Source organism: Bacillus rossius, chromosome 1 (genome assembly GCF_032445375.1).
Source record: "Bacillus rossius redtenbacheri isolate Brsri chromosome 1, Brsri_v3, whole genome shotgun sequence".
NCBI lineage: Eukaryota > Metazoa > Arthropoda > Insecta > Phasmatodea > Bacillidae > Bacillus > Bacillus rossius.
This window is the reverse complement of record NC_086330.1, coordinates 370,135,904-370,250,740: the sequence shown is the minus strand read 5'-3', so window position 1 is coordinate 370,250,740 and position 114,837 is coordinate 370,135,904. Positions and strand designations below refer to the sequence as shown.

The following is a 114,837-nucleotide window of genomic DNA, read 5'->3' as shown; positions in this document are numbered from 1 at the left end:
ATTACTGTTAGTGAACTTATACTCACACGAAGAATAACGCAGACCAACTGACAAACAATATTATACACATAATACACTATTAAATTCGAAGATTCATTACATCTGTGTGGGTGGCATTTCACTTCACCTCACTACAGGCAATAATAAGCGGGAATTGCACTTCCGCATCGACGCGACGATAATGTACCAAGCGGATATCACACTTCCGCTACACATTAGGTACCTGTCAGTGGTTGCAATACGCCTCACATGGCGTAACAAATTACACAGTAACCATTTAATACCTTTCACATTCATACTGGTCAGGTCCTGGCTCTGACCTAGACATTCCGATTGCGCTCAGCTGTTATAGTACCTATACTCGTACTATACAGGTGTTTCACTAGCTTGTGTCGAACTTGTTCACTGGGACACAGGTTTCTTGTAGGCTCTCAACTGCGAAATATTATACCGGCCTACTGGTCGGCCTGTAGATGGGTCTTCCAGAGCATAACAGTTCTCTTGAACTATGTCAGTTATGACATATGGTCCGTCGAAAAGCAAAAATAATTTCCTGGTGACATTCTCCCATGCCTTGCTGACAGGAGATGTTTTCTTGAGCACAAGGTCGCCGATATTAAATTTAGACAATTTGGATGCTGGTTTCCTTCTTCTTCGTACATCAGCTTCTGCTGTGAGCTTCATTCTTACGAATGCTTCCACTTCTTCTCCTGTGGGTAGTCTTGTCCTTTCGGGCTCCTTGTCACAATGGGGTATAAATTCAGGGTTGATCGTACAGAGATCCTTAATAGTTTAACGTGCCAGTGTTGGCACGTCCACCTGGAGCTGGTGATCTGGCTCCTTCTTGACGATTCCACTGTCGGTTCCCTGCTGCTTCAGACACAGCAGCTTTGAATTCTGCTGCCAACTGATTTGCTGGTCCCTGGTTGTAGTACGTCGTCTGCTGAGATGTAGACGGTGCAGCAAATGGTGGTGGGAATGTTGTCATCTGTGTGTTCCGGTTGTACGAGAGGTGGCTGTTCTGGGCATGGCCGCCACTCGTCTCGTGAGTCCTGGGGGCATAGTGGTATGGCGGGCGGTAGTCCTCAGGTTTGCCGTTGTAGCGGGGCTCGTCGGTACGGCGGTACTTCTTGCAGTACTCCAGCTCGTCTTCTGACGTTGCTCTCCGGCGGCGGTCTGCTGACTCCCTGGGTGGCCGTGACTCTGGCGAGAAGGATCTTCGCTTGCTGTCTCGGTAGTCCCCCTGCCTCCGGCGGTGGTTTGCTTCGTCATCGCTGTGGTAATTCCTGGAGTTGGACCACCACGTCTTCCTCTTGTAATAGGGGGTCTTCCTGTAGCCTGTCTGGTATTGATCGTTCCGGCTAGGTCCTCCTCCTCTTGGCTGCCAGTTCATTGTGTTTACCGCTGCCTGTCTGAGCTCCTTGGGTTTTCCCTCGCGATTCTGCCAGTAGTTGTGGACGGGCTGTTGTCGGTGGGGCTGTGGTACCCTCTCACTCTCCTCCTTGGTATTGGGTGCTCTGTCCATTTTCTCAAGTTTATCATAATTGAGAAGGCGCTCGCGGAACTCTGTCACATCACGGTACGGCAGGCCTGACAACTGCTTCTGATACTTGAGTGGAAGCTGCGTGAGGATGGCCGCGATGAATTCATCATCCGTCATGGGCTGATCCAAGTAGCGTGTCTTCTCAAACATTGCTGATAGATGTGCTTCCAAGGACGCGCACTTCCTTGGGTCATACTTCTCCGTGTGAAGCTGTGCACGGAGATGACTCTGTATTCGGATGTTCCAATACTGGTTGTGGAACAGGGACTGGAACTGGGCGTAACTATGCGTTGATGCACTCAGCATCTCCCACCAGTAAAATGCCGGTCCTTTCAGGGCGCTGTTGAGACACTTCAGTATCTCTGTATCCCTCAAATGAAAGGTTGAGGTGTATTCCTCAAATCTTTTCAGAAAACGGATGGGGTTCTCTGTAGCTCTGCCAGCAAACGTGGGCATAGCTTCTGCCCAATGCTTAGCTGGATGATGCATGAGCGTGGCCGCATCAATGTTGGATGGGCTCAATACAGGGGTTTCTCTGGGCAGATCCATTTGAACGGTAGGATGATTGTGGATGGGTAGCAGTGGAATTGTGTACATCTCACTGGGGCATGGTTGCCTGTCTACTGGGGCAGTCGGTACAGTTGACACAGGGGCTGTGTGTGACGGTACATGAGCTTGGCGGTCAGCTGACTCACTCCTGGGACTGGGGTGTAAACTAAGGTGCTCGATTCTATCTCGTAGTGTGGCAGTAGCCACCTCCATGTCCTCTAGTCTATGTTCGAGATGCTGGAGATGTACTCGCACCTCCTCCCTAGCGCTAGCTTGTCCCTGGTGTTCATTTGAGATCATGTTTTGTATGGATGTTACATGAGTCTCCAGACTGTCCACACGACTACTGTTCTGTGATACCTGCTCAGATATCTGCTGGACCTGTTCGTGTTGCTGGGCCAGCCTAACCTCAATGCTGTGTTCCAAGCTCTTTAATCCTGAGTTGGTCTGATCCCTCAGCGCTCCCAACTCAGCCGTAAGCCGCCCCATTTGAGTATTGTTCTGTTCTAATTTCGCATTTAGGAATGCATTATGCTGCTCCATTTGAGTATTACTCTGTTCAAGTTTCGCATTTAGGGATGCATTATGCTGCTCCATTTGAGTATTATTCTGCCGTAATAACTGCATGAGTGCTTCCAGTGTCACAGGTGATGTAGCAGTATTATCTGGCAATGGTGTTATGTTAGGGACAGTGGCCTCCCTTTCCTCCTGCTCCCCTGTTGCTGGTGACATGGGCCGCCCTAACCTCTCAGTCACGGTGGTAGAGTGATCACTAGGTCCCTCCACACAAGTGTTCCCTGGTGAACCCCTTGCTGATGATGTCGCCGTGTCACTTCCTGAATTCCCTGTGTTATCGCCGTCTTCACACATACTGTCACGCCTACTCCTGAGCGAGTATGTGGGGTGATTGTGTGCCATGTTATTATAATGGATTAGATACACTATGCAGGATCAAATAACAACTTGAAATAAGATGTGACAACTCAGTGTCAACACACTCGGGCCCCACGTTTATGTGCGCCACTTTCTCTACTGTACTGCTGCTAAACTTGTTGGTGTATGCTTACTGCTGGCGCCAGTACCATTAATAGTACTCGTTGATTTATAAATAGACCCTTTTGTTGTGTGTGTGTTGTCGGGACGATATACACTGGCTGTCACTATTTTTTTAAAAAAAAATATATATATATACATATATATATGTCAATGGTACTGTTATACTCTTGTACTCTGACCCTTAGAAACATGCATAAAATGTTATATATCATAAAACATTCACTCTAGGACACAGGTAGCTAGGTAACTTATATCAATACATAGGGATAGAATCCAGATTTTTATTAATAATAAAATTGCTATTCATCAGGGACAACTAACATAGGTGTAGAGATAAAAATCAATATTAATATAATTAGATAAAAATCACAGAAAAACAATCCTAACGATACTGAACATGACTCGTGGATATGCGCTTATGTAAATTAAACATCAGGAAAATACGTAGCACACATGAATCGTTCACAAAAGTTCGTTAGTGTAAGTTCAGAAAATAAATCAAATGATGTTTTTACGGACGCATTCTTACATAACAGAAAATGTTTGAAATCATAGCACAATTAATAATTAGTATGATTACTATTTATGTTTATATTTGGGTTCGTATTTGCCTTGGCTTAACTCAGTTTATATGGTAGAGACACGAAACTTGTACTCCCATTTCACCTCTGGGTATCACAAAATAAAATAAAAATTTAAATCTTGGAAATAACAATTCATGACGTAGTTCAGGATAATTGACACCTTTTACGTGAAAACAAATCAGTTTGTCGTCAAATCGGAGTTATTTACGACGAAATTACATACAGCTGGGTATGTCTATGGGCGATACAAAATGCAAGATCTTTACTTACAGATTTTCACTCCTAATAACATATCCGTCAGAATATGCCCTTATAATCTTACACATTATTTATTTATACGTCGTTTAAGCTCATCCTGAGTGTCGGATGGCATAATCTAGCTAGCTATATTTCAAATTTAAAATAGGCCTCGCGCCTTTGCGTCGGCATCAGACGCCTTCATACAACCATTCTTTTTAATTAAGACGTTCTAGACGCCTCACATCTAAAACACGGCCTCTCATTGGCCGAAACCAAAATCGGTTAGCGTAATTTACAATATAAATACCGTAAATAACACTCATTAATACAATTGAAAACACAGAAATGCGGTAAATTTAAAACGAAAATTTCCAACAATGAAAATTTCTTTAAGTAATACCCCGAATAAAATCATCGTTTATTCGTTAAGTTCATTAGTCCTTAGAGGGGTATACTCAATTGACTGTCCATATAAGTCCATTTCAGGTCATAGAGCATAGCTCTCGTAGATATACATAATTAATAAAAATATATTTAAATAACTTTTGCGGGAGAACAATACACAAATTAAATAATAAAATTTCATAATAATAACAATCAAAATAATAAGATTTTATAAATAATAATATCATTAAAATAAGTCATATCTTTCTGTGCATTATGAAAATAGTAACAGCACAATATGGTAATGACATAAATGTGCCATGTTAATGTCATCATTAATGTGATAATGATATTGTGATACATACTTGTCCCGATTGTGAAATTGGTAAAAGTTCCGTATAACATATTCAAATTCATCCCTTGATCCAGAAGTCATGATCTTGTATACATTGTTCCTGTGGTACATTTTGCTTGATGTTTTGATTTGGTACATTGAAAGAACATGGGCATACTAACTTGTGTTATTACAATTTATATATGAATGTAAAACAGTTACAAAAGAAATTATTTCACAACACCTGAGATAATTTGTTTGTCTTGTGATGTTCTAGTATTTGTTATGTCCATACTCTTTCGACGTAACAAATTAAAACAGCAAGCATCTTGTACCACAAAACCAAGGGATCAATTTGGGCACGTGATACGAAAAAAATTACGTCAACCTAGGCTAAACTTTAAAACCTGTAGAGAGAAAATATGAACTAAATGATGATGCATATCTCTTAATTTACACGCAAATCTGAAAGTTAGTTAAAGTTCAGTATCGCATATCCAAGTTTTTCACTTGATCCCGAGGTACATGATGCTTGCTGTTTTAATTTAGTGCGTTGAAAGATCCTGAACATAACGAATACTTGTAATATAACAGTGAATAATAATCTTAAGATTATTACTAAATATGCACTTTCTTTCTATGAATTAAACACTTAACGTCACAATTATTATTAATAAGTGTTTTTGATATCCACCAACATGGCCGTGCTGTTATGAAAATAAAAACAAAGTCACGAAGTTGGCCGAAGGTGAAGTCTTCGGGCATGTTCGGGTTGGTCCTCAACCCTTTGTGAAACGTAGGCTTCATAGAAAAGAGAGGGAGGTAGGCTTCCCTCCCGTTGCATTAGCACCACTAAGGTTAATTCTACTACAGGTTGGGAAGATCAATGTTATAAGTTTGGCACACTATTTGGTTTCTCCGCCAGGTAGCAGTAGTGTTCCATGAGGTGGTCACTTTCATCTATTTCAATGTATTTAAATGGGCCGTTTGCATTTTTCAAAGTGAAATAACAATATGTGTAAAACTTGTCAGTTCGTTTTGAATTTAAAATTAGGATAGCTTAACTTTCATCTCTAAGTAGTTTTTAATTTAGTTTTTCAATATGCCTAAGTGTTGTTTTGTGCCCGGTTGCAAAACTGGATGTTGTAGAAAGTACGACGCAAGCATTAAAAAGTATTTAAGGCTCCTGCAGACGAAAAAATAAGAGAATTATGGAACAGAAAGATCCCAGTGAGTGATAAGGACTTGAGGAAAGCTGATTATGTTTGTGAAATTAAATTCGAGGTTCGTGAAAATAAATAGTATATCCTAACCAATTCCATCCCGACTTCCAGCTTGATAGTCACGTTAGGCTCTGTAGTAGAGTAGGATGAGTTCGTTGGTATCAAACCAGATATAAAAATGGTATTACAACATGCATTTGTTATTTTTGTTTATGTTAAGGTTCGTGTTCGTTTCTGTATCATTATTAAAAAAAACTTCAGGTTATATCTTTTGTATGCCAATAACCCCAAAATTAAAAAAAAAAAAAAAAAAATTGGCATTCATATTTTCAGTACGTTTTGGGCTGTTGATAATTGTAATAGGTACTTTAAATATCAACATTTATTCACCTATTAATTAATTAAAAAATTTTCAAATAGCCTTCTAGTTTGCTATAATACTACTTACCATAAGTAATATTTCTTTTGTTTCAATTTTCATTCAGGTTATCATTTTGCTCAAGGATTCCAATCTGTTGACTATATTTAACACATTTTTTTAGATAACCAATTAGATCAAAATATTCCAATTGAAAAAGTTTTCACCAGAACTGCATGTGTTAATTTAAATTTAAATGCAATTGCACTTACTAGAGAAAGTTAACAGCACTTTGAAACTTTGTTGGCATTAATAACAATTCAGTCTAATGAACAAAAAGCACAGTTGATTTACAGAAAAAACACACACACACACACATATATATATATATATATATATGAATGAAGTGATTTGAATAGTTCCAAACTTACAATACAAAATGAGATAACTGTTTAATTTTTGTTAGGGTGACTGTAATGTTACTCAACATTTTTAGTTTTACTTATATTTTAACACAAATGAGGGCTTATTATTGTGGATTGTGTTGAAAACGAGAAAATCCATTAAACACCACTTAGCTCGAACAATAATGTGCTCAAATTCAAAGATGCAGTTTTTAAAGAGCACAAAGTGTTACAGGACATGAAGTGGCATGTGGCATACATGTTGAACACAGCTGTTATTACAGCTGCAATGTCAAGTAATTAGCAACTATGTATACACATTTCAGGAACAAATGATATTAAGAAATTATGTTCACGAAGTTAAAGGTGATACCATCAAGATACCAAGAGGTAAAATAACTTTAACATAATCTGCAGTGCCAACTATTTTTCCAAACTTGCCTCCATACTTGACACAGCGCAAGACATACAGAAGAAAACTAGAGATGAGTGCAAGTTCATTTTTGAATCAAACACAATACTTGCTGCAGTTATGACCATTTAAATTTAAAATTTCAAAGTAACCAAAATCTCATTTAAAACCATTTACAGTTGATGGCATTTTTACTTTTAATGAAATTTTTTTTACCACACAGTACTCAGTGGTTTTCAAGATACCTAATTACTTGATTTTATGCTATAGCATAGCTGTGAATTTTGTGTGTGTGTGTTATGATAGTTTTATTGCATTAAGTCCTACAAAATATTTTTTTCTCTTCATGGCAGGGGAAATTAACTTACCTTTTTTTTATTTCTCCACAATTTTTTGGCTCTTCAGGAACATTGGATCTGCTGTAAAACAATTATGGCAGCAAAGTGCTCTTTCATATCTTTTAAGTAAAACATAAAATTGAAATACATTTAAGTTTTATTATTAAAGGTATAGAATTGAGAATCGTAACATGAAATTCAGTTGTTCACTTAAAGACTTGACTATAATTGTCTGTTTAAAATTACCTTATTGCAGTATAATTTGCAATGTTTATTAAAACTTGGGCACCAGCACAATTCAGAAGCAAAAAAAAAATGATGAAATTCTTTAAAGATTTTGAGTGCATTACAATAGGAATAATAATAATTTTCAAAGTATTTGCTTTTCTATAAAACAAAACCTATTTGAGTTAATTTAATCACTGTTAAGTAAAACTTTAAGGGAATTTTAATTTCAATCTGAAAAATTAATTTACACTGGGCTTAGAAAATCCTATTTTATCACACAATGGTTTACACATACATACACACATCTTTAAAGAATACGCAAATGTAAATGAAGTCAAAACAATCTTCATTGGAATCTGTAATAGATCCAGTAGTTCGTAAAAGAAGGGATCATATTAAAAACTGTAGGTAAGTGTGATTAAAAAAAATCATGTGTTTTTATTAACTACGTACTCAATTACCACCTCTGATTTGTTACTAATTGGAATACATTAGTTTTTAGCAATAATTTAAGTTATATCAGAAGCATAAAACAATGTATGAAACTAGGTACACAGTGTACTATTATATTATTTTTTATTTATTTATTTATTTATTTGTATTCCATTGAGCCTTCTTTTTGGTAGAAACCATAAGGCTATGGAGCATGTCATTTACATATTTACATATTTACAGTTTACATATACATACAGTTTTACATGTACACAGTTTTAAATACACATACATACTTAGTTTTACATACATATAACTTTGAAGTAAAACAAATAGTTATAAAAATTTTTCAGAATATTTATTGTTAGAAATATATAGCAAAATAATAATCATGTTTGAAAATTCTTGTTTACAGAACATTGATAACAAAAATTCTGTCAATATAGCTCGCTTAGAGCCACAAAGTGCCAGCTCCCCAAGCACCACAAAAAACGAAAATGTGTGGCAGTGGCTAATATCAAGGTCTCTTGATAATGGTTGGGGCAGAAAAACAGAAAACGATGCTTCACTGACATATTTCTACTACCGAAAATCTGAGCAGAACAATGCAGATTTGTTAATTAAAGTTGTTTGGGAACGTGACAGTGCTCAGCCAAGTTTGTACATTTGCAATTGTAAAATAAATATGAGGAGGTTAAATTTTAACTATGTCCATACTACAGACAGCATTTTGTTACTTCTCAGAAAGTTGGAAATAATAGAGTTTTGCAAAGGGGTACATATCAAAGAAATAACCAGCATGAACTCACCTCAAGTGTCATTAAAAATATTAAGTAATGCAACAATATGCAATGGAATTTTGTTTAGTCCAAAATGTTGCTTTGTTTCAAATGAAGTTTTCCTACACTGCAAATGCTTCAAAACACGACTAATAAGTAAATCTAAAGTTCCACGAAGATGCTTTCTAACTAGAAATGTGAAGCGTTCGGTACTAAAAGAAAGATCTGCCATTACAATGATAAAACACTTACAAGGAAAAAACAAACAGCTTTCTACTACTGCTTTACAAGAGGCCATAAACAATTTGCCAGAAAAACAGCAAGAAGCTGTAAAACAGTGCTTTCATTCCTGTACGTTGCAGAAAAATTCTTTTAGTAAGAAATGGATACTGGAATGTATTCTTATGCGATGTAAGAGCCCTTCTTTGTACAAGCATATTCAAGAACAAAAAATTCTTTTTGTTCCCACAGTACGCACTATCAACACACACATCCGAGGTATAAAGGCAGAATGTGGCATTTCAGATTATATTCTGCAGTGCATTAAATGTAAACTGTAATCCTTGCTTATAAGAAAAGACACTATTGAACATCATGGTGTACTGCCGTTTGACGAAATAAGTTTAACACAACATTTGGATTTAAATTCAGTGTCTGGTACAATCACAGGGTTAGTGGATGTAGGTTCTAATACAACAGACACACAGTTCTCTCATAATGCTGACCATGGTTTGGTCCTATTCTTTCGGCCATTTATTTGTAACTGGGGCCAGGTTGTTGGTCTGTATCTCACCAAAAATGCAGCCCCTGGCAATGTCCTTACAAATTTGGTTCTGGATGCTATTGCGAAACTAGATGCAGCTGGTCTGTTTGTAGACTGCGTAGTGTGTGATGGAGCAACAACAAACCGTTCAATGTGGAAAAAGTTTGGTATTGGCATAAAATATGAGAAGAACGTTTGTAATTCAGTTACCCACCCATGTAGTGACACAGGCGACAGAAAGTTATATTTCATTTCTGATGGTCCACACTTGTTTAAGTGCATAAGAAACAGATGGCTTAAATTACGTGTATTTAAGGTTAGTTTTCAAATGTAAAAAAAAAATTGCTGACATTTCAATATGATTATTTGATTGTTAAAATCTGTTACGGAATTTGTTTCATTTAAGATCGGGATGGAAGCAGCATGCATGAACCACTTGGAACTTCTATTGAAGTATGACAGTAAAGCGGCAGGCCCAAGAATGGCCCCAAATTTAACATATAAACATGTGCAGCCAAAAAATTTCCAGAAAATGAGTGTTACTCTCATGAAGCAGGTAACTAAAAATTGCTGTACAAATTATGTAATTTCCATAATGCAGTTATTCATAATAAAATTTCCACACATCAAAATTTAAGCGATAATGGTACTTGTCATTGTTTTCTTTACCGACTAACTACCAGAGGCACTAATGAATTTATGAACACAATTTTCTTTTGCTTCCAAGAGCATTTTTGGGAATGAAATGGGAAATATGGGCTCGGCCAATTTATTCACATCCTGTGCACACAACACATTAAAAATTATTTTGTAAATTAAATATATATACTTGTTTTATTAAATAAGTACACAAAAATAATTTTATAGACAGCTTCTATTCATAAACTGCACTTAACAAAAATAAAGATTTTCCTGTATTGAAACATTAAAAATACTTAATGATTCTTTATTTCTTATGTAGACACTTCTTGGTTTCTTGGAGTATATTGACACGTGGGAATAATCCACCAAATATCAGCCAGAATTGTTTCTTTCACCATCAACAGCCTGTGGAATAAGAGTAATGATAACATCAATCATTGAGTTGTCACATACACTTAATTCTATTGGCTTTCGTTACCTTCTCACATCAAAGGTCAACCAAAACATATTGGAGGTATGTATTATTTAAAAAAAACATTCATTGCTGATTTTTTAAAGCAAATAATAGCTAATTAACTAATCCTTATGTGATGTCTATAGGAAAAGTTCAATATTGCAATTGGAATTTAATTTTTTTGCCTTATAAAATTTTCAATAACTATTTTTGAGACCTCAGAAAAAAATGTTATGAAATGCAGGAAAGTAATCAGTGTTGAAAATGAAAAATAGGGACAAATTTATGGACATATCAATTGTGGCATTCCCTGCCTCTGAGCACCTGGTGACGACAGAGAGGGCAGGAGCAAGAGACACTACATGCCAAGGGACAAATTAATTCTAGTGCAGGCTTAGTAATACAAATACACATATTATTTCACTGATTTTTCCAGCACAATTTGATATATTTAAAAACAATCAGCTAGTAATTTTAAAACGTGATAGTTACAATTGCTTATATTACTTCTCTAAAACATGTGTTTTGACTTCAGTGAAATTCCATTGAAACATAAAAAATACAGCTTTGGTACTTCATTATAAAAGTTCACAATTTTAAAACATATTACATGGATATAGAATTATATGTTTCAATTAAGTGTGGTACTTTGCAATGAGATTTCAATTTAATAAACAAATAATTAAATTGAGGCCATCACTTACAGCATAATAAATAAGTAAATTAAATATAAAAAATCCAACTTAAAACCTTTACACATATCTACATGGTGTATTCTCCACTCTTATGAAGGCAACCATGTGGTTGAAAATTTGAATTATTTTGTTTGTCCCGTTTCCATTTTAATAACTAATAGTTCTGCAACATACACATAAAACTAACCTAACCAATCATTCACTCCATTTCACAGTAATTTTAATGTAGCTAACCTAACGTTTCTACATGTTAAAACAGTATACTACAATAACATAATTTTTAAAAAATATGTCAAGAATTTTGATACTGTGAAAATGGTTGGTTAGGTTATATTTAGTAAGCTGCGTTTAAAATACTTAAATAGTGGGTGTGGACAGTTGGTTAGGTTGGTTACATTACCAAAAAAAATATATAGTAAAATCGTTTAGTTAAGAACCGCCCCTTTAAACTACACATCCAATGGCATTGATCTAATTATTTAATTTTTTTAATTGAATATATTTTCCATCCTGCTTCACATAGTGCTTGAAGATTAAGCACAAAAGGAACAACCATTTACCTACCACATTTTATCCCTATTTCAAATTTCTAAACAAGCACAAATGCTGCAAGTAGATGGGTGCACCATACAAGCTCACTACACTCATAGTTTTGAAAACCAAATTTCACAGTGAAGCGATGAAAAGTTGAAAAAACAATTATTTTTCTCTTAAATATCATAGTAAATCACCAACGTTTTGTGTCCGTAAATTTTAAATTCGGACTTGCTGTAACTGATAATGGAATATGGTATGTAAATTGTATTAGTGGCATGAATCAAAATTACGTTAAGCTTGGAAAGACTGTCGCATATCCCGAGAAATCAGTCGAATAATAACTAAGTGAAAGGTTGTTTATGTTATGCTTGCTATATTAACAAGTAAATCTGTAATTGAAGTACAAAGCTTACCTGCAGGTAAACTGAAGTAAGGTAAAGTGAGGTCATGACCTCAACTTCACTTTAGTTATTATTCGCCTAATTTCCATTAATCCGAGAATCAACAACGTTCACAAACTAAATAGTATAGATACTGTGATATCAAACCGATAAAAACACAAACAAGCACATCTTTTTTCATCCAGACATAACTTACCTCAAATATTTGCTTACCTTCATATGCAGATTGCTCGCGGCGAAACATAAACGCAGTATAGCTTTTATTTACGTACCCAAAAGGCACAAAGTTGTGAAATTTACACGTTCTTAACGGAAGACTTGTTCAATATAATTCTTGCAAACAAAAAGCACATAACTAAATACCATACAGACTATTTTATTTGACTTCAATGCGGTTTTCTCACGTTCACCCTCATGGCAGTGTGTAAAATGTTACCCTTTCGCTACGCCAGCGCACCTAGCGGCAGAATTTTTCCCTGTGCCAAACTCGCCCATAAGAAAACCCGTTTTCTTCCTAACCTGTAGTAGAATTAACCTTAGCACCACCAATCTGTAAACCATAGAGAAAACAGCACGTGGGTTTGTTTGGCAACTGTAATTTTTGTGTAAATGTAAAAAGGTGGGTTACGAATGGAACTTGAGAATTATAGTGACTAGTTTTTTATTTAATTAGTAGTCGTCCTTTCCATCCAAGAAAACAGGCGAGCTAAATTCTATATTACTATACCGCTTAAAGTATTTAAATCATTTGGTATATTTCCAAGAAGAAACACAATTTCCAGATACATTAACGTTATCAGCAACTGTATCTGTTTTTTTATTTAAAACAAATATATTTTTCGTTTTTTCATTCTGTAATGTCATATGGGATCATTTTTTGGGCATCATCACCCTATGCTAATGATGTTTTTTTTACTACAAAAAAAAATTATTAGAATAATGTCTAATGTTAATCACTATGATTCTTGTAGACCATTGTTTAAGAATCTAAGGATACTTACTATGATGTGTCAGTATATATACTCATTAATTAATTTTGTAGTTAAAAATAATGATAGTTTTGATAATAACAGTGCAATACACACTTATGACACCAGAAATAAATCCGACTTGCATGTGCCAAGTAATAATACATCAAGGTATCAAAAAGGTGCACTGTACTCTGGCATAAAACTTTTCAATGCACTCCCTCATAAATTAAAAGCAATCTCCCATTGCAACCCAAGACTATTTAAAGTTCTACTCAAAAACTATTTATTAGAAAATTCATTTTATACATTAAATGAATATTATAATAATGTTTAGAATAACTTATGATGATTTGTTTGCATATTGATGTATTTATATTTTTGTTTTAATTAGTACTAATTTGATGTGATATTATGATTTAATTAATTTGATTGTTTGTATTGTTCATTTTTGTTGACTTTATTGACATGTTCTATATTCTTTTAAGAATCTGTTGAACGAATTTTGAAATAAATAAATAAATAAATAAATAAATTTAGAATCAAGGAAACAGTAGGGCGGCGACAATACAATGAGGGTAATGTATTAACACACAACACAAACTTAAGTCATGTTGAAAAGACGAAGGTGGTTAGGTTCACGAGGATGAGGAAGATAACTACGAAAGTGTATATGTCGAAGGGGTAGGAGATAAAGGAGGCCGAAGAGTATAAGTACAACATGGGAAGGACAAAACAGGTTCAACGGGTGGTAAGGGTAGGAAGGTGCTGGGGCTGCTTGGCAGGACCCTGCAGGGGGCAGGCAGGAGGGTTAGGGAGAAGGCATACTCCACGTTGGTCAGGCCAGTGTTGGAGTATGGAGCTGTGATTTGGGACCCTTACCTATAGCTGGAGAAGGTGCAGCGTAGAGCAGCGAGGTGGGTGAAGGGTATGTGGTGGAAAAGGGAAGGGAAAGAGGGGGAAATGCATAGTCCGACAAATGATTAAGGCGTTATGGTAGGAAGCATTACAAGGGAGGAGAAGGGTGGAAAGGTTAGTCAGACTGTGTCGATAAATGGAGAGGGGGGCTGAGAGCAGCTGGGGACTATGATACACAGAGGTGGGTACAAAGGGCAGAGAGATCAGGGATGGAAGCTCCAGAGGGACTGGAGGCGAACGGAAAGGGGTAGGAACGCTTTTCTTGGCAGGACAGGAAGGGAATGGAATGGGTTGGATGAAGAGATGGTTGGGGGTGAAAATTGCAGAGGATCTGATTAAAATGCTAAGGGGGGGGGGGGGGAGAGTGAGTGAAAAGGGAGGACTCCTTGCCACCAGGTAAAAATCCAATTGCAAGCATAATAGTCAATTGAATTTACAGTAATTTTACACTAAATGTTAACTCTAAAATACCATTTTCACATTTTTTCTCAGTATCAAAATTTTGCGATGGGAAACCACCAGTTGATGAAATGCTCTTTTAAAAAATGATTAGAAAACACATTAATAACTTTGTAAACATTTAGCTACTTTTTTTGGAAAATTAAATACAGGATTCTTGTTTAGTAATCCTCGTTTGTTAATGTTAGGTGACATATCTGAATACATAATTCTTTGTCAAAAATACTAATTTAACCAGTGTTTTATAATAAAGTGACTAATTGACACCAGCAGTTGAGCTTGTGTTTGGTAGCAAGAAATCCTTTCAGCTGCTGAAATGCCCTTCATTCTTTACAAACACTCTCACCTCGTTAGTTATTCCACGCCACTGTTCTTGCTAGGCACGTGTATTCCTTCTTTATTTTCACTCATCATTTTCCTACTTCTAAATATGTGTCCAACATGGCATCAAATTGACTACAAATTTCAGGATTTATTTTACCGTAAAAGGGGCGAAAAGAAACTGTATGTTCAGAGAATTATAAAAACCCAATTCTTCAATAAAATTCACAATTAATAATGTTGGGAAATAACTTGCTAAATATAAAAATTTTAAATTAATTATTTTATTCATAAAGATATTTTGAGTAGACTGTTTCTATTCACTCCGGTGCATCCTTTAACCCTGTTTTATGGTTCCTTTCAATTCCTGTATAAAATATAAAACAAAAAAAAAAACTAGCCAGTCATGGGGACTTTCAACAGAAGTGAAAACTTAAAACTTTGTTTTTAAATGTGTAATATGACATCATTTATACATCAAATGTACGTAAGAAATGATTTTGGTATTAGTACAATGTCAGCATGATATCATTTATCCTTACATCATTTTTTAGTCACAACAGATGTCAGTGGTATGTAAAAATTACGTAAAAATTCATTACTTAGCTATGACTTGCCAGTGATGTCCGACCTAGGTCATGTATTCACGTGGTCAAATTAACTTCACTTACTGCTACTACAGCATGTCGGTGATGCAAACTCACTTTTACCCATCCAAAAAAAGAGTCCAACACGCACATGATACAGTCGAGTATATACAATGTATTAGTGTATATATGCGTATACATGTACACAGGCCACAACACGTCATTAGTGTGGGTGACGCGAAACCATAAGTTTTGCCCCTACCAAAAATTGCTCAATGCGGCTAAAGAAGTTTTCACTTGAAAAATGTTCAAACGAAGGTTTATAATATAGGGTTACTGTATTTAGTGTGTTAACAACCAGCATGAAGCCGGGCGTTGGTCGGATGACGAGAGACGAGTACGTGAAGCTGAAGAAGCGGAAGGAAGAGAAGAAGAGACTGAAGCAAGAGAGGCTCGCCAAGAGGGCGAAGGCGGAGGGGGAGAGAGAAGCAGAGGAGGACGGGGGCAGCTCTGCGACGACCTCGGAGACACGCACCCTCAGCATCGCAGTGCCGGGATCGATCCTGGAGAACGCCCAGTCCGCCGAACTGCGCACGTACCTCGCCGGGCAGATCGCTAGGGCCGCGTGCATCTTCGAAGTGGACGAGGTAACTCGCCAGTGTCCACCGCTTTCTTTTACGCTCTTATAGTGCAGCATTACTACTTATAGTACATACCACACTCAGTAGTACTTTGTAAATTACGGAACAAACAATTTTGAGTTTCACCTGGTATTTTTTACCAATTAGAAAGTGATTATTTTTCTTTCTAATTCATGTTAGGAATTAATCTTGTCATTTCATACAAATTATATCATTAATAGCTTAAAATAAAGTGCCTACTTGGTTTTTTTTTATTTTATTTTATTTAAAAAGAACTAGGCTACACAAACATTTTCCAGTACCTTTTTATCATGAACAATGGAAGAATATTCAGCTACGTAGCTAAAAAGTTGATAACATTAGTGTCATAAATGTGCCCTCATTCATTGCAGATTGTTGGTTCCTGAACAGTGATTGGGTTTCTTATGACTACGAACAGGATTATACGGTTTATTGCCATAAGCATGAGCATGTCAGTGTAACATACAACAAAATGAGAGTTGATACTCCACAGCACCAAAACCAACATTTTTAATCAAAACTTAACCCAAATAAAAAAATATATATTTTTTTAATATATTAATTTCAGGGAATTAATGTTATTATTGTGAAGTTTAGTACTAAATTTATATGTTATATATATATGAGGAGAAATATAAATAATTTTTACATTATTACATTTGTACTTTTTTTTGAAACAAAAAGATGTTTGCAGATTTACTTATTTATATTGTTCCAAGTAGCTTATTAAAAATCATTTTATTGTAAAATGGCAGCATTTACAAGACAAAATGAAATTTTGCTAAATAAGTATCATAAAACCTTTGACTGTCATACTTATTGTCTTTTTAGAAAACAGAATTCATAAAATAAATAAATAAAAGGGGACAACTAAATATGTAATTGTCCTGAAAGTGAAACCTTTGAATATATATATATACTGTATAGAAGTCACGAGTGGATAGGATTTACTCTACGTTTTTCAGGAGCGTATGAGCAGCAGCTTGGGAACTTCACCGCTGCAGGGCGCTGCTGTAACGCCCTGTATCTTCTTAGGTTGTTATTTACACGTTAAGAGCATAGCACTGTCGCCCGCTGTCATTCCCTCGCATACCCCCCACCCATCATTCACTGCAGCACAAGGTCGTTCAACACGAGGGGGAAGGGGTGTTTGAAGAGTTCCGACATTCCGACACTTGTCCGCCAGGGACCGCCACAAGTCGATGCCCTAGAGACGGTGGCGATTGCGGAGGCGAATTAACCAACTACCTCAAAACCGTGTTAGAAATTTTAACCTGGGCTGGCGACTTCTATACAGTATATATATTCAAAGCTACAGTTTAAGGTCGTTCAACGGGAGGGGGAAGGGGTGTTTGAAGAGTTCGACACTTGTCCGCTAGGGACCACCACAAGTCGATGCCCTAGAGATGGTGGCGATTGCGGCGGCGAATTAACCAACTACCTCAAAACCGTGTTAGAAATTTTAACCTGGGCTGGCGACTTCTATACAGTATATATATTCAAAGCTACAGTTTAAGGTCGTTCAACGGGAGGGGGAAGGGGTGTTTGAAGAGTTCGACACTTGTCCGCTAGGGACCACCACAAGTCGATGCCCTAGAGACGGTGGCGATTGCGGCGGCGAATTAACCAACTACCTCAAAACCGTGTTAGAAATTTTAACCTGGGCTGGCGACTTCTATACAGTATATATATTCAAAGCTACAGTTTAAGGTCGTTCAACGGGAGGGGGAAGGGGTGTTTGAAGAGTTCGACACTCGTCCGCCAGGGACCACTGCAAGTCGATGCCCTAGAGACGGTGGCGATTGCGGCGGTGAACTAACCAACCACCTCAAAACTGTGTTATAAATTTTAACCTGGGCTGGCGACTCCTATACGGTGTGTGTGTATTGAAAGGTGGAACGGCGTGCAGGTGATCGTGTACGACGACCTGCCCGACACGGACGCCGGCCGGAGGGTGGGGGTGGACGAGCAGGTGTACGGCGTGCGGACCGTGAGACGGTGCTGCGCGCAGCTGGCGCGGGTGCTGCAGTACCTCGAGTGCCCGCAGTACCTCAGGAGGAGCTTCTTCCCCGTGCACAAGGACCTGGAGTACGCGGGGCTCCTCAACCCTCTGGACGCGCCCCACCACCTGCGACAGGCCGACGACTTCGCCTACAGGTACACCGCGTGCTCGCCGCGTACTCGCCTCGGCACATGGCGGTGTCGTGGTACCGTAAAACGGGGTGGATAGAAACAGCGGGGTGAATAGAAACAGTCTGCTAAGAAGGTATTTCTGTAAAAAAAAAAACATCAATTTTTAATTCTTATATTTTTAAAGTAATTTGCCAACATTGTTAAGAATTATTTTTCATTGAAGATTTAGATTTTTCTGAATCTCTAAATGGACCGTCTCTATTCACCCTGTTTTACGGTACCAATTGAGCACATCTCACGTGGTTAGCTTCTATAGTTTCACTTGCGGTTGTTGAAAGCACTCCAGACTTCACATTTTTTTTTTTTTTTTTTCAGTATTACATTCCGACATCATAAAAAAAATTCTGAATATGATTCAATGTTGCAGAAGACGTGGCCTCTAACAAAAAATTCCAACATCGGCTGTCTTGTCCGAGTGCCTCGTAGAAAAAACTTTTAAAATTTCTCGCAACTATTATATTATATTTTTGTGATGAAGATACTGTTGAGTGATTCACTTCAGTGCCAGACTCATTTGAAACTTTACTGCAAAGAGGTAGCTCAGGCTTACCACAACAAAAATTTATTTGTAAATTTTAACTGAATGTAATCATGATTTAATCTCTCTCTCTCCTCACTTCCCCCCCCCCCCCCCCCCCAACTTTTATGGTAAACAAAACCAATTAGAGTCATCCATAAATTTTAATACTTTTAATTTAACATTTGAGATACCATATCAAATGTGTACATATTAGAGGTGGGACGATACCACACTTTCGATACTCGATTCTGTATTGTTTTTTTCAGTTCGATACTTTCGATACTCCAGGGAAAAATATTTTCCCATTAAGTAACAATTATTACAAATAACATAAATTAGTTTTAAACTATATAAATTCAATCTAGCATACCAGCACTATGTCAGATTAAACTTAAATATATGTGTAAATAATTGCATTATATTAATGAGAGATATGAATTCATCATTATATATACATATAATAAAACCACCAGAAATGTAAAATCAGTCCATAATCAAGAAAAGCTGACGTTAGAAACAGTGGCCTTACAAAATGTTATGAAGTCCTTTCTTGGAGGGGGGAAAAGTCACCAAGCCTAAATTAGAAATAAAAAAATTAGGCTATTATAAAAAGAAAATCAGAAATTTTTGCCTGTTTCATTTTACAAACAACTTTATGCAACAGAACAATTTTCAATAAAATCTTAACTTGAGAAACGTAAAATACAAAACAATCCTATCGTAAGAATTAAAACGTAGTTTATCAGGAGGAATATAACAAAAAAATTTTTGTGAATTTTAGGACTTTTCCGCTTCGTAAAAACGTGTGAAAAGGGAAATTAATGATTTTATGTGTATGTACCGGGAAAGTAAACCATTGTAAATATAGTACTTTCTGCGGGACCAAAATTAATCGGCGTATGACACGGAAAATGTATGAAACGGGAACGTATCATCGAGGTCCTACTGTAGTTGTATTTTGTACAATGGTGACTTAAAACTTAATTCAATACAAATGAACTAGCATTCCGGTATCGAACTTACAGTTTCGATACTCGATACTTTGCAATACCGTCAAGTATCGAAGGTATCGAGGTATCGAAAATCCCATCACTAGTACATATTAATTATATAGTTATTCAAGCCTATCCCTCAAAAGTATGAACACAAGGGTGTAGCTTGACCAGTATATGACCAATGCTCTCACACATGTATATGCTTGTTAGGGATGGGCCGAGAATAAAAACCTTGAGCCAAGTCGAGTGAGTAACTAAGACTAGAGTAGACTCAACTCGAAAGTTGAGTTTTTTTTCCATGCTCAACAGGACGAGATTTGATCTTTTTTTATAACTCATATATTTGACATGTGCAATGAGCATAAAATCAATTACCATTTTTTTGCAAACACCCACGTTATCTTAGGTAAGAGTTCCGTATCACGTATCCAAGTTTATCCCATGATCCTGATGGCATGAGCCTGTACATTTTGATCCTGTTGTATATGATGCTTGATGTTTTCATTTAGTACATAACAATATCCTGCACCCAACAAAAACTTGAAGTTCCATAAAAAGGAAAAAAATATCTGAAGAAAAGCAATTATAAAATCAAAAATATATTTTTTTTTTAATTTCGTGACATGTTTTCAAGTCCTCTAAGAGGATGTTTTGATATATTAATTAGTTTATCAGTAGTTTACCATTTCAGTGAGTGGTTTTGTAAGGTACATAAAAAATACATAGTGTAAAATTGTGGGAACACAGGTTAGGTATGAGATGCCTCCATTAAGAATATTGTGACAAATGAATTTATAAGGTAGCTATTTTAACCTCACCTGTTACCATTTTATGTGATTTTAATATAGCTAACCATTCAAACATTTGTAGAATAAACTTTTAGTTTGTTCCATTTTAGAATATTTTGAGTGTGCTTTCGACTATCATCTTAAATCAGGTGTGATAAGCGCGTCTTCAATAATTGAAAGCAGAAATATTGTTGATAGTACTAATTAAACAAAGAATTATTATTTATACAATTGGCTTGAATATTGATTTTATACAATTATTGTGCAGCTGGATGTCGTGAAGTGAAAGATTCTTATCAAAGTGATGCGCAGTGGGATCCTAAATATGAAATGATTTTCAATTGACCAACGGACTTGAACTGGTTTCTATTGTGATATTCATTAGTACCTTGGATACATATATAAATCATTACAAATTAATTTATGTTTTTCTTTGTATCCAATACACAATGAGCAAAGAGTGAGTCAACTTATTCTATGGACTTATAAATGTTTATTATTAATCTCAAACTGTTGTTAATCTTAGTTAAACAGTTTTAGAATTATTATTATTTTAAAACTTTTTGTAAAACAATTGCTGTAAGAACACTAGAAAAGTTTTTGCTTACAAACTTTTTTTGTTTAGAAGTTTTGATGAACAGAACTAGCTGGTCGTGAATATGTGATTGTCGTTCTGTGTAAGTGATTGATTCGTCGTATCAGTTCAGAAAGACTTGGACTGACAGTATTCCTAGGAAAGTGAAAATTAAACTGATAATATTCTTTATATTGTACTGCCAAGTAAAGTATTTTTTGTTTCCAATTATCGTCTGGATCTTTACTGTTAGAACAGACTGTTAAGTCTGTATACTTACACAACCGAGCAGCAATCAGAAGTAAAGAAGAATTTGGTTTTCGAGTGCATAGTACGAGACATTCAGTGATATTATCACAAGAAATTAAAATAATAATAATAAAAACCTATGTATGATTTACCCAGACTGTGTCGTAATAACAAGAAATGTAGTCAACTAAACCTGGACTATGGTTATTTGGATAGCGCTAAGCTGTTCAAGAGATGCTATGGTGATTTCTCAAGACTAGAAACCATCTTTTCATTGTAAGAAAACTGCGTTTTTTTCCCCCGCAAGCTCCCAGAAAACTACGGCACCAGCTGACCCTGTTTGAAGGATTCACCTTTAGCAGTTCAAAAATGACTCAAGAAATTCTTCAAGACCATACGCGCGATCCATGTTGTCAAAGGTTTAATTCAAAGTTAAAGAATACTCTCGGGTATTGTAAAAAGTGTCTTCCAGGGTGTGTAATGTGTATTTTAGATGTAAGAGTGCTCAATGTTATTTTATTCTTAGTATCCAAAAATGATACATGTGCCTAAAGAGTGGACCTGCCCATTATCTAATGTTTGATTTACTCTCCTTACATGAAAATGTTTTGCTTTACTTAGTTTTTTTTTTTTTTTTGTTTTGCACTAACTTTAGTTTCTTCCAGTGGTCCTGTTAACGATTCTTTGCCCGATCATAATGCTTTTAAATGAGATTTCCCACACTTTCAACTGAACATAACGGTGACAAAACTGCCGCCATCGCTGGTGTTTATTAAGTGCACCTTTTATATTCCTCCAGCCTTGCATTAATATGTGTGCTGGTTTTTATAGACTTGAAACTAATGATTCACTTATTGAACATAAAATTAATCTCTAAAATTTCTGTAATTATTAGAGCTTGGCTCAGTTTTCAAGAACTCACCTAAAAAATTGTGAAGTGTTGACTCAATGGTATTATTACTGAACTCAGCTAGACTTGCTAGCAAACTCTTCCATCTCTAATATTTGTCCGTAAAGCTTTCAAGTGTATATGCCTATGTATGCTGTGTGTTCTAAAGAAAATTGTATTCTTAAATGTGATATGTTACAAAGTAAGTAAGAACATAGTTGAATGTAAAATGAGCTGTGCTGTTCCAGGGAGGGCATAGTCACCAACCACGCAGGCAAAGCCGGCCACAGCTACGTGAACGTGGGGCTGCTCAAAGAAGTGTCGGTCAAGAAGGAACTCGCCCCCGGTCTGCGAGTGACGGTGAAGCTCCTGCCCGACAAGAGCTCCAAGAAGCTGCGTGGGGAGGTGGTGGCACCCTCGGAGCCGCGCGCGGCCACGGGCGTGTACTGGGGCTACACGGTGCGCATCGCGCAGGCGCTGAGCGACGTGTTCTGCCGGGCGCCCTACCCCGGGGGCTACGACGTGACGTTGGGCACCTCGGACCGGGGCGTGAGCGTGCACGGACTGGCCGAGGGGAGCTTGTCGCAGCACCGGCACGCCCTGGTCGTGTTCGGGGGCCTGCAGGGGCTGGAGGCGGCCTTGGAGAGCGACGACAAGCTGACCGTGGACGACCCGGCGCTGCTGTTCGACCACTACCTCAACACGTGTCCCGGCCAGGGCTCCCGGACCATACGCACCGAGGAGGCTGTCCTCGTAAGCCTCGCCGTCCTCAGACCCAAGTTCTCTCTCTGCGAGCAGAGGGACAACTTCAAACATACTGCAAAAAACTGAGCATTAAGACTTACTTGTGCATTTTTATTGCATCTGGTGCATCATCATCAGGCTGGTATTAAACAAAATACAAAACGATTTAATTGTTGTAAGAATCACAAATTTAAAATTTTTATTTTTAAAAAATGTAGTGTGATCCAAATTAAAGTTTATTCATTTTTGGTTAAAAAAAAAAATATATATATTTTTTTTTATTATTAACCTTGAATGTGTGGTTGAATAAGTCAGTAAATAAATAGCCTATGTTGGTTTTTAATAAATATAACTCCACAAGTAAGTATAATTTGTTCAGCTAAAATATTTTGGTAGAGGTGCGAAGCTAAGTGAGCAGCAGTTATTATAGCATCTGTCGTTCGCTGGGTTGGTGACAGCAAGTGACGTGACGGCTGCCTTGCGCAGGCGTGGCAAGGAAGGAAAAATAAAAAAAATCAACCAGAGAGAGAGCACGTGTGGCAGTGTTGATCGTTCTCCCTCCCTCTCATCATCGTAATGTCCTGTGAACTGGCACTTACACAATTAACATGTTTATGACGTAACTTTGCCCAAACATTATTTTGGTATTTTGGTGTGAGATTTCTCACGCTTTCAACTGAACATTCTGTGATATAAGTGCAGACATTGTTTGTGTTTTGAAGTGCGGCTTTTATATTCCTCCTGCCCCGCACAAGTTAGCTGGTACGTGCTGATTTTCATAGAAGAAACTGACAGAAGAGTAGCCTGCTACCTCTTCTCTCCCCGTGGCAAAGCGATGGGTAAAAAATAAAATACAATAGATGGAAAAGAAACATGGGTTATAAAAATTGCAGTCTTTTCCTTTATTTTTGTTAAGTGCGGTAGGGAATCGAAGGGGTCGTTTATGTGAGGGGAAGGGGGATGTGGGTGCAGGACAAAGGACAGAGGGTCACACTAGTGCTGTATTTCTTACGCCCAATAAGTTGAGATGCGGAACACAAACACTTCACTTATGTCCAGGTGCTACCCTTGTTCAAGGGCAATCTTTATGGAAAATGTTAGACTTTTATGCCCAAAATTATTGGTGCATCCTTTCTGCGAGTAAATACGGTATCTTTGTCCTGGGAGAACTAAGTCGGTACCCGAGTGGTCCAAATACCACTAAGTATAATCTTGGAGACAGCCTTTGTGCACAACCACACTGTGTCGAACACCATCAAACCTAATGTACCAACCAGCTAATACATGAAAGATGCCATATCGTTTCAATGCTGTTTGTGCAGTAACAGTTTATTTTGCTGTTATTTGAAATTTCATCTTTGCTTTAAGCAGAGATCACATGTGAAAACTTTTGAAGCAGCCGGTCACTATGACCTTTAGGAATTCCATTTAAATATACAGTAAACTCTCGATTATCCGGGCCTGGATTATCCGGTTTTCGGGTTATCCGTGCTTGATTTTTTTATGAAGTTGTAAAAAAAAAAAGACCGGGTGTGGCTACGCCGCGCTTTTTTTTTTTTTTTTTTTTTTTTTTTACTGCTGTGTCAGAAAGCCTTTTACCTGACCCTTCAGACCCTCGTTCCCCCGCCACCTTCACTCGTCAATTTGTCACACTTTAAACCAAAAAGGAATGCCGTGACTGCTGCTTCCGGCTCAACTCCCTCCCCCACCCACCCTTTTAAATTTTATTTTCACAGCGCCCCGTCACGCTAAAAAAAAAAAAGGTCCCTCTACCTCTTTTACTTTTCCACACTCCTTACGGCTGGAAGAGGCATTTTTCACGCAGTTATTAACATCAGTTCTCCCAGGAACATTTGTTTTTGTAATGATGTCTGGTAAAAGGAAACGTAAAGTGCTGACAATAGCAGAGAAGTTAAAAGTTGTGGACAGGTTAAAAAAAAGGAGAAACTGCCGCAAAATTAGCACAGGAATATGAAATTGGAATCCAAACCGTGCGAGACATTAATAAAAGTGAAGAAAAACTTTTGCAGTTTGCTAGTAGATCAGACAGTGTGGCAGGGCCTTCTAAACATAAAAGCATGAAAACATCTACCCACGCAGATGTTGACAATGCTTTGTATGTTTGGTTTAGGTCAAGGGTGGAGGGAGATGCTGAGTTGGGACTGCCGCCGCTCTCCCTCCCGAAGCAATAAAGGGGACAGGAGAAGGGTGGCGGCAACACAGTGCCAGTATTGTTTACGGTCCAATAAGCTGGGACGCGGTATACAAAGCCTTTGCTTGTACTCATAATTCTACTGAAGAGACCCTCTTTTGCCAGTAAATACACAATTTTTAAGTGGTGAAACGGATTATCCGGGTTTTTTTATGGGCATTCAATTATCCGGGCATCGGAAGGTCCCAATTAACACGGATAATCGAGAGTTTACTGTACTAAGCTTTACTGAAGACATCATGTATGGCCTAATATTTCTTGGAACTAAGATGGTGTCTTTAGGTTCCTATCGCACCAAAAATTTATTATAGACTGTACTCTATGACATACAATTTTTGTGTGTTATTTAATTTTGAAACGTTGGTCACATTGTAAAAATGTTTACCTTAATTGCATGTCAAATGTTAGGCGGGATAACAGAAATATACAAAAAAAAAAAAACCGGAACCAAAGTACCGGGGAACCACACTGGCCTAGTAATTAATTTTCGGACAGAAACTCGGTACAACTCCTTTTAATTTTTGGGAAGGTCCATCACTTGTCGAAAAAAATTTGTGTTCTGTATTACAGAGACTGTACACGGAGTGGTTATTGTCTATAGGTTCTGTCTGTGAGGCAACATGGTCGCACTGCTGCAGGTGGCAACGGTGTTAGGGCAAAGTGTGTCGAGAGTGCACCTGCCCCCAGCACGGTGCTGGCAATGGTGCCTTGTCCGGGGCGCAGGCTCTTCTCCAACTGCACGCTCGGATCAAGGCACTCTGTGGCGTGTGTTCGGGCAAAGCAAGGAGAGAGCACATAGTCAAGTCCGGCGCACCTCAGCACGGGGTCTGCGGAGCAGTTGGTGTTAGGAAACTAAAGGGCTTTACACGAGCAACCACCAGTACTCTGCTAACTGTAACAATGCTTTACTTCATTGGATAATACCAGATATAACAGATATAACCATGATTATCATTTACTTCCAGAGCCACATAACATTTTGACCACTGATATTTAACTACATTTGCACTAATAACAAGTACAAAAACTTCCTGCAAATTTACGTCAGTATGTTGAAGGAAGTTCTGCATTAGTCACTAGATTCATACTAAGATAAAACAAAGTTGAATAAATGCACTACACCTCTCGAAATTCATTACACCAATAACACTTTAATAAAAAAAAATAAGTATGAAATGTTAAAATAACCCATAAATGCACCAAAATGCAATGTCTTGTTATCGTGGCAAAACGGTTCTGCACACGCAGATGCTCTGCTACCTGTCCCCGTCACCTCGGGTGATGTGGCCCTCGACAACTCTTCTCATGGTCGCTATGACCTTGCTGGGGTCCTCTGCCCCGATCACCGCCGTCCCCGACACTATCATGTTGGCCCCAGCCTGCGAGAACACACACACACTTTCCTAGAGTCTGGAGCAGAGAACTTCAATGCATCAAGCAACAGAGAAAGTTACAATCGGAGAATGGCAAGAGCAAGGATGCCAAAGAGGACAACTCAAAGAATGTATCCACAAGAAGCAGGTAGTTGTTATATGTTACATTACTCACAATAACATATTATACCATGTGCAACTTGGCAAAGCAGAATCTCAATCAGCACTGTTTTTTTACCATCCCCTGCAGTAAAGAATGGCAGTATAAAAATATTTGACTTTTTTTAACTGTAACAAATAATATAAAATTATTAGTAATGCAATTCATACCCCAAAGGTGGAAAGAGGAGGAAGTTGACAAAATAATTGATAACTTTAATAAGGTACATATGTCAAAAAAATATTCAAAGTCCTCTTCAAAAAAAAATCAAAACATACCACTTCGGTTAAGCTATCTCCTCAGAGGGGAAGAGGAAGGACGGTGGTTATGCTCAAAGCTTCGACATTAACACAGGTCCTGCCATTTTGTTTTGACAGCCCTTGAAAGCTTGGTTTTTTATGTATGTAGCAAACTGCCATTTTTTATCTCTGAGACAAATAGGACAAATGACACCAAAGTTTCAAGAACTTGTTAAATACAATTACGTATAATTTAACAAAGTTTTACCCTAAAAAATAATAATAATAAATTGTGTTTTAATTCAACATGTAATAATATCTGGCATGGACTTCAGTATTGCTCAATTCAATGTTTACTCGACTATGCCTTAGTCACACGGCGAGGGCACGCACGTCGGCAGGCGCGACACCCACCTCGGCGCACGCGTCGATGGTGGCGAGCCCCACGCCCCCGTCCACCTCGATGTCCAGCCCCGGGTGGTGGCGACGCAGCCACCGCACCTTCCCCATCATGTCGGCCATGAACTTCTGGCCTCCGAACCCCGGCTCCACCGTCATCACCAGCACCATGTCCGCCAGGTCCACGTAACCCGACACCGCGGTTACGTCCGTCCCTGGTTTCAAAGCAATGCCCACCTACAACAGTAACTGCACACTTGTACACTTGCGCATGAACTGTGCTTGATGTTGATTACATACATTAACATCGCCTTGATGACAAGTTGTTATGGTTTTATTTTTAGTCCAGTTTGATTTATAAAACAGAAGATTTCTGTGTTATTGTTTTTATTCATATAAATGCAGTTTTATAATACTTCACTAAAATAGTGTATTTGCTGCATTTTTATTATAAAATAATTTGTAATAAATTGGTCTAAAACAAATACATTCAGGACAACGGAAAAAAAAAAAAATTGGCGAGCGTTTGTGGTTTCAAAGTGATTCAATAAGAATTGCAAAATAAAACAAATCAAATCAATTTTTCTGATCGATGCACTTTGGTACAATTTTAGACAGGAAATAACAACATTCCTTAAATTTCTAACATTAAAAGATTTTTTTTTTTGTGATTTGAGTTAAGTTTTGGTAAAATGCTGCTTAATTCCATGATATTACTTGCATTTTTGTGCTATTGTGTGAATAAACTTTATGGTAATAATTAATACTGAATATTTATTAAAAAAATTTAATTTTATTGAATTTATACTTTACCAGCCGTATTAATAATATATAACTCCAGTCCTTTTATTATTTCATTTCTTTAAAAGTTAGTTTTCTATTACGTCAGGTAGGTATAACTTACTTATAACGTGCGTACTTAAGTATACAAATATTATACATATATATACTGTATATGGGGTGTGGAAAGTTATAGAATTGACTACAGGAAGCGGCCAGACAGAACTACTTGCCCCTTGGCCCTTTGTTTCTCCCAATGGCCTGCCCTCATAAGGAATCACACTGTTTAACAGAGGCTTGAGGTGGATGTGCATTATGTTGGGGTGTCCATTCGAACCCATAACCCTCCCACAGCACGACTTGTTAGCAGCCATAGTGACAGAAGAGGAAAGAACCACTTTTAAGCTTCCTCATTAATTTAATGACAGAGTTCCACTGTTAGGATAAAAATACTGACAAAATTTTCTCTTTATATTTAATTGACAAAGCAATATTATAGGGTGAATTAAAAAAAACTGAAATAACACCGAAGAGAAAGCTAATACACAGCATAACAACAACTAGCAAGTTTTTTGTTTACATGTATTGAAATTAATTATTTAATTTAGTAAAATAATTTAGATAAATTTTAATTATTTATTAAATAATAATGTAATAATTTATAATACAAATCAATTATACATACGGGAACATAACCACAATTATACACATACACTCAGAAATATTGGTCATCAACTTTGTTATCACTAAAATTCACAATGAATAAATGTTTTTAATGATTTGGACCAGAATTCAATACCAATTACTAAAGTACATGATTTAAAAGCACACAAACGTGCACACACAAACACAAATTAATGTTAAAAAATTGTACGAAAATACATTGTATCAGTACATTTGTAAGTATGTGTTTTGTGTTGGTAAAATATACTTTAGTTAAACTAATAGTTGTGTAATATCTTTGGATGTATTTACATACCTAAGCTTAAGATAATCATAGTCACTTACAAAGGTAGTAATATAAAAAAAGGATAAGGAAGGTGACACGATATGCAAAATCAATCAATGAAGTATAAGATTTAAAAGCACATAAATAATTTTTATTGTATATAGCTTCTTTTTTTTTCATCCTGTGAAAATTTTGTTGCATAGTGTGCACACTGCACAAATACACTTTCATCATTTTTTTTCAAACGTGCCTAAAGAAGCATAACTTCAAAAAAAAAAAGATTGTAAATATTAATGTAGCCATAACTCTAAATGTGAATTGTGCATATTGCAGGTTTTACAAGGATTCTTTTAACTGTGGATTTAAAACTTTCACCTATCGCTCTGTAGGAAGGTATAGAAACTGACCAATCTCAAGTCAACTCACCTTCATGCCGCTTTCCCTAACTTTCCTGCACACTCTCGCCACGTCGCTCGTAGCCTCCACGTGGAACGTGTACTGGTCCACGCCCGCATCTGCCGATGGCTCGATCCACTACGGGAGGAGAGGTACAGTTCACGGCCTTCACACCGGCAGCTTTTGTCGAGCGTTCTACGCACAAGCACTGGGCACAGAGACAAACACTCACAGACCAACCTTGTCATGTTACCCTGCGAACACTTGAATGTCGCTGAAAGTTTCAAACATCATAGGACTCAAATGCTACGCTTATTTGAAGAGTCGCCAGGTGTGGAGAGCAGTTCTAGACCTGTCAGCTATATGTTGCTGAGAAAAAAGAAGGGTGGAGTAGCTGTTCAAGAAAGCTATGTTCTAGGTCTACAAAGTAAAAAAAAAAAAAATTGTGAAGTGAAACTTCTTGATTATGTTATTAGGTATAGGAAACAAAATTCACTTTGGCTAAGGTCGTAATCAAAAAAAAAAAAAATACATGCAAGTATGTGGGCGGTAAATTATGCTATTGCGCAAGTATGCAAGTGTGCAACGATGCAATTATGCGAGTGTGTAAGTATGCAAGTATGTGAGTTTATAAGTGTGTGTGTAAGTATACATTGGTATTAGTGTGCAATCATACAAGTATGCTGCTTCATTTATACCTCTCTCCTGCTGTGTCTTACTCTACCGGTTCCCCCACCACGTACCTAACTATTTCCCCTCATGCAATCGGAATTTTCAGAATGCTTAAAAATTGTAGCCCCCTCAGCAAAGAAGTTGCACTTCAAAAAATGCACAAAAATTGATTTCAGTGCATTCAAGAAGTCTTAAGTAGCTGATTAGAGGCATTCATCCAAATCATAATAGTTTCTCAAAGGCAAATATTCAAGAGGGTGTTGAACAAATTTGTTTTTGTCCAGAATAATAAACTATTTTAACCAGTATAATATAATAATTTATTTTTTCTTCTCAGATCTAATGTAGTTAAACTTTAATCGTAAATTACAAATTTATACTGCTCTGCTTCCAGGGTCATAGACACATTGATTGCAAGGAGTAAACCATTTGCTATTCCTAATCATCAAATTGAATAGGCAGCGAGCATACTATCAAACCAACCCTGCATTAATTATTTTATAAGCTTCAAATTTGTACCAAAGTGATTAGCCCACTAAAAACTTGGAGGTACCATTCAAACAGTAAGTTAATCCTCTCAAACAGTGAAAAAGAAAACCATCTTAGGAGTAGTGAAAAAGGCAGGCACTGATACTACAACCTTCCACAATGAATCAAGTAGACAAATACATAATAACTAACCTTTAAAAACCAAAAACAATATCGCACGTAACCTGACATAAAAAAGGAATTTTCATTACACGTATCAAATGTAATAATTCTTTTTTTACATCACGTTATGTGCTATCACACGTAACAAGACAGCACTCAGCACCTCCATACTGCTAAAAATATCAGTCAAGGGTTGATACTTGTGTTTGGATGCACAGTAGGGACTCGCTTTATTTTTTATTTCACCTTCATATGCATCACAAAATCTAAATACATACAAGATGTACACCTCATATATGGGAAACCAAAGGATCGAAAACGCAATTAAAGCGCGTAATTGCAGCAGCCGCGTCAATGCACATGCTTTGTATTGTAAACGATAAATGGTAAACCAGCAGGAATTTAAGAATGTTGGGTAAATATGTATTGTACGGATTAGCACCAAAAAAAATCGTACAAATATGAAATAACTTTCATTATATGCTATCTTACGTCCTCTTTTCAGAACCGCCTGCGGAGATAAAAAATTCCAATTACTTTTGGAGATATCGAATTTTTTAATATTCATTTTTTGGCGATTTTTTTTAAAAAAAATTTTAAAAATCCGAAAATACCTTTATTCTGTGCTCTTTAACTTCCTCTTTTCATTAAATCCGGCGGAGATCAGAAATTCCAAATACTTTAGGAGATATGGAATTTTTTAATTTTCATGTTGTGCACTGATGCGGCGTTTAGCGGGAAGCCTACGATTCACACATCCTTCTGGACATAACCGAATACTCACGTTGGCAAGCCTTCTTTTCTTAAAATTAGCAAGAAGTAATTAAAAATACTTTAAAACACTGTGGATGGTTGGTTATATTAGGTAAGTATAGCTACATTAAAAAAACTAAAATCATTTTATGGTTGCTTAGCAAATAACTTTTTAATATGTAGCTATCCAGCGCTAGGAAACCGTTTACATGATTTCACAGTATTTTTAATGTAGCTATCCTAACCAAATCAACCATCCACAATGTTTTGAAGTATTTATAATATAGCTAACATAACCTAATTGACCATTAGTTTTCATGAGTTGCATATTTATTTACAATAAAAAAAATAAAAATTAAAAAACAGAAGATGCACGATCGGGCGTTTGCCTCTCGTTTGTTGAAAGAAGGCTTGCCAACGTGAGTATTCGGGTATGTCCATAAAGATGAGTGAATCGTAGGTTTCCCGCGTTGACCATTGTTTCTTGTTTACAAGTATGATTTTTTTTTTTTTCGCGACGTAGTTGAACGACTACATCACGTAATTAGAAAATTACGTGAGTTCCTACTGTTCATCCTTTTTCCCGGTTTGTTAGGTCAGGTCAGCTACATTATAAATACTTTAAAACTAAACAACCATTAAAATTAATTTTTATTATTTTTAATGTCCGTTCAGTTTCAAAGTATTTATACTGTAGCTGACCTGACCTAATCTACCTTTGTCCCGTTTTGTTAGGTCAGGTCAGTTACATTATAAATACTTAAAACTATACAAGTAAAATTAATTATTATTTTTAATTTCCGTTTATTTTGGAGTGTTTATCATGTAACTAACCTTACCTAATGGAAAATTTCTGTTATTTAGGCATTCACGCACACACGGCAAAATATAAAATGGCGTCTGTTGAATGATTACATAGGGCTTGTATTGCAAAATAAGAACGGCGATATCTCCAAAAGTAATTGGAATTTTTAATCTCCGCAGGCGGTTTTGAAAAGAGGACGTAAAAGAGCATATAATGAAAGTTATTTCATATTTGTACGATTTTTTTTGGCGCTAATCCGTACAATACATATTTACCGAATGTTGTTTCCAGGGTAAATAGGGAAACATCATTTGCATCAAAAAAATTTTTTTTTTGGAATTTGATTTTATTTACAGAAAAGCCACGATGTAAGAAAATTACTTCCGCCGCTACTAGCGCTCCGAAACTCAGGGCGCTAATTTGTCTTTTGCTGTTACCAAAACTACATGATTACATACTATATTTGCCTATGCTCCTCCAGTCAAGTTTGTTATCACTGGCCAAATTCTATTTCACCTTTCCAATCAGTATGAAGTACGGTATCGTGAAATGAGCATGACCCCGTATGTCAAAGCGATTCTATTAAATACTTACTTGCTCTGGGTTCGAGACCATCATGTGCGTTTCTAAAAATATACCCGGAAGTTTGGGCCGCAAACATTTTACCACTGGATGACCAAATGTTATGTTCGGAACAAAATGCCCATCCATTACATCTAGATGAAGATAATCAGCACCACATTTTAATAACCTTTCAGACTCTGAGTAAAGTTTGGATAGATCTGAATTCAGGACAGAAGGTCCAATTTTACATAACAACTCGTGCTTCGCCATTTAAAACGACTCACGACTGTTTTGTGGTGCACTGTACCAAATTTTACTACACCAAATACACCAAGTATTAGTGATTACTTGACTAGTGTATTTGGGACTAGGATTAAACAATTGAAGGCTCTGCGTCAAAAAATAAACATCATGCCGCCTAGATCACGGTCATATTATTAGGTCTGGCAACTTCATTCTCCGTCAGCTTAATAAAGCTCGCGGTGGCATGCGAACTAACAGCGCTAGTAGTAGGTTAACACTATATTAAATTGCAGTTTCATTTTTTTTAAATTCTGTTAAAAATAATCAAACAGTTAAAAACGTGTTATTTTATTGGAAAATGAAAAAATGTAATGTACCATCTGATAATAAATAAAAAGCAAAGGTGATAATTACTTGATAGAATTATCGTAAATGTTTATTTCATTCAGAATCTCATCTGATTATGTAATTTAACCGTTTACGCATATTTAATTTCTGTAATTAATAGTTAATTTTTGCGAGGAATATTAAAATGTAACAGTAAAAAACCTAGTGGAGAATCAAACCTGAGATCACAGATAATCAGCCCATACATTATACCACTACACCACCCCGCTAACATAACAATTGGAGAAATAATATCGCTTAAATAGTATATTTGTTAAATTAAAACATTAACTGACAATTGCGGCAAAGTTGCGAGTTGTTGCTATATATTCAAAAACTACAAAGCTTCAAAATGAATTTAAAAACCCTAAACTCTACCCGACATTTAATGCGAATTTTTTTTAATATACCAACTTTTATATGAAATTACTATTTAACATTATTTTTAATAAAGGGAATACCCACCACTGACAGTTCGCAGGCCGCTGCAAGCTTCACTAAGCCGACGAGACATGCCGAGGCAAATGATAAGAAGTTGCCAGGCCTATATATATATATATATATATATATATATATATATATATATATATATATAACCGCAATCTAGATATAAATTTTTTTATTGTTTCCTGTGTAAAAAAAAATCACTATGGTATGTAAAGCGTGACATCTATCTCACAGTAGGTACGTGATTCCTTTATAACTAGAATTTTACACATTTCCAACTAATATATATGATTTTTTTTCCTGCTTGCCAAATCATTTCACAATAAATCTAAAATGGATATAGATCCATTTTGATGCAAACCCTTCAAACATAAACATAAGATTCACATAACCCCGACTAGACCCGAACATACCCGAAGCCCGTTGTTCGCTTGTTCTTCCGGTCAAAATAAAACATTTGGTGGGATTTCAATGGCATAATGTACAGTATTTTAATACAATTCCTAACTATATAATTTTAAATGACTATGATCTGATCCAGCTAACCTTTATTTTCATTTGTGATTACCTAGATGTCAGAACCTACCCTCCTCTCCTGGTAAAAAAAAAAAAAAAAAAAAAAAATTCAAAACAAGTCTTGCGACAATTTGAACAACGATTTTATACATTATTTATGTAACCAAACTAACATTTCGTTTCAATTACGATCACCTGTGTGAAAAACTAACCTCTTAGAAAAAAGATATGGAAGGATTTTTGAGAGATTATTATTTATGTAACAGACATGACCTAACTCACAGCCTAAAAAATAACCCGAAGTTACACGAACCCGAACGTTGATAGTAAGGAAAGGGCGTCTGATGCGGAGACAATGAATCTTAGTTTTATTATCTCAGAATGAGTGGCGAGTGCTTTAATTTACAAGAGACTTTTGGAAACGAACACCAATTATAAACTGAATTTTATATGAACATTTAATAGGAATTGGGTTTCTAGTTGTTTAATATATCTGTCTATAACTGTTTAAAACATTTCTATAAATTAAAACAATGAATGGTAAGTTGTTTGCTGTCAGGGTTAAGATATTTTATGATTTACGCTAAAGTAGTAAATATTTTGTTTTCTAACTTTATTTGTAACTTTTTGTAAGGTTATATCCACTTGTGCCACCCGGTGGCAAGGAGTCCTCCCCACCACTTTACTCTCCCTCACCTCAAAGCTTTCTCCGTAGGTCACTTCACACCTCTCACCTTCGACACCTTTTCCTCCAGCACATTCCACTCCCACCATGTCCACCGGGAACGAGTGCCTTCCTCTGCCTGTTTCTATCACTCCCTCGGTATCTTCCACGCATGGTCTCTCCTCCCTCTGCACCCTCCTAGAAACAAGATATACTCCATCTTTCCCCAGCCCCCCTCCCCCTTCATCACCGTCCTTTCCACCTGCCTCCTCCCCAGCAACGGTTCCCATCTCTGCTCCTGATCTTCTCTGATGGCCTGTGCATCTTCCCTTTGTGCCCATCCCTTCTCCACACACCCATGATTCATTACCCTGTTCTGCACTGCACCTTCTCCAGTCTGTTCACCTGGATCACCACACCACACCGCCGCAGCATACACCTTCCTTCCCGTACCCTTGAGTGTCCTGCCGAGCAGATGCAGCGCCCTCCTCCCGTTCCTGACCACTTTCTGAACCTTCCCCCGTCCCAGGTTACCTCCCTTATCTCTTCAATACAAGATATAAATATTAAGGAAATGAATGTTTGCGAGTTAACACTGAATGGTGCCTGAGCACAGAGAAGGACACTCTCTCGTGGTGATGTTGGAGGGGAAGGTGGTAGAGGCGGGAGTGCTGGTGGTTGGTTACCTTATTTAATTTTTTTTCTTTTCTTTTTTTCTTTGTTGATTTGACTATACAAATTTTTTCGCACAGTGGTATAGGACCGGTCAAAATATAAGTTGAATATACAAAAGAACAGACAGGAAACTGAAAGGAAAAAAAAAAACAGCATTTTTACTTTTATCTAAAGATAAAAGTAGGTACACGTATACACAGATTTTTATAATGTAGTATTACAAGTACAAATATACCCTATAGATAAAAAATTAATATAAATATAATTATATACAGGTAAAATTTAAACAGTAATACAGTGACAAGTATATTTATGTTGGCTACATTTGATTTAATAAGATAACTGCCATAGATGCGGCTTCATGCAGTGGCCTGTGGTTATGAGTTATTTATTGTTAATGTGATGTTGATGGTGATAAATAGAAATAGGAGGATTGGGGATTCTTCTACTCCAACCTTTGACTTTAAATTTTTAAACTTTATCTGCAAAACAAAACTTCCCTAAATAACTGTAGAAATCTCCATCAATGGGGATTATACTCACAATGCAAAACTAGAATTGAAAACGGAATCTTCTCAGGAAGTTTATTGTTGAGTTTCTAAGTGAAGTTTTTCAAATAAAATTACCATCCTGCAGGACAAATTTTTATTACTTACACAACTTATGTTATTTTTACATTAACAATTCATTCTTCTCTCATTGATTTACATTATTTGAATTTTGGTAAAAAAATTATCTTAATAAAAACTTGACTTGTTTTAGCCATGTCCAACTTCTAAACAATTGTATCAACACTTGACTTTATCTTCAAGAGAATAATACAAATCTTTAAACTAAATAAACTTGATTCTTCACGGTACAACCTTAGTTCCCCGTCTGAGGCAGGGTCTGCATGGATGGAATGGGGCTGACACTCTCAGGCCTACCCGAGGCCTGCCAGCCTGAAGAGTGAGGGAGTACCCTGAGAAAACCCCCCAGGCCATGGCAACGTCCGCCACATTCCCCACTTGCACGCAGTCCAGATTCAATACTGCCGGATCGCCCAGTGGGAGGCGACTGTTCTAACCATTCAACCACCACACCTCTTGTTATTTATGTTACTCATAAAAGACTTAGGTAAATGAATTTGCAACTTGTAGATTTTAATTATATTCTTAAATAATAATTGGACATCCAGTTTGTTATGTTGTAACATTACTTAGCCAACTTGTCATTAAATTAAAAAGACTTAGGGCCCCACCATGGCCCATCATCCTCTTGTAGTCTGTTCAGAGAGTTACGTCTGCCTCCATGAAAAGCCTGATTGCCAAGAAAGAAGTCCAGCGAGCAGTTACTCCAGACTATGCAAGTTCACAACCTCCTCGGCCTCACTCATCACCTAGTCGTGCTGTTCAGTAGAACACACACACACTCTCTCTCTCTCTCCCTCTCTCTCTAGGGCCTAACTGCATCACTGACTGGCTGTAGCAGTTCCCGTTGCCAACAGCCCAGCCGGAACCATCAAACCCAGTGATGGTACCTTATCTGAACTTCTGTGCTGTCCAGACTAATCTAAAACTAAATACTTTCAAAATGAGTACTATAAATCTCAAGGAAAAAAAAAGTGTCTCAGATAAAATTTAAACAGCATACATGAGTTGAATGACGCAAGTACGTTCTGACCTGGAAAACTGTGTGGAAGGAGACTGCATATCTCGTCTTTTGCAACCACTCTCCTCACGAGCTAAGTGCATGTCGGCTAAACCTGTCAGTATTTCCATGCTCATTTTTCGTGTATCAGCTGTGCGATAGTCAGCTGCAAGACAACATCTGTGAGCAAAGTTTCCAACCACTAGTGAATGCTCTTTGCAGTATGTTTCATTAAACTGCGAGTGACGATGTCGGAGTGTGAGCTGTGGCCTACCTGTGAAGAGTCTCAATGGCCATCCTTTGACACCTGTCATCTCATTATCTGTAATTTTCGACCTGAAGATCTAGCCTGTACCATCACACAAACTTTTTCTTGTATATTTCTTTACTTCTTGTATTGAAAACTTAATTCAACGTATGAATAAAACTCGATTTCATAACTACATTTCAACCAGATCTCCGTTCATTAATGTTTTGGTAAGGGATGATACACTGTAATTTGGGTATACAATTTTAATTTTATTTTTTTTGAATTTATGAAAAGTAAATTAAGCCTGTTTTGTTATGATATTTCCATTTACAGCGAAAGTTCTGTAACCTGACAGGGTTAGAACCACAGTCATACCGGATTAGTGATTTTGTCGGATGTTCAAGTGTCAATGTAGTTTTAATGGGAGTACCGAGTGTGAAAATAAGAAATGTGAAATGTAAAAGTTTGCAAAAGGAGAGCAGCACAGCATTGCGAATATGTGTGCCGATATTCTGCGGCTCTTCCTTGCAATGCACAGCTGGGATAAGGTACCACCAGACACCAGAGAGAACCACTTAGCAGCTCCCCTGAGGACCACTGTGTTCTCTGTGGATGTCCTTGAGAGCTGGCCTGGTCACTGCAGCCCTTGGAACAACCAAGCAGTGATCCAGCTCTCAAAACTGCCTTTTTTCTTGATGTAATCTATACGTTAAAAACATTTTAATCATTGTTTATAATTTGTACTTTACAGATTTTTTAGCAGTGTAGCAGTGGAAGTACGTCTACTTACAAGCATTCTGGAAAATCTTAAGCGAAGGTAACCATAAATATGAAATATTTAAAGCTGTAAATGTTACTGCAACTGATTAATGTACCAAATGATAAGTAATTTAAACAATAAAAAAATAAACTAGCTTGGTGTAAAATCAATTATGCATGTAATTGGCAGAAAATATTTAAGGTGAGAATTTCTCCAGTATATTTGTTTTGTAACTACAATTAAGTGTATCATTTCAGTGCTACTCCCTCAAGCACTTTGCTGTTTGCCTGTTCATCCATTTCAGTCAAATTTATTTTATGAGCCGACGGCCCATTGGTTGACGCTTGTTGCAAGCAGGCCAGCGATGAAGCAGAGGTTGAAGACGGTGATGGGCGATGCCAAGATTTGGTCGAGAATATGCGGATTCTTCGTGCCGGCCGTGTTCCCGCCGGTCCACATAGGCATCCTGTACTACTTCTGGCACAAGTACTCTCGGCACGTGGATCGACACTATTGCTCCTGCTCCTGCTGGGATACTGTCTTCAAAGGTAACAGCTCGCACGAAGGTGTGTTCGGAAGGGATTACGTCCGCTGGCATGGCGTGTGTAAGAGCAGAACTTCCTCTGCTCTCTTTTCAGGAATGCTTGGTGTGCCAATAGCTCACACTGATAACCATAATACTGTCACTTAAGGGCTCCGCCTACGGTCACACACACGGTGCGCAGAGCTTCAGGAAAAACAACGCAATTTCAAAACTACTCAAGATATCCGAGTGGGGCATGTTTACGAAAAGCATTTAAGAGTTCGCTGAGGCCCGAAAAGTACTTTTAATTTTGGATCATGTTTTTAAACTGTATTTCTAGAAGAGTTAAAATGGCTAAAACGCATGTTTTCAGAGTAATTTTTAGGCGTAAAACAACCAGTACAGATTATTAAAAGCACTGAAGGGACTTGCATTACACCTTTATCTTCATTTATCGACCATATAATGTTGCGGTCACCGCTCAAATTTCACAGTTATCCTGTGACGACGATAAGACTACGCTCCAATTAAGAGCCTTGGGCTTAGAGGCGACACCGCGCTAGAAACACCAGCGAGCGTCGCACTAACACACATACACCCCTGACGAGGCCCCTTAATGGCCGAGGTGCAACACGTGTGGTCGCGGGAGGCCTGGTGCGCTGCTGACGGGGGCCGCGGGCGGTGTGTTGCGTGGCGCAGGCACCTACGAGACGGGCATCGCCTCCTACAAGCACGTGTACTTCAACGCCACCAGCAACTCCCTGAAGATGTGGGTGCTGACTGTGCTGTGCGTGCTGGTGCTGTACGAGTGCGTGCGCCACCTGGTGTCGCTGGCGCTCGCTCGCAGCCTCCGCCCCTCCATGCTGCTGCTCTTCGCGTCGTCGCTCTTCGCGCACTACTACTCGTGGTGGGCCTACTTCAACTACTGGAACGACGACTTCTACTCGCAGTGGGACCACCAGCTGTTCTTCTCGCTGACGGAGGCGTGCTCCACGGCGCTGGTGGTGGACCTGGCGGACAGCCGGACCCGCGTCACGCCCAGGAAGGCGCTGGGCATCACGGGCATCGCTCTGCTGCACGTGCTGGCCGCCGGCTGGGACCAGTTCGTGGAGAACGTCGTGCAGGGCCGCGGCTTCTCGCACCAGGTGCTGCCGAGTGCCTCGTGTCGCCCGTTCTCTCTACAGGACACAGCTGAGTGCGGTGGAGGGGCTGGGTCGGTGGCCCTGGCCTCTGGTCGGCTCCGAAGCTCCAATACCCGCCCAATCAACAAGTAGGGAGCGATCCCTTGCAGTTCTGTATATCTAAAAAAAGCTCTGGAATGTTTTAAAGAAAAGAACTGGAAGTTACTCCCATACTACCCATCGAGGGCGCACATTGGGAGGGGATACGTGAGCAACGCCGGCCGAATGGTTGGAGTATATCTGTACAACGTCAGCAGTACCACTGCATGGAAGCTCATTAAGCTGTTTAAAATGTTTTCTTTTTATTTAAAGATAATTTTTTTAATCAACCTTCATGAGGTGGGCTTGATCGGCAATAGTTGGCAGACTTAACTGACTAAACGTAACGTAATCAACCTGGAAGCAGGTAATGAAAAGTCTTGCTCTCACAGGGTGCAAAACCAGGTCCCTTTGGCCCAGAGCACAGTCCACCCTTGTTAGCACATTGCCCTCGTTCTCGCTAAACTAACAGATTTGTCACTGGTTGTTTGTGTGCAGTCACGGGAAATGTGTTCAGTTGACGTGTGTTTGGGAATGTCTAGGCCACGTTCCCCCTGATGCTGGTATGAAGCATCGTAGTCCTAAGCACGTGATGACGTGGCCGCCGGTGTTCCAGGTGATTCGCGACGTGTGCTTCATGGTCCCGGACGTGCTGCATGTGTGCGTGCCACTGGTGTTGTTGCTGCGCAGCCGCCAGGACGCCGCGGGCTGCCTCTTTGACGCAGACGTGAGGCGCGAGCTGACTGCCGTCGCTGCGTTGGTCGTCATCGGACTGTACGTCTCTTCCTTCTTGTAGCCGCACCCGCGCAGTGTAGCCACGTGGGTACGGAGCACTCTTTCATTCACAGCATTCACTCAGTTGCTCTGCACACTAACATAATGTTAATAGTAAAAGTTTTTTTTTTTTTTTGGAATGTTTGGTTCAAGGGTTTTTGGGTGAAATATAGAGAATTGATAAGGAAAACATTTTTTAATAAACTTTCAAACATCAATTATTTGGTTAGTATAAATGCCGCAAGTTCAAACAACAATGGTCTTTTTATATTTTTTAATTCCTGATGTTTTGCTGTAAATGTCACGTCTTGATCCAAAGAATGGTTTTGTATGTGTTTTGAGCTCGTTCATATCGACAAATTGTGTTGCCCTTTTGCCGTCTGCGTGTTGGTTTCCGATGTTGGTATGTTCACATTGTGAGTGTGCTTGATGCACTTCCATGACCTGTAGTTGTTATAGACTTGATATTTTGTTGCAGTGTTGTGATGTGTAGGTAACTGTTGTACGGTTGACTGAGAGAGTGTCGCGCACGGCTGGTTGCGGCGTGCAGTGGGTCAAAGGGGTGGCCAGCTCTGCGCTGTCTGCCTGTTAATGCAGAACAGAGGGTGGGAGAAGACAGCCCACTTTTCCATACGTAATAGTGTTTGTCTTGCTTGTGGGTAAAGTATTTTTCCAACATATATGTATTCTGAATTTGGGCTGTGCAGGAATGGATTTTTCGTTTGTAAAAATTTACCCCTGGAAAGAACTATTTGCTGCGGAAATTCGAACAGGATGGAGAAATAATTGCCTGAAATAAACAGTTCTTACTTATTCTGTAGAATCAAGATTATTCCTGAAATGTCCTTCGTTGTGGGCTGTTTTACAAACTTGTGTTTGACTGTTTAACCTTGTTAGTGTGCTGAGAGTTTGAATCTATTTTTGTCTTGACTCGTTCTTTTCCTGGTAAAATGGAATTAGCTGATATCGTAGGTGTTAGTTTTTTGTCTGAAAAATCACATTATATTGGGCTTTTTCTGTAACAGTATTCTCTACAATGTAGTGGAAGATAAAAACCCTCAATATAAATAACCCTAAAAAATATATATTAAAAATCTTTAGAAGTTTTTTTGCCTGGCAAGATTTCTAAACTTTTCCTGAATTTTGAGATCCTGCACAGCCCAATTTTGAAACCTCTTTGATGTACCTTCATTTAGTTTTCTGTACTTGAATAGTAGGAAAATTATTTATTATGTAAAATAAACTTAAATTTAAGTTTTATAGATTTTTTTATTATTTTAATTTTAATGATTAGTCTTTATAGAGGTTGAATTATGAACTGTTGTACCCAAGGTATGGTTCACATTGCAGCCTCTGATTTTTTTTATTGTTTTTATATCATTGTACAGCTAGAAGGAGCGTTAGGCATCATCAGCAGTAGGTACAGTCTGTGAGAATGGAAGCTACCCAATTTCTTTATTTAAAGCACTTATTTTCCATATTTGCGTCCACGTCATGCCAGTATGACAATAGTTATGAGTTCAATTCCAATTCTCTAAATTAATCTAATTATGGGCACGAGTCGTACCTCCTGGTGGTTGGCAACCTGCTATAATCTCCGAGTTCCCAATTGCTTAAAGCGCGTGTGCATAACTTAGTGACAGAAATATTACCTTTACCTATTTATCATAATTTTCTACATGTAAGATGTTAATTTTAAGCAATTTGAAGAACTTAAAGATACTTTTTGTTTTTTTATGACATGTTATCTTGTGTGATGGTAGTACGTACTTATGTCACTGTTGCATGGAGTCAGCGCACAGCAGCACTTGTGCAGCTGTTGCACCAAGTCGAGAGCAGAAGGAAAATATCGGAGGATGGAGTGAAGCTATGAGTTGACGAGTTTGAGCCTGCCCCACAACCTACACCAGTTTTTCCATATCTGTCGCACTCTTACTTTGTGCAGAATGTGAAAGTGAGGCAGTTGAGCATGGTCTCTCCCTGTTGTTTATGAAACAGCTGGTCGACAAGATCCGGGCAGCGACTCTTGCGGCGGTCACGGCTGTTCTGCTAGGTTCTTACTGAGAGACTAAACAAGAGCGCAGGCTTCTCTGCACTCACATCATCCCCTCGTAAAATGCCACAGACAGATGTTTAGATCACATGTGGCTGAGTTCCTTCATGCCCAACATCTCATCCTACGTGCAGAAACTAATTATTACAGTAATTAATTCCACATCACATCTTTGCACCTTGGTACAATTCTTTTGTTGTAATTTTTAATGATCTTACACTCCGCTTGTGCTCTCATCGCTGTACATTGATAATATTTTGTTATTCTATCTGATGTATCTTCATATATGTGTATGTATCAGCACGGCATAGTTTGACAATGATTAAGTTACTAAGTTAAACTGTTTTTTTTTTCTTCAGATCAGGAACTTGTGCAATATTTGTAAAGTTGTATAAAATGACGATATTGGCTGTGATATCATGTGTGTGTTGGCCGAGTTTATAATTGTTCATTGGCATTGTACAAATTTAATGACATAAATGTTATTTTATATACATATTTATAAACATGTTTACAGGAAATAAACAAGTAACTTGTCGCTGGGGACTGTTGTGTACGTGCGTGGGCACGATACTGTACTGTGAGTGGCTCGGGGCTCAGGAGGGGAGGCTGAGCCAAGCGGTTACATGCTGTGCTCAGCTGTGGAGTGCGGGCTCAGTACCACGGAGGGGAGATAGTTCAGAATATCTCTGACCTAGATTCTGGGAGGGGAGATAGTCGGAACAGCTCTGACCCAGATTCTCTTTGTTTCAAATTTATTAAGAATGGCTCCCTCATTCCACATGTTTGATAATTGAAGAGCTTACTCAACTAGTAGGCTATTCTGTAATGTTGTGGTGCCTGCTTGGAAACCTTTACTGTATGTGTATTTTTGTTGCATTTGCCGGGTTTTATCGCATAATCATCACACTCGCATAATCATCATACTGGTATTTTAGGGCATCAAAATTTGGAAAAGAATAAAAAAATAAAAATTCTCTGATAAAAGTTGCATGATGGTTTTTGGTTCCGCTGTTAGATTCTGAGCGCTTTGTGTATGTAGTTGCCAAAGATCACAGGACAAAGCACCGTGTAACAGCAATCGGTTTTCAAGTTGCTGTCGGGCAGTGCGGTAGTTATAATGGGAAAATAAAGTAAGTAAAAGCCTGGTTTCAGATGTATCCGAAAAATATAATTTATCATTCAATATGGTCACATGTTTCGGTCCTGCCAATTTCTCCACAAGTTGTATGTAATTTTTGGTCATGTAAGATGTTGCCCATAATTTTTTTCCCATGTAAAATTATGTCTTTTAAAGTTTAAATCCATTTGTTGTTAGGATATTATCGCTTAATTATTTAACAGTAAAACGATTGTCGCCACTGTGCAGTGCATATAAAAAGTAGCTTCACTAGTTGGCACCATTCATGTTTGGTTACATTAATGCCTGTATAGAGTATGCGCACCTAGTCGAATATCGATATTGATACTTCGGTAGCTTGTCGATTGGATGCAATGCGCGCGCTTTGTCTCATGCAGAGTAAATTATTTTTGATAGTGTGCACCCGTTCATGGTTAGTGTTTACTACTGCGATAGGTCTGGGTATGGTACACTACGTTAGTTCTGGCTCATGGGACGCAGTTTTTGGTTTTCTATTTTAAGTTAAATGAAATGTGTTTTTGTTGCATGACTAATTAACACTAATTGTTGGGCATACTTTAGACCACCTATTGCCTAAAGTTGTAAAAACAAATTATTAAATAATATAGTCATTCAAATTCCTGTTACCTAGCATTGGGGGTATAAATTTCTATACGATAAAATACTACCTTTTTATACCAAGCAGCAGTACCTCGCAGTAGGGCTTCCTCTTAGCTCCTTTGGGGTCAGTAGACATGAGTCCAGTTGATTATGATGTGCTATAGAATATGTACATACTTACTTGCTCGAAGAAAAGGGGTGCTTTGAAGTTATAATTATAATTATGTGTAATGTTGGTAAAAACATATTATGTACCAGTTTTTACACTGCTGAGCAGCATTCTGGTACAAGATGCTGGCATAAATGTTTCCATTCCTGTTTATACACAGAAGTTGCGATGAATGTGTGTTAGATATACTGAATCATTATTCAGTAATTTTTTTTAAGGGGCAGTGAACTTTTACTACAAATACCACACTTTAAAGTACATATCTTTATATCCCTATGAGATGTCTTATATTTACAAGGAGTAAAAATATAAAGTTACTTAAGTGTTAATTAACAAAACTGTGGGTGTTTTGAGTTATGTGGTAATACAATTTCACTGTGCATATTAAATGCACTAACCTTTTAAATAAACTGTTTTAATTAAAATATGTAGATTTTTATCGTCATCCAAATTGTATATGTTTTTGTTAGAAAATTAGAAAAGATTGTTAAATTTTTAGTGTCTATAATTGTTTAATTTTTTATAGTGTCTTTATTATGACCACAATTATGAAATTTTGAATTAGATATACATATATTGTTTGAAAACGTTTGTACGTAGTTTTTAATACAATGTAAGTAGTTTTGGTTATAGGGTTTGTTATCTGTGAAGTGTTGTGTGCAGGGTTGTTCCGATATTTAAACTATAATCCTTTTCAGACATCAGCTGAATCATTATCGTGTGATCAGGTAAACGGGTAGCTTTTCAAGCAAGATTCTTAAATTAATTTAGTTGAATTATTTTTTACTCTTGTGACACTTGAAACAGGAGTCCTGTTTGCTGGCCATAAGTCCGCCATGTCCGAAAAGAATTGTCAAACACGGTTGCAAGTGACCTCAGACACTGTTTGCTCCCTGATCAAGGCAAGCAGATGCATGTGTGTTTCATTCAGTAGGAAACACCTCGGTTAGTTGTGCGGTGATGAGGTGAATACAAACATACTTGAATTCAGTGACGAACAAAATAGTCTTAAGATAGCTTTCAGCTTATAGTAAACTGATTTATTAGTATAGAGTTTAAACATCGTGTTTAGCATAGCATTTGTGTTATAAGTATAAGCTGTTAGTGCTACATTTGCCATGAACCGGATCTGTAATGTTGTTGTTTGTAGAGCTGGTTCTCTTGAATCAATATTGAAGTGTGTCATCGGAACAACCCTAGTTCCTTGCCTGTTTTTAATTTTGTTTGTGTGTGATTTATACTACAAGTATCTGCCAATTTATTCCAGAAAGTATTTGCTGAAATCCTGTTTTTTTTCAAAATGCCATTAGTTCCTCTTAGTCACTGACTGTTTCTACATTCCTGACAAAAACTTTCCACATTTCTGTATTCCACACCATCGTCCATGCATGTAACTTTGTTTACGAGTAGAATGTAAACTTTGTGTCTTTGAAATTTTGATATTTTGTTGTTTTCCTCAATCAAATATTTTTTTTTTTTTTTTTTCCATATCAAGTGTCTCTCTTAATGTATAGTATACTTGCATAAAGAAAAGTTTTTGTTTAATTAGATGCACAAACTATGCGAGCAAATATTATACGATAATAATTTCAAATTTGTGTTTGATAAATATGAGGGATATTCCAAGCCCAGTGTGATTAAATAAATAGCAATTTTTTTATACACTAGGTATATATTTTTAAAACTTGTAATATTTTAAAATGTTTGTAGTATTATAATTTTATTAGTATACTGTTGAGTGTAATGCTGTATCGTTGTCAAAAAGACATTTTTTACTTTAGTTTGAAGGAATTGTTCTTTAAAGCCACAAAATGAAATAAAAATTTGGCCTTTGCAAGTATTCTAATATCAGATTGAATGATTTTTTATTCTTATTCTATTCAGTTCCAGATATTTATGCTTTGAAATAATGAATATTCAATTGCATTCAAAGCATAGCTTAGCTTTTTTATGTCACCACGTGTAACTGTTAACATTGAGGTTAAAAGTTATTTTTGTACAATATAAACGTGAATGCACACATTTTCAATAGAGGGCTTGATGTAAACTACTCATATAGCTTAAGCCAACAAGTGCACATTGCAAAATAAGAATGTATTAAATTCAGACTGAAAAATCTAGCCTTTTTGATAAGTTGAAAATAAGTGAACAATAAACAGTGAACAGTTTGCAGCCACTGCAAAACATAAGCATACTGTATTTCAGTACATATCTGTAACCATTAGTATTAATAATACATTGTCATAGCACAAACCCATGTACAAGTATTTATTATAATATGACTATTAAACTATTATAAGGAATGTTAAATGAAAACTGTTTTCTCCCCACTCTTGATATTTGAATTCAATACATATTCGTTTTCAAGGATATTTTGATATTAGTATTCAAACTCCATTCGAACCAAAAAAAAAAAATTCACATAGGTTTGTTATCAATACATGTAAAACAATAGAAGAGCCTGTAGAGTTTTAATAAATTTTTAGTGCTTCTCTAGTCTCCTTCAGAGTTGATGTTATCATAGTTGTATGTACTTAGAAACGTCTTTGTTGTGTAGGTGGATCGGCACTATGCCAGAAAGTTGTACTGTGCCTTCAATTTCGTAAAGAATAGTGGTTATTACTTATTGTGTGTGTGAAGTGGTTCAGAATACATCTTTCACCTGTGTAAGATATTTACCCTAATTCACATAAACAGCATGATGGTTTAAGTAAATTAGTAGGAAATTCACAAAAAATGTGTTGTACCAGAGACAGAGCACTGTCTGTAGTTTGGTGTCATCCTGGTGTGTGTGAGGTGGCTAGTGGCGAGTTGTAGACAAAGGATGAGCTATAATTCGCTATTTTTATCACAAATTTAATTAAATAGTAGGCATATGCTGATCAGAGATCATGAGTTTGAATAAAATGTATTTACTAAGAAACTTAAATAATTTATAATGAGTATGTCCTGTAATGTTGTTTTGGCATGCACAACTTGTTTTTTTTTTTTGGAAAGTTTCGGTATTCATTTTTAGTTGAAATGGTGCGTAGTTTCAGCAAAAAAAAATATTGTAGGAAATAATCTAAAGATTATAAATAAATTCCTGGTTATTAACAAAGCGTCATCCGGAGATCTCGTTCTCTGTGGTAGGCCGATGCGTGTTGTGCACATCGATGCTGGCAGACGTCATTTTGTTTCCACGGCCGCGGCATAGCGTGTCGAGGTGTTGCTGTGGTGTCCCCTTTTGCTTTCTCGTCACTCAGTTGACACTCGGGCAGCTGTCAGTGGACCAAGGGGCCCATTTTCGGCTGTTGTGTTCTTTACGGCCATGCACCGGTTGTTGTCCAAGCTCGTCATTTACCGACTTTCAACCTCGTGCGTGCTCTGGCGAAAACCCCTGCCTCATTGAGACCCTTCCTTGAACATTCCCGGAAGCAGGTGAAATTTTTTTTTTTTTTGAAATCTTTGCCTGCAGCGACTCGGAGGCATTGGTGGCGTCAAGCGTTTCAACCCCCCGTCGCCCGCTTCCTGGGATAGGGATCTCCCGAGTATAGCAGGCAGGCACCAAGTTGCTGATTCCACTTAGCTTTCTTAAATGAATCTTTCTTGAAACGAAGCGGCTCCAAAGTAATGCACTGAAATTATAAGGAAAAGTAATTTTTTTGTGTTTAACTGAATTAGTTATCCCCAAATTTATTTGCATGCCTATCGGAACCGTAAAATCTCCGCAACAGCTCGACCCGATTTTTGTCATAAACCATAAGGTGGTGGATTGTGTGCTGAAGTGTGGTCCCACGGACCGTATGTTCACGGCAGTCTGAGGAGAGAACGGTGTCACGCCACGCCTGCTACCCATCTCTGCACACTCCCGCCCAAACCTTTCAGGCAGTGCTCGTTCTTAGCTTATCAGAAGCTCACACTTTGTTGTCGGCGAGTTAGCCCTTATGTTTGTAGTCTGGTCATCAGCTGTTTGATGTAGTTTATTTACTTTCCATTCGTAACTTTACTTGGCTGACTAATGTTTATGTATGCTGCCGGGTATGTAGTGATGTTTTGTTTGATATGTATAAGTGCCTGTAATTCACGATAATACTGTATTTACCTGAATATAATGCTATGATTTTTTACCAAAACTGTGAATATTGAAAAGTTGGGGGGGGGGGGGGGTGGGGAATTGCATTTTAATCGCAAACTTATTTCGTGCCTTTGGAAATAGCTTATTTGAAAAACTGCATGCAGCATGTAAACTGCGTCACTTATGCCACTTTAGTCCGGGGCTTCCTGAACCTCTGCAGAGGTGTGACAGATGCAGGATGAATGAAAGGGTGCAAATAAGAGTTGTCACTGTGTTCTTTCTGCTTATCTTCTCTGTAGCTACTAGCGAAGGCACCCCTCCGCCTCTATCACCCTCGCAGATGACCACCGACCACTGTATGTCACCACATTCTTTGCTTTTTGAACTGATTTGAACTAAGGTCATGAAACACCATTTTTTTTTTGTAACTCCGGCTTGGTGTTTCAAAAGAGACCACGCACATCACTCTAATGATGAAAGTGGTACTAGAAAGAGTCTAGTAAATATGAATCAATTTGAATATTTTAATAATTTTCAAGTGCTATGTACTTGAATTGTAATTTCCAATACCTAAAGTTGTCTTTTTCATAAACTCATAACCAAAAAGTTTGGAGTCGCATTATATTCAGAGTTGCATTATTTTCTGGGAAATACGGTAGGTATGCAAATTGATGTACCTCCCATGAAACTAGGAAATAGGTGTTGTATGTGTTGATAATTTAAATATATTGATTAATAGTTGCAGTATTTATTGGGCCTATTTCATTGTATTTTGATGTTGCATTGGGTTACAACATGTAACTTAACAGTTGTCTAAAATATACCGTCCATTTTTTTTAACTTAATGAAGATAAAATAGTTGCAATTACTGTACAGAAAGAAGTATTATCACAAAAGACTTAGTCTGTAAAAGTGACATCATGAATGTTTAAGAAAGCAGTTGATTCTGAAAATAAAATATTTATGTAAACTGTGTTTTGTTTTTACATAGTGTGTTGTTTGAAGATTTAAACTGTTTGGGATGAATCCTTGTCCATATTCTTGTATGCATATTGGATGTACAGCTGTAGCCCAGTTTCAATTGGCTAGCTGTGACATGCCAGCGACTAGCATGTCACATTGTCTCTGTCCACGAGGCCGGCTGCAAGTAACAATTCAGCCATTCATTGGCTTTTAGCAGAAATTGCCCTGAGTGATAAGGTAGTAAGGATGTAGATGATTAATGTTTGCATCAGGTTTTTGATGTGTGTCGTTTTAAGAGTTTAAGAAAAGTAGCATCGTGCACTGATGATGAGAATATAAAAAACAATTAATAGAATTTAAACCACTTGACAGAATTTGATAATTTGATGGGGTTGGTTTCCTCGACTAGATATTTTCAATATGGATACCTGAATGAATAGAAATATTCAATGCAGTGAATAGGATTTGTTTTTTTAAATTTGCAAATTAACGTAAAATAAGGGCTTGAAACAAATAAACAAATCTGAAAATATTGGTTGTAAAATTATTTAAATCACATAGTAAAAACCTCTATAGTAACCAAATCGTTGGACGAAAAATATTTCAACGATTTTCTCTTACAATTGCAAAATAGAACGTTTAAATAAGTTAAAATTATCTTAAAATTTTAATATATATTTTTTTTCTCTAAGATTGGGTTACCATAGAGGTTTTTTGTTTGTGATTTTAATAATTTTACAGCCAAATTTTTTTCATATTTGTGTATTTTTGGGTTTCAAACTCTTTATTTTATATAAAAAAAAGTTTTTTTTTTTTTTAAATATAAACTGTGTTATCTCTCCTGTAGCAGCTCGTCAAGAGATGCCAAAGGAGAAATGGGTTAGGTTTACTTGCGAACAAACTTAAATAGTTTGGTGTAATACACTTTTTTATTAGAACAAGATTTACAGATGACGCAAATGTAAACTTGGCACTTTAGGTAGCCGTGATAAGCCGTCGCGAAGTATCGCTTAACAGGATACGGCTTGCAAGACTCTGTAAACAAAAGGAGTATTTATAAATACTAAACAAACTATAAATACACAAACCCTCTTCCCGATTATATTCTGAAAATTGACCTATAATTAATAAACAGCTCTCCTTACTCATAACACACAACATAAACACGCAAGTTAAATGAATTTACATTAGGCTTTATCACACTCACACTGGAATATTAATTTGTCCAGTCGACATTTAGACACACCATTTACTTTCAAGTTGTGATTAGACCAGAGCTGTAACTACTTATTTTGCGCACTCACACAATATACGTCCCTAGTGGCGAAACGCCTACAATCTACAAAGTGTGTCTTCACAAGTCCGATCAACAAAACACATACAACAGCCCTTGTTATTTGAAGTTTATCTAGTATTTAATATATATCTAGTATAATATTTATCTAGGTTTATCTGTATTGACTATTTCTGTACATTCAAGGTTTCGGTAAAAAAATATCTAACAGACAAAACCAACACCATTACATTCTGTCAAGTCGTTCAGATTCTATTGTTTTAATATTCTTGTCATTGGTGTACGATGCAAGCTTTCCTATGCTCTTAATAATTCTCCAACATGAGCACCAGCCTCGTGGTACAATGGTGGGATGTGTACTCATTGCTCTTCTTTTTGGAGGGGAGTGTACAAGACTTTTGAAATAACAGCTGTTGAAATAAAGACATCTGAAGAAGACAATCACGTTTCATAATTTTTGTGTTACTCCTTACCCATAGTGGTCTCTGCTCCGGTGTTGAGTTGGGTGATGCTGTTTTCATCAAACAACTGTGAGCAGGATGGAACCTTGTCATTACAAACTGACGCCTTCTGCCTTCTGCCGAGGTGATGTTAAGGGTGTGGAGTTGCTTTTGGACACCAACTAGCAATATTAAACTACGTGCTAGTGCGTAGCCGAGACTCTTGACTCAGGGCGTGACGTCGCCACGTGGCCGGCAGGCAGTAAGGGTCGTTCCGTCAGAGTTACCCCCGGCTGTTTTAGCCACCAGGGACGCTATACTACGGGCGTTGTAACAAATACGCGGAGGCTCGATTCAAAGTGGTTTATTGTCAGGCACGCTATACATGCGCTGCGTCGTGCATGACCCGCTTACTGGGAGCCGTGCTCTACAGGACACGTTTCTGATGTGCTGAAAACTCACGCAATTCCGGTAGAGATGGCAAGGGCGGAGGTCGAGAGGCTCCGCGGGCGACTCGCGACTAGTCTCCTTGGAGGGCGGTGATTTACTGGCGATGGCTGTGACGTCCGCACGACTCCCCAGCCTCGCTCCCGCGAAAACGTGTCGTGTGCAAAAGTAATCCCGGGCCATGCACCCCGCCTGATCGCGCTAAAGTCCTGAATTACAAATAATATTTAAGCATAGTCATTACTTAATTAATATTGTTTTTTAGAGTGCTGAATGTTAATTTCAAAGTCCAGGTAATCATCAGGTCACCTAACAGTACCCCCGTGGTCGACTTTCGCGCGGGCGACAGTCGATTAGGCAGGGCAGCTTATGTTCGAGGCGTTGCACCGCCCTGCACCCAGGTGCGTTCACGTCGCACACGCTCGGGGCGAGGCGGCGATGCGCCATAGCGGTCTGTGCGGATTCGAGGAGCACTAATGGTTGGCGTCAAAACCTTGTAAATAAAATATTTTATCCCAGGTCCAAGGAATCAAATAAGAGTTTCAGTGCTAAGTGTTGTTATAAAGTACTATCTGAAGTGCCCAGGCTGAACTTAGAATGGAGTTTTTTTTTTTAAATCATGTGTAGACATGTAAAATGTGCAAAATTTCACCATGAGTTGCCCAAATTCTGATTCAACGGGTAGAAAAGGACGAATGGGGAATTTTGGGGGAGGGGAGGGGGGAAGCCGGAAGAAAGTAGTCTACCAAAATCGTATGTATTCAATGAATCTTTTTTTAAAAAATCAGATGTAGATAGCATTGTTCTTATTTTCAATGTCAATTGAGCAAAATTTCTTCTAAGAGGGCCAAAATAATGCTTTAAGAGGTGCGAAAGGGATATGGAGGTTTTTTTCTGTAATCTCATGTTTTCAGTGACATCCTTTTCTTCAATTGGATGTTGACAATAAATTCCCCTTCTTTTTACGTGAAATGTTCAAAATTTTATTAAGGAGAGCCAAAAATCTGCTTTAAGGGGTAAAAAAGTGGAATTATAAACTTCATGAAAGGGAGTAGTTTTAAAAGTAACTAATTTTATTTTTATCTTAACTTTAATATCAAGTTTTGAAAAAATTTCATCAAGAAGTACGATAATATTGTTTTAGGGGTAATAAGGGGAAATTAGGGGTTGTGTTTCAAAATCTCATGTAGACAGAAATTTTTTCTAATCGGACATTGACAATATTATCTTCCTGTTAATTTTAATACCAAGCGTGCACATTTTCATCAAAAAGTACAAAAATTCTATTTTAGGTGGGAAAGGGGGATGGGTTTTTTTTTAATTTTTTTTTAATCATGTGAACAGTGACCTGCGTCTCCTTTAGAAATCGATTACACACAGTAATTTGGAATGCAAAGTGAACAAAATTGCATCAGGTAGTGTCGAAGTTCTGCTTTAAGGGGTGGGATTGGGGAATCTCACCGTGAAGGCGACCTCCCTCGTGTTTGAAAGGCGTTGCTGGGGGACTCGGGGACTCGACAGTTCCTGGGCGCCACCGCGTCACCCGAAGTGACGTCACCCGAGCCTAGCCACGCTGCGCTGATACGTGGTCTGGCGATCGGGAAAGAACACGAGATGTGCGAAGCTGGTAGTCACACGTGACACGTTCCTCATACAACAATTACGATGACCAAAGCATAGCTGTGAAACGCTCGCTGGTGCTTCTAGCGCGGTATAGCTCTGAACTGACGTGCATTCTTCTCGTCGTCATAGGAAAACTGTGAAATATGAGCGGTGACCGTAACATTATATGACCGAGAAATGAAGATACAGGTGTAATACAAGTCCCTTAAGTGCTTTCAAGAATCTTTAGTAGTTGTTTTACGCCTAAAAAATTACTCTGAAAACATGCGTTTTAGCCATTTTAACTCTTCTAAAAATACAGTTTAAGAACTTAATCCGAAATCAAAAGTACTTTTCAGCCCTCAGCGAACTCTTTATGTTTTGTAAGCAGGCCCCTCGGATATCTTAAAGTAGTTTTGAAATCGCGTTGTTTTTCCTGAAGCTCTGCGCACCGTGTGTGTGCCCGGGTAGACGGGACTATGTGTTCGCGTTAGTGACGAATGAAACAGAACAGCTGCGCCCCGGGGGTAAACTAACAAGCTCTCTGAAGTGGATGCAGACAGAAGCACGGTCAGTTGAGAGGCGGCGAAGTGGCGATGCGAAGCGCCTGGGGAGAGACTCGGCCGCCGAGGTGGTTCATCGGCGCAATGGCGGCGAGCTGCAGGAACCTCTGGGCGATTCAGAGTCGTGTCGCTGCCGCGCGTCAGTTAAAAATTAACAACGTAGCCCTTTACAAAAAGTACATCTAGTGTATAAGTTCGAATGAATGTTCTGAACGGCCTTCGGGCAAGTCCCGAGTCCATTGCGGCGAAGTGGTAAAGTTCAGGTGACGCTATTGCAGCCAGTGGCGGATACAGATTTCTCCAATAAATAATAAAGGCATATTTCTATTGCTTCGTTCCTATATGTAATCCCTGTTAGGGTATAATAGGAGATTTATCAATCTAGTAATAGTTTTATCTTCAAATCATATAATCTTTATATTAACTTATTTTCAAAAGGTTTATCGGGGTTAGTGAGAGATTATATTGACTTGTCCCCATAGTTAATGTTATATGCATATTATATATCTTCATGTAAGATTAATTTCCTCTATCCAAATAAATGTTAAAGTAAACAAAATAAATAATATTAAACACAAGTTTTCTTCTTTCTTCAGAATCTTCTGAATATATGCCATCACCAAAAATTATAATAATTATTTTCTTCACCTAAAAAGGGGTTTTAGACTATTATATTTATCACATCATGAAAGTGAACAAATTTTCCTTCTTTCTTCAAAAACCTTAAATATATTACATAACCAGAACTAAATTTTCTTAATCTATATTTAGAGTTTATCTTCATAATGTTTATCACATAAATCAACTGGAGAGAAATTCTTCTAAAATTTTCTTACAGTCAATCTTCATCGCTGTCCGTTTCCACAGATGCATACCACCGGTCAAATTCTTCTAACCGTTTCCCCATTTCTGTTACTAGGTTTCTCCAAATTTCAAAAGAATTCTTATTATGGATAAGACTTCGAAGATCTTGATAGTCATATCCTAGTGTCAGTAATTCTTGAGTATATTTTTCTCTGATATCTTCTGTCTTCTTACATTGATTTAAAACATGCAGTACTGTATCTTCTACTTCACAAATCTGACAAAGAGGTGACTGTACTAATCCGAGTGAATAGAGTTTTGCTTTAAAATTTCCGTGGCCACTGAGAAATTGTGATACATAATAGTCCGGTGTGATCCACCGACATTTAAGTCTTGCGTTAATGTCAGGTATAATATTGTATGTATGTCTTCCTGTTGTTGAGGAGTCCCAAGTTTCCTGCCATCTTGATATAACATTCCGCCGAAGTTCCTTCTTCTCTGCCACAGAGATCTTCCTATCCCTATTTAACTGGGATACTTGCCCACGTTCATATATAACTAGGTCAATGGGTATGAGTCCGGCTATAACTAGGAGTGCATCTGTTGAAATTGTTCTATAAGATTTAGTTATAGCAATAAGTACAGTTCGTTGGCTGGATAATAAAGTTCTTCGAGGATGAACTTGACAAGCAATGCGACTCCAAGCACCAGCTGCATATGTTAAAATACTCACATAAACTCCTTTATAAATAATCTCTAGGGTCTTATAGTTTAAGCCCCAATTAGCAGGTGTAGTAGATCGTAATCGGTGGAATAATATTGCAGATTTCTTCGTTATGTACTTGATATGCTCGTGGAATCGGAATCCAGTCCCAATCTGTACTCCCAAATATTTAACAAGTTGTTTAATTCTTACAACACGTCCCTCATAGCGAACTGTGGGAGGTCTATTAACACTAAGTTTACCCTTGAGTAAAATACCTTCCATTTTTTCTGGAGCAATCTTTAGTTTAGAAGCAGTTGCCCATTGGTGAACAATACCTAAAGCCTCTTCAGACTTCTTTTCTAGCATGAATCTTGAATTAGAAGGGATTAATAAAAATCCATCATCAGCGTATCCATATATGACACAATCTTCTGGTAACTCTTCTCTAAGAAGTGTATCAAATAGCACATTCCAAAGAAGTGGACCAAGGACTGAGCCTTGAGGACAGCCTTTGGTTAATGTCTTATTATATACTACGTGTCCCTGTTGACATGTACATTCTCTATCACATAAGAAATCAAGTATCACTTTATAAATGTTTGAGGGACACCTCAGTTGCTTCAATCGAAACATAATCTGGGGCCACCAAGCATTATCGAAGGCCCCAGATATGTCGATACAGAAAAATCTCAAGGGGGGGAGGGGAGGCGCAGGTCTACCTCTTCCACACACACCCTTGTTACGTCACCTTGGTTGCTTGGATGCAGCCAGAGATTTTTTTCCAAGCTCTATCCGTTTCATTTACGTCTCGCCCGAATATTTGCTGTTGTTGGTGCATAATTGTGTGCTATATGTAGTTAAAATGGCCAATTGTGCAGTATACAAATGTAAAAATCACTACAGAAAAACTACTTATTCTAGTCACATGCAAAGCTTAATAAAACTTTATTCAAACTATTTCCAAGACATGAAGTCGTTAAAGGTAAGTGTATGAATGTGTATTGTATAACATCGGCGGCCGGGTGCGCTCCCTCCCCTTGCCAAGAACCATGCTTGGTGCTGGGCTTCCCTGGTCAAAGGGAGGGGGGCGTCCCCTGCGCCCCCCCCCCTTTATGAATCCGCCACTGATTGCAGCAGACCTGAAGAGTCACTGGTGAACAAAAACAAGGTATACAATATTAACTAGCCTGTTATTTATTACACTGAGTCGACGGCGCCCTCTAGTCCGTGGCGCGTTAACACGCACACACGCACGTCGCCGGCGGGAAGTTCAAATACCACGTGACAGGAGGTAGGAGGCCGGGGACATGCGATCTGTGGGGCGAAGCGCACCGCGACGTCAGAGCTCAAGTGTGCAGCATTTCCTCCAGGCTGGAAGAAGGGCTTATGAACGCATACGGGACTAACAAACGAACAAACAAACAGAGATTTATTTTATATATAACCTTTAATATAAATATTTTCATGTTTCATTCAAATAATATAAGCATTGTTAAACAAAAATTACACAAACAATTAATATGTAAAACTCAGGGGGTTGTTTATATGTATTTTTAATTGCAACCGGAGAGGTAATATATCAGTGTCTCAAATGGTAAGTTTGGTTGTTTAACTCGTTTGTACCAAGACTGGTTTGACGCAATCCTCCATGATTGCTTGATCCTCGTGTCTCTGTCTCCAGTGCGTCATCCATCCGCTGTTATCTGCTTCGCACATTCACACCTTTCTTCTGCGTCGACCGTAATCGCGTTCTAATCTTCCCTCAATGACTAATGTTTTAATGTTTTAAAATATGACCGACCAGTCTATGTATTCTTTATGACAACCACTACAACAAATTTATACTCTCACAGACACGTTTCAGCACACTCGAGCCTGTGGTTATGGCGCCCAACATCCTATACAGCTCAGGCCTTCTAATTGTTCACTCTGAAATTCTTGAATTGACAACTGAAATGAAAGATTATCTGGTAACTTCATCCTTGCTATTTTTCTGCTTGATACTACAAGATGTCCACAAAAATAACGAAAACTCTCTCACTTAAAGGTTACGTTGCGGGAAGACATGAAACTTTATCTCCAGCAGACTTTACTTAACGTTCTTTAAATGATCCATGCAATGGGAAGTTTTGCTTTAATGCAGTTTTTTTGGACATACGTCAATGCAGTTTTGCACTATTTGTCATGTAAAAATTCAGAAAAAAAAATATAAGGATAAAAATTCACAGAAAACAAGAACGAATCAGCTGATGTCGGACAAACGGAACCAACGACAAACAAGTATTAAGGACAACACAATGACGATAGCACTGACGAACACAAGAAGATTTCCAGTGACGACAGTTGCGACGTTTCGGGAACTGACATCTGTTCCCCTCATCAGGGACAGTCAGACTGATAATTAACTTGCTATTTGGGCTTTGTTGCCTCACTATATCTGTAGTCGTGTTCTCTACGTCGGTGCCACGGTATACGCATCGTCGTCCCACGCCACATGCCGTAGAACTTCACTCGAGCTTCGTGAAACACGCGCTAGCGAAATAAATGAGCTACAATACAGGTGGTTAACAGAACTGAAATATAAACGACACTGCAAGATAACGATGTAAAGTGAAACGAAGGCCTGTAGGGCCCACGTCAGCGGACACTGCGTTAACTGCAGCGAGACATGCCCCTGTGCACTCGGCGCTGCTGTCCCGCCTCTCACGCGTGTGTGCGGGTTGCCTGCCCGTCGTCGGCAGGCGCACGGCCGTATAGCTGCATGTCTCGAGGGGTGGACGTGCTTCACATTGTAACAGCAGGGACATTTGTTGTAAATGATTTGAAATGGAGGTTTTGGACGTTAATACGTCTTATAAATATATATGCTAGTTCGAAAGGTGGAGTATTACGAAAGGGTGAACTGAGAAAATAATTATGAATGCTGTATAAAATTATTTAAAAAAAAATTGCAAATTTAATAAAGATCAAACTAACAAAATTAGAGCCAGGCTCAAAGTACAGTTCTACAAAATTTTGAAAAACAAAAGTTCAAAGTCAAAGCAATAAACCAATTAACAAAAAAAAAACTTTGTGACCAGATACAAAATAATTACGAATTAAGGAGAACTCTGAAAATAAAATTAATAATCATTATTAATTTTAATTCCCTTCTTATAGGTACACTTATAAAAAGGGTATACGCGTAGTTAAGAATTTGTAAAAAAAAGAAATAAGGAACGAGATTATATTATGTTAGATGCATATATAGAATGACGTGGGATCTAAACTCCACGAAAATACAACAAACGTTTCAACAAAGTGACACTGATCAGAATCAACAATAAATATAACTCGTACACGAAGTGCGTATCTAGCGCGACTCGGGTCTAGTAAAGCACCCGATACACGCAAGGTCTCAAGAGAAAAAATTAACAGCCGAATATGAACGAATAAATACATGAAGTACCTACATATTTTCACGCTTACATTTTGTGGCTAACACGCTAAATATATTACGATACACTGATAGGTACAAAAACTTACAAATAGTGTATAAAAACGAATATACGATCTAAACAATACAATGCAGTTATGTGCCCTATAAAGTGGGCAGTCAAGATAATGATCAAATATCAAATAGACCGCAGAGCCTATGAATATTACACACACACACACACACCAAAATACAGCCTTTAAATGCAAGGCAACAAAATCTACAAGTTCCAAACAAGGCTCCGATCATGCGTTTGGAAAACGCCCCTGGGAAATCTAATCCTTGAACGAGACACGGCTAAGCACACTTAATGGAAATAATTTTGATCGTCGTGGCCAAAAATAAATCCAACCAAAGAGAAATGCAAGGCTACAAATGACTCTACAATGCCACTTAAATTCAAATGATGCATCAACGTTCAAACGAAGCACTCACACCCGTGCTCAGTCCGGCAACACTGTACTTTAACGGCAGTACTCGTCCAAGAATTAACGAAACAAGGAAAAGTAACCCTTCGCAAATACAAAATAGTTCCCTGTAAAAAAATGAGGGGGGCAAGGATAAAACAAAACAAAGGGGGAGGGGTGGTAGGAGAAGAAAAGGGAAAGGGGGAATACGAGGCACCAAGCCGAGGATGTCCAACAATAGCCGAAGAACTAGGCGGCAATGCACGAAAGATCGTGGCATGTTTACGTTTCTTATTGGCGAATTCCTTTCAAGCTATTGAACAAACTTTTTCGTGTTAGTTCTTATGCAGCAACGATTTGCTTTGCCAACCTGTAGACTTCAAACTGAACACAGACAGTGGTCGAGTGCAGATGCGGCAGGGATACCTGCGCCTCTGTACTCGGGTTGCATTCTGCGCGGCTGCGCGCGCACCCGCCGCCCGCCACAATCGATGGTCGCGGCCCGGCGCGGCACGGCCCGTGCACAAGATGGCGCTGGACTTCGCGGCCACCTACAAGGTGCTCGTGCTGGGCGACTCCAATGTCGGCAAGACGTGCATCGTGCACCGCTACTGCGACGAGCGCTACTACGACACCTACATCTCCACCATAGGTGAGTAGCGCCCGCCTCCGTCGCGGCACGCCGACCTCGCTCTAACCTCGCTGCGTCATGTCCGTCAACAAGTACCTGCCTGCTCCCAGTTCAGGGCCGTATTTACGCGCAGGCTATCCAGGCTGTAGCCTAAGGGCCAGCACCACACGACACGAAAAAAAAATTATACTGCGATGTGGATCTTCTTATATTCTTAAAATACGCGTCGAAATAGTGCCCAGTTGTTTCGTGTGGATTAATTGCGCCGAACTTAACTCTTCTGCATAAAATATTTTCGATTATTTTCATTGGTTTTGGTGTCACTTAATTCCTTAACCTCTAAATACTGTTTGTTTAAATTGTCTAGTTTAATAAAAAACTAATTTTTTCAAAATAAAAAATTGATCAAAAATATGAGTTTTGTAGGGTGTAGGTCAATTAAAATAGACTGCCCACCCAGACCCAGGCATGAGGCACTGGAAGGGGATACCCCCCCTTAGAGAGGGCCCGCACCGCAGACTCAGCCTAGGGGCCCACAGGCAGTAAATCCGGCCCTGTCCCAGTGGTCTTCAGACAACCAACTGGACCCATCTTCTGCCGAGTGACTACCTCTTCGCACGCATACCTTCTCTACGTTCCACATTACGAATTTTCCTCGCAGTTCAAGAAAACTCCCATAACCCTCACGTATATGCGCTCTTCACAACAATAGCGTGTCTAACAGGGGGGAAAAAAACAATATTAATCTTCCTCCAGTAACAGCTTGAAATTGATCTGGATTTGTCAAAGTAAGTCGATTTAAAAGTGCAACATTTCACCGTGATTCATTTGTTTTCCCCCCACAACAAACAAGAGTAACCCAGATAGCTTAATGTAAAAATCAATGTTGTCAGCTGAACTTGCAATGTTTTTATTTCTCTTAAAATAACATCTTGTCTGCTGTTTTTGTAATAAATTTTCAGTTCAATGTCCGCCTAATAATGGTAAAATAATTAATACATGAAGTGTATTTAAAAACAAAAAACTGTAAAAAATTTAAAAATAATATTTATTATTTCTAGCCATTGTAGTCAATACAAAACTGAGTAGGTGGAGCAGTATATTCTTTTGAAGATCTGAATTGAATTAAAATAGTGTTTGGCCAAACCTCAGTAACGTAACTGTATTTACCGCGTAGGCAGCCAAATAAGATTGAATGGATCAAAATGAACTGCAAATGATATTTTCCTCTCTTGAAACACATTTAGATGTACTATTGTTGTTTATAACGTTTTTACCCCATCCTGTTTTAACCCTTGTGCGTTTTTTAAGGTTGAAGCGGGACCTTTACAACTTGTGTCCATAGTGACTCACTCTGGAAAAATATGTAAATTTACATTTTGAATTTTCACAAAGCGTGCAACACTCAAACATGCTTTATTCTTCTTACCTACAATAGGCTGCATGCACTTTAAAATTTTTTTTTGTTATTTATATGATGTATTGAAGTATCGTTTCTTAAAAAAAAATATTGACTACTTCTTGCTTTAAAACCACTAGGGCTTCGATAACTATCCGTTATTGATCAATTGACATCTAGTTAGTCTTCAGAGAAACATGGTACCTGTAAATTGGAAATTGGGGAGACGGTATTTTGTTAAATGGCTGCCTTCATTAATGTTTACGCACACGGGCCAGACAACATCCATCCAACGCTATTTATTAACTCCATCTCATTGGCCAGCGCACTTATGTTTCATGGTTGCAGTACACTTAGTTTGTATTGAATGCCAATATTATAAAATAACGATAGCAAACACAAGTAACATGCCGATAATGATAATAATAAAAATCTGAAAAATATTTTCTAAGACAGTGGTTCCCAAACGTTTTCATCTGGCGACCCACCTATCCTTATAGGAATACCTCGACGGTCTATCGGTCCATGGTGGAGTAAAAAACCTTATTTGTTATATATAATTTACCATCAAATATTGCATATATATATATACATAAAATTACATGCTTTTTTAAGATACCGATTGATTACTGATAAACAATTTGTGTTCTGATTTTAAAATGGTTGACAAAATATTAGCACTATGTAGCAAAACAGTTATTTATTTAACAATAGATATGTGTTTGCACAAAATTCGATTTGTTTAGATTTTTCTTATCTTTTCCGGTGGTTTATTCGATGGTTTCTGATAGTTTTAGGATCGAGTCGCGACCCACTAGTGGGAACCGCTGTTCTAAGGTACAAGTAAGAGCATAAACGTTTTATTAAAAGACTGCTTGCCGGACTACGCATGAAAGCGCATGTTTTCATTGTCACGTGATAGCATTTTCTTCGTGACTCTGACACGTCATGCAGTCACCCTATTTCTGGGTTGGGGAGGGGGGGGGGGTTGTTAGAGTGTTAGAGCAGCTCATTCCTCAAGCTTGTCACTTGTCAGCAGATTATACTTCGGATGCCTGTAGCCAGTGTTATTTCTCCAGTTTGGATACGTAGACTTTATCTGAGCCAATATCTGAATATCCTGCAGTTCACCTTTTTCACATTCTGTGTTATAATATCAGCACTAGTGTGGTCTTAAAGTGGGATTCTACCGTTAGTGTAATATACCCGTTTCCCCCCCCCCCCCCTGATGATGTGTTTAAGGCAGTATAGCGACAAAATAAAGCTATCAGAAAGATAATTTTTTTTTTTTTAAGTTCTCGTCATGTCCATACTGTCATCAGTCTGCCTCCTATAACCCACACTGGGATCTGCACCAGTGAAATGACGCTGCTCTGCCTGTGAGTTAGGGGCGCTGACTACAGGAGACTGGCCGCTCTGCAGATGAAGGAGCGCAACATGTCGTGTCACGGCCACCTGGCTCTCATGTCGTGTCACGGCCACCTGGCACTCATGTCGTGTCACGGCCACCTGGCACTCATGTCGTGTCACGGCCACCTGGCACTCATGTCGTGTCACGGCCACCTGGCACTCAAGTCGTGTCACGGCCAAATGGCTCTCATGTCGTGTCACGGCCACCTGGCACTCATGTCGTGTCACGGCCACCTGGCACTCATGTCGTGTCACGGCCACCTGGCACTCATGTCGTGTCACGGCCACCTGGCACTCAAGTCGTGTCACGGCCACCTGGCACTCATGTCGTGTCACGGCCACCTGGCACTCATGTCGTGTCACGGCCACCTGGCACTCAAGTCGTGTCACGGCCACCTGGCACTCATGTCGTGTCACGGCCACCTGGCACTCATGTCGTGTCACGGCCACCTGGCACTCAAGTCGTGTCACGGCCACCTGGCTCTCATGTCGAGTCACGGCCACCTGGCACTCGTGTCGTGTCACGGCCACCTGGCTCTCATGTAATGTCACGGCCACCTGGCACTCAAGTCGTGTCACGGCCACATGTCTCTCATGTCGTGTCACGGCCACCTGGCACTCGTGTCGTGTCATGGCCACCTGGCATCGTTCCCCCACAAGGCTGACCTCGGAAGGCAACTACAAGCAGCTGCCGCCCCTGGGTGCCAGCACTTACTTGGTGACTGTTTGCGTACTTTTGTACTCTGGAATATTTGCGAGAACTTTCATCTAAATACAGGTGTTGAGTCATAGCATATCTACGTACCAATAAACCACTATAATTATAGCAAAATATTCCCCGTTTTGGCAATGAGAAATTTTAAGATAATATATTTTTTCTAACAAAAAAATATAGTTTATTACTCTGATTGCATAATTTAGAGAATCCTAAAGGATAAAATATAATTTAAGATTTTGAAGTAAATATTTTTTTTTGGAAATGCATTTAAATATTAGTCTTATATTACTTCTTAATGATGAGCAGAAAATATCTCATAGGCAAATCTTTTATTTTTCCTTCATATGTCCTATATACGAAGGAAAAATTAAAAATATATATTTATGTAAAGCTATATAAATTTCTGGGTGCCCAAATTGTATTTGACTGCCAATTATTAGCTAATGCTATCAGCAAGTTACGTACAGTAATTTATGAAACAAGTCCCTGAAAAATATTTGTTGCATTGCAGCAATTTTAGTATGTATTTTTTTTTTAAATTTTGTTTTTGTGTCTGAAACGGACCTTTCTCGCATACATTTCGTTCATTGTCTGTTGTATTCCTCTTGCTTGCAGGCATTGACTTCAAGCAGAAGATCATCAATTTGGATGGAACACCTGTGAAACTCCAGATATGGTGAGTTCGTCGTGGTTACGTCCTCGTGTGTTCTTGTGGATGTCATTATTTGGCGTTACCTTCACTAGTAGCGTTATGTTTTTATAGTATATTTCAGCTAATATGAAAACTTTCCGATTCTCGCATAAGCTATGTTCCTTTCAGTCAAGAAGCTACTTGACCCAGCTGCAACAATTGTGCGATATGCTGTGCTTATGTTTAGTTTTGTGCACAAGTTGACAGGCGTGGCTGCCAGAAGTGGATTACAAAAAAGGTTAAAAATAGCTGGAATAAATTGTAGTTTTCGTAACCGATACGTGTTGGGTTCCCAACGTGTCAAGAACACCGAGCAACAGACTTGTAAGTATCCTGAGGTATCGGTAACAATCGTAATCTCAGTGTGCAGTGTGTGGAACACTATCAGATTTGCACTAATTTTGTTATTTATGAACGTGCTCTTATTGACACTCACTTCTCGTTTCCTTCTAAGTAAGTTTGCCGCCCTGAAAAATGCTGTAAATCCCTATACACTTCCAGCTGCGTTTGTAATATGTGTTTAAGACGCACGCACCGCTGTCTAGGTCAGGGAAGGAGCGGATATCAATCCGTGACCTCCAGACACAAACACTGCAGCGCGGCTACCACTCAGCACCGTGGGTTGGGGTTCCCTTGCGACCCTCGCCCCTAGACCCCACGCGTCAGGAGAGGCCAGGTTAGGCAGCAAGCGGTGCTTGCACGCTGCGCGGACTGCCTACATGCCAGGCGCGCGGGCCAGCCTCGTAACTAGACTTATCCTGCCGACCCGATGGCCGAGACAATATGTGCCAAGTTTCACGGTATCTGTTTTACAATGTAACTATCAGTGTTGGTGAAATATTTAATTATCTTTTGAGATATTTAGACCTAACTGTGCCCATTAAAATTACTTTTGACAGGTGTCCAAGTTTGTTTACTCAGTTAAGGAACGGAGTATACAAATGGAGCATTATCATTGTAATGTTAATGTACTCTTATTGTCTCTTTTAACTGACATTTCATGCAGCAATTTTGTGGTCATTATTCTACACTTGTACGAGCTGTCAATGCCTGGTTTGATCAATGAAATATATATACACTTATCGTTAGTAAATTGAAACATCATTTTACTAAATATGATATGCATTACTACGCTCATAAATGGCCGTCATCCATACCGATAAGCACCGATATTACTGGAGTCAATAACAGGTGATACAGATGCAACAAAAAAATTACAAAAGTAGAAAATTCCAGAGGGGTTCCCCCACAAGTTTTTTTTTAACCCAGCCCTCTTAGCCCCAAGACCCTTCCGACCCAGGGTCCCCACGGGTGTAGGTACGGATACGCCGTATACGCAATAGGGTAAGTCGTTAGAGTGTCGGCTATGACGAGAGGCTGAGGCTACTCATCCTAGCATCGGCACCCTCTCGGCCCTCTAGCTCACTCAGCTAACCAGACGGCTGTATCCTCAGCCATTAGACCTTATTAGTACTGATGGCGCCTACTCCGATCCACCACATCACACCGGGACCCCTCAATCACCCAGGGTACCTTGTACCTGTGTTCCGGTGGAGGCCCACACAGCCTCTCCTAGCTGTCCAGGCTAGTGGCCGCTCACCCGTCAGCTCTTCACAGGGCCAGGGAATCCCCCGAGCTTGCTCCAAGCAATATAAGCACCGCCACCAAGTGCGAAGGAAACCTCAGCGTATATCCCTTCACAACAAGGATCATCCCGCATTACTACCAACTTAGGTGGTGTCTAAGCTAACCATCAGTGCCGTTGCCATACGCGCACAGGACGACCTCGAAGTTGTCCTGGTCTCTTCCCCTGTGCCACCCCATGCCAAGGCCCAGGGGGCTTGCAGCCGTTTAGGCCCGGGTGCCGCTGTACCCGCCTTGGGCTTTTCGCGGTGAGACCGGCCTTCGGGATTCACCACCAGGGCTCAGTAGTCGAACCTCCCAGAGGATTTCAATCGCATCTGCTGCTGACCGCAGATTCAGCCCATTCTCTGTTTCTGGCTCCCGTCCAGACAAGCAGAGGATGCTCCCGGCAGAGTCCTCTCTAGCTTCACCCATCGGTGCCGCGAGGAGGTAGAGGATTGCCGGGAGGCTGTGTGTTCACATTGTAGGACTGTTGGACCATGTCTCGGATAAACTAGAACAGACGATAGTCACTTTCTCTCGCAGGAGCCAGGTCCAGATGCATCAAACAGCCGGATCGTCTTTCGCCCAAAGACATGCCTTGTGCTCCAACAGCTCGCTTCCCTTCTCTCTGGCTGGAGGGCCTGTGGCAGAAGCGGGGTAGCTGGCAGGAGAGCACAGAGGAATAGAGCAGTGTGCAGGAGAGCACGGAGGAATAGAGCAGCGTGCAGGAGAGCACAGCGCTAGGCTGCCTGTTGCAGGGACACAGCGGGGCAGGAGCGCTTCCGCACACTCACCACGGCCTACTACCGCGGCGCCATGGGCATCCTGCTCATGTATGACGTCACGAGCCTCGACTCCTTCAACCACCTGTCCTACTGGCTCAGGAACATACAGGAGGTACGCCCACCGACCATTGCACTCCTACTAGCCGCCAGTATATAGCCTTGTTTAACACTACCAGATAAAACACACGTCTCTTTATCACAAGGATGTGATGTCTTATTGCGAAAACATTTTGTGCCAAGATAGTTTCTAGATGAATGTATACCTTTGTGCTCTTTGTAAGTGAAGAATAATGTTGAGGAACTGCAGTATTGGTAAAGGCAAGAAGGGCCGTGTCTCAGAGGGCCCGCAGACCGCTTGGACGAGAGCAGAGCAGGTGTAGGTGTGTGTGTGTTGTTGTTGCAGAACGCGGCGCCCGACGTGGTCAAGGTGCTGGCGGGAAACAAGTGCGACGTGGTGGAACAGCGCGCCGTGGACAAGGAGAGGGGGGACAAGGTAGGCAGCAGACCGCGGCTTCCAGCGAGGATCTCCCCCGGCACTCGCCTGAGGCCATGTCCAGAGACCAGAGACCTCTGCACCGGGGATGTTGCGTGTTACCACCATGCCACCTCGCTGCGCTCCTCGGCCTTCTGGCAGTGCGGCACACGTGGTGTCCGGAGCTCCAGGGAACAAACACAATGGCATTTCTAACATGAATAATGATACAGAACAGACCTTATCAGGTAATTCATCATCATTATCATCATAATCATCAGCTGCTTCCAGCCTGTGGACAGGACAACAAAGTAAAATGCCTCTATCTTCCTCTGTCACTCCACAATTCCTCCTACTTCACTCTGTTACTTTCTTCTCCTCCTCTCTCCTGCTTTCCCTTAACTGTCTTCCCACCTCCTCCTTGGTCTTCCTTGGGGTCTTATTCCTGTGTACTTCGAATCCATAATTTTTATGCGCAGCCTCTGTTTCCCCATTCTCTGGACGTGGCCATGCCATCTCATTCATACTTACCTTTTCCATGATCTCATTCAAGTCATTTACTCCTGCTCTTGTTTGCACGATCTCACTCCTCGTAACTGCCGACATACTCCTCGTAAACTGAATACCTATTGCTCTGATCTTCCCAGCATCTTCACTTGTCTACAGTCCAAGTCTCTGCTCCATAAGTGTCTATGAGCACAAAATAGGTATTTTACAACACTGTGTGCATTTTAATGACATCTCTCGCTTTCACACCAAATCTCTCACACACCTGTATAATGCCTCTCCTCGTTGTCTTCTCATTACTATCTCATCCTTGTTTTTGCCCTTTATTCCAATACACTTCCCAGGGTTTATATTTGGTGCATCGTTTGGATATATTCTGCTCTCCTCCTCACTAAATAAAAATGGGAATCTTTTAACTAAGCAATGGGGATGGTTTTCTGTTTATGTATACTTTCTTTTTTTAAATGCAAAGAGTTGTTTTTAAAAATTCCCACCAGTTTATCAGAAGAAGGCAACAGCTGAGACGTCGCAGCGGTGGCGCGCGCGGGTGCAGGTGCGTGCTCACTGCTTGCAGATCGCTGACAACTTTGACATGCCGTTCTTCGAGGTGTCGTGCAAGAACAACGTGAACATCGAGGAGGCGTTCCTGACGCTCGCCAGGCGGATACGCGACCAGAGGAACCGGCGGGTGAGTTGCCGCACTTCCCGGCTGCCTCGCTGTCCGCCTGCACCTGCTGCGTTCGTCTCTGCCGGGTCCTCCGCTGACTGCGCTCTGCTGGCGTTTGAAACCTTTCTGGGGGGTTCGACTGCCGAGCCTCGGCGTTTCGGCCCCAAAGGGCCCCATAGTGAATGGATCAGGCCCATTGTAATAGACAGACCGAGAAAGGCGCTGCTGTGTTCGGGTGCACCCGGGCTTAAAAAAAAAAGAGCTGTAAACTGCTCGACTAGGTGTGATACGTTCCCCTAGTCCAGTGGTCGGGGGAGGTGCCGAGGTAACCCCGAGGCCCTCCAGCATATCTATCCAGGGCCTCCTGCGATCGTCACCGGATGAGTTCAGGCACTTCCGGGCCTTAATCGGCTGTAAATCTGTCGGGCCGAGGTATGGCAGGTCGGAGGGTAGTCCAAGGATACGAGGACATCTAGTGGAGTAACTCTGAAGAGTGGCAGTCGGTTAGCTGCTGGCGAACGGTCTGCCGAATCGATGCCAAGTTGGTAGTAGTACGGGAAGAATACATGAAAGATTGAATGGTGTCCCGCTGAGGTTTCCTCCAAGGCCCTGGATTCTGATTGGGTAGGACTCGTACTTGGTGGTGGTGCTCCGATCGCTTGGAGCAGAATCCGAGGGTTCCCTAGCCACATGCGGAGTCGACATGGTGAGCGACGACACAGCTCCGGTACTAGCCTGGACAGCTGGCAGAGGTTGGATAGGCCTCCACTGGACCACGGGTTCACTGGGTGTTTTGATGTGTCCCAGTGTGATGTGGTAGATCGGGGAAGGCGCCAGCAGTGCTGATAAAGTCTTAGGGCTAAGGACACAGCCAACTGTCTGGTTAGCCGAAGCTCTAATACCTTCTCGATCAAAAAGAGGAAGTGATCCCTAGCAGTTCTGTTTAATATATCTCTGGAATGTAATAAATTGAACTGGAAATTTCTCCCACCCTACCCTGATAGGGCGCACATGTGGGAGGGGACCGTGAGAGTGCCAGCCGTAGGTCGGAACAATCTGCCGGGGGTTAAGGTAGTGACTATGCTGGGATGGATAGTCCTAGCCTCTGGTCATAGCTGAAGCTCTAACACCTTCCCGATCAAAAGGGGGGGGGGGAGTAATCCCTCGACAGTTCTGTCTTAATTTACTTGCTCTGGAAGTTTTATACTGTTCTGTAAGCCGACTCCCAATATACCCTAAATGGATGTCTTACAGGCAAGTTGAGCAAACAAATTCAACTTGAATTTACTTTATATGTTTTCCCGACAGTATTATGGCTGACTTGTCCCAGAACTCTGTCAAGGACAATGGATTGGTCACCTTGACTGGTTGGGTTGCATGGAAATAAGCCCTGGAGAAGAGAGAGGAGGAGTTCACCTGCAGTCTGCGCAGAGTCGCTATCTGGGTGCGAGAGAGAGAGAAAAAAAAGGGGGGGGGAAGGACAGTTGAAGAAACTAATTCTAGTATTTCACTTCACTGGTTTAATTTTATCAAGATTCTCTAGAGAAGGAATCTTTGAAGTAGTTGGCATGTTGGAGCTACATATAGGCCTTGTCGTACACTGATCTATAACTGCATTTACACGACACAAATACATAAATGATTTAGGCTTCGTACCGTTTACACAACCAAACAACATACAAATATAACACATGGTATCCTATATAACTGCAGATGATGTTACAAACCAATTTATCATACTGTTCGTGAATATATAGAACTGTCATCTGTGAGCGACTGGGATCACTACACTTGCCACAGGTGTAGGTCTGGCTGCAAGGCGCACTTGGACCAGAAGTTTGTTCCAAATGTGTTGCAGTGCTGGCCAGGCCAAAATGATGGACACACCAAAGTAACTATTTAAAAAATAATTCATGATAGACTACACAGTCCCGTGCATACTCGGGAAAATAAGGCCAATTCGTTGGTTTCGGACTTGTAAGCCGTCTCAACTGGTTTGCCTGTGATTCGATGCTTCTTTGGTTGAGGGTTCCTTTTTGCCCAGAGGCATACAGATGAACAGTGACCCACTATTAAAAGCAGCTTAAAGGTATATGTAGTTTGGTAATCCGCAAATTTTCCCGGTGGTGTGTATCCTCTCGCGTGCTCTGAACCAGCCGTGCCACACCGTGTTGCAGGCCAGCCTGTTCGACAGCGCGGAGCGGTCAGCCGAGGCGGTGGATCTGAGCAAGGAGGTGGAGTCTGCAGACGGGGCGTGGCGCTGCGCCTGCTAGCCAGTCAGCGGCCCCGGCTGAGCCCCAGGCCCGCCCCCGCACCGGCCCTACTTGTCAGCTGGTCGAGCTTCCTCCCTGCCGCCTACATACCCCGTCATCGCACACCATTAGCCTGGCGACGAGCTAAACTGCACACACTTGTGTTATTGCCGCGTGTACAGCTGTCCTGACCCGCAACATATATACCGGCAGCAACTGAACGGTCGAGATCACATTCAGGCCCTTGGGAGCTTACACATTCATCTGTATCCGAATACACTCAGCATGCACATCCATGCATCCCTTAGCATGTGCGCCCACAATGTAATGGACGCAATTCTAATGGATGAATAGTATCAGAATACTTTTAATGCTAGCACCACCTGTTGATAGTTGGTCGTAGGTACTTATGTGCACGTAGCCATTTCGAGTCGCGATATCTACGAATTTTCAGCAAAACGTAAATAACAACAACAAATTTAAATGTCGGATGTTATAAATTTTAGTGATCAAAATAAAAAAATAAGTTTTAAAGATTTTCAAAATTTTAAAAACCCTTAAAAAGTCCATTAAACAACCTTATAAGTTTAAATTCTCCTTTCGGTTATTTGTTTTAACGTTTTTATTTGTCTCTATTTGAGTTATTACTTACACTTATATCGTTTTAACCAAATATTATGCCAAAAAAACTGAAGTAATATTACATACAAACAAAATAAAACACGATTCCGAAGCTAATGGACGTTGGGACGCATCAGTTGATGCGAGTGTCGCATCTCTAGAAATCTCAAATTTAGTGAACGCGTGTAGGGATGAATCGGCATTCCTTGTGAGAATTCGGAAGCGACGCAAAGATGGCCGCGTCACTAAGATCCCTTAGCTAAAGCTGGACTCACAATGATCCGTCGCGTCCGTCGGTTATCTGTCCATCCGTCAACAAGCCGAGTAGTTCACAATAATCTGTACGTCCGTCATAAAATTTATTTTTCCCCTTGGATGCCGCCTACAACTATTAAGGCTTATATTTTCGAGGAAATTTCTCTTGTAAAGATTTACCAGTTTGTCGACCATGTGCGCTAAGAATTTATATTATAAATGATTAAACAAACTCTAAAAAATTATGTATTTTTGGGTTACCGTGCATTATTAATTACTTTTGTGTCTCAGACAACTGTTGTTCATATCAAACTCAAAACGTGTTCATAGGCAAGTTAAGAAAATAATACGGAAGCAGCTTAACAAAGAAACAAACTAAAAAAAAATTAAAATAAAGATAATACCTTTCAGACATTTTTGAGGTTATAATTTCATCCGTCCGTCGAAAGTTATAGCTTGGCAAGGTTCTTACGGACAGACAGACAGACGGATGGAATATTTCGGGCCATCTGATTGGCTGAATGCCTCGTGATTGACGGATGGATGAGACGGATCATTGCGAGTCCAGCTTTAGGGATCCATCAGGCTAGTATTCGGATGCAGCTACTGTGTTATTATGAGCGCAGCAGCCAACGAACAAATTATCACTTTCGGAAAACACACGGCAGCATGTCATTGAGGCACGGTGAGTCCGTGTGTTGGATGGAGCGCCCCTGTCGCCGAGGCCTGACACTCGGAGCCCTCTAGGCTGGGCGGTAGTCTTGGCCGAGTGTCAGGCCGCGCCGCTGCAGCCAGCTGGCGCCACACTCACTTGCAGGGATGGCGACCTTCTCCCGCATATCGATATATCATTGGAATTAAATCGATACCGATTTGATTTTTTCAATGTATTAGGCTATAATACCAAATATTTTACCTTTGTTTTACTAACTATAAATTTATGATTTAAGTATATGTAATAGGGTAATGTGGGGCAAGAGTCCGCATGGGGCAAGAGTCCTTATTCGTAGCAGTTACGCTCAGTGTCACTAGATAGCACTGGCATGTCCATGTGCTCCATTCGAATGCGTTTCTACACACTGGGCTTGGTTGTCACGGTACTCCCGCCATTTCAGTGTGAGTGGTGGCAGTTTATTGTTTTAAGCAGTGTGTGTTGTTATTTATTATATTTAGAAGAGCGTATAAATTTGCATGAAATCTTCAAACCATTCTGCGGAATGTACATAGACATTAGAAGTAGCTAAGTTTTAAATCATCTACTGGTGTGGGTAATTTTGGTTTTATATTAACGGGTAAATAATGGCCAGTGGATGAAATATTTTGTTACACATGGGGCAAGATTCCTGGGGCAAGAGTCCGTATAACATTCTGTGCGTATTCTTGCCCCACGTAGCCATTTTGTCTTGAAAAATGTATTTAATGCCTAAAACTATATTTTAAAGTATGCATTTCCTTTTTTGTTTTTATTTTTGTTTGTAAACATTGATTATAAACCGTGAAATTTAATTGAAAAACCCAAAATTCTTATTTTCTTTAGTGAAAATATTCGAAAATGATTTATCCTGAATGTGGGATCAAATGTGTTTAAAATGTGGTTTCCATTTATAGGATACCTATGTACACTTACATGCGATGTGTGCATGTTGGACTCTTGCCCCTCTTGTGGGGCATGTTTCCTAATTTACATGATTGTGAGTTTTGTTAGGTTAAAACTTCATAAAACCTCCAGTAATAATTCTAAATATTTATTTTTGTTCCTAAAGGCTGTTGATGTATGAACATGTGTGTTTCAGTTCTAAAATTTGCAACAGAGGTGATAAAACTACAGATGTGTCCTTAAGTGCGGACTCTTGCCCCACATTACCCTATTGAGCTCTTGATACATATAAGGTTTTGGAATGCAAATACCTAAAAAACAAAGATTCTATTTTTATAAGCAATAGAGAAATATATCGTATCAATTTTTTGCTTAATTTTTATTATTCAGTATTCTCTTTACATGATTTTATGACGGCATTTTGTTAAATTTTTAAATATTTTTTTGTTATTTTTTAAATATTTATTGTTGTTGGCTTTTGATGATGCTGAGCGAATAAAATGCCAAAAAAACATGTACAGATGATAGTTCTGGATGGTAAAAAGTTGAAAAATTGGGTTTGTTGTATTTACTTTTGATAGTAAGAGATAATTTTAAACTAGCATAAGTGTATTCATACTTTTTTTGTCTGTCTTAGGAGTGTTCTTATTCTTATAATGAGCTTTACTGGTTTATTCACACATACGCGCGCGCACACACACACACACAAACACACACATGCAGATCTTTTAAAGACATACATTTTATATGAACAGCAAAAATTGTTTATCAAATTGATAATATCAACGAAATACAAAGTGAATCTAAGTAAAACACAAAGAAAAAGTTATTTAAACTACAAGAAAGGTTAGGGCATTAACGTCTTAATTTTAATAAAATTGGGTTCTACTTAAAGATATTATTTTTTCAAATAAGAAATTATCGAGATACCTAATAGATATAAAAAATATCGGCATTACAATATTGATACCCAAATATCAATATTTCGAAACTGAAATATCGATATTTTCGATGTCTATATCGATATATTGTTGCCATCCCTACTTGCATGAATTTTAGAGAGGAAGTAGCGTATTACTAGCAAATAGAGTCTATGACGCTTAAATTGTTGAAAGCTTTTTTGATATGTTAGACTGTGATGTTTGCAAATTCTATATTTTCAATGGCAGAACTTTTATTTAATTGCTAGGTGTCCATTTATTTCTTAAAATAAGAGGAAAATTAACTGAATATTTGTTATAAGCACGTAGGCAACTGCTAGTTTTGCGAACGGCTCAAACTCTTACCCACTCCGACACCGTGATGTCGACAATGATTAGCGTTGTCTAGATTTAGTTAGGTGTGTTGTCTACTTAACAACATCCACGCTTATTTTAAATCACTGCATCTTATTGTGATTTTGACGTTCAGATTGTGAAGCTTTAACTTTTCATTTTCCTTCATAATGCATAGGTTTCCAAAATGTCAATTATGAAACCTTAACAACTGATTATGTAAGAAATACAATACTTTTTTTTTGTTTCATCAAAATAATTATTTTTAAGCCGTCTAATTGGATGGTGCAATACTCTAAATATTTATTAATGTAACTGATTGGGCATTTTTGCCACAGGGAGGCATTATCCTCTATATTATAGCTTTAAAAAATATGGTTTAATATTAGCATTAGAACAATTGGTTTCCTTTGGTTACGTAATACTTAGATAGTTACATATTTAATGCAAGTTCTTAATGTAGAACCCGCTGAGATATTTTTACGCTTTATATTTTAATAATGGATTATATTAATTGAAATTATACATCTCGGCTGATTAATAAACGACGGCGTGCGGCTGGGTATTCAAGATCAAACAATAATAAAAACAGAATGAAATAAAACACTCACATGAGGTAGACTCTTGAGATCTTCAAACAGCTACCTCATAGCTCAGGTGAAGCCGATGTCTAAATTATTCTCGCACAGATGGCGTCAGACCACGACCTGCCTTTCTAATAACATCGAACCATGTGTTGTACAGTGCAGCCGTCTAGTTCGGCGTCGATGTTTCATTGTTGACCGCTGTTAGTTTCATGCCGGCGCGGCGTTGTGGCCGCGCGCCTTGTTGATGCTGGTGCACTGCGATGCAGACATCGGGCACCCATTTTGCTGTGTTTCCCGTTCGTCGCTGTCGTTTGCCGAGTACTGGTGTGTCAGTCCTGTGGTGTAGTCCCTCGACCGTACATTCAATTTCACAGACCTACTCTTCCGTCTAGCATCCTTGAAGGTTTTGTAAAATGTGAAATACTGAAAAGCCACACGAACGCACGCGCTACGTTATTTAGACATGCCACAGTCTTCGCTGCACGGCTGGGTGAAGGGGAGGGGGGGGGGGAAACTGGGGGGGGGGCGTGGTTGTGGTTGATACGATTGGCGAGGGGACATAATCAGCTTCGGGCGACGTGTGCCGTGCCGAAAAGCTGTCTGTCCCGTAATCGCGCGGACAAATGCTGAGCGAAAATACAAGTTTAGCCTAACCATGAAAGTAAAACAAATAAAATGCAACTAACTGTATTCGAAACGGTCTTGACCAATTTGAAGTGGATTGTGTAGTTCACAGTACCCGTTGTTGTGGTAGATGAACGACAAAATACCAACTATCTTCTAGAGGGTTCTGTGCGCACGCGGTAGAGGTGTTACATCGTGCAGGCTTCAAGCAAGTGTCGCCCTTATGTGCCGTGAAATTTTTTTCGGAGGGAGACCCTACCAGAATGTCAGAAATACGTTTTATTCCGACAAAACAGATGTTTGTTTAAAGCACCAAACATTTATTAAAAGGGTTTCTGATCAGTTTTAGTAGTTAGATGTTTCTGAATACATTATCGATGGGAGAAAATTTGATGGACAGAGTAAACTTGTCGTTTTAAATATATAACTTTATATTTTGAGTAAGATTTCGTTACTTTGAACATTTATTATGTTGTATGAACTGTGTTTATTTGGTTGCATGTCAACAAACAGATGCTTTCTCGCGGTCTTTATTAAGCTACCATTGCTTTTTAAAAAAATGGACTGTTAAAACTAGTAGATATCGCCTAAATCATAAAACACGGCATTGTTTGTTTGCAATTAAATATTGGCAACCTAAAGGAGCAACTATTTCCAGTGAATAACATTTTAACTAAATAACTATAAGAATGCCTTGAATGTGCCTCTGAGCGTTCATTGTTTGCCAGAAAGTCAACTTTTAAACGCTATCCAAACATTTTTTGAGTGTATATCATCTTCAGCAGTATTCGTGTGAATTTACTAGATCCATAAAGATTAACAGAGTTTATTGACCAGATAAATAAATTGAAAGGATTTATAGGTTTGTTAGTTTTTATCCTACTGCAAAGTAAAACTATAGTAGTGGAAACTAAAACTATGCTCGCACTTAGGCATTAATCGTCAGCCGTAATGATGCAGTTAAAGATATATTAAATCAATAAATATAACAAAGCTACCATTGACGTAAAGGAATGTAAAATACTTAACCTGTATATTTATCATATAAAGTTATCAACACACAACCACGCGAAATATATTAGGATTATAAATTCAAACGTAACATATTATAACCTTGGATTGTAACTGTATTGTTTCATTTGCTGTTGTGAAGAGAGAGTGTAAAATGTATTCTTCTAAATGACACATGGAGTTGCTACTCACTAAAATAGTTCGAGGGAATTCCTGTATCATTTGAATTTCTGTGTGCACAATTTGATTAATACATCTAAGTATAGAGTTAGAAGTTTTCATATTGTATAGTGTGTAAGTAAATTTGGAACATTTATATATTTATAGTGTTCCGGTTCATTGTGCTGTTAAATTGTTTATTTGCTCTATACTTCTGGCACTAAAGCTGGTCTTTAGTAGTCTGTTGAGTGTTTGTCTTTAAAATAGCTATGACGTTATACAACCCGAATACGTTTAACTTTAACTATTTGTACAGCTTCTAAGTGAGAAAATCTGTACGACATGAACTAATAAAAGAGAAGTCAAAACCGAGTCATGTGAATTGGAAAAAAAAAGGGGTAAAAAAACTGATAGTTACTTCATAAAGTTTTAAGAGCTGTTTAGACCAGCTTTAGACCAATTAGACTAACAATATGGTAATTTATTTTGTATCTAAGATATGAAATGAGCACTCGAATGCCTTCATTGCAGTCTAGTATATATAAATTCAGTTGATTATTCATTACAGATGAACTCAACAATTCAACATTTCCTACACTACAGTTATTCATAAGTTTTTACATTTCTGGAATTTATATTACGGAGATAACTCATGCTTAATGCATATAGGTAGCCACAGCCTGGCAATGCATGCCTGTGGACAATACAGCGTGAGAGAAAAATGGCTTACGGTAACAAATAAACATATTACTTTTTCTTCCTAGCGTCATTATTTTCGACATTGTTAATACCTGGAGTCAGTTTTGAAGGCCACTTGATGGATATTTAAAAAATTCCCATAGTTCCTTTCGACGCAAAGTATTCGTCATTACTTTAAATGGGACCACACAGAGCATTAATCACGATTGAAATTGTTAAACAGTTTAAGAGATTTTACTAGCAAGAGCTTCAGGTATTGTCCTGAACTCTCACGTAGAAGAAAGAGGTATATAAATCCAGTTAAAATTCATCCCGGTGATAATGCGAGATGCCACACATTTTTTTAAAAAAATGTAACGGATCAGATTACGCTTATTTGTGTTTCATAGTGTTCGAGTCGTTTTCAAGTCAAACTTGGGAAAGTGTAAAAATACAAACGCACACATCATATTTGTAATACGTTTGAATGTAATTCACGTATTGTAATCGTTCAAGAAGAAAGTCGCACCGTAAAACAGAGCTAAACGGATCAGCTTGCTCAACTTTATTGGTGTGTCAGCTGCAGATTTTCTTTTACGCAGATGTAAATAATGCTCACTATTCTTTTGCCATAATTACGTTCAAACTTCATGCTGAAGTTTGATCACTGTACAGACCTGAAAACGAGAAAATGAGGAGCTGAACTTGTCAGATCTGTGATACGTCCTGAGTGTTTTAAATATTCAGCACTGGTTCCATTCCAATTACATTCGTTTTTGTGAAGCATATGAAGGAGTTATGTGTATAGCGGTTAAAGAAAATTTCAAATAACCTCTTGTAAGAGTAAATTTACCCGCTGTGAGATGTTTATTGCTTTTGTGCCTCCTACATTGTACTGCAAATTACAGTATCTTGTGTTGACAACAATAAATACATTAACAAATTTACTCGTGAAGTGATGTTTTAATTATGATGGTGATTTCTTGCTCGACCATTAGATAGTGTTAGACTGGGTTTATAAACTTCGCAAGAAACACAAGAAAACCACGGTCGTTTATAAAACAAGTAAGTCGCAAGACATCATTAAGACTATAACTTGAAATTGTAAAAATTGAAAAAAAAATTGCTTATGAGGCTTATTTTCATTAATAATGTTTTCCGCAAAAATTTGTAAAAATTCTTAATACCTTAATTTATGGAGCCATTTGCTTTCTTTGTGCGATATTCAAGTGAAAAAGTGATGCGTTCGATAATAAGAAATCGCATGAATCTTAAAATATTTTCGGCACACTTCACTTCAATTACACAAGGTGGAAAAGCAAGCGAAAACGCAAGAAGTTGAAAGCTGTCCAATGCTTGAGTTGCGTTTTGCGTACTTTATGATCGGACATTTGAAAATGTCGTTATTAAATTTTTTGAGTCTTGTGTTTGTTGCGTAGATTATGAACTTGGACTTGAGTATGCGACTTATTGCGTGCTTAAAAACACTTGAAGGATGGCTGACGTATGCACAGTGCTAGTTCCAGGCCAGGTTTCCTCCAGGAATGCAGAGGATCTCAAGATGGCGTCTTGGTAAGGGTGTGTATAGGCATACACCCGGTGACTGAGACAAGAGAGAAGGGGAATCGGGGCGACGGAAGACTGCCACAATGGAAAACTACCATAATGTCATAATTCCACCTAGCCTCTTCAAAAAGGCGGAAAAGTACCATAACTGAAAACTGCCATAACGTAAAGGAATTCTGCCATATTTATTTATACACTCCATGAAATGAGTACAACTGCTTTGCTCTCGAAGTAGGGTTTAGAATACGTCGCTAGGTAGCGCTGTTAACCCCCTAGCTGTTTCTTAGGTTAACTTAAAAGGCTACAGATAGCACTTCTAACGGTAATTTTCTGTAGTTCCAGTCATAAATCAACTAAACAGATCGCGCACTAGTAGAAACAAATGTTTCCAAAAATGGGTTACAGGAAACAGCACTGTATACTTATAAAAACGATCTTTAAATAAATATATCAGTTTTCCATTATGGCACTATTTCTTCTGTTTTGACGGAGGGCGACGGAAAACTGCCATACTGCCATACTGCAAAACTACCATAATGAAAGAATTCCGCCTGGGGGAGACGGAAAAGTGCCATAATTGAAAACTAACGCAAGTTAAAACGCAACCATATAGTCCTAATACTCGAACGACATGAGTAAATTATGTCCGTTGTCTTAGAAAGAAGGTGTAGAAATAAGCAGTATACAAAGTCTTGAGATTATAATTCGTGTGTTAACTCCAGGTCACTAGTTGAAATTAAATGCAATCTAGTGACCGAAAATCACAAATCCCTGACAACCAACGGTTAAGTAAGTAAAATATTGCATGATTTATATCATATGTTTAAAATGCCACGACAGATTGTCACCATCAGGTGTAAAGCCATATATAGTACGGAGGTGGCAATTCAATTGATTTTATTTTACGTAATGCCTATCAAAATAACGATAAAATAAACTTAAGCATGAATGATTTTACAGAAAAATTTGTTTACGTTACTACATCATTATTAATACCCACATTATGTTTCTGATGGGCTGTTGGGGTTCATTTTCGTGGACTATCTTCACTACGACCTTACTTCTTAATGTCTGTGGTGTTGTTTAGGTCGTGTCGGGGCTGTCACAGGATATTGTGCTTCCAGTTTTATGTTTTTAGCATGTGCTGAGAATACCACTAGAAGAGTATTTTAACATATTGGTCTAAAGAAAATCAATTGCCATTAAGAATACATAAAAACAATCTCAACATTTCCAACCTGGGAACTGTGAATACGGAATATTTGTTATACTTTACTTGAGAACGATTCACGTTTGCTGTTTAAGTTTTATTGATTAATTAGTTGTAAAATTAGGCTTATATTTTAACTGCGTAAATGACTACGAAATCATTTACAAATACTGAAATGAGCTGGTTAAGTGAAAAAATTTTAGAATATATATTTATGAAAGCCTTGAAATCATTTTTATGTATGTTTACTAGAGGAATAGCCTTTTTCGGATATTATATTTCTTATACTGAAATACTTGCTTGTCCGTGAACAGATTAATATCGAGATCAATGTAGACGACCAAACACAACGCCACAGTAGAGCGACAATGTGAAAGGAATTAGTCATGACCTACAGTAAGGAAGCATCCTATACCAATTTTCTATAATTATTTCAGGAATCATCAGAAAAATTCGGTGGGGCTGTATTGCAACTCGCGGCCGTTGGTTTCGCGTGAAATGTCTATGACAGCGAGTCGCTTTTAGTGTAATGGTTTAAAATAAAAACAATAAAAACGAGACAGTGAATACGTACTAAAAAATTTAATCCAAAACAGACACTAAATGGTAGCTTACTTTTCATTTCAATTAATATTTGACGAAAATTTTATTTAACTTTGGCTAGAAATATGAGATATCAAAGGCATAATATCAACATTAATGTTTATTTTTTAATTTTTTTTGTGAACGTACAACCTGTACTGCCCTGTGTTGTCGGTTCTCTATACACAAACACACGAATCATCGCGCTATCACGTCTGAGTGTGAGCTACACTGAACAGAATTTTGTTTCCTTACCTAAATTAAAACTAAGTGTAGGCTACCTATTTGGGAGGTCTAGGTAGGAAAGACTCTTAAGTGTGTCTCAGGCCGAAGCCTATATAGTTAGGAAAATATTAAAGCAAGATGATACAGACCTTTTGGTCTGTTCTGGTACCTATATGTTTAGCTGTTAATTTTAAGACTTTAAGACGATACGACAATGGCCAGCCGGGATTCGAACCTGTGTTCTCTAAAATATGAATCTAGAGTCTTACGAATGAGTCCATAAACTTCAATATTGTATCTTTTCTCATCTTCAGATAGCCTTGTATTGATGCACCATGCTACAGGCGTGAGTGTACGATCATTGCATAACAGTACAAATACATAGTTTCAAACTATAGTACCCCATGTAGGCTATCATCACATGTCTTGTAAAATGATTGACATCTAATATTATAAATACGAATATTATTTTTTCAAAAATTACAATCTCAAAAATTTTAATTCACGTGTTTTGAGTGATTTTGTGATTTGTGATCATATGATTTTGTTTACACATTTATCATGGGTGTAGTCAGTATTTGTGTAAGGGGAGGGCAGAGAAGCCAGTCCCTCCTCCGGAAACTCTTTTACAAAGATAATGCTTGAAAATACATTTTGAGGCTAGTTGACGATTCCTTAAGTGCTTTTTGAAATTACTGTCATTGTAATTTTTGTAAAATAAAATTCTTTGTCTAAATAAATCTGCCAACCCTACTCCCCACCCCACCCCTTTTTTTCTACTACGCTCTGGACACTTATTGTTACAGAAACAGGTTCCTCTTTTGAGTAAGCTTCTCTGCACTAATACCTGTGCTTTGTTAACAGAAGTGTAAACAAATATACACATAAAACAAACAGAACACAAATCTGTTTAAAGAAAGTCAGTATCTGTGTGAATTTTAACAAATTCAGTGTAGTTCATTAAATTAAATTTAAACTGACAAAAATATTTTAAAAAATAGGTCAATTAATTCAAGATGTAGTTTCGGACATACACCATTACTCATTAAACTGTATGTCATGAGAATCCTCAGTCTATTTGTGCCTTAAGAAGGAAATAATAACTTGATGTAGGCTTTTGGACATACGCCATTGCTTAGCACATGTATGTCTGCAGAAGAAAACTACGAAAAAACACAAATGACAAAAAACACAAATTAAGCAAAAATTGCTGTTGTCAGGATTTAACGCCACAAAGGAAATAATAACTCTCTCTCTCTCTCCCGAATCGTCGCAATTGTTGTCTTAGGAAACATATACTGTGTTAGTCTGCGCTATCATCGTTGTGGTTTTCAAAATATCTGTTTTTTTCGCTCAACTGATGCTTACGGTGTTCGTCTGTGCTGTCGTCACTGTTTGCTGTTGTGCACCGTAAATTTTCTTTGTTAATGGAACGGAAATATTCATGTAAACTTACCTATTTGTTAATTTGTACGTTTACATGATAATAACTGTATCACTACAAAATAGTTCTACCATTTATGCTTTGTGTTGCCCCAGTACCTCCAATATTTAGAGTTATTTGCAAACCTTTGTTTAAATAGATTTCCAGTATTAGCTGCGCATATTAGGCACCGTAAAACCAAAGAAAGCCAAATTAATGAATATTCGATCTATCATCTTTTCCGTGGTTAAAAAAAAAAACTATGCCGAATGAACACATCAATTAAAGTGTAAAAGTATTAGTTAATTTTTGTAAGAAATACTCAGTTATACCGCGATAAACCGTATTCTATATATGCAAAAATAACCAAAGCCATGCGATGTACAAAGTTATAATATATTTCTTTTAATATTGCAACCAATTCCTTGCCAACTGGTTTCCAATAGAAAAGTATTGAAAATTCAATTCTGTGGGTTGAGTCTTTATTTACTGTTCTAGTTGCTACTGAGTCATCGTTTTTAGTCCACTTTGTCTTTCTACGTAATTTTCTGAGCTGTCTATGTTTCATATATTGTAATGTTCTACGAATTCCTAACGTTTTCTTGTCTGTTATTGTTGTTTCTTTATGACGTACATTGTAGTCAGCTATGGTGTAAAATGTCCTAAACACTATATGTATATATATACACATATACATATATAATCAATCTCCCCTATTGCAAGAACCATTTAAAAATTATGTTTTATTTGGTATTTGAAACCCGTACGTTGGCAAAAAAATGTATTCAAAATAAAATTACATATTTCTTGGTAATAATCTGAAAATATTAAGTGTAGTATGTATGGAGTATTTTATTTTATAGCGAAATAATTATATCTACTTAAGTTGTTAAACTGAAGGAAAGTTTCGAACATAATCATTAAAAAAAAATTATAAGAAAAGTGAAATCTCTTTTTGGACGGAAATAAACATACACAACCATTAAATTAACTTTTGATACTGTAACAGTTAAAACATAATACATGTTTTATACTATTACACGTATAAATATTTAATACACTGCATTCCAACTTTTGTTACAATTAAAATTATAAATAATTAAATAGCGATGTCACTGCAATGTGCACAAATATATAAAAAAATATTCTGGGGTTGTGTACTCGAAGAAGTTCGTGTTTAATAATCCCGATGATTTAATTAAGTTTCTGAGGTTTTCATTGTATGAAATAAAACATTTATGCTCCTGCTAAACTCTGATTTATGCTCCTGCTTAACCCTGAGGTAAGCTAATACCAAGAATTCTGGACTCAGTACTGTAAGTTCCAATAAAATATAGTTGTATTCAAATAATGTGAATAATTATAAATAAGTAAGCAAATTTCACAAAACAGTGTCATCTAAATTTTTAGTCTTTACAAACTGATCGATTTAAGGTCAGTACTATCTTTACCTGAAAATCCAGCGATGTCAGTATGAAAATGTATCTTTCAATTTGACATCTCCAACACTATCATAGTATTGGTGCTTAGTTTAAGATTTTGAAAACTCCTATTTGCAAACAGTTGTTTGAATAGCTTTCCAGTATTAGCTGCGCATATTAAGCAAGTTAAAACAAAAGAAAGCCAAAAGAGATATAAAAAGTTAAATTTTCTGTGGCCTTAAAACCAAATAAATATAATGTTTGTACAATAACTTCTTTCTTGTAAGCACACACATATTTTAACTAAACACTCTATTTTAATATCTAACATTTATTTGAAAAAAAAAACTTTTCTATCGACAGTGAAAGCTCCTAAATTTTTTTTATTAGTATATATTTCTATATAATTATTGTACAACGGGACAGTAATTTTGTTGGCAGGAAATAAAGTTAAAAAAAAATGCCAGACTAGTTATACAAATTATATTTCACTGTTTATGAAATTACATAATTTATGGTGAACGAACAACACGAACACATGAATTTGTTCGTTACCGAGGTTAGATGTTACGGCACGTACTGCACGTGTTAATGATACACGAAACTACAGTAAACTCGTGGAATAACATCATGTCAGTGTTAAGAAGACTGCAAGTATCCGCTCTACCACTCTGGTTCTGGGGTAGAGCGCCTGCCTTGTGACTTGTAGGACCCGGGTTCGCGCCCCGGCTCCTCCAAGGTGGATTGCCCAGAAAAAATGGTGGCATTTTCTCTGGTAGGAATACAATCCCTTGTAACAAGTCAGGCTACCAAAGAAACGGTGGGTGGAACAGAAAAAAACCTTCCAGGTGGCTTCCAAATGGGGAGCCCGTTTCTTTTCTTGGGCTCCCCATGCGGTGGCCATTCCGGGGGTTTCTCCGGGGGAACGGAGTTTTGCAAAAATATTTTTTACCTTTATTATAATATCATCCCACCATTTTATTTATAAAGTTAAATTAAGCGAGAAAAGTTATGTAAAATAATAATTACTTTTGTAAATAAAATACCCTAAAAATGCGTGTGTATCAGTAAGTGGGTCGCATGTGGAGATTCGTTTTACTTTTTTTAAATTTCAAGTTATACTTGGTAAGGCGCGCACTATTCCTCGGAGTTTGTCGCATGCGCTGTTCTGCTGCACTCACAAGGCGACCACGTGTCGCTTTTGTGAACCTCGGTGGACGGACCAAGCGTATTGGCGGACTAACGTCACTTGATTTTTGACGTGACAACGTCTAATAAATCGATGAACGCCGGCTGCACGCACGAAAAGGGATGACTCGTTGTCCCGTTATGCGCATTGTCCCGTTACGCTCATTGTACGCTTGCGCCGCATCTATCTCTCTTCCACTCGATTGGAACAACCATCGATTTGACTTTTTCGAGGCACATTAAACTTGAAACACTCCCATTCGTTTCCTACCATCGTCCTATCCTTAACAGAATAACACAGTTTGGAAGAAGTTAAATAGCAAACATGTATAAAAGTTATAGTTAAAATAATTTTACGTTAAAGTAATAAACATATTTGAATTAATGAGTGCAAATAAAAGTAAATTTATCAATTAAATTGTAGATTTCATTTCACTCCTTCTTTGTATCCACACAAAATAGTGATGATTCAATTTTATTCATAAAAGTATACATTTATTTCATCAATGTTTTGTTATGACGTTGTCACGTTAAACTATCGTCTGTAAACCGACTTTACAGACAACCAATTTTTTTACCTTTTTAATAACATTATCTAATAATAATGCTGAAACAGTTTGTAGGAAGCATTTACAGGCTGATTTCAGTCATTTGAGTAAATATTTGCTTAGTGTTTAGTGTGTTAAAAATCTTCAGGATAATAATAAAATCAGGATAGTGAATTTAACAGGAAGTGAAGGACTTCAATACTTTAACAAAAATCCTAGTTGAAAATCAGTTCCAAAGCTTTTATTGCTTTTATCGGTGCCGTTTCTCTTGTGGAGGTAAGTTACGTTTACGATTCCGTCACCGCGTTCTAGAAAGTGTGAGTGATTCTCGGTCAGAAATTACATGGTATTCAAATCTGATATTTTATTTATCACGCTCGGGATTATTTTTATGAATTATTCATTTAGTTTCGTGTCCGAGTTTCGGATTATAAATTTTTTTGCAATATAAACCACCTGAGAACAAATGAATATGCTCATTACCAAACTCAAATAAAAAAATTTTAACCATTGTAATGTGATCAGGGGCGTAGCCAGGGGGGGGGGGGGTAGGGGTTAACCCCCCCCCCCTTAGCACTAAATATTTATTTAAATTTCTTATTCTTCACTCAAACAAATTTCATATTAAAAATTAATAAAAATTTTACCATTACAATATTTAAATTTAAGTACCGAAAACTGCTAAAGTAGCACTATTTTACACCTTAAAATCCAAATTTTCCCGGGAGAGGACCCCCGGACCCCCCGCTTTAGTACGGGGGGGGGGGGGTCCATGCTTCTTAACACCCCCCATACACAAATCCTGGCTACGCCACTGAATGTGATTGCGATAAATGTGCCAACAGACCAGCTTCTAGACTAAGGTTTGGGGTCCAAGACGTCTCGTGTCTCGAAGTCCCGCAACTTTTTGTAGATTCAATTGTCTCGGGTCGAGATTTAAGACACGGTTGTTGAAACTGTATTGTAGGTCACACATAGTTAACTTTATTAGGTTCCCGCACTCTTGTCCTTGATAGCGCCAACTGTTACCTCATCAAATAATTACTTGATACCTACACACAAAAAAAACAATACCCGTAAATGCGTTTGCCGCCATATTCTTGCTTTTTTTTTTCACATTTTGTTTATGAGATCGCGATTCGTAACATTTGTGACTGAGCTCAGTCAGTCAGTAGTCAAATTCACTTTCTGATGAGAAGTGTGTGTAATTTTGTTGCTATCACGACGCTCTTGTAGAAACGACGACGCCTATCTCATGTAATGTAACACTAGATTCTGTTTACTTCAGTTGCTTAGATTAGACATTTACATTGGATGAGATTTGTGATACTCATTGAACAGATTAATTTTTAATATTATTATTATTGTTACAGATAGTCAACAAATTTAAATGGATCATTTAAGTTGGAACGTACAGTAAAAGTGTGGACACATTATAAATAAAATAAACGAAACAACCCCACAGTGCTCTTTATATGTCCAAATCAAATTTCATGCAAAGGATCGAATTCTACAGACCTTGGCAGGCACCTCCAAAGAGACCACAATTTTTTTTTTTTTTAAATCAGCCTGAATAATCAAAATCGGTTATACAGTCTGGGACGTTTTGCGGACAGGAATAGAAAAAAAATTAAAACTGAAAAGTAGTCGGAAATAACAGAATATGATGCAAGAAAGTCTTTGTCTCAAATAATATCCAGCCAAGCAGAGGATGGACATACGATTAGGGCAATGGCAAGGAGTAAATTCTTTCGTGAGAATAAAATGCCTAAGAACGAAACTGATATCATGAAAATTATATTGAATTATTAAGATAAAATAAAGAAGCAAATCTTCAGACTTTTAAAGATTTTGTCGCTTCTGGTACACGTTTCAGTCTTTCAGTTGACGAATGGACCAGCGTCCGAAACCGGAGCTACTTAATTTGTGCCTGCATGTTGTGAACGGAGAAGTTTTAAATTTTGAATTAGTGTACATACGAGGCAAATGCGGTGTCGAAGAAACCAGAAAAAATGGTCGAAGATTTTGAAAAGATTTCAATTGGATTTTGAAAAGCATATTGTGGCCATCACCAGCAATGGTCCAAACGTAATGAAGAAGTTTGGTTGGGAAAGCCCAAGCGGGATGATGTTATGCTTGAACCACGCAACACATCTAGGAGTTTTAGACACATTTTGACGTGACAATGTCTAATAAATCGATGAACGCCGGCTGCATGCACGAAAAAGTGTCCCGTTACGCACATTGTCCCGTTTCGCTGTGTCCCGTTACGCTCATTTTATATTGCTCTTTGCTAACCTGAACCTCCTAGCATTGCGACCGAGTCCGTGGCGTAATTCTGTTTTCATGCATTTAAATGTAACATTATCATTGCTCTTTGCTAACCCGTTCCTCCTAGCATTGCTGCAGAGTCCGTGGCGCAAATATCTCTCTTCCACTCGACTGGAACAACCATCGATTTGACTTTTTCGAGGCACATTAAACTTGAAACACTCCCATTCGTTTCCAACTTTTCATATCATCGTCCTATCCTTAACAGAATAACACAGATTGTAAGAAGTTAAATAGTAAACATGTATAAAATTTATAGTTAAAATAATCTCTACATTAAAGTAATAACCATATTTGAATTAATGAGTGCAAATAAAAGTAAATTTATCAATTAAATTGTATATTTCATTTCACTCCTTCTTTGTATCCATACAAAATAGTGATAATTCAATAAAAATGATTCAATTTTATTCACAAAAGTATGCAATCATTTCATCAATGTTTTGTTATGACGTTGTCACGTTAAACTATCGTCCGTAAACCGACTTTACAGACAAACAATTTTTTTTAATCTGCACAAATCAATGAACGCAGGCTGCACGCACGAACAAGTGTGCCGTTACGCACATTGTTCCATTACGCTGTGTCCCGTTATGCTCATTGTACGCTTGCGCCGCATCTATCTCTCTTCCACTCGATTGGCCTATGCGTTCGAGCAGTTGAAAGACAGCGACAGCACACAACTTACATCTACACGTGAAGTGTTTCTCGTGAAATTTCGTAATGTGGAAATTAAAATAGGAAGGGGTAGAAATTGATTTTTAGTTAAATCATATTGTTTCTTTAAGACAAACTTTATTAATATTGCTTACAATTCACAATTGATCGCATCTTTTAATTATCATTTTCGAGTGGAGAAATATTCAAATCTATAACATTTACAATGGGATTATGATAACTAAAGTAAGATAAGAAATGTTTGAGTTCTATTTTTTCAATATTTCTTGCAAAAACTGCATCAATGGTAGTTCCCCTTTTGGTTTTCACGACGCTCACACTGTTTACTTCTCTGCATAGCAAGAATACCACGCGCATGTGCTTGGGATCTACCGACTCACTCTCTTTCTCTCTCCTACTTTCTACCTTTGTGTATCTTTCTTTCTCTCTCCCTCTTGCGTTGGAATATTGGACGCTACTCGTTGCTAACGCTCGCGCATGCGTTCGAGTGCCACGCAAGTAGGTATATATAGTATGTCCTGGTGCAGGGGGGTTGGGGGTCGGGAGCCGGGGAGCCACGGCCACCATCTTGGATTACGTCACTTCCGGCGGCCATCTTGGATTCGACCTTGACCTTTGACCCCGGCGGCCATTTTGGATTACATCACTTCCGGCGGCCATTTTGTTTTTATCTGCCATTTTGTTTACTAGAACATTCCACCAATTTGAGTTTCGTCCGCCATTTTGAAAATCTTTATTTATTATACGATTTTAATGAAATCAATTTTAAAATTTATAAAAAAATTAAATAAAATTTAAAAATATATTACTTAATAAAATTTTAATTAAAAACCTGCGCATCGAACACCCCACTCCTCTACATTACGAGTACACCAACTAGCCCACCCCCCCTCCTCTGTTACAATGACATCGTCATCGAACACCCCACTAACCCCTGTTACATTTTTTCGTTACACCACATTCTTTAAAATAAATTTATTATCAAAATAAAAATATATATACCATCGTTGTCTGCTGGAGGCAGCCATCTTATTTAGTGGAGACCGCCATCTTGATTTCATCTGATGGATGTCGTCATCGGGTTTAGGTTTCTAAAGTATGTTAGTGTATATAAGGTCGAGTTTCAATTCTCTACCAACATTATTATGAACCTTATAGACCGAAATTTACAAAATCCACAGTCATTTTGTTGTTGTAACCATAATTTTTTCTTAAAGTCTTATCATTTATAGGTTTTAACTAAAATATATGTTATCAATACTATCGTTGTGGATGCGTTAGTTAAAGTAATGATAATTAAAAAAAAAATTATCACTCCATCTTAGCGGACCAGAAATTTTTCAGTCTCCTAACTTACAAGTAATATTCTCTTCTCATGTTTGCGTACACATGTTTAAAAGCTGCATGGAAGCAGATATTTTTTAATGTTTGCGTATAATATCATTTCACTTTTCCGAAACCAATTTTAAATAAAATAATAGGAGAATTCATGTTTTATATTAAAATAGTAAAACAATATATGGGTAAAATTGTATTTATTAAAAATAAAATCTCATGAAGAGAAAAACGTACAAGAAAAACAGAACTATACAGCAAAGGGAAACCATGCAACAAATGGAAAATTTACAACAAAATAGATATAACAGCAAAAACAGAAAACTATACTGCTAAACTGTAACTATACACCAAAATGGAAAATATATACAAAAAAATAAAACGACAAAACAGAAAATAAATACAGCAGAAAAACTATACAACAGATTATTTTACAGGTCATTGCCAACATATCCGTGGGGGACCGTGCGGATACCATCTTCGCAGATCAGCCGTTTGTCGTCCTCCCACGTGATGGCCAGCTTATTGCTATATTCGCTGTATAGTATGTGCTGCCGGGAGCGAATGGCTCTTACACCCGCCCTCCTTGTGCGGTGTTCTTGCAGGGCAACCAGGTAGTCGCTGAATATGATGCGGTTTTTGACCACGCACCGCTGGATGCCCTTGGCCTTTTTCTCGCTCTTACCACCACACCTGTAGGCGTAGAGTTTGGCTCGTAAGCTTACAAACTCCTCCATCACTTCTACCCCACATTCATCTTTGAATTTGCCAACAACTTTCTTGTTGGTGGGGGAGAAGCAAGGGTGGCCGGAAGGGTAGCAGCTGGTGTCGAACTTCTCCATCAGTATAGGGTCGGCTTGGAGGTCATGGTAGAAGTCCTGTGTCTGGATCTCATACACGAAACTGTCTGTATCCATGTACGCCAGATGAATATTTTCAGAGTATTTAGGCTTCATGGTATTGTAGTGGAAGTCATACATTAGAATCTTTGATAGGTCAAGTACGGCCAGTCCGGCATAGATCGGCTTGTCAAATATTATCGTTTCATGGTTCAGGTGGACTAGAGACAAATTCGGCTCGTACATTGTGCGATCCTTGAAGGATGGGCGGCACACCAACTTCTTGAACCTCTTCTCAGAACACACCAACTCCATTTTGAGCCTTCGTCTCTTGTTCTCCATCAATTTTCCGAAGGTGGAGTTCACAGCCAACTTGAAGAACTCCTTCTCGAATTCGTTTGCTGCTGCTTTACGCTTGTTGGTGTTCAGTCGAATATAGGGCTCCAACCATGCCGACTGCTCAAACTGAAGAACTTTATGTATTCTTATGATTTTTAGTCCATGCGATACGGCTTGCTGGAGGTTTTTATAGTGGACGATGTAGTGCTCTTTATTTTCCAGCGTTGTCATCAGCTTTGATTGTTTTGAGCCGGGAGGACATTGATTCACGGGGAGAAATGGCAGGTCTTTGTGACTTTCGTGGAGCTCGGGAGGGTACTCCACGTCACACTCAATTATGTATCCAGTAGGTGAATTTTCCGGAATAGACATAACATCAACGGATGTATCCGACCATTTGAAATGACGAATTGGAAGCGGTAGAGACATCGCCCACCCGTACAAATTATTTGCATCAATATACTCTAGGAATATGGATGGCTTGGAAGCATCATATGTCTCAGGCACATATGAATTATTCGCAACACAATGACGTTTGATGCTTTGCGCTACACCACCACGAATACCAGCCTCCACAAACATATACATGTCATAATCTGTGAGTAGCTCTAGCTGTACACCTGTGGTTCGAAGCATCGCGTCGAAAGCGAACCCAGGACAAGAAATGTAGTGAGATGGATCTAAACTATATGTCTCCAAACATATGGAACGGAAATTCTCGAATACATCTGCTAGGATCAGAACATCCGTCTTCAGGTACAAGTCAGCATACTCCCCCAAAGTAGCACACTGAAACTTGTCCCAGACTTTCACTGCATGAGCATACTCCGTCTCTGAAATCCCAGAATCAGTCAGAATATTAAAGAAATCATCGATAGGTGGAAGACTCGTATCGTCTAGTCGAGCAAAAGAATCAACGAAGTCGTAGGGGAAGACTCCCTTGCGAGTAACCAACTCCAAGTCATCAGGAGCGAAAAACTCAGCAGTACTGACAAACTTGTCTGCAGGCAAGAACTCAGCGAGCGAAGCAAGACCCCGACTCATGAAACGGAACGTATCAACAAACTGAATGCTGAACTTATCATGTAACTTTTTGGAAAAAGTTATCAGCTTCTCTTCCGAATTAGGAATGATGAAGATGTCTTTAGTGTCGTACCCCAACTTCCTGATAATGAAGTTCTGATCGTACGCCAGGTTGTGGAAGAACACAATCATCTTTTTCGGTCTGCGCCTGAGAAGGTTGCAGTCATTACATGCAGGTCCAATAAATTCACCGGTGAAGTGATTATGATCACGAACTTTCTTTGCGACCCCTCCGAACTTTCCTTTACAGTAGCAACAACACCTTGCTTGCAGAAAAGCAGTGTTCTGCGAATGTGTGAGCGGAGTCATAGGAACAGACGTAGAAAATATTTTCTGTACGTCATGTCCAATCTCCACAATGCGGGATATGAATTTGTCTTCTGCGTCACAACCACGATACACTTCAGGCTGTGAAGGAAGTGAAGAAGTGAGGTGTGCTGGAATGACGGAGTTATCTGCTTTCACATAAATGCAGTAGCTGTATGCTTTATGCTTTTGGTACTGCAGCATGTATGGCTCATCAGGATTCGGGTGACACGTATGGATTTTCTCCAGAATAGCTTCAAAGTCGCAATATACCACGATGGGCATCTTATCACTGTGATGGAAGTTTTTGAACTTCAGAACAGGTGGCTGGCCATTTTCATCAAGCTGTGGCATCTCAATCCTAACAGCAGCATGCTGTTTGCAGAGCACACTGTGTTTTTCCAAACACTGAAGACCAGTGAGCCCACTAACCCTATCCTGATCATCATAATGCTTGAAGCATCTTTTGCAAACATGAATAGCCTCAGTGTGTGTAGTGAGTTGGGACCGAACCAGGGCAGAAAATTTTTTAATGTATGTGAAATGGGACGAATCGTCATTGACCAAGAGCAGTAGATCGAAATGATGTTCTTTCTCTTCAGGAGCGACTCGTGCAGGAACAACATTCAGATTTTCGTCGATACTGTAGATGTTGATAGAGACTCCGGGGTTCTGTTTTTCAAACAGCGGTATTTGCTTGATTGGAGTAGGAAACTCGATGTTCGTGAAGTTGAATTTCTCTTCCAAGTCATGGTACCGCTGGTTGACACGTTCAGGATTCCGCCCTTCCACATACTTTACCAGGATCGCCCACTTGAAGCACATGTGATCATCCAGGTTTTGTGGATTGATCACTGCATGTTTTGTTTCGATGGAAGTAGGTAGGTCGATGTAGGAGCTGGCACGGAGTGGATCAAGCTTGTTGATTCTCAACTGTAGTCTCTTAACGGCCGATAAAGTCCATCCGGACCCCTTACCCATGTAATCTTCCTCCTCCTTGCAGATCTTGGAGATGGACTCGGCAACTGCTTCCTCCACCTCGTGAACTGCGTAGAGGGGGGCATTCATGGTTTTGAAGGCCCTCTTGTCTTCGCTGGCATCCACAGGTTTCTCGTAGTCACACTCCAGCATTATGTTAAATTTCAGCGGTCCATTCTCTTCAATCTCCTCCATGAGCTGGCTTATTATTTTTGCCTTGATGGAGTTGAGATATGCGCATATGTCCTTGGCAGTACTTGTTGTGTTTTCTGCCACGTATGTTTTCAAGTTGCCCTTGAAACCTACTTCGGCGGTGATGAAGCCGTGGGTATTGGCCAGACCCATGCCGGTCACCACCTTTGTACGACCTGGCTTGGACATAACTGCAGGCTTAACTACTGCCATCCTCTGCTTTTTGGTCGGAGGTGGAGCAGGCCTCTTGCATACCTTAATGTGGGCTTTCAATTTGTCAGCCCTGGCGAACTCCTTAGCACAGTTCTCGCAGGAATGCACTATGCGGTTTGGGTTTAGTCCACAAGCAGACTTCTCATGTCGTCTGGCATGGCTGGAGTTCTTGAAGGCCTTATAGCAGAAACTGCACCGCATGCTTGATGTCGTGGTGATAGCACCGGTACATGATGCAAGGTGCTGCTGCATCTTGTCACTGCGAGCGACAGTCTTGCCACATAGGTGGCACTGCTGGTAGTCACGATGCAGGTTCTCGGCACACTGTCGCTCGTGTCGGTAGCAATTCTTAGATGCCGTGAAGGAGGCAGAGCAGAAACGACATTTCTGAACGGTAGATGTCATCTCGACAATCGGTAGTCCGGTCTCAACGTACGGAACACGCGAAAGAAGCTCGACGTACGGAGAACTGCAACAAAAGAATTAAGAATACAATGTAGCTAGATGTTACATGAAAACAAACATAACCTCAAAACTCTAGCCCTCAAGCTTACTAACCTAAACTGCTAGCAATGTTACTAAATAAAAAAAATTGCAAACATACCCTCAAAACTCTAGTCCTCAAGCTTACTAACCTAAACTGCTAGCAATGTGACTAAATAAAAAAAGTTGCAAACATATCCTCAAAACTCTAGCCCTCAAGCTTACTAACCTAAACTGCTAGCAATGTTACTAAATAAAAAGGTTGCAAACATAACCTCAAAGCTACTCCTTCATGTACAATCCTAAAAATGGTAGAATATTTAAAGTACTGATAAAAGTTAAAGCTGAAAAAGTATTCAATGTTAACTCAAAATGATTGATTACATAACCTCAAAACTACACTAATGCACAACTCAAAAATGCTAGAATATTTAAAGTACTTACTGTTAAAAGTTTAAGCTAAACAATTACTGGTTACCCACACATAAGTGTACAGAGAAAAAAACTAGCTAGCAGATAACCTACGAAAAAGCTGAGAAACATAAAAATATTAACGAAACATGTAGCATACCTCAGAAAACGATGAAGTGGAGCTGCAGAAGATGATGTATCGTTGGCGGTAGGAATCATGGTAGCAGCGAAACTCACACACGAACTAGCTCACTCAAACTCCAATAACACAATGAAGCTCCGACAGCTAATCCTGGCCTTTTATAGCCTCGGACCTGCCTGTTCTTGGAAAAACCATTAGGAACAGAGTATTTCTGTTGTATCCGCCAATAGGAATGTAGTACATGGAAGTACCATTGTCTTCGGAAAAACCCAGCATGACTTATGTGCATGTCGTAGCAGGTCTGTGAGGGGTGGGGGTAGAAATGTAACCTGACAGCCAAACAGAGGAAACCTCTCTCGGGTAAAACCACTAATTACCTAGGTGATTAGAGATTAGGGCGCGAGGCACTGCCTGCATCGTGACTCATCACTCAGGAATGTCGTCTCGCAGTGCCGAGGGGACCCAAACAATAGACTTGACCGTGCATGTCACAACAGGTACATTAGTCCGCGACTTTGTGGCGCCATGAGGCGCTCATGAATGTCTGAGCCTGCCACAAACAGCTCGTCAAAGAATCATCACGAAGCACTCGAGCTGCAGTCATGACGCGCATGCTACAACAGGCCCGTTAGTCACCGACTTCGTGGCGCCAAGCTGACACTCGGGTAGACAGGTAGCTAAATGATAATACTAGTAATGCAAGGAAATAAAAAAAATCGGGTATGTTTAATACATTTTTTAAAAGTAAGAACACATTACAAAACTAAAACATTAAAAATTTATTCTACATTTATTATGACCAACATTCGTTTAAAATTTTTTAGCATTTCATTGCGAACAATCAGTTGAACATCCACAGAATGACACATTTTGCTGATGTTCCAGGAACAAACCCTTTTCACAACCATTTAAGGAGACTTTCCTTAAGCTCTCTTTTCATTGGTCAAATAAAACATCTCCCTCTCTTCCCCTTTTACAATGATGCTGCTTCACCATCACGCTAAAATTCTGTAAGACCAAAAAAATATATACTTCCCTTAAACCTTACGGTAGAAATTTCATCCTAGGATGCTGTTACTGCATCTAGAAATTAAAAATTATATTATCTCATACAGGTTTTATTTACATGTTAGACTTAACCATCCTACCACACACACACACACACACATGCACACACTTACACACACATGCGTGCGCATGCGTGCACTGAGATGAAATACATACCTGCCCACATAATGTACTTTTATTTACAAAGGCAACATATTAAAACACATAATATTTAAATTTTGTGTAGATTGGATGGTACCAGAAACCATACTGCAAAACGAGCGGACAACACTTGAGTCTTTTACTATGATTGGGCTGACGGATTGCCTCTGGAACGCCCTTGTTACCTTCAACGACTCAGAATTAAAACTTTTATCCATCAAAAAACAACAACTGTTTAACTAAGCAAACATACACCCTACACCCCTAAAAAAATTGTTATTACACAAGGCATTATTTACATGGCAGGAGACCGCACACACGAAGTGCGCAGCTTCAGGTTAGAAATATTGATTAAAATAACTGCTAAAGATGCTAATTTGTTTATGAAAAAATTGCACATGAAATACAGACACTTAGTTATTTACACACACGTACATACATACATACTTACACCCTGCATGGCTTCAGAAGGAAGTACGATATTTTAAAAACCACTCAAGACTTACATCTGTTTATGAAAAGGAGCTAAATATTAAAACATTTTCAAAGTTAATTTTAGAGATGAAATATCATGTGCAAGTCCTTGCATGCGAGAACATTTTATTACGTAATTATCTTCATTTTTCCCAAACCATAGGTCTGATGTCTGGATACCACACAAATCACATACTTAAGATATGCACTACGAGATGACTGCACGCCAGTCCAAGCCCATGCGCTTAGAGACGAAACTGCACTAGAAGCGTTAGCAAGCATTGCAATTATCTAGCTTCACTAATGCAGATTCACCTCTGACTAGGTGGACCTCCTGAAACAGTAAACATAGGACAGCGAAACACATTAAAATTATACATTTCAATACATTTCAATAATATAAAACACTGCATATTTCACGAAAATCGCCACGCAACTGACAGCACTTTCAGTCACAATTCTGCGAATGCTATCACAGAATGCTAGATTTAGAAAGAAAGGATCATTCATTCCTTCATTATGGAACAAAGTGATACATCACATGAAAAGAAACAAAAAAGGCACACACTTCGTTCTTAGACTCGTGCCGCCTCCTTGACAGAGATAAAAGATTTAACACATAAAATAGTATATATTTCATTTCCAGCGATGAAGCTGTACCAATATCACCTTGACAAGCTTAGATGATCTAGGGAGAGACAAAGTAAATATATTAACAAAAAAACGACTAAAAATCATTTACAAACAAAATACTTAACATTCCTTCGATTACATATTTTTCTCAATTTAATAAATGAGAGAACACAAACATTTGCTTAAATCACTATTTATCAATTTTAAACTCTCGTGTACATTAGGAAAAAATATATTGTAACATTCATTATTAGTTGTAATGTAAAAAATGCAAAACAGTTTCTTTGTGGGATGTGGAATGCTCACTCACGATCGAAAAAAAGAGGGGCTTCGCTGTAACGCAAGGGGAGGGGGAAACCATCTTGAAAGTTGATGTTTCTCATATATTTGGATGTATAGTAATCAAGCAAGTAATAACATTTTGTGGTATAATCTCCGTCTGATTAAAGTTTATTTGCTAACATGAATTCACAAATTAAACGAATCTCTGAGTACATTTGCTTATCTTTTATAGAAAAAAATGCACAGATTGATTGTTTTATCATGAATAACCAGGAGCACACTAAAAAAACCAAAAACATTCTCGCCAATAATAACCAACAGCACACAAACAATAGAAAAAAACGATGTGTCAGTAATAACATGCAGCATGCGAAGAAAATCACCAAAATATTGTCAAGAATAACCATCAGTACATGTAGAATACTAATAAAAATTAATATGAAAAATGCTGAAGTGCACGGAGAAAATTATCAAATTCTTGTCAGGTAAAAAAAGCAGAAGAAAATGAAAAAAAACTCAACAAAATTATAACACAGTAAAGTTGGAGCACCCGTAGAAATCTATCGAAATTTCATGTGAAAAAATAGGAGCACTCAGAGAAAACTATCAGTGAGAAGATTAAAAACATCATAAATTATCAATTTTTTTAAAAAAGTTCAAATAAAATCCTGCCAGAACTCTCATGTTGCTTAAGCGAAGAGTTCACAAGCTGACTTGTGCCAGAACTCTCATGTCGCTTAAGCAAAGAGTTCACAAGCTGACTTGTGCCAGAACTCTCATGTTGCTTAAGCAAAGAGTTCACAAGCTGACTTGTGCTAGAACTCTCATGTCGCTTAAGCAAAGAGTTCACAAGCTGACTTGTGCAAGAACTCCCATGTTGCTTAAGCAAAGAGATCTGGCAGGATTTTATTTGAACTTTTAAAAAAAATTGATAATGTATGATGATTTTAATCTTCTCACTGATAGTTTTCTCTGAGTGCTCCTATTTTTTCACATGAAATTTCGATAGATTTCTACGGGTGCTCCAACTTTACTGTGTTATAATTTTGTTGAGTTTTTTTTTCATTTGCTTCTGCTTTTTTTACCTGACAAGAATTTGATAATTTTCTCCGTGCACTTCAGCATTTTTCATATTAAGACTTTATTGGTATTCTACATGTACTGATGGTTATTCTTGACAATATTTTGGTGATTTTCTTCGCATGCTGCATGTTATTACTGACACATCGTTTTTTTCTATTGTTTGTGTGCTGTTGGTTATTATTGGCGAGAATTTTTTTGGTTTTTTTAGTGTGCTCCTGGTTATTCATGATAAAACAATCAATCTGTGCATTTTTTTCTATAAAAGATAAGCAAATGTACTCAGAGATTCGTTTAATTTGTGAATTCATGTTAGCAAATAAACTTTAATCAGACGGAGATTATACCACAAAATGTTATTACTTGCTTGATTACTATACATCCAAATATATGAGAAACATCAACTTTCAAGATGGTTTCCCCCTCCCCTTGCGTTACAGCGAAGCCCCTCTTTTTTTCGATCGTGAGTGAGCATTCCACATCCCACAAAGAAACTGTTTTGCATTTTTTACATTACAACTAATAATGAATGTTACAATATATTTTTTCCTGATGTACACGAGAGTTTAAAATTGATAAATAGTGATTTAAGCAAATGTTTGTGTTCTCTCATTTATTAAATTGAGAAAAATATGTAATCGAAGGAATGTTAAGTATTTTGTTTGTAAATGATTTTTAGTCGTTTTTTTGTTAATATATTTACTTTGTCTCTCCCTAGATCATCTAAGCTTGTCAAGGTGATATTGGTACAGCTTCATCGCTGGAAATGAAATATATACTATTTTATGTGTTAAATCTTTTATCTCTGTCAAGGAGGCGGCACGAGTCTAAGAACGAAGTGTGTGCCTTTTTTGTTTCTCTTCATGTGATGTATCACTTTGTTCCATAATGAAGGAATGAATGATCCTTTCTTTCTAAATCTAGCATTCTGTGATAGCATTCGCAGAATTGTGACTGAAAGGGCTGTCAGTTGCGTGGCGATTTTCGTGAAATATGCAGTGTTTTATATTATTGAAATGTATTGAAATGTATTATTTTAATGTGTTTCGCTGTCCTATGTTTACTGTTTCAGGAGGTCCACCTAGTCAGAGGTGAATCTGCATTAGTGAAGCTAGATAATTGCAATGCTTGCTAACGCTTCTAGTGCAGTTTCGTCTCTAAGCGCATGGGCTTGGACTGGCGTGCAGTCATCTCGTAGTGCATATCTTAAGTATGTGATTTGTGTGGTATCCAGACATCAGACCTATGGTTTGGGAAAAATGAAGATAATTACGTAATAAAATGTTCTCGCATGCAAGGACTTGCACATGATATTTCATCTCTAAAATTAACTTTGAAAATGTTTTAATATTTAGCTCCTTTTCATAAACAGATGTAAGTCTTGAGTGGTTTTTAAAATATCGTACTTCCTTCTGAAGCCATGCAGGGTGTAAGTATGTATGTATGTACGTGTGTGTAAATAACTAAGTGTCTGTATTTCATGTGCAATTTTTTCATAAACAAATTAGCATCTTTAGCAGTTATTTTAATCAATATTTCTAACCTGAAGCTGCGCACTTCGTGTGTGCGGTCTCCTGCCATGTAAATAATGCCTTGTGTAATAACAATTTTTTTAGGGGTGTAGGGTGTATGTTTGCTTAGTTAAACAGTTGTTGTTTTTTGATGGATAAAAGTTTTAATTCTGAGTCGTTGAAGGTAACAAGGGCGTTCCAGAGGCAATCCGTCAGCCCAATCATAGTAAAAGACTCAAGTGTTGTCCGCTCGTTTTGCAGTATGGTTTCTGGTACCATCCAATCTACACAAAATTTAAATATTATGTGTTTTAATATGTTGCCTTTGTAAATAAAAGTACATTATGTGGGCAAGTATGTATTTCATCTCAGTGCACGAATGCGCACGCATGTGTGTGTAAGTGTGTGCATGTGTGTGTGTGTGTGTGTGGTAGGATGGTTAAGTCTAACATGTAAATAAAACCTGTATGAGATAATATAATTTTTAATTTCTAGATGCAGTAACAGCATCCTAGGATGAAATTTCTACCGTAAGGTTTAAGGGAAGTATATATTTTTTTGGTCTTACAGAATTTTAGCGTGATGGTGAAGCAGCATCATTGTAAAAGGGGAAGAGAGGGAGATGTTTTATTTGACCAATGAAAAGAGAGCTTAAGGAAAGTCTCCTTAAATGGTTGTGAAAAGGGTTTGTTCCTGGAACATCAGCAAAATGTGTCATTCTGTGGATGTTCAACTGATTGTTCGCAATGAAATGCTAAAAAATTTTAAACGAATGTTGGTCATAATAAATGTAGAATAAATTTTTAATGTTTTAGTTTTGTAATGTGTTCTTACTTTTAAAAAATGTATTAAACATACCCGATTTTTTTTATTTCCTTGCATTACTAGTATTATCATTTAGCTACCTGTCTACCCGAGTGTCAGCTTGGCGCCACGAAGTCGGTGACTAACGGGCCTGTTGTAGCATGCGCGTCATGACTGCAGCTCGAGTGCTTCGTGATGATTCTTTGACGAGCTGTTTGTGGCAGGCTCAGACATTCATGAGCGCCTCATGGCGCCACAAAGTCGCGGACTAATGTACCTGTTGTGACATGCACGGTCAAGTCTATTGTTTGGGTCCCCTCGGCACTGCGAGACGACATTCCTGAGTGATGAGTCACGATGCAGGCAGTGCCTCGCGCCCTAATCTCTAATCACCTAGGTAATTAGTGGTTTTACCCGAGAGAGGTTTCCTCTGTTTGGCTGTCAGGTTACATTTCTACCCCCACCCCTCACAGACCTGCTACGACATGCACATAAGTCATGCTGGGTTTTTCCGAAGACAATGGTACTTCCATGTACTACATTCCTATTGGCGGATACAACAGAAATACTCTGTTCCTAATGGTTTTTCCAAGAACAGGCAGGTCCGAGGCTATAAAAGGCCAGGATTAGCTGTCGGAGCTTCATTGTGTTATTGGAGTTTGAGTGAGCTAGTTCGTGTGTGAGTTTCGCTGCTACCATGATTCCTACCGCCAACGATACATCATCTTCTGCAGCTCCACTTCATCGTTTTCTGAGGTATGCTACATGTTTCGTTAATATTTTTATGTTTCTCAGCTTTTTCGTAGGTTATCTGCTAGCTAGTTTTTTTCTCTGTACACTTATGTGTGGGTAACCAGTAATTGTTTAGCTTAAACTTTTAACAGTAAGTACTTTAAATATTCTAGCATTTTTGAGTTGTGCATTAGTGTAGTTTTGAGGTTATGTAATCAATCATTTTGAGTTAACATTGAATACTTTTTCAGCTTTAACTTTTATCAGTACTTTAAATATTCTACCATTTTTAGGATTGTACATGAAGGAGTAGCTTTGAGGTTATGTTTGCAACCTTTTTATTTAGTAACATTGCTAGCAGTTTAGGTTAGTAAGCTTGAGGGCTAGAGTTTTGAGGATATGTTTGCAACTTTTTTTATTTAGTCACATTGCTAGCAGTTTAGGTTAGTAAGCTTGAGGACTAGAGTTTTGAGGGTATGTTTGCAATTTTTTTTATTTAGTAACATTGCTAGCAGTTTAGGTTAGTAAGCTTGAGGGCTAGAGTTTTGAGGTTATGTTTGTTTTCATGTAACATCTAGCTACATTGTATTCTTAATTCTTTTGTTGCAGTTCTCCGTACGTCGAGCTTCTTTCGCGTGTTCCGTACGTTGAGACCGGACTACCGATTGTCGAGATGACATCTACCGTTCAGAAATGTCGTTTCTGCTCTGCCTCCTTCACGGCATCTAAGAATTGCTACCGACACGAGCGACAGTGTGCCGAGAACCTGCATCGTGACTACCAGCAGTGCCACCTATGTGGCAAGACTGTCGCTCGCAGTGACAAGATGCAGCAGCACCTTGCATCATGTACCGGTGCTATCACCACGACATCAAGCATGCGGTGCAGTTTCTGCTATAAGGCCTTCAAGAACTCCAGCCATGCCAGACGACATGAGAAGTCTGCTTGTGGACTAAACCCAAACCGCATAGTGCATTCCTGCGAGAACTGTGCTAAGGAGTTCGCCAGGGCTGACAAATTGAAAGCCCACATTAAGGTATGCAAGAGGCCTGCTCCACCTCCGACCAAAAAGCAGAGGATGGCAGTAGTTAAGCCTGCAGTTATGTCCAAGCCAGGTCGTACAAAGGTGGTGACCGGCATGGGTCTGGCCAATACCCACGGCTTCATCACCGCCGAAGTAGGTTTCAAGGGCAACTTGAAAACATACGTGGCAGAAAACACAACAAGTACTGCCAAGGACATATGCGCATATCTCAACTCCATCAAGGCAAAAATAATAAGCCAGCTCATGGAGGAGATTGAAGAGAATGGACCGCTGAAATTTAACATAATGCTGGAGTGTGACTACGAGAAACCTGTGGATGCCAGCGAAGACAAGAGGGCCTTCAAAACCATGAATGCCCCCCTCTACGCAGTTCACGAGGTGGAGGAAGCAGTTGCCGAGTCCATCTCCAAGATCTGCAAGGAGGAGGAAGATTACATGGGTAAGGGGTCCGGATGGACTTTATCGGCCGTTAAGAGACTACAGTTGAGAATCAACAAGCTTGATCCACTCCGTGCCAGCTCCTACATCGACCTACCTACTTCCATCGAAACAAAACATGCAGTGATCAATCCACAAAACCTGGATGATCACATGTGCTTCAAGTGGGCGATCCTGGTAAAGTATGTGGAAGGGCGGAATCCTGAACGTGTCAACCAGCGGTACCATGACTTGGAAGAGAAATTCAACTTCACGAACATCGAGTTTCCTACTCCAATCAAGCAAATACCGCTGTTTGAAAAACAGAACCCCGGAGTCTCTATCAACATCTACAGTATCGACGAAAATCTGAATGTTGTTCCTGCACGAGTCGCTCCTGAAGAGAAAGAACATCATTTCGATCTACTGCTCTTGGTCAATGACGATTCGTCCCATTTCACATACATTAAAAAATTTTCTGCCCTGGTTCGGTCCCAACTCACTACACACACTGAGGCTATTCATGTTTGCAAAAGATGCTTCAAGCATTATGATGATCAGGATAGGGTTAGTGGGCTCACTGGTCTTCAGTGTTTGGAAAAACACAGTGTGCTCTGCAAACAGCATGCTGCTGTTAGGATTGAGATGCCACAGCTTGATGAAAATGGCCAGCCACCTGTTCTGAAGTTCAAAAACTTCCATCACAGTGATAAGATGCCCATCGTGGTATATTGCGACTTTGAAGCTATTCTGGAGAAAATCCATACGTGTCACCCGAATCCTGATGAGCCATACATGCTGCAGTACCAAAAGCATAAAGCATACAGCTACTGCATTTATGTGAAAGCAGATAACTCCGTCATTCCAGCACACCTCACTTCTTCACTTCCTTCACAGCCTGAAGTGTATCGTGGTTGTGACGCAGAAGACAAATTCATATCCCGCATTGTGGAGATTGGACATGACGTACAGAAAATATTTTCTACGTCTGTTCCTATGACTCCGCTCACACATTCGCAGAACACTGCTTTTCTGCAAGCAAGGTGTTGTTGCTACTGTAAAGGAAAGTTCGGAGGGGTCGCAAAGAAAGTTCGTGATCATAATCACTTCACCGGTGAATTTATTGGACCTGCATGTAATGACTGCAACCTTCTCAGGCGCAGACCGAAAAAGATGATTGTGTTCTTCCACAACCTGGCGTACGATCAGAACTTCATTATCAGGAAGTTGGGGTACGACACTAAAGACATCTTCATCATTCCTAATTCGGAAGAGAAGCTGATAACTTTTTCCAAAAAGTTACATGATAAGTTCAGCATTCAGTTTGTTGATACGTTCCGTTTCATGAGTCGGGGTCTTGCTTCGCTCGCTGAGTTCTTGCCTGCAGACAAGTTTGTCAGTACTGCTGAGTTTTTCGCTCCTGATGACTTGGAGTTGGTTACTCGCAAGGGAGTCTTCCCCTACGACTTCGTTGATTCTTTTGCTCGACTAGACGATACGAGTCTTCCACCTATCGATGATTTCTTTAATATTCTGACTGATTCTGGGATTTCAGAGACGGAGTATGCTCATGCAGTGAAAGTCTGGGACAAGTTTCAGTGTGCTACTTTGGGGGAGTATGCTGACTTGTACCTGAAGACGGATGTTCTGATCCTAGCAGATGTATTCGAGAATTTCCGTTCCATATGTTTGGAGACATATAGTTTAGATCCATCTCACTACATTTCTTGTCCTGGGTTCGCTTTCGACGCGATGCTTCGAACCACAGGTGTACAGCTAGAGCTACTCACAGATTATGACATGTATATGTTTGTGGAGGCTGGTATTCGTGGTGGTGTAGCGCAAAGCATCAAACGTCATTGTGTTGCGAATAATTCATATGTGCCTGAGACATATGATGCTTCCAAGCCATCCATATTCCTAGAGTATATTGATGCAAATAATTTGTACGGGTGGGCGATGTCTCTACCGCTTCCAATTCGTCATTTCAAATGGTCGGATACATCCGTTGATGTTATGTCTATTCCGGAAAATTCACCTACTGGATACATAATTGAGTGTGACGTGGAGTACCCTCCCGAGCTCCACGAAAGTCACAAAGACCTGCCATTTCTCCCCGTGAATCAATGTCCTCCCGGCTCAAAACAATCAAAGCTGATGACAACGCTGGAAAATAAAGAGCACTACATCGTCCACTATAAAAACCTCCAGCAAGCCGTATCGCATGGACTAAAAATCATAAGAATACATAAAGTTCTTCAGTTTGAGCAGTCGGCATGGTTGGAGCCCTATATTCGACTGAACACCAACAAGCGTAAAGCAGCAGCAAACGAATTCGAGAAGGAGTTCTTCAAGTTGGCTGTGAACTCCACCTTCGGAAAATTGATGGAGAACAAGAGACGAAGGCTCAAAATGGAGTTGGTGTGTTCTGAGAAGAGGTTCAAGAAGTTGGTGTGCCGCCCATCCTTCAAGGATCGCACAATGTACGAGCCGAATTTGTCTCTAGTCCACCTGAACCATGAAACGATAATATTTGACAAGCCGATCTATGCCGGACTGGCCGTACTTGACCTATCAAAGATTCTAATGTATGACTTCCACTACAATACCATGAAGCCTAAATACTCTGAAAATATTCATCTGGCGTACATGGATACAGACAGTTTCGTGTATGAGATCCAGACACAGGACTTCTACCATGACCTCCAAGCCGACCCTATACTGATGGAGAAGTTCGACACCAGCTGCTACCCTTCCGGCCACCCTTGCTTCTCCCCCACCAACAAGAAAGTTGTTGGCAAATTCAAAGATGAATGTGGGGTAGAAGTGATGGAGGAGTTTGTAAGCTTACGAGCCAAACTCTACGCCTACAGGTGTGGTGGTAAGAGCGAGAAAAAGGCCAAGGGCATCCAGCGGTGCGTGGTCAAAAACCGCATCATATTCAGCGACTACCTGGTTGCCCTGCAAGAACACCGCACAAGGAGGGCGGGTGTAAGAGCCATTCGCTCCCGGCAGCACATACTATACAGCGAATATAGCAATAAGCTGGCCATCACGTGGGAGGACGACAAACGGCTGATCTGCGAAGATGGTATCCGCACGGTCCCCCACGGATATGTTGGCAATGACCTGTAAAATAATCTGTTGTATAGTTTTTCTGCTGTATTTATTTTCTGTTTTGTCGTTTTATTTTTTTGTATATATTTTCCATTTTGGTGTATAGTTACAGTTTAGCAGTATAGTTTTCTGTTTTTGCTGTTATATCTATTTTGTTGTAAATTTTCCATTTGTTGCATGGTTTCCCTTTGCTGTATAGTTCTGTTTTTCTTGTACGTTTTTCTCTTCATGAGATTTTATTTTTAATAAATACAATTTTACCCATATATTGTTTTACTATTTTAATATAAAACATGAATTCTCCTATTATTTTATTTAAAATTGGTTTCGGAAAAGTGAAATGATATTATACGCAAACATTAAAAAATATCTGCTTCCATGCAGCTTTTAAACATGTGTACGCAAACATGAGAAGAGAATATTACTTGTAAGTTAGGAGACTGAAAAATTTCTGGTCCGCTAAGATGGAGTGATAATTTTTTTTTTAATTATCATTACTTTAACTAACGCATCCACAACGATAGTATTGATAACATATATTTTAGTTAAAACCTATAAATGATAAGACTTTAAGAACAAATTATGGTTACAACAACAAAATGACTGTGGATTTTGTAAATTTCGGTCTATAAGGTTCATAATAATGTTGGTAGAGAATTGAAACTCGACCTTATATACACTAACATACTTTAGAAACCTAAACCCGATGACGACATCCATCAGATGAAATCAAGATGGCGGTCTCCACTAAATAAGATGACTGCCTCCAGCAGACAACGATGGTATATATATTTTTATTTTGATAATAAATTTATTTTAAAGAATGTGGTGTAACGAAAAAATGTAACAGGGGTTAGTGGGGTGTTCGATGACGATGTCATTGTAACAGAGGAGGGGGGGTGGGCTAGTTGGTGTACTCGTAATGTAGAGGAGTGGGGTGTTCGATGCGCAGGTTTTTAATTAAAATTTTATTAAGTAATATATTTTTAAATTTTATTTAATTTTTTTATAAATTTTAAAATTGATTTCATTAAAATCGTATAATAAATAAAGATTTTCAAAATGGCGGACGAAACTCAAATTGGTGGAATGTTCTAGTAAACAAAATGGCAGATAAAAACAAAATGGCCGCCGGAAGTGATGTAATCCAAAATGGCCGCCGGGGTCAAAGGTCAAGGTCGAATCCAAGATGGCCGCCGGAAGTGACGTAATCCAAGATGGTGGCCGTGGCTCCCCGGCTCCCGACCCCCAACCCCCCTGCACCAGGACATACTATATATACCTACTCACGCATTCACTCTCGCTCTGTCTCTTTCTATTCTCCCTCCCCAGGAGCGTTGAACGTTTAATGCTTTCATACCCCCTCCATGGTAGCGTTAAATGTTTAACGCAACCTTGTTGGAAGTCACATTAGAAGTTTCACTTCAGAAAAAGATGCACGAAAGTTGTTAAAAGAGGAAACAGCATGCTGGAGTAATAGGACTGTGTGGTTGCGTGTTGCGGCTACCACCGTCACACGTAGCGTTTTTAACTTATGGTAGTTTTCCATTATGGCACTTTTACGTTGCCCCCAGGCGGAATTATTTCATTATGGTATTTTTACAGTATGCCAGTCTTCCGTCGCCCTCTTTTTAAAACAGAATAAATAGTGACTTGACGTAAGCTTTTGGACATATGTCATTGCTAAGCACATGTTTGTCTGTAGAAGAAAACTACAAAAAACACAAATCAAGCAAACAATTGCTGTTGTCAACAGGATATAAACACCATGGTTGACAACAGCAATTTTTTGCTTAATTTGTGTTTTTGTCTTTTGTGTTTTTTGTAGTTTTCTTCTACAGACATAAATACATGTGCTTAGCAATGGCGTATGTCCAAAAGCTCACATCAAGTCATGCACTCCCATTGCACAAATCTTTCAAAGATAATAGAAGAACTAGTGCCGTAATGGAAGACTGCTGTATTTCTTTAAAGATGGTTTTTATAAGTTTGCGGTGCTGTTTCCTGTAGCTGTAGTTTCTTGCGTGCCGGACGTGTGGGTGGACGCAGCACCGGGGCCAGCAGAGCCGGGGAGTGTGGCCGCGGTGTTGACGGGTCGCCAGGGCGACGGGGCGGGGTCGATGGCGCGAGGTCAGACCTCGGCCAGTCGTGCCGCGACCAGCGACCCGCCTGCCCAGCCTCGCCGCGTGAGTCCGCGGACCTGGGAGCCGACTCAGTGTTCACTTCCTATCAGAACCTGAGATTAGAGAAAGTTACAGATGGATAGAGACCGGAAAAGTTCGCGAATTCATTTCGCGACAGGCTAAAATACAAGTAGTTTTACCTCAGTGATGCCTCTGCTATTGGCTCACAACTCACCTGGGTGACTCTGGGCCGATGAGAAACGCCCGACCGAAGCTTTATAAGAACCATAGGCTGCTACGTTGGGACGTCTCACAAGACAGCAGCCAATGAGTGGATGACATTTGACCGAGTGTACGTAGAACAATGGAGTTCATCCTAGAAGTCATTTGAACCCGCGAATTTTTCCGGTCTCTACAGATGGAGCATAAACACAGTTTGTAGGTATCTCTGCTGAAGCCAGGGGACGTAAGGGGGAAGAAGGTCGCCGCCATATTGTGACATGAAGAAAATCGCATTTTCTCATAAGTGATGTATGTATGATGGTGGAAAAGTGCATGAATATTAAACAAATAAAGACTGTTGAATCGAGAAAAAATGATTGTGTACAAGAGTATGTAGTAAACTACATTTCTATATACTATATAAACAAATGGCCGCCATCTTCTTACATGGACAAACTGGCCACAGTGGTCAGAGCTTATGCTCCATCTGTAACTTTCTAATCTCTGATCAGAACAGTCACTGCTTGGATGCCACGCAAGGGACACAAACACCGGTAGTTTATAAAACACGCAGGTCGCTAGTAATAATAAAAACAAATTTCTTCATGTTGTGCTTGTATAATAAACGTAAAGGTTTTCCGAGCACTTCACACTCCAAAAATTGGAAGGCGGAAACGCAAGAAGTAGAACCGATGTTTATGTTTTCGTATTTTTTTTTTTTTTTTTTTTTTTTCGTATTGCGTAGTTTACGGGAACGGACATTTTGAAAACGTCGCTTCTTAACTATTTGCGTGTTGCGTTTCCTGCTTGGTGTATAAACGCGCTTAGTGCGTTAGTAGCACAACACACTCGTCAAAATGATCCTCCGGCAGTAGCGCTGGTGTCTGCCCGGGAAGCATACTTTCACAGACGAGACAGCCAAACGTCCGATCGTGCATCTTCGTTTTTTTTTTGTTCATTGTAACTCATAACTAATGGTCAATTAGGTTAGGTTAGCTACATTATAAATACTTTAAAACATTGTGGACGGTTGATTTGGTTATGATAGCTACATTAAAGATACTGTGAAATAATGTGAACGGTTTCCTAGCCCTGGATAGCTACATATTAAAAAGTTATTTGCTAAGCAACCATAAAATGATTTTGCAGTACTTTTAATGTAGCTATACTTATCTAATATAACCAACCATCCACAATGTTTTAAATTATTTATAATGTAGCTAACCTATCCTAATTGACCGCAACATTTAATGCCACACCGGTTTATACAATGAGATAGAACGGGGAAAAAAGCGAGCATGAACTTCGGGGAACTTCGGGTGTGTCTCTCTCGTCTGTGAAATGACGGCTTCCCCTCGTGTCCACACCCGAGCCCCGCGCCTATCCCGCGAGGCTTAGCGCTGTCCTAACTTAGACCAACTAAGTTATGACAGTTCTAAATTATTATGATGTTTCTAAGTTACGTGTTTCTTAGTTATGACGGTTTTAAGTTGTGTGTTCATAAATTATGATAGTTTTCATTAATGTCTTTCTAGGTTATATTTTTTATATGTTGTGAGTTTTTTCTAAGTTATGATCGTTTTAACAGTTCGAAGTTATGTGTTTTCCCCCCAATAAATCGTAGTGGGGATCGCCCAGACTGAAACAGCTCGAGCCTTTTTTTTTTTTTGACGTGACAACGTCTAATAAATTGATGAACGCCAGCTGCACGCACTAAAAAGTGTTCCGTTACGCACATTGTTCCGTTACGCTCATTGTACGCTGGCGCCGCACCGACAGAAGTGAAAAATTATAACTTTGTTTATAAATGTGTAATATGAAATATTTTCTACGTTAATGTACGTAAGAAAATGAATCTGATTACTAGTATAATTTCAAGTATTTATTCTTTTATTGTTAAAATAAAAATGATTTAATTTTATTCATAAAAGTATGCAATCATTTCATCAATGTTTTGTTTAGACGTTGTCACGTTAAACTATCGTCCGTAAACCGACTTTACAGACAACCAATTTTTTTTGTATATTTTCACCATTACTTTAAAATTGATGTAACCTTGGCCAGTGAGTAAAAACGTCAAGAGAGAATGGCGTTATTTCAGATGAAGAGAATAACTACAATGTAGTCAATATTCAGTACTATGAAGAACAGTGTAGGTAGCAAATTTTAAAAATAAGCTAAAAAAAAGTGTTGTTTTTTCTTATTTAACAGTGCTGTTTTTTAAAATATTACCTGAAAATTTTGCACACAGTCGGGTAATTCTAAGTCTTTTTGCCACTGCAATGCAGGATGTTACACAGAAATGAGACGGAGGCAGGATGTTCATTGAAAGAGCCAACTGCAGGCAGTTTTATTTATAGTTATATTATAGTTTGTGACATAAAAAGAATGTTAACAATCAAGAGAGTAAAAATCTTATAATTGCCAGTTAGTTTTGCAGCTTGTTTAACCATCCTCAGTGTAATGCAGAAACGGAAAAATCCAATATAATTCACAAGTACACCAACTAAAATTGTATATATACTATAGTGTAACTTTTCGTATTATTTTCATTCAATGGACAATAAAACAATTAATACTTTTTTATTCGTAAGTGTAAGGTGGGGGGGGGGAGAAATATGTCTACATATTTATTATATATGAGGGTTGTTTTTCATCCTCCGATAAAAAAAAATACAATTTTACATAATATAATAATTTTATTCACCAGGGTCTTACTTATTTTTCTACATAATGGAGGCATATCAAGATGTCAGATCTATTATTCATTTAGATGAATATATTTGGTACTTCAACAGCAACCAATGAGCTGTTTCCAGGGTATTTTAAAAAGAATGAGATAAAGCTGAATAATTGTTGTATGTTGTTGGGTTTGTGGACATGTACTTCTTACGCAAGCTCGCCGAAGCTAGTCATATATATTACATTTTGTGTAACATGACTACCGGTGTTCCTACGCCTGATACAGAAGATAATTCAGGGGCATCCCAACCACAATAATCATTTCACCATCAACTTATTCCAAACACCAAGATGTTATGAACGGGGGAAAAAAATTTAAAGAGTTTGCATGTGAGCGATTAGCGAGAGCCATTGTTGTAAATGGCTGTTGATACAAACGCTCGTACAAATGTAGATATGATGCACTCTCTGGGGTAGCAGCGATAGTAGGGCGTTGCACTTAAGAAAGTTTTGTTTTTTTTGCAATCAAATACGGTTATGCTGGCGCTCGGGCGAAGGATAGCGAAAGTATCCCTTTACATGACTACTGTAAAAACCATGACGGTTGCTCAAGTAGTATGGAAGTCAAAATAATGGTAAAAACAGAAGGGTACAAAAAGTATTTTACTGAAAAGCGTCTATTTGTAAGATAATTTAAACACACACACACACATATATATATATATATATATGTGTGTGTGTGTGTGTGTGTGTTTAAATTATCTTACAAATAAAATACTTTTTGTACCCTTCTGTTTTTACCATTATTTTGACTTCCATACTACTTGAGCAACCGTCATGGTTTTTACAGTAGTCATGTAAAGGGATACTTTCGCTATCCTTCGCCCGCATATATATATATATATGCTTGACAAGGCCAAAAATTAATATTTTTTTAATCATAAGATTGTATTGGAAAGTATCAAAAGCTTTGCTCATGTTGAATATAGAATATTTTATTTATACCTGAGGTTATTACGGTACACTTACATATATATAATATACATGTATAAAATACGTGTGTGTGTGTGTGTGTGTGTGTGTTGAAGACGACCTTCCTGATTGAAAACTATGTGGTTTTTGAGAAATAATATTTTTAGGAATAAAATATTTTTTATTTCGTTGAAAACTTCTAAAATACTACATAGAAAATAAAATTTAACTGTCAATAATACTTCAAGAAAATAAAAACCGATAAATGGTTGAACACACAACATCGGTATATAACCACTCACTGACTGATGCACACGTAATTCAATTATTTTATCTACAAAAAAATGTTTTAAATGTTTGTTTGCGCTTTATTTATAACATGGTGGAATGATAATGCTGCTACGGTCACTAAAAATTAAAACGCTACAAAATTTAAAAAAAAATTGCAAAACTCCGTTCCCCCGGAGAAACCCCCGGAATGGCCACCGCATGGGGAGCCCAAGAAAAGAAACGGGCTCCCCATTTGGAAGCCACCTGGAAGGTTTTTTTCTGTTCCACCCACCGTTTCTTTGGTAACCTGACTTGTTACAAGGGATTGTATTCCTACCAGAGAAAATGCCGCCATTTTGTCTGGGCAATCCGCCTTGGAGGAGCCGGGGCGCGAACCCGGGTCCTACAAGTCACAAGGCAGGCGCTCTACCCCAGAACCAGAGTGGTAGAGCGGATACTTGCAGTCTTCTTAACACTGACATGATGTTATTCCACGAGTTTACTGTAGTTTTTTTTTTGTATTAACACGTACTTCTGATATTTGATTTGGGATGTAACTCAGTACAAACACCGCCAGATGCTTTAGGTTTATTGAACATATCTACTACTACCCTGGCCAAATTGAACATATAAAACAATAGGGTATCCAATCCTAGATTAAAATATAACTATTTAAGAAAATAAATAAATATGTCATTTCACCTAAAACTGCAGAGAGAGAAAGAAGACAGTTTTCTAAATGAACATGGATTAACTTAAATAATCATATATATTATTTCTTAAAAGATTGTACCTGCTTTAGGCAAAAAGTTTTAATAAACATTTATAAAAATATTAAATATCATTATTTATAAAAAAAGTAATTAAATAATTAAAAGTAATTAACTGAATTAAATCAGGAAAGTACTCCTAACTTCAATAACATTCACGCTAAACTTATTGTATACCTACATCGTTAACGACGTTTTACAATAAGATATTTATTACTTCTCTTCACAATAAAATATATTTCATTAATTTGCTTTTACTTATTTCCACATTATTATTCGCACGGGTGAGCTAGTAATAATTAATTAACAATAAATATTATTCACTTTTTAAATAATTACACCATAAAATATTACAGGACCCAACTGTAGCATGAAAACCATTCTAACTACACGTTTTAAACTTCGATAAAAAAATTTCTCAACCATATTTATAATACATATTACTTAGTGTTACCGATGAATATATATAATACTTATAGAATTCGGCAAGCCATAAGAAAAATTTTGTGCACTTTTAAAGTTAGTAGGACTGCCCGACATGAGATGGCATTGCAATCGCGTCTTCATGCTGTTGGCGCTATTGTGCGGTGGGTAGGGAATGTAATATTTTTTCGTTCTTAGAAATAAAGTTCGCTGGTTTCATGAACCATGCAACAGGCTACCCGCTTTCTCCTTGGGCATCTGAGGTCATGCTAATTGGCTTGACACCTTTAATGATTCACGTTTTGTGATTTACTGTATACTTACAACGGGAACACACAATCACTAATGTTGCTTGTGTCTTGCTAGTTTTTTTTTAAAATCCAATATTGATTTAAAAGATCTAAACTATAGGCTGAGCAATAATAACTTCAAAGGTTGAATTTTATAATAAAATAAAACAACCAAAACGTACTACACATCAATCAAACGAAATACTAAATTAAAATTGCTCAATGCATGAACATACCGTTTTATATGTTATTCTTCCGATTCTACCATAATAGCTTAACATAATTAGTGGCTGAAGATCTCGTTAACTGGAATTCGAAAGAACAAAGTTTGATCTAACA

General features: G+C 38.6%; 4 protein-coding genes across 9 annotated transcripts; 3 read left to right on the top strand and 1 right to left on the bottom strand.

Annotated features, from left to right (window-relative positions):
* Window positions 1-9,514: 9,514 nt before the first annotated feature.
* LOC134528436 (putative methyltransferase C9orf114 homolog) lies at window positions 9,515-23,582 on the top strand. 6 transcript variants are annotated; one of them, XM_063362044.1, is made up of 4 exons: window positions 9,515-12,975; window positions 15,956-16,256; window positions 18,165-18,428; window positions 22,728-23,582. In XM_063362044.1, the coding sequence occupies exons 2-4, from the start codon at window positions 15,972-15,974 to the stop codon at window positions 23,370-23,372; spliced, it is 1,194 nt and encodes a 397-aa protein (XP_063218114.1). In that variant the 5' UTR covers window positions 9,515-12,975; window positions 15,956-15,971; the 3' UTR covers window positions 23,373-23,582. The 6 variants fall into 6 exon arrangements, with proteins under 6 accessions (XP_063218114.1, XP_063218117.1, XP_063218119.1 ...); XM_063362047.1 differs by having other exon boundaries at window positions 18,181-18,428; window positions 22,728-23,490; XM_063362049.1 differs by having other exon boundaries at window positions 15,971-16,256; window positions 18,181-18,428; window positions 22,728-23,486.
* A 2,742-nt stretch (window positions 23,583-26,324) lies between these two features.
* LOC134528439 (ribulose-phosphate 3-epimerase) lies at window positions 26,325-33,665 on the bottom strand. The gene is made up of 4 exons (XM_063362051.1): window positions 33,207-33,665; window positions 29,762-29,869; window positions 27,622-27,843; window positions 26,325-26,814 (listed from the first exon to the last, which is right to left on the bottom strand). Exons 1-4 carry the CDS (start codon window positions 33,444-33,446, stop codon window positions 26,692-26,694), a joined length of 693 nt encoding a protein of 230 aa, XP_063218121.1. The 5' UTR covers window positions 33,447-33,665; the 3' UTR covers window positions 26,325-26,691.
* A 1,265-nt stretch (window positions 33,666-34,930) lies between these two features.
* On the top strand, window positions 34,931-51,982 carry LOC134528435 (uncharacterized). Its single transcript, XM_063362043.1, has 5 exons — window positions 34,931-35,309; window positions 38,739-38,804; window positions 39,105-39,295; window positions 39,970-40,415; window positions 41,107-51,982. Exons 3-5 carry the CDS (start codon window positions 39,112-39,114, stop codon window positions 41,284-41,286), a joined length of 810 nt encoding a protein of 269 aa, XP_063218113.1. The 5' UTR covers window positions 34,931-35,309; window positions 38,739-38,804; window positions 39,105-39,111; the 3' UTR covers window positions 41,287-51,982.
* An 8,493-nt stretch (window positions 51,983-60,475) lies between these two features.
* Window positions 60,476-72,770, top strand: LOC134530595 (ras-related protein Rab-8A). Its single transcript, XM_063365574.1, has 6 exons — window positions 60,476-60,637; window positions 64,759-64,819; window positions 67,219-67,357; window positions 67,649-67,738; window positions 68,799-68,912; window positions 71,069-72,770. The coding sequence occupies exons 1-6, from the start codon at window positions 60,514-60,516 to the stop codon at window positions 71,162-71,164; spliced, it is 624 nt and encodes a 207-aa protein (XP_063221644.1). The 5' UTR covers window positions 60,476-60,513; the 3' UTR covers window positions 71,165-72,770.
* Window positions 72,771-114,837: the final 42,067 nt, after the last annotated feature.

Coding starts and splice junctions, on each gene's coding strand:
- LOC134528436 (XM_063362044.1), top strand. CDS start 15,972: ATGAAGCCGGGCGTTGGTCGGATGACGAGAGACGAGTACGTGAAGCTG. Junction 16,257..18,164: donor GCATCTTCGAAGTGGACGAG/GTAACTCGCCAG, acceptor GTGTATTGAAAG/GTGGAACGGCGTGCAGGTGA. Junction 18,429..22,727: donor GCCGACGACTTCGCCTACAG/GTACACCGCGTG, acceptor GTGCTGTTCCAG/GGAGGGCATAGTCACCAACC.
- LOC134528439 (XM_063362051.1), bottom strand. CDS start 33,446: ATGGCGAAGCACGAGTTGTTATGTAAAATTGGACCTTCTGTCCTGAAT. Junction 27,844..29,761: donor TTAGGGAAAGCGGCATGAAG/GTGAGTTGACTT, acceptor TTACTGTTGTAG/GTGGGCATTGCTTTGAAACC. Junction 26,815..27,621: donor CCATCGACGCGTGCGCCGAG/GTGGGTGTCGCG, acceptor GTGTTCTCGCAG/GCTGGGGCCAACATGATAGT.
- LOC134528435 (XM_063362043.1), top strand. CDS start 39,112: ATGAAGCAGAGGTTGAAGACGGTGATGGGCGATGCCAAGATTTGGTCG. Junction 39,296..39,969: donor CTGGGATACTGTCTTCAAAG/GTAACAGCTCGC, acceptor TGCGTGGCGCAG/GCACCTACGAGACGGGCATC. Junction 40,416..41,106: donor GCCGCGGCTTCTCGCACCAG/GTGCTGCCGAGT, acceptor CCGGTGTTCCAG/GTGATTCGCGACGTGTGCTT.
- LOC134530595 (XM_063365574.1), top strand. CDS start 60,514: ATGGCGCTGGACTTCGCGGCCACCTACAAGGTGCTCGTGCTGGGCGAC. Junction 64,820..67,218: donor CCTGTGAAACTCCAGATATG/GTGAGTTCGTCG, acceptor TGCCTGTTGCAG/GGACACAGCGGGGCAGGAGC. Junction 67,358..67,648: donor GGCTCAGGAACATACAGGAG/GTACGCCCACCG, acceptor TTGTTGTTGCAG/AACGCGGCGCCCGACGTGGT.